Source organism: Salvelinus namaycush, chromosome 4 (assembly GCF_016432855.1).
Source record: "Salvelinus namaycush isolate Seneca chromosome 4, SaNama_1.0, whole genome shotgun sequence".
Taxonomy (NCBI): Eukaryota; Metazoa; Chordata; class Actinopteri; order Salmoniformes; family Salmonidae; genus Salvelinus; species Salvelinus namaycush.
Genome location: NC_052310.1, coordinates 38,654,823 through 38,799,001, shown reverse-complemented (window position 1 = coordinate 38,799,001; position 144,179 = coordinate 38,654,823). Strand labels below are relative to the sequence as shown.

The 144,179-nt window shown below is 43.1% G+C and overlaps 2 protein-coding genes across 2 annotated transcripts; one reads left to right on the top strand and one right to left on the bottom strand.

The window, feature by feature from the left end:
- The first annotated feature begins 34,057 nt into the window (after positions 1-34,057).
- On the top strand, positions 34,058-115,985 carry LOC120046504 (echinoderm microtubule-associated protein-like 4). The gene is made up of 23 exons (XM_038991790.1): positions 34,058-34,344; positions 75,447-75,629; positions 83,355-83,496; positions 87,039-87,179; positions 87,524-87,549; positions 87,962-87,997; positions 90,869-90,992; positions 91,221-91,370; positions 92,083-92,152; positions 93,105-93,215; positions 94,036-94,131; positions 94,243-94,377; positions 95,319-95,454; positions 96,936-97,087; positions 97,223-97,348; positions 97,994-98,125; positions 98,371-98,438; positions 98,578-98,666; positions 98,804-98,901; positions 103,174-103,261; positions 103,491-103,589; positions 112,343-112,473; positions 112,628-115,985. The coding sequence occupies exons 1-23, from the start codon at positions 34,320-34,322 to the stop codon at positions 113,165-113,167; spliced, it is 2,898 nt and encodes a 965-aa protein (XP_038847718.1). The 5' UTR covers positions 34,058-34,319; the 3' UTR covers positions 113,168-115,985.
- A 12,741-nt stretch (positions 115,986-128,726) lies between these two features.
- On the bottom strand, positions 128,727-131,070 carry LOC120045856 (zinc-binding protein A33-like). The gene is made up of 5 exons (XM_038990789.1): positions 130,639-131,070; positions 129,990-130,220; positions 129,833-129,855; positions 129,622-129,740; positions 128,727-129,292 (listed from the first exon to the last, which is right to left on the bottom strand). The coding sequence occupies exons 1-5, from the start codon at positions 131,068-131,070 to the stop codon at positions 128,727-128,729; spliced, it is 1,371 nt and encodes a 456-aa protein (XP_038846717.1).
- Positions 131,071-144,179: the final 13,109 nt, after the last annotated feature.

Genomic DNA, 144,179 nt, shown 5'->3' with positions numbered 1-144,179 from the left:
GCTCTGGATCTAAGTGTATGACAGCATGTTCCAGTTCCCGCCAATATCCAGCAACTTCGCACAGCCATTGAAGAGGAGTGGGACAGCATTCCAATGGCCACAATCAACAGCCTGATCAACTTTATGAGAAGGAGATGTGTTGTGCTGCATTAGGTTAATGGTTGTCACACCAGATACTGACTGGTTTACCTATCCACGCCCCTACCTTTTTTTAAGGTATCTGTGACCAGCAGATGCACATCTGTATTCACAGTCATGTGAAATCCATAGATTAGGCCCTAATTTATTTATTTAAACTGACTGATTTCCTTTCATGAACTATAACTCTTAGTAAAATCTTAGAAATTGTTGCATGTTGCGTTTATATTTTTGTTCAGTGTAGATCCTAAAAGGGTTCTTCGGCTGTCCCCATAGGGGAACCCTTTGAAGAACCGTTTTGGGTTCCATATATAAATCTTTCCACATGGAACCCAAAATATTTCTACCTGTAATCAATAAGGGTTTTACCTGAAACTAAAAAAGGTTATCCTATGGGGACAGCCGAAGAACCCTTTTGAAACCCTTTTTTCTAAGAGTGTACCCCGCTATTTGGTGATCACTTTTAAATTTGGTTTTAATATTTTATGATGCCTTCAATCTGTATATTTAGCTAAATCCATGTCAGTAAGGAGCATAGCACAGTTTGCAGTTCACTTTTATCTGATCAATTCAAGACTGAGAAAACTCACCACTCCTAACTCCTAACTATCAGAGTTGGCTGATCATATGTGCGAGAATGGCTGCCTGCTCGATAAGTTCCGTCTAGACGCAGACCGGCTCTTCTGTTAACAGCAACATTGAGGGACAGACATCCACAAACTAGATCTGGTCCAGCAAGAAACTTCCCTGGAGAATTCCACTGATAACGGTGACACCAGTTTGGCTAGTAACATCCGTCCTACAATATAGTGTTAAGACTCTCTGGAAGCGAACACAGAGAATGGAGTTCACAAACGAGATGAAGCCCTGAACAGCCGGAAAAGGTGATAAGCACACTAGGCTACATACAGTGATCCCCAAGACCAGCTTATTGTAAATTGTGACAATATTATTTCCCCCCCCACCAATACAATCCAGACTCTACTGTCCTCAAGTAACTGTTGAATTAGAATTAGCCAATGCCAATGAGATACATGGTCACTGAAAAGACACTATAAAGAGGAAAAATAGCATGTATGTCAATAATTGTTCAATGTGTGTGTGTGTGTGTGTGTGTGTGTGTGTGTGTGTGTGTGTGTGTGTGTGTGTGTGTGTGTGTGTGTGTGTGTGTGTGTGTGTGTGGGCGGGCGAGAGGGTGTGTGTGTGTGTGTGTGTGTGTGTGTGTGTGTGTGTGTGTGTGTGTGTGTGTGTGTGTGTGTGTGTGTGTGTGTGTGGGCGGGCGAGAGGGCGAGAGGGTGTGATTGGGTATACTGCATGTGTGTGTATGTGTCTGCATATGAACAGGAGAGTGAAGGAAGGTGAATATTAATATGTGTAGGAGGGTGGGAGAGAATGAGTGTGCGGAGGCTATATGTTGTGTGCGAATGAAAGAGAATGGATGAGTAAGTAGATGTATAGAGGGGATGTAAAAGTGTCTGAGATAAAGGGAGGGGGAAAATAAAGGGATGTTGGAAAAAACTTAGCCTGGGTGGGTAAGAGAGGCGAAGGTTGGGAGGTGGTGATAAGCTTGGCTTGGGTGGGCAAGGGTGGGTAAGGATAGGAGTGTGGGACAAGCTTGGCTTGGGTGGGGTAAAGGGGGGAGAACTGGGAGGGGTAGAGAGGGTTGGATTTGGTTTGGGAGAGAGAGAGAGAAGGATTTAATTATACTACATTGTAATTATTTAAAGAAAATTGCAACTTGCAAGCCCGCTGTAAAATTAATAAGAGTTCTAGACAGATTAGGAAAGGATGTCGAATCATTATTATCTTTGTTTGTCATTATAACTAACATTCAATGGTGGTAATTGGTGAGAATGAGAGGGGCTTTCTCCTGGGGATTGGGATGGGGTGACTTGGAGGTCATCAGTCACTTCTCAGACCCCTAATCTCCCAAGTAGATCCCCACCAGCCACTATAATTGTATTTTATTTATAAGGTAATACAAACTGACCACACTACTTAAATTGCAGTCTTTCTCCAATGTACAATATGTACAATTATATAATCCACAGTTTTTGGGCATATATTAGGAGAGGAGTTGAAGCCTCAACCACAAAGATGTACTTTGCTTTAGGGTCTTAAATTGTTTGTATTAAATGTCTGCTCAGCCCATATACCCACACGCTCTGTATACTGTATGTAATGTATACAATTACTATGTATTTATACTATGATCCTCCCATTGTATGGAATGCCCACCGCCCTCAAATGTCATGTCTGCTAAAATGTTTTATTTGGTTATTCAATCATAACAGATCGTGTTAAAACCAGTCGAGCTGATAGCAGTTTTGTACTGTTTCGCTATGACTTTAAGCAGGCAATGTGTTACATTTGGGAATGTCTAAACAACATTTGGGCCATTTAAACAGTCTTTCCTATAGACAAGGGGAGAAAGGCTATGTAAAGAGCTCGGTTTTGTTGTTCTGAGCACATGCAATGTGTCTGCCTCCGACATAAAACAAAAGTTTGACTTCCACACAAAATTACTTCTTTACTTATTTTAGGTTTAACCTCTACCTCTATTGTAGAGCTATGAAAGTTATGTATTTAGATACATCTGCTTGAGACAAATTCAGCGATTGCTTTGCCATGTCTATTACCGTGAAGCAGTCGAGCTAGATAAATCTGTGAAGTGATATAAGTTGATGTAATGATGCAGTCGACCACCAGAGGGAAGGAAAAACTAGTTTATTATACAGAGGACGGTTACATGGTCCTATGAAGGTCTGGAAGACTGTATTCTGACATTAAACGGTGCAAAATCAATAAAATAAGTAATGTAAACATATACATTTTTTAAAAAGTAATTCTAGTGCCTGATTTCGAGAACTGTCAGTTTAAGAAGTTTTACATTTGATTCTATACAAGCATAGACCAACATGTGTGTGTGTGTGTGAGCTCCATGATGGGAAAAAAAGCATATGGTTCTTTGAACACTCAAAAATATTGTCAGCAGATGTGGTTTTCTTGCAAGAGTTACATAAAAAAAGGAGAAATTGAATATTTAAAGAGGAGCTGGGTTGGAGAGGCCTATGCTGCCACCTACTGTAGTAACATCAGAAGTGTAGGCATCCTGATAAATAGGAATACACCATTTGCTGTTATAACCCAGCACATGGACCAAGAAGGTCGTTGGTGAAAAATATTGATTTAATTGTAAACCCACCTACATCATACATTCGAGAAGATTGACAGAAGTAGTAACAAAAAAGGCAACTTTAGAGAGGCTAAAAGATTTAATCTCAACAAATAATTTACAGAACACCTGGAGATTACTATTCCCTACTACAAAAGACTGTTCCTTTTTTTCTCAATATAAGAACATCTATTCAAGAATTGACTATATATTTATTTCCCAAAATGCACTCAACATTTTACTGGATAAAAAAATGTCACGATATAGTGATATTGGATCATTCTCCGGTATCATGCTTAATTACACCAATAGAAAATACACTTAGCACTAACACTAATACACTAACAGCTTTGGAGAATGAAAAGAGCGCATCTTCTGGACCCGAAATGTGTTAAATATGTAAACAAAAAACTAAAACCTTTACCATTACAAATGTAGTTATAGAAAACAGAGAAAAGCCAAGCCCCGATATAATTTGTTATGCCTTTAAGGCATACATTAGGGTAATGATAATGTCATACTGGGCAAAATAAATCACTATCTTAGAAAAAGTCCATCAAAAAAATCTTTACGACGTGAAGAAGAAAATAACATTTCTGAACAGGAATACAATATTTTACTTTTGAAGAGAGCCAACAACTACAGGTTAAACTCAAATATAGCATACTACTTAAAGCAAAGCTCTCACAAAACGAATACAAGCTAAAACAGTTGTCATTTTAAAAGATACAAATGCGGTAATTAGGAACAACAAAGCGATGAATTACAATTTTGAAAGCGTCTATGAAAATGTATGTAAATCAGAATTGAACAACAGTTGGACGGATCCTATAGCCTTCTTAGACTTAACAACCCTGAAGCAATTCTAATCAGACAAAAAATAATCACTAAAAACAGAGATCATCCAAAAATAAAGATTAGATACTGTTAGAACATTAGCATGGAGAAAAGCACCAGGAATGGATGACTTTCCCACAGAATTATATTCAACATTTTGGGACAACAAAATTTTTACACAAATGACAACACACACGTCACTCAATTTAGTACTTCCTAATTCCATGTATCAAACAGTTATTTTAGTTATATTAAAACCAGGAAAATCCGGAGAGTCCCCTGATGATTATAGACCCATAAGTTTAATAAATTGTGACAATAAAACAATTACAAAGCTTATAAGCAATAGAATGGTAAAACACTTACCAGACTTGATACATATCAATCAAACAGGGTTTATTAAAAATAGACACTTACAAACAAATTCAATAACATTTCAGTTTAATACAAAATGCAAAAAACAAGACAAAGATCTACCAATAATTCTCAATTGATGCCAAAAAAGCTTTCATCCGTCTGGAATAGCCTTTTCTATTCAAAACTTTGGAAGCGTTCAACTTTCCAGCTGAAATAATACATATTATACAAATATTACATAACTGACCTAAAGCAAAATTATACACAAATAATACATTATCTGATGAAATTGCTTTAGAAAGGGGCAAAAGACAGGGATGTCGCGTCTTCCCTCTCCTGTTTGCACTGGCAATTGAACCGCTTGCTGAAAGAATTAGATAGGACCCAAGTGTAACAAGCATCAGTATATGTGAACATGAATGTAAACTAAATCTTATTTGTAGACAATCTCCTTATATACATAATGGGACCCTTCTCATCCAAAAAGTTGACTCAAGTTTGCCAAAAAGTATCTGGAAGCACCTGGATGATTCACAAGACTCTTGGAAGAATGTTCTATGGACAGATGAGTCAAGAGTAAAACTTTTTGGATGAAATGGGTCCTATTTTGCCTGGCGAAAACCAAACACTGCATTCCACAATAAGAACCTCACGAACGGTGCATTCCACATTACGGACGGTCAAGCATGGTGGTGGTACTGCGATGGTTTTGGTGATCCTTTGCTGCCTCAGGACCTGGACAACTTTTTTATTATTTTGTATTATTTTAAGGTTGTTTATTAATTGCACTGTAATGAAAACATTTACATTACATTTCCATACAATTTTTTGGTCTTATTGTTCCAACATTTTACTTATCTCATTAAAAATTGATTAAATTGACATTTTATGTCACTGGCCAACACACAATACCCTATAATTTGGAATTATGTTTTTAGGTAAAAAATGTTTTAACGAAAATGAAAAGCTGAAATGTTAATAGTTTTCAATCCCTTTCTTATGGCCTACATAAGTTCAGGAGTAAGGATTTGCTTAACAAGTCACATGAGTTCCATAGATTCACTCTGTGTGAAATACTAGTGTTTTACATGATTTTTTAAATGTTTAAGTTATTATAATTTTTTATTATTAACCCATCTTCATTTTACAGCTTTTATGCTACATATACATACATTTTACAAATACATTTTACACACACATTTTACGTACATCTTACTTTTACATACAGCAATCACATAACAATAATACATGACTGAAAATAAGCTCTTTTATCCCACCCCTTCGCCACTCTCAGCCCATCCCACCGATCACCATAGACCACCTTCGTTTGGTTTCCATGTGCCATTTATTTTTCAATTGTACTGTGATGTTTTACATTTTTAACCTTTATAATCGCATAGTATCCACAAATTGTGAGCTAAAGATGAAAACCTTTCCTTTAAGTATTATTATATTATTGATTGACTGACAATGGCTTTCCAAATCACCCAACACAGCTATTTGTAAGGTTAATTTTAGGTGAATGTTGTGGACGACTTGCCTTAACAGAAGGAACCATGAATTCTGCTCTGTATCAGAGAGTTCTACAGGAGAATGTCAGGCCATCTGTCTGTGAGCTGAAGCTGAAGCGCAGCTGGGTCATGCAGCAAGACAATGATGCAAAACACACAATCAAGTCTACATGAAAATGGCAAAAAATAAACAACTTAGAAGTTGTGGAATGACCTAGTCAAAGTCCAGACCTAATCCCAATTGAGATGTTGTGGCAGGACTTGAAACGAGCAGTTCATGCTTGGAAACCCACAAATGTAGCTGAGTTAAAGCAGTTCTGCATGGAAGAATGGACCAAAATTCCTGCACAGTGATCTAAGAGACTGATCAACAACTACAGGAAGCGTTTGGTTGGAGTCATTGCAGCTAGTGCCACAACCAGTTATTGAGTGTGAGGAGGCAGTTACTCTTTCACACAGGGGCATTGGATGTTGCATAACTTTGTTTATGAAATAAATGAAATAAGTATAATTGTGTGAGTTATTTGTTCCCTCAGGTTCCCTGTATCTAATATGCGGTTTTGGTTGAAGATCTGATAACTATGCAAAAATATGCAAAAGTAGAGAGAACTAGAAAGGGGGCAAATGCTTTTTCACAGCACTGTATATTTGGAGTCTTTAGGACATCAGAGAAACCTTGAGGGAATCTGATTTAAGTCAGAAAATGATGTTCATATGAGAGGTAAAATGTAAAATATATAATACATTGCAGAGAGCATATCCAACTAACAATCTATTAGAAAAAAATGTAAGCTATTGGAACCAAGACTTAAAAAGAACTGATGTTGGCACAAGATGGAGGGAATGTTGGAACATAGCTAACGATATTGCAGTTAATGAACATGTACACTTAATCCAGTATAAACTAATGTGTAAAATGTATTATATTCTACAGCACAACGGCAGTCATGTCTTAAGTATAAAACTAACAATGACTCAATAATCCATGCTTTTTGGGAATGCTATGAAGTCCAAAAGTTATGGGTGGAGGTTGAAAGTTGGCTGTCAGAAGTACTACAATATAAACTTACTTATAATGAATCTGTCTGCATATTTCAAGACATGGCGTATGGGGTATAGTGAGATACCCAATCGGCTGGACGATTCTATTCTCTTCACTCATCTTGAAAAAGTTTACATTAAAAACGTGGAAATCAATCAATCCTCCATCATTAACAGAATGGAAAAATCTAATGATTTATTAGTGAAATATTGAAATAGCATAGGTGACCGAGAAAAACAAATTGGTACAATTTAAGGCCAGGTGGCAAACAATAAAGCAGTCACTAGGGATGAGGGTATGAGCATGCAGGTCTGTGCAGAGGAGATGTAGTCGTTGTACGTCTGTAAGTTGTTGTTCGTATGTGTATGTTTTGTATTTGGTGTGGGGGGAAAATCCTGAAATATATTAGCAAAAGAAGAAAAAGAAAAGAACTCCAACAGCCCACTGCCCAGATCAGAGGGGGAGAGCAGCTTCGTTTTCTGAGTGAGGGAGCTGCCTCAGATGGTCTCCATGGTCTGCCTTCGCCCCGCCTCTCATTCCAGCGCCCCCTCCCCGGTCCCAGCAGAAGGGGAAATGATTTGCTTATGGGCCATATGCTGTGTATATTTGTGGCAGGAGGCAGATAGTGCAGCAGAGTGGGCGGTTTGATCCTAATGCGCCCTATCTGTCATACAGACACTGCTGGAGTGCTCCTAATGTACCATAAAATAAGCCGTACTGCAGAGGCAAGGCTTGGTGTGTGTGTGTGTGTGTGTGTGTGTGTGTGTGTGTGTGTGTGTGTGTGTGTGTGTGTGTGTGTGTGTGTGTGTGTGTGTGTGTGTGTGTGTGTGTGTGTGTGTGTGTGTGTGTGCGTGTGTGCGTGTGTGTGTGTGTAAAAATTATGAGCATTTCTGTATGGCAACCCACCTCTTCCCTCTAAACGACCAATAAGGGGCCACCATTTTCGCAAAATGTCTCAAGCAGCACATTGTACATTGATCCCTCTGGAAGTGACATGAAAGTAACCAGAGGTATGTCTTTTCAATCCCTGTAATTCAAATCAAATCAAATGTATTTACATAGCCCTTCTTACATCAGCTGATATCTCAAAGTGCTGTACAGAAACCCAGCCTAAAACCCCAAACAGCAAGCAATACAGGTGTAGAAGCATTCTCAGTGTGAGAGATGGATGCCATCAAATGAACGATGGATGTGCAAGCCCACTGATTAATTAAGAGATCAAGTGAAAATGACAGATGGGGGATTTCGGTTCGACATAGAAAAGCATAACCAGACACTAAAGGTCCATATATGGGAGAGGTAGTCGCATACGAAATACAACTTGTGTGCTGATCTATGCTCCAAACATAACTCTATGCTAAACGCTAATACAAGAGGTGTGGGCAAGGCCATGCACAGACATTTTAGGGGGCAGGTGCTCAAATTTGGAAAAAGGTCATCCTCACGTCATTTTTTTTTGCTGTACTTTCATCATTCATATCTCGAAATTCATACACACCAAATGCCTCTCGAGCATAGTCCTATTCATTTTTGCAACAAAACACTCACTCTTTGTCACAAATTGTAAAGCTACAGTGCCTCCTATCGGGAAAAGAGGGTGGGCTATCAGCGGATCATTGATGTAGACGGTTGATGTAATTTGCTAGATAGCTAGCTCTATTTTTTTTTACTGATTGTGATTTCTATGTCTTTCTGTCTCTCTCTACTGTGCGCATCAGCCAACCAGAACGAATATTGAGGATGACGTAGGCTAAATCATGTGTTAGGCTAGCGAGTGTTAATCAAATGTTATGCTGCTGTGGCAGTACTGGTTCATCTTAAACTAGGTAGCTAGCTACACACACTTGACTGGTGACCGCATCTCTCAAGCCATGCATGTTTGGATATCGGGCGCTTGCAATCTCCATACAGAGCAGACTAGGAAAAAAGGTTCTGTACAGGGCAGATCAACAGGCGCAACCAACGGACCGGATAGGGGGTGGCGAACTTGAAGACGACTTGCAGGCAGTGGGTTCCCGAACAACAATGACAAAAAATGTATATTAAAAAAAACTTTGGTTATCCCACCACCCAAAAGGGCACTTTGGTGACTGGAAGGGCAAAGGGGCATGTGCTCTGCACAGGTAGAGCCCTATCTGTGCACGTGCCTGGGTGTATGAGAGTAAAATCATGGTGTTCCTCTGGCCTTTCATGCCTCACCTCCAGACAGTCGACCTATGACTTGTGACTGTCATATTGTCATGACGATGCCCTCTGTCCTCGGGGGTTTTCCACTCCAGTAGTTTCACTTTTTGGGCTGTTTTGATGTGGGCCAGGCTTCTGACAGATCAGCCAGCCCTAAGGCTCACCAGCCCAGCCTTGCCTGGTTCTGCTGTGACTGTGATGGATGGAGCCACTCCAGAGAAACACGTGTGCAGAGTAGAGCAGGATGTCACCCTCTGGAGTTCGGGAGCCAGGAACACAGACAGAGAGAGAGAACTGAACCTTGACCCAGATGGAGAGAGTGTGGGGCTTACTAGTCCACCATGGATCAATGCCACTTTCAGAAGAGTTACTACAGGTGAGAGGGCCTTGAATTGATATGTCCTGTTGATATTGTTAACAACAATCTACAGAATGTTGTCTAGCAGGGTTAGGTCTGCTATGGCCATTCCAAGAAGAATACGGGTTCATTTATGAGAGAAAAACACTATGAGAGAAACACACAATCTTTTGGATGCGATCGCGAAACAAACTCAGTTCACTCACCCCGCCGTAGTAGGATCCCAGCGCGATCCCATTGACTTCCATTTTACATTTTGTAAAGTTCTAGGTTCTTCTAAAATTCTTCTGCTGTGTGCTGGCTGTGCAGTGGTTACCGGTCTTCAAGGCCTCACCTCCCCACATGAAAGATGACAATTCCAGGAGTAGCTGTTCTTCGAGTCAGGCATGAAACCTTCTCCCTGGGAGAAGCCCGGGGAGCCTCCGCCGGAGGGGTGACATCACACCACAGTAAAACCACTCCTATACCCACTAATGACTGCCATGCTGTACGAACACATTGCCACACACACATGAAGCTGCACGCGTACTTGCACACACACACAGACATATAAACATACACAGTCACACACCCAGGCACACGCGTTCACACATGCACACATGCTTGCAAGCAGAAAGGCAGGCACACACAAAGCCTCAAACTCAAACACAACAACCAACACCAGTTGATTTTAGACCATGACATATATATCCAGTACATTGACATTTAGGGTAGAATAGAGCCATCCTTATTCCTCCCACTACTAAGAGATCATACTACATTTGTTATAATGAAGAGCTTGTAGTTGATGAGTTCTGAGACAGACAGGGATGGGAGGTTTGCTGTTTCGCTTGCTGCTAAGTCTTTCAGGCCTCCTGGCGAAGCTACAGAGAACACCCACATCATTGGCTCACAGTAGACGCAGCCGTTTTTCAAACCAACATGACATTGCCCCAGCCAAGCCTAATAGTTTAATCTTGCCACCGAAATATGTGTATAAATACTATTTGGGTTTGTTTCATCCTCTAAAAATACGTCTGTCATGTCTAGCTCCGCATGGAGGCTCAGGGAACATGGTGGCGATTTTACTACATTGAATTCAAACCTGAGGACAACGTTTAAGATATGAGAGAAAGTATGGAGCGGTTTAGGTAATGCTATTTTATTTGTCACATGCGCCGAATACATCAGTGAAATGCTTACTTACAAGCCCTGAACCAACAATGCAATTTTAAGAAAAAACGAAGTATTAAGAAGAAAGTATTCACTAAATAAACTGAAGTATACAATAATCAGGCCACTGTTGTGTCATCAGCAAACTTAATGATGGTGTTGGAGTCATGCTTGGTCATGCAGTCATGGGTGAACAGGGAGTACAGGAGGGGACTGAGCACGCACCCCTGAGAGGCCCCCGTGTTGAGGATCAGCATGGCAGATGTGTTGTTACCTATCCTTACCACCTGGGGGAGGCCGGTCAGGAAGTCCAGGATCAAGTTGCAGAGGGAGGTGTTTAGTCTCAAGATTCTTAGGTGTTTAGTCTCAAGGTCCTTTCCCATCTTTGTCCAGGTGGGAAAGGGCAGTGTGGAGTGCAATAGAGTTTGCGTCATCTGTGGATCTGTTGGGGCGGAATGCAAATTGAGTGGGTCTAGGGTTTCTGGGATAATGGTGTTGATGTGAGCCATGACCAGCATTTCAGAGCACTTCATGGCTACAGACGTGAGTACTACGGGTCAGTAGTCATTTAGGAAGGTTACCTTGGTGTGCTTGGGCACAGGGACTGTGGTGGTCTGCTTGAAACATGCTGATATTACAGACTCGGTCAGAGACAGGTTAAACATGTCAATGAAGACACTTGCCAGTTGGTCAGCGCATACTTAGAGTACACGTCCTGGTAATCCGTATGACCCTGCGGCCTTGTGAATGTTGACCTGTTTAAAGGTCTTACTCACATCGGCTACGGTAAGCGTGATCATACAGTCGTCCGGAACAGCTGGTGCTCTCATGTATGCTTCGGTGTTGCTTGCCTCGAAGCGTGCATAGAAGTAATTTAGCTCGTCTGGCAGGCTCATGTCACTGAGCAGCTCGCAGCTGTGCTTCCCTTTGTAGTCCGTACTATTTTGATAGCCCTGCCACATCCGACGAGCGTCGGAGCCGGTATAGTAGGATTCAATCTTAGTCCTGTATTGACACTTTGCCTTTTTGATGGTACGTCGGAGGGCATAGCGGGATTTCTTATAAGCTTCCGGGTTAGAGTCCTGCTCCTTGAAAGCAGCAGATCTACCCTTTAGCTCAGGGCAGATTTAGCCTGTAATCCATGGCTTCTGGCTGGGGTATGTACATGCGGTCACTGTCTAGACGACGTCATTGATGCACTTATTGATGAAGCTGGTGACGGATGTGGTGTACTCCTTAATGCCATCGGAAGAATCCCGGAATATATTCCAGTCTGTGGTAGCAAAACAGTCCAGTAGTTTAGCATCTGCATCATCTGACCACTTCCGTATTGAGCGAGTCACTGGTACTTCCTGCTTTAGTTTTTGCAAACTGTTTGCAGGACACTGAGATTATAGTGGAGTAAACTGCAGTGTACAAAGCAGCATCTTTTGTGAAAATGTTATGGCAAAGACAATATTTAATCATCCTCTCATATCATTTGTAGATGATCTTTCCTGTTTCCAAAAATGCAGTTTGACATCACAAAGCGCTACTGTGTGCATGGAAATGTATATCACTTGCATCAGAGGAAAAGACAAAGATAAGAAGACACGTTTAGCATCAGTTTGATGTGTACTTTGCGCCTCTCTCTAATAAATCCTGTCGTCTCCATTGTAACATTTTTAGAGTAGGTATTTAAAGTGTCAGCCGCTGACTGCCTTCTCTCTCTCCATATGTTAGAGTCCTTTACTGGTCCTCACACAACCAGAGGCCTGCCACTGGAAGTGCATTTCAATGTGAGATCCTCCCTTTACATGAAATTCAATCTAGCATTTGTGTGTTGTATCTTTTTAATGGCTTTGCTCTGGGCCCTGTCAGATAGGGCTTTACACCGCAGTAACAAACATGCCTCACATGAAGGAGATAGCAGATGTCTACAGTAGCCTAGTTAGGTGCTCCGATTAGTTCAGTTGAAAAGTGCAGATGGTTTGACTATGGTTCTAACAATAATGGAATCCTGACTCATGCACATACTGTACACCCATGCAGGCACGAGCATGCATACACACACGTAGACACACATGCATGCATGTGTCACGTGTGACTCATTTGCATGTTTAACCTAACAGCTGTTTTGTGTTTCTTTGTGGCTGCCCACAGGACGTGAGTACCGTCCGGAGGAATGGTGGATCCTTGGTTTTGTCAGAGCGCGTGATCACTTCTTATGGTAAAAGCACATGGATAATTGAGTTTGTTTGAGCTAAAGTAACATATTTAGGAAAATCTGCCTCATGGGCTGCATCGCTTCCTGTGTCCCTTTTTGTTTTGGTATATTTGTCTGTATTTTAACTAGCATGGTTTTAATAGTAAGAAATTATGTTTATGAATTGTTTGGAAACGAAGCAAATGACTGGAATGGAGCAACTGAAATGTGTTGAAGTGGAACAATGTGAAAACCATGCCTTAAAATAAATGTTAAACTGTCCTTTGTGTTCTGCTTACCAGACCTTGATACCAGACCTTGAACTTGTCACCTTTCCACCTCGTGACACATGCGCACATACACACATACACACACACACACACACACACACACACACACACACACACACACACACACACACACACACACACACACACACACACACACACACACACACACACACACACACACACACACACACACACACACACACACACACTATTATTCAAACCCCTTGACTCTTTCCACATTTTGTTACGTTCCAGCCTTATTCAAAAATTGATACCATTTTTTTAATGGTATCAAAGCCTTTTTAATGGTATTCCAGCCTTTTTGCAATTTATAAAATATCACATTTATATAAGTATTCAGACCCTTTACTCAGTACTTTGTTGAAGCACCTTTGGCAGCGATTACAGCCTCAAGTCATATTGGGTATGACGCTACAAGCTTGGCACACCTGTATTTGGGGAGTTTCTCCCACTCTGATGTTGCCACCACCATGCTTCACCTTAGGGATGGTGCTAGGGTTCCTAAAGACGTGATGCTTGGCATTCAGGCCAAAGAGTTCAATCTTGGTTTCATCAGACCAGAGAATCTTGTTTCTCATGATCTGAATCCTTTAGCTGCCTTTTGGCAAACTCCAAGTGGGCTGTCGTGCCTTTTACTGAGGAGTGGCTTCCGTCTGGCCACTCTACCATGAAGGCCTGATTGGTGGAGTGCTACAGAGATGTTTGTCCTTCTGGAAGGTTCTCCCATCTCCACAGAGGAACAATGGAGCTCGGTCAGAGTGACCATCGGGTTCTTGTTCACCTCCCTTACCAAGGCCCTTCTCCCCCGATTGCTCAGTTTGACCAGGCGTCCAGCTGTAGGAAGAGTCTTGGTGGTTCCAAACTTCTTCCATTTAAGAATGATGGAGGCAATTGTGTTCTTGGGGACCTTCAATGCTGCAGAAATGTTTTGATACCCTTCCCCAGATCTGTGCCTCGACACAATCCTTTCTTGGAGCACTACGGAAAAATTCCTTCGACCTTATGGCTTGGTTTTTGCTCTGACATGCACTGTCAACTGTGGGACCTTATATAGACAGGTGTGTTCCTTTCCAAATCATGTCCAATCAATTGAATTTACCACAGGTGGATTCCAGTCAAGTTGTAGAAACATCTCAAGGATGATCAATGGAAACGGGATGCACCTGAGCTCAGTTTCGAGTCTCATAGCGAAGGGTCTGAATACTCATGTAAATAAGGTTTTTCTGTATTTTTTCTCAAAACCTTCTCAAAAAGGTTTTATTTAATCAATTTTAGAATGAGGCTGTAACGTAACAAAATGTGGAAAAAGTCGAGGGGTCTGAATATTTTCCGAATGCTGTGTATATCCCTGGCGCCATATGGAGGAAATATTTGGTAAGCATATACACAGTCCCAGATATTTAATCATCTTGTGCTCTGTCTTTTCTCATAGACAGACAGCGTCATCCACCACAGTTGTGAGAGTGTTGGAATAATGTCTGGTTTCATTCCCCCCCCTTTTCCCCCCTCCAGGTTGGGGTGGTACAGTCTGTGGGCCATGCACAGTGTCTGGGGAGACAGAGTGGTCTGCTCCAGGACAAAGAGAGTGGAATCTGTGACTGCGGTGGAGTCAACCTAAGTTCAGAGTGCTGTACTGCAGCCAGAGGAGGTCTAGTGTTTCCAGTAGCAACTCCAGCAGTGGCTTTTATATCTTGTCTGTATTATGTTTCCCCTTTCCTCCATCTGTCTCTTCTTTTTCCTGTTTAAGTCCTTTATGTTCACTGGGTGGCCTTCTGTCTATCCTCTGTTCCTCTTGTTTGTAACTATTCATCTCGAACAAACACACTCCATCCTCCCCTCTCCGTGCAGTGCCTTATCAACCAGTCTCCACCCGTGTGTCAACTTCAATTTAAGGCCGCTTAATTGTATTTAAAGTCATATTTCTTTGACTTTCAGAGACCCACGGAACTCTCAACAGCCGAGCAACAAAGTACAAAATTCAAAACTACATGAGGCCAAAAGTGGTGCAACACAAGCTTTTATGACTGTTCGTAGCCTTTTGACTGTGTCAGTCAGGGTTCCACAACAGGTTCTGGCCTGAAGTCCAGTCCAGACTCCACACCTAAATACTGGGCTCAGGCTCACTTCCTGCTTGTGGAAGTGGTCCAATCCGGGAAACGTTTATTGTATTTTCACAAAGCCAAGTGCATTTGGTTTCAACACTGGGGTTTGTGTGTGTGTCTCACTTGCACCCACATGGGACAAGCTCCTTGAAACCACCACCTAAATGCTGTCACACTGGCTTTTGAGTTGTGGCTGTGTTTGCTTTCTCATGTGTATTTGCTGAATTAGCAGAGAGAATTTGATCAAATGCCCTGATACGATGCTGCACATTATCTCCACACACAATTGGGAAAGATTTAAGGCTGCCTGTTTACTGCAGAGAAGCCAAATCAGTTTGTACACGTGTGATAGAACAGCAGTGTATGTACTACAATTTTTTACCAACAAAACAATAACAAATGCGCCTGGGGCTGGCTTGTGGCTCTGTTTCGACTATGACGGAGTTCAACTTTAAAGGGGCATTCCGCTGTTTATACATCCATTGTTGGACTTATAAATGAATGATATGTACCCATTGATTCTTGAAGAATATAACTTATAAACGCCTCATGAGTTTATTTTAACTGTCGTACCCCATCACAGCCCAAAACATGCGCTTGTTTTGCTCCAATGTTTTGGAAACAAAGGAAATGTAAACAAATACCATATAGCCTTAAAACTATCATTTTGGATCATGTATGGTCAGTCCTTGAATCCATAGCACTTTCTATACATTTGAGTGGTTACATTTCTCCAGCCCCATCCCTCAGCTTTTTAATGAAACGGGCGGCAAATCACCTTGTTATTATTTCAACTGCTGATTACCCCTTTAAAGGGTACAGTAGAGTACAGAGTGGTTGAGATAAATGTCAGTGCTTTGCCCTTTACAACTAATAATCTCCTGTGAAAGTACAGTATCGTGAATAAAGTGCAAACGTTCATTAAATGATAATAATCACATCGCTGAAATTGCCCTCATTACATTAAACCAACGGCACAGAGGAAGTGACATGTGCACGACCTGTAAACACTTCTGAGTACAAGCTGTTGATTCTATTGGGCCTAATAGTAGTGTCCACTCCGCTGGCTGTTCGGGGGGAAATTATTCAATGTTTTCATGTACGCTGGCCATCCTGTTTACGTTGTGGGCACTTTGTCACGGCAGCCAGGGTTGAGCCGGGTCTTTGATCAGGGGGTCCAGAGAGGGGTGTGGGGTGGGGGTCCGGAGGGGTAGAGGGGGGGGGGGGGGGGGGGGGGGGGCGCTGCACCACACCACTCTGCAGAAGCAGCCTGCAGCACCTCCACACCCGGGTCATGTCTCCACACACATCGCGGCCCGCTCCTCATTTCCTGGTGCTTGATCCTACAGCGAGGGGTGACGGAGGTGGGGGGGAGAGGGGGTGTTGGGTCACAGGGAAGGTTAACGTGACGCCAAGGTCTCTTGATCACAAACGGTCAGGTAATGATGTGGTAAACGCACACATAGCATACGGATCAGAATTCTTGACAGTTACACGAGACAGACACGTTCAAACTCCTCCATGATCAATTGGCTGGGCACCTCTCCAACCCAAAGCTGCACCAGTAGAACAACCCACAGTACCACTACTGTAACTTAACACACCTCTAAAGGCATTCGTCAACCTTGATCAGACCTAAATAGCAGGATCACAAGAACCTCTAACAGCGGGGACTGCAGCATCCCATACCGGTCCACCAGGTTTTTCCAATCTGCTTTCCAGTGCAAAGCTAAATGAAATGGAATGGCCTCCCCTCCTTGCTGAAAGCACATAGCAGCGTCAAAGCTTTCTCGTCTAAGGAGAAAAAAACAGATGAAGTCCAATCAGACATGCTCCCATTGATTTTATTTTTAAATCTGAAAGGTCACATTGACTTTTTATATGCAACAGAATACACAGCAATACACACTCATGTGCAATTTCATTAGGTTCAAAAACTGGGCTCTGTACAATATTTTGATTTAACGACGTGTTTATTATTTGTTTTACAACTCAAATTCATCAGGTCCAACAGCAATATATGCAAAGAATTGTATGTGTAATGCACTGACCTCAGTTTTGAAACGTGTCTGCAAAGTATGTCCTGACTTTCTAAAAGTCTGATGTACAGTGCATTCGGAAAGTATTTAGACCCCTTCACTTTATCCACATTTTGTTACGTTACAAATTTATTCTAAAATGGATTAAAAAATAAATAAAAATCCTCATCAATTTACAAACAATATACCATAATGACAGAACAAAAACAGTTTTTTGGAATTTTTTGCAAATTTATACAAAATAAAATACAGAAAAACCTTATTTACATAAGTATTCAGACCCTTTGCTATGAGACTCGAAATTGAGCTCAGGTGCATCCTGTTTCCATTGATCATCCTTGAGATGTTTCTACAACTTGGTTGGAGGCCACCTGTGGTAAATTCAATTGATTGGACATGATTTGGAAAGGCACACACCTGTCTATATAAGGTCCCACAGTTGACAGTGCATGTCAGAGCAAAAACCAAGCCATGAGGTCAAAGGAATTGTCCGCAGAGCTCCGGGACAGGATTGTGTCGAGGCACAGATCTGGGAAGGGTATCAAAGCATTTCTGCAGCATTGAAGGTCCCCAAGAACACAGTGGCCTCCATCATTCTTAAATGTAAGAAGTTTGGAACCACCAAGACTTCCTAGGACAGGCCGAACTGAGCAATCCGGGGAGAAGGGAGTTGGTCAGTGAGGTGACGCTTGGCATTGGCCTGAATGCCAAGCGTCACGTCTGGAGGAAACCTGGCACCATCCCCACGGAGAAGCATGATGGTGGCAGCATCAGGTTGTGGGTATGTTTTTCAGCAGCAGGGACTGGGAGACTAGTCAGGATCAAGGGACGATGAACAGAGCAAAGTACATAGAGATCCTTGACTAAAAAAACTTGCTCCAGAGCGCTCAGGACCTCATACTGGGGAGAAGGTTCACCTTCCAACAGTACAATGACCTTAAGCACACAGTCAAGACAACACAGGAGTGGCTTTGGGACAAGTCTCTGAATGTCCTTGAGTTGCCCAGCCATAGCCTGGACTTGAACCCGATCAAACATCTCTGGAGATTTCTTTAAATAGCTGTGCAGCGACGCTCCCCATGCAACCTGACAGAGCTTGAGCTTTCAACAAAGTACTGAGAGGGTCTGAATGCTTATGTAAATGTAATATTTCCGTTTTATTTTCCGTAATATTTTCTGTTTTGATGCAAGTTTGCTGATTTTCAAACAAACTGTTTTTGCTTTGACATCATTGGTTATTTATAGTGTGTAGATTGATGAATGAAAAAAACAATTCTCTACATTTTAGAATAAGGCCGTAAGGTAAAGTGGAAAAAGTGAAGCGGTCTGAATACTTTACGAATGCACTTTATGTATGTTGTCCTTTTGCATATAACGTTTTCATGTTTATATGTTCACCTGCCGGGGGACTACAGACGTAAATGAACTGTTAGCTAAATCTGGTGCAACGCATCACTTCTCACTTTTGAGATTTATGTTTTCATTGTACACTCTCCCTGTCCAAATAAACTTCACATTTTACAATTTTTTTGTATATAAAGTTGCGGTTGAGTTCTGGCTGTATTCTGTTAGTAGGGTCACATCTTTAACTTATAAACAGGCCTGTTAATTCATTTTTCTCCATTCACTCAGTTGTCAACGCCGTGCTGCACCGGACTGCCTCCTCAACAAGACAGCTGGGATCAGTTAGACAACAATCAAAAATATAGACATGTTTGTGGTGGAAATGCACATTTTCCAGATTATCACAAAAACAAAAAGTTGGCATGGGCCGTTCGCACATTTTAGCATATCGTGTTTGACTGATGGTTAGGGGGCTGAAGGAGAGGAATGAGCAGGCGCAGGGTAGAGGAGGGCTGAGGGGGGATGACAACTGAAGTAGAGAAAACCCACATGAAAACATACTATAGTATAAATACTATAGTATTCACTGAAGTGTTTTTGCAGACTTTACTGCAGCTATCACTATAGTGTTTACTGTAGTATTGTAGAATACTGTAGTATTACAGTTAAGCATAGCATAAATACTTTAGTAAAATAAAACGATAGTATATACTACAGTAATTAATGTAGTGTTTTTGTGGATTGTAGTATGCTGTATTTTTACTGTAGTGTTTTTGCAGACTGTACTCTATTGTAGTATTTACCATATTTTGTTTGCGGACTATAGTGTTTACTGTAGTGTTTTTGCTGACATTACTGTCGTATTTACTGTAGTGTTTTTGTTTAATTATCTTTAAAATAGAAGGAGGCTTTCTCCTTCAGGAAACCTACTGGAGAAAAACTAAAACACCAAAATTATATAACCTGTAGGTAGGTAGGTAGGTCTGGGGCCTAAACAGATAGGTCAGAGCTTCTGCTCTTTTCTATAACCTATAAAGAACACAATATATGGTCTATACTTGGCATGTAGGTTTCTAATTTATGGGTGGCATAAATTACAAAATGGGGAGGGGAATGAGCAAATTAAATACTGTAATATTTACTATAGATAAAAAAAGTGTAGTGTTTTTGCAGACTGTCGTGTTTTTGCGGACATCACTGTAGTATTAACTACAGTGCTTTTTTTGTGTGGATAATACTGTAGTATTTACTGTAGTATTCTACATTATAAACTGGGTGGGTCAAGCCCTGAATGCTGATTGGCTGACAGCCGTGGTATATCAGACTGTATAACACAGGTATGACAAAACATACATTTTTTGTGCTCTAATTACATTGGTAACCAGTTTATAATAGCAATAAGGCACCTCAGGGGTTATGATATGTGGCCAATATACCACAGCTAAGGGCTGTGTCCAGGCACTTTGCATTGCGTCATGCTTAAAAAGAACAGCTTTTAGCAGTGGTATATTGGCCATATACTACACCTCCTCGGGCCTTATTGCTTAAGTGTACTACAACATTCTTTAGTAAGTACTACACACGATAGAGCCCCACAGTGGAGGTGTCATAATATTCATAAAACCTAGCGGTCAAACAGGGGAATGGTTCCAATCGTTTTTCCATCATTCATTTTTCCATAGGGGATTTAGGAAACACTTAAAATAAGGGCTGTGTAGGCTTACCCTGGCGTGATGTTTTGATAACCTTGTAAATATCTCTTGGACATCTCTTGGACAAGGTGACTTTCATCAATATATATATTTACTCTCAGATTCGAAAATGCTAATTAGCATCAAAGTACTACAAATCCCTGCAAGCTCCTGCACGTCATCTCTAGCTGATACCTTTGCGAACAGGTATTGTGTTAAATTGAAACTTGTGCAAGACAGTTCACATAATTGTCCATTGAAATAAATGTAAGCAATTTATGAATTACTACGTTTAGCTAACATTAGATAGTTAATATAGAGATTCTTACTTCTACCTCGATTCAGCAGTCTCGTACAGATCATCATTGCATTTATAATAGCCACATTAGCAGCTAATCAGCATTTCATTTTTGGGGTGTAAATACAGGCGAATATATTGATAAAAGCCACCTTGTCCTGGAGAGATTTACACAGTAATCAAAACATCATGCCAGGGTAAGCCTACATGAAACACAGCCCTTATTTTCAGTGTTTCTAAAATCCCCTATTGGAACCATTTCCCTGTTTGACCACTAGGTTTTATGGGTAGTATGAGTCACACTGTGGTACTCTATGGAGGGATACTACAGTGTGTAGTATAGTATTCTACGGTATACTACAGTTTACGATAGAATTCTATAGTAAGTAGTGCAGTATTCTACAGTAAACGGTAGTATTTGTCATGTGGGAATAGAGAGAAAGAGAAGAGAGAATGAGAATGTGTGTTTGAGAGAGGTTGACAGAGAGGGAGAGAGGGAGCTGGTATTGGATGGAGAGTGGGAGAGGGGGTGGTGGAGGTATGGTTGGCTAGTTGCTCTGTGCCAGAGGGTGTGATTAGAGGTCTGGGATGGTAGGGGTATGTCAGCACTAAGAGGAAATTAGGACTTAACAGAATACAGAGTAGCAGAACCCAAAACACAACATAGACAAAGAACTGAGCCTCTTGTACAGCCAACACACACGCACGCACACACACACACAACACACACACACACACACACCCTGCAATGGCTAACTATACAGCCCCCTCTCGCCACCTAGTGGAGACACTTTGTGCTACACCACTCCTGGGACTGGTTATTTTCACATCAAGTGGGAGAGGAGAAAAAAAAGGGTTCCTTTGGTATGTTCCATTACATGCGTTTAATAAATGTTTATGTGAATAATGTATATATAGGAGCAAGGAGCTGTGGATCGTGTTATACGCGTGTGTGTGCATAAACCTGTGTGTGTGCGGATTTGTCTTCTCCACTCTCCCACCCTGTGTGTTTGTTCAGATGGAGAGGGAAGCGGAGCACTTCCAGTTTACTGTGGTCTCTGCTGTAATCCAGAGGGTTGACAATGTCTCAAAGTCAGTCAGACAGACAGGCTGGCAGGAAGAGGGAGAGGGCCATGTGCGCACAAGGCAGGGTGTGCCGCAGAATAGTTGCATTGCTCGCCAATGCCTCTGTGATTCAGTTCATCCAAATTGCTGACTCGCTGTGGTCTTGATAACAGGAACATCTACACTGCCTGGCACAAAATTCCTTCAATCAATTACCTAAAATCCATGCCCGTTGATAGAGTAATCCACTGTGTGCTCCCTCACTGACCTCTTATCGTTTTATTCTCATAGGTGAACATGTGTATAATATACGGACAGTTGAAATCGGAAGTTTACATACACTTTAGCCAAATACATTTCAACTCAGTTTTTCACAATTCCTGACATTTAATCCTTGTAAAAAGTCCCTGTCTTAGGTCAGTTATTAAGAAGCTGAAATGTCAGAATAATAGTAGAGAGAAAGATTTATTTCAGCTTATATTTCTTTCATCACATTCCCAGTGGGTCAGAAGTTTACATACACTCAATTAGTATTTGGTAGCATTGCCTTTAAATTGCTTAACTTGGGGCAACTGTTTCAGGTAGCCTTCCACAAGCTTCCCACAATAAGTTGGGTGAATTTTGGCCCATTTCTCCTGACAGAGCTGGTGTAACTGAGTCAGGTTTGTAGACCTCCTTGCTCGCACACGCTTTTTCAGTTCTGCCCACAAATGTTCTATGGGATTGAGGTCAGGGCTTTGTGATGGCCAACTCCAATACCTTGACTTTGTTGTCCTTAAGCCATTTTGCCACAACTTTGGAAGTATGCTTGATGTCATTGTTCATTTGGAAGACACATTTGCGACCAAGCTTTAACTTCCTGACTGATCTCTTGAGATGTTGATTCAATATATCTACATAATTTTCCTGCCTCATGATGCCATCTATTTTGTGAAGTGCACCAGTCCCTCCTGCAGCAAAGCACCCCCACAACATGATGCTGCCACCCCCGTGCTTCACGGTTGGGATAGTGTTCTTCGGCTTGTAAGCCTCCCCCTTTTTCCTCCAAACATAACAATGGTCATTATGGCCAAACAGTTCTATTTTTGCTTCATCAGACCAGAGGACATTTCTCCAAAAAGTACAATCTTTGTCCCCATGTGCAGTTGCAAACTGTAGTCTGGCGTTTTTATGGCGGTTTTGGAGTAGTGGCTTCTTCCTTGCTGAGCGGCCTCTCAGGTTATGTCGATATAGGGCTTGTTTTACTGTGGATATAGATACTTTTGTACCTGTTTCCTCCATCATCTTCACAAGGTCCTTTGCTGTTGTTCTGGGATTGATTTGCACTTTTTCGCGCCAAAGTACGATCATCTCTAGGAGACAGAACGCGTCTCCTTCCTGAGCGGTATGAAGGCTACGTGGTCCCATGGTGTTTATACTTGCGTACTATTGTTTGTACAGATGAACGTGGTACCTTCAGGCATTTGGAAATTGCTCCCAAGGATGAACCAGACTTGTAGAGGTCTACAATTTTTTTCTGAGGTCTTGGCTGATTTCCTTTTCTTAGTGCAAAAGGGCATTGAGTTTGAAGGTAGGCCTTGAAATACATCCACAGGTACACCTCCAATTGACTCAAATGAGATCAATTAGCCTATCAGAAGCTTCTAAAGCCATGACATCATTTTCTGGAATTTTCCAAGCTGTTTAAAGGCACAGTCAAATTAGTGTATGTAAACTTCTGACCCACTGGAATTGTGATACAGTGAATTATAAGTGAAATCATCTGTCTGTAAACAATTGTTGGAAAAATGACTTGTGTCATGCACAAAGTAGATGTCCTAACCGACTTGCCAAAACTATAGTTTGTTAACAAGACATTTGTGGATTGGTTAAAAAACAAGTTTTAATGACTCCAACCTAAGTGTATGTAAACTTCTGTCTTCAACTGTATAGTGAGCGTGAGTGAACATACTCTCCTGTAGCCCCTCTAAAGGCCCGGAGGGCCTCAGTAAGTCTGCCATGTTCTGGGACTCGTGAGTGAAGAGCAGTAACTGATTTTTCAATGTTGCTGTTATTTATTGAAATTGAGAGCACAGGGCGCACAGAGACAGGCACTTCTTCGTTCATTTACATCATGGTCCCGCAGTGGTAAAAGCCTTGTGAAGTGTTTACATAAACAGAATTGGACTGAAGAATAAAAAGCTGTGAATGAGGCTCCTGGCTCTTTCCTCTCCTCCTCTCCTCCATTCTGCCGGCTTGCGTTTATCTACAGTCCATCTTTCGTCTCGCTAATGTAGCTCGCTTAACAATGTCTTCGAGCGAGGGAGGAGGGAGGAGAGGAGGAGGAGGAAGAGGGAAAGAGAGGGCTGTGGGGAAAGTGAAATAACAGAGACTTGGGAGAGTGGTTGCGCTTTGCTCTCTCTGTGGGACTTAACGCCGGCATTTCCCTTCGCTGCACTCTCTGACAGAGGGGAGAATAAAGATGGGGGTGTTGGTGGAGAGTGGGGGTCACTGGGGCTACTTTGGCACAGGGAGACCATGGGATGGGTGAATGAGGGGGGGGGGGGGGGGGGGGGGGGGGGGGGGTTAAAGGGACTATGGGGCTGTTTAGCCCTAATGAAAGTTGAGGAGGTGGAAAGTGGGAAAAAAGAGTGATGAAAGCAGAAAACCCGGCCAGTGGTCTCCCAGCTCTCCTAATAGGGGCCTGGGCTCTCTGTGTGAAGCTGAAGGGTACACCATGCTAGCCTCAAGTCTAACCCCAATAACTGAGCTCATACTGTAGTACCAACACTCAAACCTAAAAGAGCATTTACCTGTAAGTTACCATACAATAGACCCAGTAGTCAATAACCGAAGAAAGTCCACATAACAACAATCAGTGGCAACTGTCATCTACTTAAATCTACAAAACCAGCTCCAGCGAAAGTCAGTGCGGATTCAACACTAGATGTTTAGATAGTGTAAATATCCCAGACACCACATTCGGTTCCTTGAAAGTTGTGGGAACGTTGTTTTTAGTTTCCCTTTAGTTCTTGGAATGAAGCCATGTGTTTACTGGAGAAAAAATGTAATGCACTGAGAATGGAAGTGAAAATATAGCCTGTTCAGGGAACATACATTTTTAGGTTGCAGGGAGGTTCTGAGAACATTTTACTATGGTTCCCTGAAAGTTTTCCTGGGAGATTTTATTAACTTTCTGAGAACGGAAATTCTAGGTTATTTAATAACGTTCTGAGAATGTTTCAAGAAGACTTTTAATAACACTGACTTTTATGACACTAAATACCTGAGCTTTGTAAACGATGTTAAATGTAGAGTATAGCATACACGTGCTATGCATTTTAGCAAAATAGGACATTTGTTTGCTTAGGCATTAATCATGCAAACACATGTGTTTTTTTATTGTGGCACGGCATCATTGAGATTCAAACCGATGATCTTCTGTTCTCTATCAATGGGATTAGTCAACTGCACCACCAGGATGGCGCCAGCGTGTCATGTTTTAAAAAAAACTCATACAAAGCTGTTCATTTTAGTCTATTCAAACAGACCCTATTTGAAAGAAAACAAGCACTCATTAGGTGTGGCCAATTAGTGGGAGCGGTCAACACACCTGAACACACTTAACAAGAAAGAGGATAGAGAGAGTATTGTTGATGCTGAGAACGGAATGCAACTGCGTTTAAATAATATTCTTGGAACGTTCTCTGAATGTTACTCTAGTTTTCTTGTGCTTTTTATGGAACGTGACTTTAAAAAGAACCAGAGGAAACCTGTAGGACAAGTTATTGTGAAGTACGGAAATTCCCACAGACGAGAGTTGTTTCTTAACGTTCTCTGAACTATTTGAGAACATTTCCAATGTCAAACCAGTTGGAGAACGTTCCTAGAAATTTAAATCAAATGTAACCATGTTTAGACTTTTAGAAAAAGTTTTGTTCACGTAATGAAATATGGTTTTTTGTCAAGTTCCTTAAATGTGCTGAGAATGTTCCAAAGCCGAGCAACTATCCTGCACCAGTCCCAGAAAGTTGTGGGAAGGTTGTATGCAAAATAACCATAGGAAAACCACACTCTCACCAAGCTCTAAGAAACATATGGTTCTCAGAACGTTTTGTGCTAGCTGGGTGGAGCCTGAGCCAGAGAGAAAAAAAACATATTTGCAAGAGCTCTATCGGGATAGAAGGAAAGTCCCTTCACCGCCTTCCACCTCCTCCCGTCCCGTCCGATGCCTGCTGTGCTGTATGTACCTCCTCTACTGTACATTCCCACACACCATGGAGTTATGGCAGAATGGAAAATTATCACAATCTCTCAGCAACCCAACTCCAGGGCAAACAGCATAAGAAATATGGCGTTACAATAAGGCTATGAAAACATGGCTAATGAGGGGCCCACCGCATAAACAGGCCTTCAGCATATTGCAACAGCTGGCTGCCATGTCCACGGTAATCATCATTATCATCCTAATTGATGTTATTAATATGGTAAAGCATTAATCCGTATTCATTGACCTGGCCAAGGTTTTCGACTCTGTCAATCACCACATCCTCATCGGCAGACTCAATAGCCTTGGTTTCTCAAATGATTGCCTCGCCTGGTTCACCAACTACTTCTCTGATAGAGTTCAGTGTGTTAAATCGGAGGGCCTGTTTTCCGGGCCTCTGGCAGTCTCTATGGGGGTGCCACAGGGTTCATTCTTGGGCCGACTCTCTTCTCTGTATACATCAATGATGTCGCTCTTGCTGCTGGTGAGTCTCTGATCCACCTCTACGCAGACGACACCATTCTGTATACTTCTGGCCCTTCTTTGGACACTGTGTTAACAACCCTCCAGACGAGCTTCAATGCCATACAACTCTCCTTCCGTGGCCTCCAACTGCTCTTAAATACAAGTAAAACTAAATGCATGCTCTTCAACCGATCGCTGCCTGCACCTGCCCGCCCGTCCAGCATCACTACTCTGGACGGTTCTGACTTTGAATATGTGGACAACTACAAATACCTAGGTGTCTGGTTAGACTGTAAACTCTCCTTCCAGACTCACATCAAACATCTCCAATCCAAAGTTAAATCTAGAATTGGCTTCCTATTTCGCAACAAATCATCCTTCACTCATGCTGCCAAACATACCCTCGTAAAACTGACCATCCTACCGATCCTCGACTTTTGCGATGTCATTTACAAAATAGCCTCCAATACCCTACTCAATAAATTGTATGCAGTCTATCACAGTGCCATCCATTTTGTCACCAAAGCCCCATATACTACACACCACTGTGACCTGTACACTCTCGTTGGCTGTCCCTCGCTTCATACTCGTCGCCAAACCCACTGGCTCCAGGTCATCTACAAGACCCTGCTAGGTAAAGTCCCACCTTATCTCAGCTCGCTGGTCACACCTTATCTCAGCTCGCTGGTCACCATAGCAGCACCCACCTGTAGCACGCGCTCCAGCAGGTATATCTCTCTGGTCACCCCCAAAGCCAATTCCTCCTTTGGCCGCCTCTCCTTCCAGTTCTCTGCTGTCAATGACTGGAACGAACTACAAACATCTCTGAAACTGGAAACACTTATCTTCCTCACTAGCTTTAAGCACCAGCTGTGAAAACAGCTCACTGATTACTGCACCTGTACATAGTACATCTATAATTTAGCCCAAACAACTACCTCTTCCCCTACTGTATTTATTTATTTATTTATTTTGCTCCTTTGCACCCCATTATTTCTATTTCTACTTTGCACATTCTTCCACTGCAAATCTACCATTCCAGTGTTTTACTTGCTATATTGTATTTACTTCACCACCATGGCCTTTTTTTGCCTTTACCTCCCTTATCTCACCTCATTTGCTCACATTGTATATAGACTTATTTTTCTACTGTATTATTGACTGTATGTCTGTTTTACTCCATGTGTAACTCTGTGTTGTTGTATGTGTCGAACTGCTTTGCTTTATCTTGGCCAGGTCGCAATTGTAAATGAGAAGTTGTTCTCAAATTGCCTACCTGGTTAAATAAAGGTGAAGTAAAAAAAATAAAAAAATAAACTGTCCCGTGGTAACAGTACATTAACTGTAGCATGGTCATAGCATGGTATGAGATTGGTTTTCTCATAGAATGAAGTATTGTACTTATCCAGACTGGGTATGTAAGTATAGGGAGGTATGATATTGGAATGTTGCAGGAATGAGTTTCTTTTTGAGGGTTCACTAAATGAATTCCTACACTCCCTGAAGAAGACTCTTGTAGTCGAATAGTAGTCGGTAATGGGGACGGGGGCTTATGATATGAAATCATATACTTGGTTAAAGCTAAGTGTGAAAATCATATATAAAAGATAAATCTGAGATCATATGCAATGGACCTGCTGGATTAGAATGGCTGGTGTAAAAAAATCACACAGTAAGTAGTCTCGGTAATCCCAGGCATAGAGCAACAGCACTTGTTAATGTGGGAAACAACCCTTCTGCCTAAAGGAGACTGCGCAGTAAGCAAACAAATATTTGTGAGCGCTGGAAGTGCCTTAGGTGCAATGATCATGTACAACCACTAGAGTGCGCCACTATTCAAGTAAAAGTTGATCAGAACATCTCAACAGTACTAAATCAATTGCGTTGAAATCTTCTTGTCAGGCTTTAACCAATATACATTAAAAAAACTTTTTCATACACATAATACACAGATAGACAATATTCAACATCTATTACGAATAGACTTTAATTGTCTTACTTGCATTGACTTACTGACTCATTACCAAAAACAATAGCGTGTGGAGCAGAGTAGAGCCACCTACCGTGAATTGAAACCCAGCCCCCCCCCCCCCCCCCCCCCCTCTCTCTCTGTCTCTCTCTCGTTCTCGCTCTCACTCTCTCAGAAACATCTGTCTGAGCAGGAAACTGTGAGCACAGACAGGGTGAACCCCATCTGTCCGACAGCAAGAAGACACATTCAGAGATGTGCCATTCTGGCTCAAAACCTCCACTAGGGCTGTGTTTACACAGCAGGCAGCTTAATTATGATTTTTTTTTCAACTAATTGGTCTTTTGAACAAACAGAACAGATCTTTTGCCAATAATTGGGCTGCCTGTGTAAACGTAGCACGTCTACCAGTTGCAGCTACAGACTCAATCAAATGAAATGTTCAAATAATGTACTGTTCAGCCTACATTGGTGTAGTTTTTACTATGAATGTGCCTCTAAAACATACGAGACAGCAAAAATAACCGGGCTGAAAGTAGTACAATGCATTGAGTGACTCACGTCAACGTAAAAACAACAAACACAATCCCGGTCAGTTCCAAGCAAGCCAAAGTGAAGGAGCTGGTTGCGTAACCTGCCAGGTTCGCTCTGTGGTTACTCATCATCCGACTACCTCCGAAGCATCCTCAAAAATCATTTACCCTGCTGGATAAACCCACAGGCAGAGGCCCCAAGCCTCAATCCCCTCTGGACCGTGAAGGAGGATAAAAGATTGGCCCTGTCCTTTCTTCTCTCTCTCCCTCCATCCTTCATAAAACCAGAAGAAAGGGGGGGGGCTTTGTGGTAGGGGTGTTTGAGCAAGGCGGGTGGGGTGCGGTGGTGGGGGGTTTTACTGGTGTAGTGGGGTCACACACTGCCAGGAAACAGGCGATGAGGGGGTAGAGGGAGGGAGAGGAAGGGTGTTTGCTGAGGGTAATTTACTCCACTGCGATACAAGGTGACAACCGGATTCCTTACTGGCACACACACTACGTATGTTTAACTATCCTTGATGGGACCTACAATTTATTTCCATTCAAAATCCTATTTTCCATAACCCTTACACTAACCCTAAACTTAACCTTAACACCTAACCCTACCCTAACTAAGCCCCCCCCCCCCCCCAAAAAAAAAATTGTCCATGCAGGGACCTGAGGGAGAAATGTTCTTGTTTTACTATCCTTGTGGGGACTTTGGGAGATTTCCAGTACACACCAGGATAGCAATACAAGCCCCCCCCCCCCCCCCCCCCCCCCCCCCCCCACACACACAACCATACCCACACACAAACAACCACACACACACTTATCATGACCTCTATCTCGACCTCTAGAGCATGTGGAGAGAAGAAGGTTCTGTTCCTGGAAACAGTCTTCCCTCTGTCCTGCCAGAGTTAGCCCACTCAATTTCTCACAATGACACCTCTATCTCTCTCTCTCACACACACACACACACACTGCCTCCCATCCCTACAGTAGGGGGGACCAGCTATTAAGGACAGCTCACTGGTCTTGATACTCTGGCATTTGGTTGACTGGCTCTGTCAAAGGGTGAGGGGCTTACCTCCTGAGGTTTCCAGCTGGTCAGTGGGATGGAACGAGTGTCCTCTGGTAAGACGGGTCAGTGTCTGGCACAGACTGAGATGTGGTGATGTCATACCCGAGTTCTACTGGGAAAGGACAACCACCAATTAACCATAGATCTTGTATTCAAATGGTCAATTGTGAAAAGTCCAGTCAGTCCACACATGGATTCTTTTTTGTCAGACTGTCATGCATTGTGTCACGGCACCCTATAGACAGGGGCAGATTGGCAATTCTGGCAAATGCCAGATGGGCTGGACAATTGTTTTGTTAGGTGGGCTGGTCAAAATTGACACACACAAAAATATTTTTTCATATATAAAAATAAAACAATGAAAAAGGTGATATGGCCGGTGGCCCATGGGCCTGTTAAGATATTTACTTAAAATTTGTTGGAGCAATTTATTTTATACTAATCTTTAATGAGCCATTAGCTAATCATGTGGGCAACGCCGGCCCCCTAGCAAGATGGGCCGCCCGGTTTTCTGATAGGCTGAGCTGAAGTCCCACAAACTCACATTCAAAGGCAAAGTTGCACCAGCATAGAGACCTGGTCAGACTCTGTCATCATTTAGACACCCAAGATTATGGATAGTAAAAAATGGAAAGGGTGCCTATAAAACGCAGAAAGATCACAATCTACATTGTCACCAACATTGGTCCGGCTAAAACCATGATTTGGTCAAACAGTGAAGTGCATTATGCTCATGTCCAGCCCTTATCTGCCCCTATGATTTCGCTGGCGCCTAATGCTGTGATGAACAAAGCCACTCTCCTCTCCCACCATGCGCTCAAGAGAAAAATGCATTCTGATCTTCTAACATTTCCAAATGCAATTGTGGGAAAGACACAGCTTTGGAAGCTTCGTCCCCTTGTCCCTGTCAAAAGAGAGGAGGGTCTCAGCTTTTGGTAGGTATTGTTTGTTTTTCTCAACTCTAAATATTCAGTTCAATAGCAACTATTTTACAACCAATATATTTGATATGGCTTTGAGATACGGAGAGGCGCGCGGCGCAAATTGCGCACCAGCCATTTCGAGGGCAAAGGCCTAGGTCTCATGGGAAGTTGCCTACACATGGCTACTAACAGTGGGTATTGTATTTAGAGATAGCGATCTAGTTATTTGTGTTTTGAGTTTCCACTTACTTTCCCCCTAATGAATTAGCCTATGATATTAGTTAGTGCACATTAAAGATGTATGCAATTCATCTCTATTGAAAAAAATATAACAAGAATTCTGGAATCCTATTTTTGACTGTAAAATACCAACTATAGTCTAATTGTCAACCCAAAATTCATGACAATCACTGAATTAGGATGCCTATCAAAAATGTATTGAATCACGCATTCCTGCTTGGATGGTCGTGTTAGAGGAAACAACTTGTCTTGAATAATTCAGTAGTCTATTTGTTATACTTTTGATCCCTATCAGTCCCGAGAAAATCAGCAAAAACATCTACTTTTCTTTTATCTGACTTTCACTTATCTGCATGTCCAGCCCTTATATTTAGCCTCACAGTGAAGGGATTTAACATTTTATTTTCAGGAAAATCAGGGCTACACGTAAAACACAAAATCATTTGACATAAACAGTTGCGCTCGTGACATATGTCAATAAAAAAAAAGAACGTCAGCCAAAGCAAAAACCTGATAAAAATGAATTTGTATGAATGGTGTAAGTACAGAAATTGTTTGCTCAAGTGGGAAATAAATATCCAACGAGTCAGTGACAACTGTGTGGAGTTTGGAGTTTGTGACAGCAACTATGTGAGCTTATTACCGTATTATAGACACTGTCCTGGGATTTCCTATGATCTTCCATGGAGAAGAACCTCTTACCTTCTAACGACTTTTGTGTAGCTCAGCCCCCATTAATAACACAGACACAGACTGCAAATATTCCTCACTTGGAACTGGAACTCTTTTTGTCGGCTAAAATAAATGCTGTCTCCGTCAACACTTCCTCTAGAACAACTTGCGATATTCATGTGAACGAGAACATAATAAATATGCCAATGGGCACAATAAATGCACTGCCAATGGACATTTGCATTCATTTACCCTTCTTCGAAGCAGGTGGGTGTCCACACAGGTGGGGACTTACACCTTTATGTACCTATGTTTGTTTTTCCTTTCAGGAGATTTGGTTGATTTTGATAGATGATCACAACCTGGCTCTGAAGGCTAGATAGTCTACTAAGTCATCTTGATCATCTGGCAATAAGCAAAAAGCAACAAGTGCAGGACTGAGGGACTAGAACATAAGGACAATGAGAAGAAATAAGACAAATTGAGGATAAAAACAACAGAAAAGGAAATTCATTTGGAGGAATTATGGAGGATTTCTAAAGGAAAGACAATGCAAGGCATTGACAAAGGAAACAAACAAATCACATACAGGTGAGGTAGGATTGTCTAGACATTGTAATTGATGTGTACAGTGTTACACTAAATTACACATTTAATAGCTTTATATTCTCATTATAAAAAGTGCATTGTTTAAAAAGTTGCATGCATCAATACTCAAATTCAACAATGGCTACAGCAGCAGGATCTTGGCCCATACCATTGATCTACCAGCAGGAAAATAACTCTGAACGTTCGAAACAGCATCACAAACAAAGGCTGCTGAGGGAAAATCCAGAGACATTGTTGCTGATTATACCCTAATTGGAGACAGGAATACAACCGCTGACCTGCTCTTCTATACAGAGCAAACTGCTGCTTGGTATTCTGCAGCATGTAGGCACTTTAGCCATGTCACAAACAGAGGAATCACTAATGGTCGACAGATCTTGGTATTTGATGAACAGGAGCCTGAAAATCGACCCTTCGCCATTAACACCTACAACAATGGCACGGGAATGTTTAAACGCCTAGACGCTGCACTTTTCCTCTAGATACATGAGTTTACATCACTGAAAGAGCTAGCAGACACCTTGAAAGAGAATGGCACTCGAACTGCGGCACTTCAATCAGAAGACAGACCCTCATATCTAACCAAGCCACCCTAGCAGACATGGAGAGTGGCAACTTGTCCCAGGCCTTTGGAAGTATTTCCCTACTGGAGGTAGGGATGAATGAGCCATAGAGGACCTCTGGAGCTCTGTCAGAGTGACCATCGGGTTCTTGGTCACCTCCCTGACCAAGACCCTTCTCATGCCGCATGCCTTGGTTTTTGCTCTGACATGCACTGTCAACTGTGGGACCCTATATGGACAATCATGTCCAATCAATTGTATTTACTTCAGGTGGACTGCAATTTCAGTACACAGAGTTGTACGAGATCTTCAGTTTCTTGGCAGTTTCCAGTATGGAATAGCCTTCATTTCTCAGAACAAGAATAGACTGACGAGTTTCAGAAGAATGTCCTTTGTTTCTGGCCATTTTGAGCCCGTAATCGAAGCCACAAATTCTGATGCCCCGATGATGCCCCGTATACTCAACTAGTCTAAAGAAGGCCAGTTTTATTGCTTCTTTAATCAGAACAACAGTTTTCAGCTGTGCAAACATAATTGCAGAAGGGTTTTCTAATGATCAGTTAGCCTTTTAAAATGCTAAACTTGGATTAGCTAACACAATGGTGACATTGGAACACATGAGTGATGGTTGCTGATAATGGGCTTCTGTACGCTTATGTAGATATTCCATTAAAAAACACTTTCCAGCTACAATAGTCATTTACAACATAAACAATGTCTACACTGTATTTCTGAACAATTTGATGTTATTTTATTGACAACAAAATTGCTTTTCTTTAAAAAACAAAGGCATTTCTAAGTGACCCCAAACTGTTGAACGGTAGTGTATATATTGGCCAGCACATAGGGATCCTCAACTGTGTCAAATTGAGACGCGCTCAGACTAGCCACTCCAGGGAAGCAAGTCGTGCCAAAGCGGGCGGAGTCGGAAATGCGAAAGCCGAGCTCTGTCTGTCCTACCTCCCCCGGCGGAGGTGTACTATCGTGGAGTCAAGCAAGAGCGTGTGATCAACTGGCCCTGAGAACCACGGCGTTACTCCGGACTGAGAATCCACTGCGACTCGACAGATCCCCAGTTTACTACGATACGGTCGCGACCACTGCGAGAACAGTTGGCTTGAGAAATTTCCGCCTTGCCTGCCAGTCTGGATAGCCCGTATAGAGTCCGACATTCTCCCACTGTTCCCTGAATAGGACCCGTCATAACAGGAATATTTTTGGTGTCTGCTCGGCTATTTCTCCCAGAAATGGACGGTTTCGCCGGCAGTTTGGGTAAGTTACAGACGAATACTAGCCTATTAATGTGTCTGTCTAACTGGTGGACGTGGTCAATGCGAAAAGCATCGCAATTCATATAGCAGCCTGGAACGTATTGTGTCTTCATGTATAGGCCTACACGTGTCAGTGTTCTAGCTCATTTATTAAACCAATCGAGTCAACATTGAAACATATCACCTTGACACCAGGTTGGCTCCAATGTGTCAAAGTGCACCACATTTTATGAGCTCTGTTTTTCTGTGCTGGATATCACGAGTAGGCTTCACTTTACATACCACACTGCATGCAATGGGCTATTGTAACAATGCATCTGATCTTGTGCTATTCTCTCATACGCACTGGGTTGTGCGTTCCTGTTTGTTTTTTTCTACGTCCATTGCCTGTTATTGCTATGGCAGAGAGCCTTTTGAAAGACGTGTGGGTTGAAGAATAGATTCGGCAAGAAATTAGTTATTTATCCAGTCAGTCTGCCAATGCGGGTGCGCGTAGGGTCGTGTGCGAGAGCATTGCCAGCGCCGCGTATTTGACGCGCGCAGAGTGTGCGTGTGTGTGAAGAGGGGACGTGTCAGATAAGTGGCACTCCAAGAGAGGAGGGGGGGCTTCCAAAGATACTAATGTAACCGTTAAACAATACAATTTAACTGACCGACGTTCTAACAAAAGGAATTCAACTTCCTCATTAGATACCAGGTAGGTGGCGATCTCCAAGGACTGTAAATGATTAGAATACGCACAAATACTGTGTGTGCTCAACTTCCTTGTTATCACGTTTTTACGAATCTCAGACGCAGTACTGTATATGTAAACAATAATGCAATACCCTACAGAATACTGTAAATTCTGTAAATTGCACACCCCATAGGCAAGATAATCACAGATGATCCACAAAACACCTCCCAGAGTTTACTGCAGGTGACTTCTGACAGGGTTCATTTTTGATTACAGTGACGATGGAACATGCATGGCATCAATTGCTCTCAATATCAGTTAAATTCTTGCTGTTGATGGGCTACGCATGCATATTTTATTTTATTGAGTTGCTTGGCGATGCCACAGGCAATTATTGCAGTGTGTGTGTGTGTGTGTGTGTGTGTGTGTGTGTGTGTGTGTGTGCAGTAAAGTATAGATCGAGTGGTGGTAGTGTCATTCTGTCTTTGTCCTTCCCATTTGAATGCGGTGTGTGTGTGTGTGTGGTGTGAGCGGAATCCATTCTCTCCCTCCTTATTATCCGTCATGTTTGAATGCACTCAATGCAGTCCAGTGAAGTTAGAGGACGTTAGCCTAGAGCACGACAGAGGAGGTGGTGGAGGCTATGTGAGAGAGTGCCCGAACAGCGTATGAGGCTTCTGGTGCATAGCACGCTGAGGCATACATGCCCAGTCATAACTGCTCTGCAGTGCCCGCATGCTGTGCCAGCCTGTCCTCAACACTTACTGTGCTGATTTTCTCTCTCTCACACACACACAATGCTGCCAGTTTTATGTGTCCACTGCCCACCAGGGTCTTGGGCAGAGCAGGACCTAGTACAGAAGGCAAAACGAGTGCTGTTGTCTCTTTCTCCTTATCTCACTCTGAGTAAGGCCACATTGCTTTACATATACACATTATGCAATCGCTTATCATACATTCATAGTAGAAAAACATTCTTAATATTTTCCGAAACACACTGCCCTCTGGGCATAAGCAACAGAACACCATATGCCATATACAGCCACGGTGTAAAGGAACTTGTATCTGCTTTACCCTTTCAAACATTCTATGCAATGCTACTTTATGGGATTTTATTTTTTTTGCCTGCCTAGGAAGGGTCTTTATTACACAAATGTACAGTGACATTTTTAAAGTGACAAGAGCATCAGGTTTGGTATTTACTGAACTTTAGGGCTGGGGCTTTGCAGTGATAGATATTGGCGCAGCTGTATCGTTGCTAGGGCTGTGACGATACCAGAATTTAGCAAAAATGAAACTGCGAAGCAGAACAAAGTCTTTGGTACTTTAAAAACCTGCTGTACAGTGCATTTGGAAAATATTCAGACCCCTTGACTTTTTCCACATTTTGTTACATTACAGCTTTATTCTAAAATCGATTAAATTGTTATTTTCCCTCATCAAACTACTCACAATACCCATAATGACAAAGCAAAAAGCTGGTTTTATAGAATTTTTTTGCAAATTTCTAAAACTAAAAAAATATACATTTGCGTAAGTATTCAGACTCTTTACTCAGTACTTTTTTGAAGTAGCGATTACAGCCTTGAGTCTTCTTGGGTATGACGCAACAAGCTTGGCACATTTATTTGGGGAGTTTCTCCCATTCTTCTCTGCAGATCCTCTCAAGCTCTGTCAGGTTGGATGGGGAGCGTCACTGCACATCTATTTTCAGGTCTTTCCAGAGATGTTCCATCGGGTTCAAGTCCGGGCTCTGGCTGGGCCACTCAAGGACATTCAGATCCTTGTCCCGAAGCCACTCCTGCTTTGTCCTGGCTGTGTGCTTAGGGTCGTTATCCTGTTGGAAAGTGAACCTTCGCCCCTGTCTGAGGTCCATTGCACTCTGGAGCTGGTTTTCATTAGAGGATCTCTCTGTACTTTCCTCCGTCATCTTTTCCTCGATCCTGACTAGTCTCCCAGTCCCTGCCGCTGAAAAACATCCCCACAGCAACATCCCCACCACCTTGCTTCATCTTAGGAATGGTGCCAGGTTTCGTCCAGACGTGACACTTGGCATTCAGGCAAAAGAGTTCAATCTTGGTTTGATCAGACCAGAGGATCTTGTTTCTCATGGTCTGAGAGTCTTTAGGTGCCTTTTGTCAAACTCCAAGCAGGCTGTCATGTGCCTTTTACTGAGGAGTGGCTTCTGTCTGGCCACTACCATACAGGCCTGATTGGTGGAGTGCTGCTGAGATGGTTGTCCTACTGGAAGGTTCTCCCATCTCCACAGAGGAACTCTGGAGCTCTTTCAGAGTGACCATCTCCCACGATTGCTCAGTTTGGCCCGGGCGGCCAGCTCTAGGAAGAGTCTTGGTGGTTCCAAACTTCTTCCATTTAAGAATGATAGACACTGTTCCTGGGGACCTTCAATGCTGCAGAAGTGTTTTGGTACCCTTCACCAGATCTGTGCCTCGACACAATCCTGTCTCGGAGCTCTACGGACAATTTCTTTGACCTCATGTTCTGGTTTTTGCTCTGACATGCACTGTCAACTGTGGAACCTTATATAGACAGGTGTGCGCCTTTCCAATTCATGTCCAATCAATTGAATTTATCACAGGTGGACTCCAATCAAGTTGTTGAAACATCTCAAGGTTGATCGACGGAAACAGGATGCACCTGAGCTCAATTTCGAGTTACATAGTAAAGGGTCTGAACACTTATGTAAATATGTATTTGTTTTTTAATAAATTTACAAACATTTCTAACCCTGTTTTCGCTTTGTCATTGTGGGGTATTGTGTGTAGATTGAGGATTTTTATTTAATTTTAGATTAAGGCTGTAACCTAACAATGTAGAAAAAGTCAAGGGTTCGGAGTACTGTCTGGGCAGTGTATGTACAATATAGTGTCCTATAGCTTTGAAAATAAATAAATGTGACTCAACATAATGATGTTTGTTTCCAACATTAGGGCTGTTTCCCTAAAGAAGTTTAAATCAGCTTCATGTCCTGTTTACTTGCCACGATACTACAGAGTATCGCGATACCGGTATCGTCTCGTTGCCCTGGGTATTGATAGCGTGCCATATTGTTGTTCAAATAAATGAGAGATTCACACCTCTGCAAAATAGGATCAAACTTTAGTTGATAACCTTTGCTGTACACTCATACAGTCAGAGGACTTAGTCATTGATATATGTGACCAGCATCATAAATGTACTTCGGTAGTGAACATCAGTCAGTAGATGTGTTAGTTGGTTGATTCATGTGTATGTGCAGGGTGTGAGTGGATGGCAGTTCCACTGGGCCAGGCCAGGGCCAGGGCAGTTAACGGGGCACCTGTAGGCATGGCTGTGAAAGGCCACTGGGATGGCTTCAGAGTGCCCCTGCCGCCCCTCTGATCCCCTTCTGCATCCAATCAGCACTTTAACTGTCAAATGAGATTTAAATATAGAACTCACAGGAGCCAGCTGCTAGTGTTCACCGCCCTTGCCCCCCTGTCCCATTCACGTGTTAACTAGTGTGTTGTGTTTGGGGTAATGCTATTAAATGAATGTTGAGACCATAGCTTGGGACAAAATCAGGGCAGCTTGTGTGTTTTTGACTTTGCTTAACTTGTGGGATATGTGTTGAAGCTTGTCTGTGTGGTGTTTTGAACGTATAGTTTCCCCGTGTGATGTTGATATTTTCCCTCTGAGTGAGTGTGGGTCAGGGCTCACTGAATCCGTGTGTGTGCCACCGGGCCCTGTGAGGCTGGTCAGTGCACTAAAGACAACTAGAGGATCAGGTTACAGGATTCCTTCCTGGTGAAAACGGAGAGGGAGTGCAGAGATCTGGAGAGCCACGCACGTGCTCCAGAGCGGTTCCAGATGCGGAATGTCACGTCCCACTTCTTTTCTTTTTTTTCACCTCTCCATAACAATGTATTACATTACCGCCGGAATGAAAATAAATAGGACTGTCCTATTCTGAGCATGGAGTGGTTATATGAGACCGAGAGTAGTGTGGACAGACAGATGGACAGAGAGAGAGAGAGAGCGAGACAGTCAGTCAGCCAGTTGCCCCAGACCCATTGACAATACTGCACTACAAAAAGACAGAGCTTCTACCACATCATGGTTTAGGGGGATGTTTTTGTGGGATTTTCTAACTTGATTGTGTGCGTATTTTATTTGTTTATGCATCTGCAGGGCATATTTTGAAGATCCTGTCTGTGAGAGCGGTTGTGTGTTTGTGCGTGCGTGCGTCATGGTCATGTGCTGGGTGTTTGTAAACAGATGAATGGGAGGCCTGCACAGCCTATGATTCTGCCTGTCTTTCAGCATGTCTCCACTCTTACTATGAACAGACGATGGAGGCATGACGTGGGGTGGGGTGGGGGGAGGCTTGGAGCTCTTCCCAGAGCCCGACTGCAGGCTGTTTCTTCTTTCTACTAAAGGGTGTATGTGTGCGATTTCTCATTAGTGGTACTGCATATCCTCCAGTGATCGCTATGTAGAACCAGGAAGTATAGCAATTTTAATAAAAAAAATATATAAAAAAATCCCACTAGTGTCTGGTGGTGATTTTCTGCCCACAGTTCAGGGGTGCGCGCATGCACACACACACATGCTACACTATTCATCCCAATTATCATAGTCCCACTATGTGTCTGGCTATGGGATCCCTGCTTGTACCTGCCATGGCTATCCCAATAGGTAGAAGACTAAGGCCCCTACCTGGTAGAACTGTCTGAGGTGACAGCTGGCTCTATAAGAGCCCCCATATTTCCTCCCCAGTCCTAGCAGTTGCTGAGGCAGTTAGAAAAAGCCTTAAGATTAAATGAATGGTAGGATATGCCTCTCCCCAGTCCCCCTTTTTTTTTTTTTTTTTTTTTTAATGCAGCCTTGATGTTTCGATCCCCTCAGTTACTGGCAAGGCCAACTGGAAGGTGGGGGAGTTGACGGGAAAGAGGATGGAAGGGATGGTGGCAGGGTGGAGAGGTGCAGGCAGGTTGCGTGTTTGCGGGGTGCATAGTGGCTCTGCGGGGTGTCTCTAATCAGGATTAGGCAGGGATGTGATGCTGATGACGGGGGGGGGGAGTGTGTCTGTGTAGATCACAGAGTGCTAGGATTAGAGAAGGGTTATTCAACCGTGGGTCGTGAAAATATATATGGGAAAAATAATGTTTACATCAATACCGCAAGCAACAACCATAATAATACATGTTGAATTACTGACCACACACTACAAGAGTATCTTATTTGAAATGATATCAACATTCTCAACTCTTAACATTGGCACCGGTGCGTGTAATTTGCTCAATTACACTCACTGGAATGAGCAGCCGCGAATACATTTGTTTTCAAATCTATTCATTTTAAAATGCTGATTTCTTCTTCTTGCCATTTATCATTTCACCTGATAAGACAAGAAGTGATTTTTTTTCTTTTTTTGGGCTGACATATGATGGAATGTGCGAACTGTTCAAACGGATGCACAACGAAGGTGGATCCTTTTAAATACACATTTTGTTACGTTTACAGCCTTATTTTAAATTGATTAAATAAAATACAAATCTCATCAATCTACACACAATACCCCATGATGACAAAGGGAAAACAAGTTTTTATAAATGTTTGCACATTTATAAAAAATACAATTATTTATTTATTTTACGTAACTATTCAGACCCTTTGCTATGAGACTCAATTGAGCTCAGGTGCATCCTGTTTCCATTGATCATCCTTGAGATGTTTCTACAAGTTGATTGGAGTCCACCTGTGGTAAATTCTATTGATTGGACATGATTTGGAAAGGCACACACCTGTCTATATAAGGTCCCATAGTTGACAGTGCATGTCTGAGCAAAAATCAGGCCATGAGGTCGAAGGAATTGTCTGTAGAGCTCCGAGAAAGGATTGTGTCAAGGCACAGATTTGGGGAAGGATACCAACAAATATCTGCAGCATTGAAGGTCCCAAGAACACAGTGGCCTCCATCATTCTTAAATGGTTTGGAACCATCAAGACTCTTCCTAGAGCTGGCCAAACTGAGCAATTGGAGGAGAAGGGCCTTGGTCAGGGAGGTGACCAAGAACCCGATGGTCACTCTGACAGAGCTCTAGAGTTCCTCTGTGGAGATGGGCGAACCTTCCAGAAGGACTACCATCTCTGCAGCACTCCACCAATCAGGCCTTTATGGTGGAGTGGCCAGACGGAATCCACTCCTCAGTAAAAGGCACATGACAGCCCACTTGGAGTTTGCCAAAAGGCACGTAAATACTCTCAGACCATGAGAAACCACGATTTAACTCTTTGGCCTGAAGGGCTCCCGAGTGGCGCAGTGGTCTAAGGCACTGCTTCTCAGTGCTAGAGGAGTCACTACAGACCCTGGTTCGATCCCGGGCTGTATCGCAACCGGCCGTGATCGGGAGTCCCATAGGGGGGCGCACAATTGGCCCAGCGTCGTCCGGGTTAAGGGAGGGCCGTAATTGTAAAATAAGAATTTGTTCTTAACTGACTTGCCTAGTTAAATAAAATAAAGAATGCCAAGCGTCACTTCTGGAGGAAACCTGGAACCATCCCTACGGTGAAGCGTGGTGGCGTCATCATGCTGTGGGGATGTTTTTCAGCGTCAGGGACTGGGATACTAGTCAGGATTGAGGAAAAGATGACGGAGGAAAGTACAGAGATCCTTGATTAAAACTTTCTCCAGAGCACTCAGGACCTCAGACAGGGCCGAAGGTTCACCTTCCAACAGGGCAACGACCCCAAGCACACAGCCAAGACAACGCAATAGTGGCTTTGGGACAATTCTCTGAATGTTCTTGAGTGGCCCAGCCAGAGCCCGGACTTGAACCCGATGGAACATCTCTGGAGAGACCTGAAAATAGATGTGAAGCGACGCTCCCCATCCAACCTGACAGCGCTTGAGAGGATCTGCAGAGAAGAATGAAAGAACCTCCCCAAATACAGGTGTGCCAAGCTTGTAGCGTCATACCCAAGAAGACTCAAGGCTGTAATCGCTGCCAAAGGTGCTTCAAGAGTAAAGGGTCTGAATACTTACACTACTGGTCAAAAGTTTTAACACCTACTCATTCAAGGGTTTTTCCTTATTTTTACTATTTTCTACTTTGCCTTGATGACAGCTTTGCACACTCTTGGTATTCGCTCAACCAGCTTCACCTGCAATGCTTTTCCAACAGTCTTGAAGGAGTTCCCACATTTGCTGAGAACTTGTTGGCTGCTTTTTCTTCACTATTTGGTCAGACTCAACCCAAACCATCTCAATTGGGTTGGGTGATTGTGGAGGCCAAGTCATCTGATACAGTACTCATTACTCTCCTTCTTGGTCAAATAGCTGTTACACAGCCTGGAAATGTGTTGGGTCATTGTCCTGTTGAAAAACAAATGATAGTCACACTTAGTGCAAACCAGATGGGATGGTGTCTCACTGCAGAATGCTGTGGCAGCCATGCTGGTTAAGTGTGCCTTGAATTCTACATAAATCATTGACCGTGTCACCAGCAAAGCACCATCACACCACCACCTCCATGCTTCAAGGTGGGAACCACACATGAGGAGATCATCCGTTCACCTACTCTGTGTCTCACAAAGACACGGCGGTTGGAACCCAACATCTCAAATTTGGACTCATCAGACCAAAAGACAGATTTCCACCGGCCTAATGTCCATTGCTCGTATTGGTGTCCTTTAGTAGTCGTTTCTTTGCAACAATTCGACCATGAAGGCTTGATTCACACAGTCTCCTCTGAATGGTTGATGTTGAGATATGTCTGTTACTTGTACACTGAAGCATTTATTTGGGCTGCAATTTCTGAGGCCGGTAAATCTAATGATCTTCTCCTCTGCAGCAGAGGTAACTCTGGATCTTCCATTCCTGTGGCGGTCCTCATGAGAGCCAGTTTCATCATAGCACTTGATGGTTTTGGCGACTGCACTTGAAGAAACTTTCACAGTTCTTGAAATGTTCCGTACTGACTGACCTTCATGTCATAAAGTAATTATGAACTGGCGTTTCTCTTTGTTTATTTGAGCTGTTCTTGCCATAATATGGACTTGGTCTTTTACCAAATAGGTCTATCTTTTGTATACCCCCTACATTGTCACAACACAACTGATTGGCTCAAACACATTAAGAACGAAAGAAACTCCACAAATTAACCTTTTACAAGGCACAGCTGTTAATTGAAATGCATTCCAGGTGACTACCTCATGAAGCTGGTGAGAGAATGCCAAGAGTGTGAAAAGCTGTCAAGGCAAAGGGTGGCTACTTTTTGAAGAATCTCAAATATAAAATATATTTTGATTTGTTTAACACTGTTTTGGTTACTACATGATTCCATGTGTTATTTCATAGTTTTGATGTGTTCACTATTATTCTACAGTGTAGAAAATAGTAAAAATATAGAAAAATCCTGGAATGATTAGGTGTGTCTGAACTTTTGACTGGTACATGCTTAATTAAATTGAATAATATGATGGTGTTTCTATTCCATGAAAAATGAAACCCTCAGGGTTTCCGTTATGATGGAATGGAAAATATGGCGCTGTACAACGTGACGGTTGGGAGTAGGCTACAGGCTTGGAGGATTCTGAATTGTTTGCCTTCTGTAAATCAGTGGTATTTATTCCCATAGTAATTCATTATGTATCCATAACTAAATCTATATCTGCATTTTGAAAGTGTTTTTTTAATCATTATTTTATTAATGAAATGTGTTTATTAGGCTGCTGTGCAGTCTACAATACATTCTGTAGTAAACACGGGAAAGTGCCTAATTCCTTTCAAAAGCGAGAGGCCATGTCTGTACTACAGAATGCGGGGGAAGGGAGACCAGGGTTCAAATCCCTGTTGGGGAGGAAGGAGTAGGTTGTCCTTGTAAATAGGAATTTGTTCTTAACATGGAAAATGGAATGGAATGGAAAATGTCGGTCCGCAGTACAGTACTGGGCTATTTACGAGGAAGGAGTAGGCTCTCCTTGTAAATAAGAATTTGTTCTTTAACCTGTTTGGGCTGCAAGGGGCAGTATTGAGTAGCCAGATAAAATGTGCCCATTTTCAAACGGCCTCGTACTCAATTCTTGCTCGTACAATATGCATATTATTATTACTATTGGATAGAAAACACTCTCTAGTTTCTAAAACCGTTTGAATTATTTCTCTGAGTGAAACAGAAGTCATTCTGCAGCACACTTCCTGACCAGGAAGTGGAATGTCTGAAACCGAGGCTCTCTTCTACTCCCTGCCTATACATGGGCATGATACGTAAGAGTCTACGTGCACTTCATACACCTTCCCCTGGGTGTCAAGAGGCGGTGAGAGAAGAAATTTCGTGTTTATCTTGGTCTGAGGTGGAATAATAGCTCTTTGTATGACGTGACCGTCCATTTTCTGTTTTCTGGAGCGCGCGAAAGGGACATGGATTTGCCTTCTGTTTAGCTGTCGTTATGGACGACTAATATCTCCGGCTATGATTTTATTTGATACATGTGACCATATCATCGTAAAGTATGTTTTTTCAATATAGTTTCATCAGATTATTGAAAATTTTTCAGGAGTTTTGCCGTGTTCCGTTCTCTGACTTTGTTGACGATGGAGCGATTCGTGCCACCCGGCTAGCGCGCGTGCTAAATGAAGAGGGAAAATGAACGTTCTAATTCCAAACAACGACTGTTCTGGACAAAGGACACCTTGTCCAACATTCTGATGAAAGATCAGCAAAAGTAAGAAACATTTTATGATGCTATTTCATATATCTGTCGTGCATGTGAACTAGTCGTGGGCGCCCAACGTTTGGGTACTCTAGCTATACCGAAGCTGCATATCATAATGAAGTTATTTTTTAGAATTCTAACACTGCGATTTCATTAAGAACTAATGGATCTATCATTTCCTATACAACATGTATTTTTTTGTTATGTTTATGAATAGCTATTTGGTCAGAATATGTGTGTCAGAAAAAGTGTCAGGAAAAATCCGGACGTAGTGGGGAAAAGTAGCTAAGTTAGCACACGGTGTAACCATTGATTTCAGCTCTAAATATGCACATTTTCGAACAAAACATAAGTGTATGTATAACCTGATGTTATAGGACTGTCATCTGAGGAAGAAAATCAAGGTTAGTCAAAAATTATATATATTTTGCTTGTTTGTTACGATCGCTTACTTTTGCTACTGGGAAATGGCTTGTCTTTCTGGCTATTGTGCTAAGCTAATATAACGCTATATTGTGTTTTCGCTGTAAAACACTTGATAAATCGGAAATATTGTCTGGAAACACAAGATGCCTGTCTTTCAATTGCTGTACACTATGTATTTTTCAGAAATGTTTTATGATGAGTAATTAGGTATTTGACGTTGGTGTCTAATTATTCTGTCTGCTTTCGGTGCAACTTCTGATTGTAGCTGCAATGTAAACTATGATTTATACCTGAAATATGCACATTTTTCGAACAAAACATAGATTTATTGAATAACATGTTATAAGACTGTCATCTGATGAAGTTGTTTCTTGGTTAGTTTGGTTGGTTCTTGGTTAGTTAGATTGGCTTTGTGCATGCTACCTGTGCTGTGAAAAATGTCTGTCCTCTTTTGTATTTGGTGGTGAGCTAACATAAATATACGTGGTGTTTTCGCTGTAAAACATTTAAAAAATCGGACATGTTGGCTGGATTCACAAGATGTGTACCTTTCATATGCTGTATTGGACTTGTTAATGTGTGAAAGTTAAATATTTTAAAAAATATATATTTTGAATTTTGCGCCCTCCACTTGAGCTGGCTGTTGTCATAAGTGTACTGACGTCGGGCTGCAGCCATAAGAAGTTATCCTGCAACAGAGTGATCAAATTAAGATCCTACATCTGTAGTACAAGCTTCAGCTGCTGGATAATGCCTCATATCCTCTTTGGACAGACCCTTTGGCACCCTCTCTCCTTCCCCCTTTGATTCTCTCTCTTCCTCTCCTTTCTCTCTCACACATCCCTTCTGTGGGGTGGTCAGTCTTGGCCCTCTGTTTCCTGGATTATGTGTATCATAGGAAGTCATGGACAGGCCTCCTCTCACTGTCAATCATAAATCACAGAGAGTACAAACTGGTTCAGTAATCACACTGTATTACGATTACACTGCTGCCCTGTTCGGTGCTGGTGCTAAATCTTGGGGTCATGAACTGAAGACTTGGTCTGTGAGAATTTGATGTTCAAAAGAAACACCAAACGTAGCTTCTAGCACAATTGTTGGTCATTCTTTATTAAATAATTTGCATAGGAGCAAGAGACTATTGCTAGATTGTTCCTCTATGGTATAAATGTACACAAACATGAAATTGACTAAGAAACCAGCCAGTTAACCCAGAGCCCATTTACTCCGAGGTGAGCTGTTTTCTGCTGTCATGTGATCAAAGGCCTCCAGCAACTCACAAACACTCACAAAGAACTTCATTCACTATTGATTATCGCTGGCAGTGTTTTCACTGTTTAAAACCTCTTGAGCCTATGGGGGGTGCTATTTCGATCTTGGAAAAATGAGTTCCCAAATTAAACTGCCTCGTACTCAATTCTTGCTCGTACAATATGCATATTATTATTACTATTGGATAGAAAACACTCTCTAGTTTCTAAAACCGTTTGAATTATTTCTCTGAGTGAAACAGAACTCATTCTGCAGCACTTTTCCTCTCAGGGAGTGAGATTTCAGAAATCGTGGTCCCTGTTCTAGGGTCAGTTTATAAGTCCCCATGCAAGCTATGGGGCTACATGCACTGCATACGCCTTCCTCTAGATGTCAGTAAGCGGTGAGAATTTGAATGGAGTCGATTGCGCAATCTGGGACCTTATATAGGACCGTGGAACGGAAGGACCGTCCTTTTCAACAGTGCGCTTGACGCATGAAGACATCACAATGGCGTCCTGCAAACGCTTTCGTTTTAGTAGTTCTATATCTCCGGTCATGTTTTTATTCGTTATAGGTGTTAAAGACATCATAAGGTAGTTAACCTCTTATGGCTGCAAGCCCGAGGTCGGTACACCTATGACAACATCCCCCACCCCCCCCACACTGATTAGCATCGCTAGCATAGCGTCACAATTAAATAGTAGCATCTAAATATCATTAAATCACAAGTCCAAGACACCAAATGAAAGATACAGATCTTGTGAATAAAGCCACCATTTCAGATTTTTAAAATGTTTTACAGGGAAGACAAAATATGTAAATCTATTAGCTAACCATGTTAGCAAAAGACACCATTTTTCTTTGTCCACCATTTTTTGTCAACACCAGTAGCTATCACCAATTCGGCTAAACTAAGATATTGATAGCCACTAACCAAGAAAAAACCTCATCAGATGACAGTCTGATAACATATTTATTGTATAGGATAGGTTTTGTTAGAAAAATGTGCATATTTCAGGTATAAATCATAGTTTACAATTGCACCCACCATCACAAATCGACTAGAATAAATACACAGAGCAACGTGTATTACCAATTTACTCATCATAAAACATTTCTTAAAAATACACAGCACATAGCAATGGAAAGACACAGATCTTGTGAATTCAGACAATATTTCAGATGTTCTAAGTGTTTTACAGCGAAAACACAATAAATCGTTATATTAGCATACCACATATGCAAACGTTACCAGAGCATTGATTCAAGCCAAAGAGAGCGATAACGTAATCATCGCCAAAATATATTAATTTTTTCACTAACCTTCTCAGAATTCTTCCGATGACACTCCTGTAACATCATATTACAACATACATATAGAGTTTGTTCGAAAATGTGCATATTTAGCCACCAAAATCATGGTTAGACAATGACAAAAGTAGCCCAGCTGGTCAGAAAATGTCGTGCGCCATATTAGACAGTGATCTAGTCTTATACATAAATACTCATAAACGTGACTAAAAAAATATAGGGTGGACAGCGATTGATAGACAATTTAATTCTTAATACAATCGCTGAATTACATTTTTTAAATTATCCTTACTTTTCAATACAGGTTGCGCCAAGCGAAGCTACATCTAACAAAATGGCGGCATAAGCGATTAACATTTTTCGACAGAAACACGATTTATCATAATAAATTGTTCTTACTTTGAGCTGTTCTTCCATCAGAATCTTGGGCAAAGAATCCTTTCTTGGGTCTAATCGTCTTTTGGTCGAAAGCTGTCCTCTTGCCATGTGGAAATGCCCACTGCGTTCGGCATGAACTGGAAACGTGCCCAGAGGTTCAAAGTGTCTCAGAAAGCAATGCCTCAAAATCGCACTAAACGGATATAAATTGCTATAAAACGGTTTAAATTAACTACCTTATGATGTTTTTAACACCTATAACGAGCAAAAACATGACCGGAGAAATATTACTGGCTAAACTAAAGCTTGGAAAAAGAGCAGGTCCGTGTCCACCTTGCATCAGGCGCAGCTGGAAAAGGGACACTACCTACACGTTGTTCTGTTTTATACAGGCCATGATTGCGCAATCGACTCCATTCAAAGCGTCACCACGTAATGACATCCAGGGGAAGACGTAAGCAGTGTTTGTATCCTCATAGCATTCACAGGGACCTTTAAACTGACTCCAGATCAGGGGCCAAGATGTCTGAAATCTGACTCCATGTCAGGGAAAGTGCTGTAGAATGAGTTCTGTTCCACTCAGAGACAAAATTTCAACGGCTATAGAAACTAGAGAGTGTTTTCTATCCAATAATAACAATAATATTCATATTGTACGAGCAAGAATTGAGTACGAGGCCGTTTGAAATGGGCACCTATTATCTGGCTACTCAATACTGCCCCTGCAGCCATAAAAAGTTAATTTAAACCGAGTTATAGCAGTTTATTGCGATTTTCTGGGATTTCTTTGCCATGCGCTTTCACGAGTTGGACACCACTCCAGTTGGCGGCTAACATTAGCGGCTATTTCGACCGGACAAGAGGACATCTTTCAACCCAAATACGATTGTTCTGGAGAAAGGACACCTTGCCCAAGATTCTGATGGAAGCTCAGCTAATAGTAAGCAGTCTTTATGCTGTTAATTCGTACTTATGTTGACAAATGTCAGATAATAATTCCGCCATGAATTATGGTGCGGTCTCGCTTTAGCGCACGCTGTATGCTTGAAGTAACGTTAATTTTAAAAATGTAATTCAGCGATTGCATTAAGAACTAATTTGTCTTTCAATTGCTGTCCAACCTGTATTTTTTTGTCAAGTTTTGGAATACTTACTGATTAGATTAGGTGCCTCTTCAAAGATTTCTCCTGCCATTTTCTGGGCAGCTTTGCTACTTTTCTCATTGTATAACCACGATTTGTGCCGCTAAATATGCACATTTTCGAACAAACTCTATATGCATTGTGTAATATGATGTTATAGGACTGTCATCTGAAGAATTCTGAGAAGGTTAGTGAAAAAATTAATATCCTTTGGTGGTTTATACGTTATCGCTCTTTTTGCCTTGAATCAATGCTGGGGTGATGTTTGCACATGTGCTAAGCTAATATAACGCTATATTGTGTTTTCGCTGTAAAACACTTAGAAAATCTGAAATATTGTCTGGATTCACAAGATCTGTGTCTTTCAATTGCTGTACGCTGTGTATTTTTAAGAAATGTTTTATGATGAGTAATTAGGTAATACACGTTGCTCTCTGTAGTTATTCTAGTCGAGTTGTGATGGTGGCTCCAATGGTAAACTATGATTTATACCTGAAATATGCACATTTTTCGAACAAAACATATGCTATACAATAAATATGTTATCAGACTGTCATCTGATGAAGTTGTTTCTTGGTTAGTGGCTATTTATATCTTTATTTGGTCGAATTTGTGATAGCTACTGATGGAGTAAAAAACTGATGGAGTAAAAAAAGTGGTGTCTTTTGCTAACGTGGTTAGCTAATAGATTTACATATTGTGTCTTCCCTGTAAAACATTTTAAAAATCGGACATTGTCAAGAACAGTCGTTGTTTGGATTTAAAACGTTCATTTTCCCTCTCGATTTAGCACGCGCACTTGCCAAGTGGCACAAAGCTCTCCAAGTCAACAAACGGAAGAGAACGGAACACGGCAAAACTCCCGAAAAATTTTCAATAATCTGATTAAACTATATTGAAAAAACATACTTTACGATGATATGGTCACATGTATCAAATAAAATCATAGCCGGAGATATTAGTCGTCCATAACGACAGCTAAACAGAAGGCAAATCCATGTCCCCTTTTGCGCGCTCCAGAAAACAGAAAATGGACGGTCACGTCAAACAAAGAGCTTTTATTCCACCTCAGACCAAGATAAACACGAAATTTCTTCTCTCACCGCCTCTTGACATCCAGGGGAAGGTGTATGAAGTGCACGTAGACTCTTACGTATCATGCCCATGTATAGGCAGGGAGTAGAACAGAGCATCGATTTCAGATTTTCCACTTCCTGGTCAGGAAGTTTGTGCCAAATGAGTTCTGTTTGACTCACAGATATAATTCAAACGGTTTTAGAAACTAGAGAGTGTTTTCTATCCCATAGTAATAATAATATGCATATTGTACGAGCAAGAATTGAGTACGAGGCCGTTTGAAATGGGCACCTTTTATCTGGCTACTCAATACTCCCCCTGCAGCCCAAACAGGTTAAACACGTCTGTAAAACCACAATGAGGACATCGACCTACCAAGCAAGTTTTCATAAATCATTGGGTACAGGGTAAGAAAAACGTCAAGAGTAATCTGAAATAGGAGCATAATTCATGTTCATATTTACAACATAACATACATAGGCATTTCATCATTAAGACATTTAGGGAATAATGTCTGGAGGGTGAAAATCCCAAAACATTCTCTTTTACTCAGAGTATTATTTATATCACCTCCCCTGTCTGATATCTTAACTTTCTCTATGCCACAAAATCTAACGGTAGAAATGTCATGTTTTAGGTAATTAAAAGGTACTGTGACTGGATAATTATCCCTGTCGTTTCTGTTTTATGTTCACTGATTCTCTGTTTTAGAGAACGAGAGGTTTTACCTACATAGCACAGCCCACATGGACATTTAATAATGTAGATGACATGGGCGGTGGAGCACGTAATAATGTCATTTATTTGGAACCGTTTTCCTGTATGTGGGTGGCAGAAATATTCACACTTCATCATATTGTTGCACTGTGTGCAACCTCTGCATTTATAGCTACCATTTGGAAGAGGGCGTAAAAGAGCCTGGCTGGTTTTCTTTTGTGGCTGGCAGCTGGCATTGACCAATTTATTGTGTAAATTGCGACCTCTCCTATATACAATAAGTGGTGGATTCTTAAATTCAGCAGGCAAGCTGGGTCCGATGATAAAAACATGCCATTGTTTCTTGACCGCAGCTCCCACTTTTCGAGTTCAAAGTATGTGGTTATGAACATTACAGAGTGTTATTTAGGTTTAGCGGGTCTTTTTTGTAGCAGTTCATCTCGTGTTTTCCCCGCTGCCAAATTTAAGAGCTTCATCCACACATTGTGGAGAATAGCCTCTTCTTAGAAAGCTATTGTGCATCTCTGCTGCTTTTTCGAGATAGTCCTGAAAATGATTTGTTGGGGGAGGTTCACACCTAGCTCGACTATTAGACAATTCTTTAGTAAAGGTTGAATAGTCTATTGTTAAGCTAAAATCCCATCCTGCAATGCTTGTGAGAAACTAATAATAATACTTTTCCCCCTTTCCACATGTTAAAGATTCCAATTGATAAAGTGTTTTTAGCCACAATCGGCCCCAACCATAATTAATACATTTGGGCACAGTCGATAGCGTGCTGGACTTCTGGCTAGAATGTAATTTTAAAACTGATCTACCCCCCCAGAACTTTAATACATTTTTTAAAATTGCCGTTTTTAATCATCTGTGTTAACTATCCCTTTAATATTGAGTGGGAGGGATTCTTGAAAAACAAATAACCTACTAGTAGGAACAGCACCATCTAGTGTTAAGATCCTGGTAATAGCAGGATGTAGAATTGGACATAAACCCAACAACTTTAATGGCTCATTTCTCTTTACTGGATAAAAGACAACACCAAATTCACTGAGAATACATCACAGCTCCATACTACTTGTCAGACATAGAGAACTGATACTGTATACTGGTTGTTGGGGTGGGTTTGGTCAGGGGTCCATGTGTGGCTTTTAACCATTTCTTTGGATTCCTCATGTGTTACTCATTGTTACAAAAAAGTTGGGTCCAAATTGGATGTTGGGTACTATTTTTATTGGATAGTATTTTGCTTAAATTCTCATGATGATGTTCTCATAATGTTGCAAGAATGTTAATCTTATCTGTTTCTAACTACATCAATGATTTCAGAACAATCTGAGGTGATGGGTTTCATGGCTTGCTGAAATGACATGGAACCACCCATCAGTAATACTGTGTAACCAAACAAAGCAGGGCACTCCTAAATGCCGTTTGTCCAGGATTTGACAACACTTTATGGACCAGAGAGCATTCTGGCACCACGCGGTGGCCTGGGTGCGTGACTGACGGTTAGAGCATGATTAACAGTGTGTGGTGTAAGGTATACTACATGGCCAAAAGTATGGAGACACCCCTTCAAATTAGTGGATTCGGCTATTTCAGCCACATCCGTCGCCGACAGGTGTAAAATCGAGCGCACAGCCATGCAATCTCCAGTAGAATGGCCCGTACTGAAGAGCTCAGTGACTTTTAACGTGGCACCATCATAGGTTGCCACCTTTCCAACAGGTCAGTTCGCCAAATTTCTGCCCTGCTAGAGCTGTTATTGTGAAGTGGAACCGTCGAGGAACAACAGCGGCTCAACCGCGACGTGGTAGGCCATACAAGCTCACAGAACGTGACTGCTGAGTGCTGAAGCGTGTTAAAATCGTCTCTCAGTTGCAATACTCACTAACCAGTTCCAAACTGCCTCTGGAAGCAACGTCAGCACAAGAACTGTCAGTTGGGAGCTTCATGAAATGGGTTTCCGTGGCCTGAGCAGCTGCACACAAGCCTAAGATCACCATGCGCAATGCCAATTGTCGGCTGGAGTGGTGTAAAGTCCGCCGCCATTGGATTCTGAACCAGTGGAAATGCGTTCTCTGGAGTGACGAATCACGCTTCACCTTCTGGCAGTCCGACGGACGAATCTGGGTTTGGCGGATGCCAGGAGAACGCTACCTGCCCCAATCCATAGTGCCAACTGTAAAGTTTGGTGGAGGGTGAATAATGGTCCGGGGGTGTTTTTTCATGGTTCGGGCTTGGCCCCTTACTTCCCGTGAAGGGAAATCTTAACGCTACAGCACACATTGACTTTCTAGAGGATTCTGTGCTTCCAACTTTGTGGCAACAGTTTTTGGGGAAGGTATTTGTGTGCATAAACACCAACTGTGTGTGTGAGGGGGGGGTGTAGATGTGTTTGTTCATTACCATGAAACATATATATACTGCATTAATTCATGTTTGTTAGTAGGGCTATAATGCATGAATTGGTACGAGTGTGTAAATATTCCTCCATGTGTATATTCATTAGATATGTTTGATTTTCAGTATGTAGGTCTGTGTTGCAATGTGCCCCAGTATAATGTTGCCTGTTCTGTCTCTGTGACTGCTCTGTGCTGCAGACACTTATATTTAGCTGTTTGTCACCTACAAATCATGAATGTGCTGCGTAGTGCATTTCCCTCTACTGCCTAGCCCCCACTCTGCTCCTGACCAGCTAACCTTTACTGTTGCTGCCTCCTGCCTACTCACCACCACACCTCCCCCTCACAGCTCTGCAAACACTGTAACTTCCTAGCTGACCACCCTTGTTGCGTACAGCCTATGTCCAAAAGACACTGAGTTTCCATCATTTTAGGGGATACCTCAACGATGTCTGTGACTATAACACTAACGGACTATAAGTGGATACACAGTCGTCTCAGTCTACTAGATACAGGGCCACAGTACACCACTGGTACAACTGATTTTGCTGTGTTAGAACCCCATGTGGCGGTGCCCTGCGGTCGAGTGGTGCAGGGTGATGACCTCATTCTGTCCCACGGTGATGACCCGGTTCTGTCTTCCTGCTCAGTGCAGCGATGCTGAATCAGAATGGGGAATATTTCAGAGACGGGGAGAGGAGGGGGAGTCCTGTGCTGCAGTCAGTCCAACTTTCCTCTTGTACTTTTCCATGGCAACTGGAAGGCGGACGAGAGGTATTTACATTATGACCAGGTGACCAGTGTGGAGGAAGGGGGAGGTGTGTCCTTGTCACCCATCCAACCACAGTGGAGTTTTTTTTGGCCTAGCCCTGCAGAGTGCAGATGGTGGAGTGTCCTTGGTTGGCAGATAGGGGGGTGCTGTCTGACTGACAGCTTGTCTCAACATATTGTGTAGAGGTTGAGATACAAGGTGCTAACGTTAATGATAGAGAGCTGATTTTGAGGGCTCCAGTCTACCTCATTCTTAGCATTCTGATCTCTTTGTCCCATGAAGTGGGCCAATAAACTTTGATTTAGATTTGAAGTGACCTTGAACTGATATAACCCATGCTATGAATTTTAAAGTGAATAAATAGATTTTAGAGTACAGTCTGGTATTATATCAAATCCTTGCAGTGGTGAGTATGCTTTAACATTTCATAAACATACTACAGCTTGGATCTTGAAAAAATACAATGCCTGTGCCCTGGTCTCTGTTCAACCAAAATATAGTGACACAGCGGTGTTGTGGCCATAGGCAAGGTGAAATAGCTTTTTTACATTACGTTTAAATTTTATGTTTTGAAGCTTTTTGCAGATATTCTTAAAAAAAAAAAACTCTTTTGGCTAGGGGGGAGAGAGCTCTTTCTCTCTGACGGAGCCCTGGTCGTCGGCAGTTTTTTCTGATGTACGGTCGTCCGTGCAACCTCGACCACCCCTCTCCCTCCTTCCTTCCCTCCCTCCCCCAGTTCCCAAGGTCCATGCTGCTTTTCCTGGAATTGGAGGCAAGCAGGAACACACAGCTTCCAGATTCCTGTTTCTCTCTTCCGTTCTCTGCCCAGGTTTTGAGGGTAATTGTTATTTTTCTCCTTTGTTTTTATTTTTTTATGACTTGGGTTGGAAAGGCACAAAGGACCAAGATGCCGGCGGTTAAACTAGGTGAAAAAGCTGGTGTCTGTGTGCTGCAGTCAGTCAGACTGACAAGTGTCGGCTTGTACCACAGCCCTTCAGTTGTACCACAGCCCTGGATCCAGGCTCCTGCTGCTTTTAGAAGGCTGTAATACAGGGCCCTCCAGAAACACACACAAACAAACCCCTGCAAGCACATACACGCAACAATTTGTACACACACAATGTCTTACTTCCTCACACACACCTGCTCATGTACGTATGTGCATATATTAATGCATACTGACGTGTGTATGTGTGTGTGTGTGTGTGTGTGTGTGTGTGTGTGTGTGTGTGTGTGTGTGTGTGTCAGCAAATTGCAGGGTGGTCTAAAACTATACTGTGACTGAAATAAGGCCCACCCTTGTGTACTAAGCCAGTAATACCGTATATCCCGGTATGAGAGAAGGATGGTATATCGATATGAAAATCTGGATACTGCCCAACCCTATTGTGTAGTGAAACTGCCCTATCTCAGTGCTGCGGCATTTTGTGCTGTGTTGTATAGCACTTCGACTGTGTGTGTAATTTACAATGCTATGCTTGCTTTACTTGTCTGTCATTGTGAGGCGCTCTGGGAGACAGACAGACACGTGTAGCGGGCCTCCTAAGAACATGTCCCAGTCTGTCCAACACATCCCCCTATGGTTGCCGACACACATTACTCCCCTCCCCCTCTCTTCCCACTCCTCCATTCCCTTCAACCTTCCTTCCAGATCCTCATGCAGGCATTCCCCAATCGAAGGGTGCGACCTCTAACCTCTGACACGTTACTTTCCCTAGGGAACCTGTCATGTATCCGCCCCCGACTCCCCCGGTCTGTCTCTTTGTCTGTGTCTCATAAGCTCTTCATATCATTCGCTCCTTTTTCTTCCCTCTCACACGGTCTAATTTGTGATGTCCACTTCATTTCAGTGCTGTACAGTTACTGTCTCTGAAACAAGCACATGTGTATGCAAATGGGCTGCTGACAAATACAAACAAGAAACGGGTTCACTCTCACACACACAGATGGTAGTATACAGGTCCATATCCATGGGGTAGTGGAAAGACGTTAGTGTCATGACTCCATGCCAGGGCCTTCCTCCTCTGGGCTTGAGTGTTTTACTGGAAAGGGCACCATGACACTTCATTGAACCAAGGCCCTGTGCTCTGGCCTCGTAGCTTATAATGCAGCGTGGGTGAGATGGTGAAACTGGCACCACTAGGACTGCCCTAGTGGCGGTCACGAAATTCCGTCAGCTGGTTATTGTCAAGCAAATAACTGTCGGTCTCACGGTATTTGAAGGTAATTAACGTAAACACATTTAGCGTTTCCTGGCTTCCACACAAAAAGTAAGAAATCCATGTAATTTAGCCAACACCTTCACAATAAATCCATTATTTATTTTAGACGGGTGTTAAGAAGCATAATATGAAGAAAATGTAGTCTGTCAGAAGAACAGAATAGCATACTGAGTTCTCCTGTGGGTTACACTAGTTCCTTTAGCAGACAAGATTTGCTTATAATTCCGTGGCATTATTTTATAGTATGAAGAATACAATTGAACAAAGCTGAATAAACTGTAAATATTTTCTCCAAACGATTTGAGGGAGTGCGCACATGCTGCTATTCAGTGTCGAGCGGTTAACAAAGAAATTGGTACTCCAAATTGCTTAATTTAGTTATTAATGTAACTTGAGTCGTTCTACAAACGTTGGGCTATATGTTTTGATTTTTAATGTCTAGGACTTTGAAAGTTTCTTCAAGTGCAGTTGCAAAAACCATCAAGCGCTATGATGAAACTGTCTCTTATGAGGACCGCCACAGGAAAGGAAGACCCAGAGTTACCTCTGCTGCAGAGGTTGAATTCATTAGAGTTAACTGCACCTCAGATTGCAGCCCAAATAAATGCTTCACAGAGTTCAAGTAACAGACACATCTCAACATCAACCGTTCAGAGGAGACTGCGTGAATCAGTCCTTCATGGTCGAATTGCTGCAAAGAAACCACTACTAAAGGACATCAATAATAAGAAGACACTTACTAAACCCAAGAAACACGAGCAATTGACATTAGACCGGTGGAAATCTGTCCTTTGGTCTGATGAGTGCAAATTTGAGACTTTTGGTTCCAACCGTGTCTTTGTGAGACGCAACGAAGGTGAATGGATGATCTCCGTATGTGTGGTTCCCAATGTGAAGCATGGAAGAGGAGGTGTGGGGGTGCTTTGCTGTTGACACTGTCAGTGACTCATTTAGAATTCAAAGAACTCTTAACCAGCATGGAAACCACAGCATTCTGCAGCGATACACCATCCCATCTGGTTTGCGCTTAGTCCCACTATCATTTGTTTTTCAACAGGACAATGACCCAACACACCTCCAGGCTCTGTAAGGGCTATTTGACCTCAAAGGAGAGTGATGGAGTGCTGCATCAGATGACCTGGCCTCCACAATCACCCGACCTTAACCCAATTGAGATGGTTTAGGATGAGTTGACCACAGAGTGAAGGAAAAGCAGCCAAGAAGTGCTTAGCAAATGTGGGAACTCCTTCAAGACTGTTGGAAAAGCATTGCATGTGAAGCTGGTTGAGAGAATGCCAGGAGTGTGCAAAGTTGTCATCAAGGCAAATGGTGGCTACTTTGAAGAATCTAAAATATATTGAGTTGTTAAGACTTTTTTTGGTTACTACCTGATTCCATATGTGTTATTTCATAATTTTGATGTCTTCACTATTATTCTACAATGTAGAACATAGTCAAATTTAAAGAACCCCTTGAATGAGTAGGTGTGTCCAAACTTTTAGCTGGTACTGTAGGTGTGACATGTTTGTGTGACATGTTTTGATTTAGAATGGACCATTTATCATGCACCTGTATCGAAACAAAAGTGTGGGCACACCTACTCATTCTAGGGTATTTCTTTATTTTTACTATTTTCTACATTGTAGAATAATAGTGAAGACATCAACACTATGAAATAACAAATATGGAATCATGTAGTAACCAAAAAAGTGTTAAACAAATCAAAATATATTTGAGATTCTTCAAAGTAGCCACCGTTTGCCTTGATGACAGATTTGCACACTCTTGGCATTCTCTTAACCAGCTTCGTGAGTTAGTCACCTGGAATGTGTTATATATAACCCTTGAATGAGTAGGTGTGTCCTAACTTTTCACGGGTACAGTATATATGCCCCTGTGGCTATGGGACCTTTTCCCCTGTAACCTCATTCATACAGTCCCATTTGTACCACATTCTTGCCAGGATAAGCCTTTTTTACCTCTCGTGCACAGGCCAATACGTTTAAGAGTGGGTATAGTCATGGGCCGATGACAGACTATTATAATAAATCCATTGAATATACACCATCACAAAGAAATCCATTATTCATTTGTTTAGGCATGTCCTAAGAAGCGTTATAAGACTAATACAGTGTATTTTCAAAAGATTAGAATAGCATATTTTAAGTTTATTTATACTACTGGTCTGTGCAGGCTGTAAGCCTACATGGCTTTGCCATGCAAATGAAATCAATAGTTTATTTAGTCAACACACATATATATTTTATATAAAAAATGGGGTTACGTTTATAAAACCTGTACCCGTAGGCTGCCAATCAAAATAAGAAAAAAAACTGCAAGAAGTACATAGTTTAATATTACATAATACATTCAGTCAATCTGTCTCCATGCAACCCCCCCCCCCCCCCCCCCACATATTTTGAAACAGCACAAGCCCATGTTTTTTTTTAAATCCACATTTCATCTCTTTCCTTCCCTCACTCCGCTTTGTTAGGGAGCAGGCATAGGGTCTTACATTGAGAGTATCTACATTATGATACCGATGGAAAATAATAGTAATCTAAACGTCCTCACTGTCAACTGCGTTTATTTTCAGCAAACATTTGTATTTACATGATTCAACAACTGAGACATAAACTGAATAGGTTCCACAGACATGTGACTAACATAAATGGAATAATGTGTCCTTGAACAAAGGGGGGGGGTTCAAAATCAAAAGGAACAGTCAGTATCTGTTGTGGCCACCAGCTGCATTTAAGTACTGCAGTGCATCTCCTCATGGACTGCACCAGATTTGCCAGTTCTTGCTGTGAGATGTTATCCCACTCTTTCACCAAGGCACCTGCAAGTTTCCGGACATTTCTGCGGGGAATGGCCCTAGCCCTCACCCTCCGATCCAACAGGTCCCAGACGTGCTCAATGGGATTCAGATCCGGGCTCTTTGCTGGCCATGGCAGAACACTGACATTCCTGTCTTGCAGGAAATCATGCACTGGTCCAGAGATGGTGGGTTTGTGACCATAGGCGACATTGTTGCCGGTGATGTCTGGTGAGGACCTGCCTTACAAGCCCTCAGTCTGTCTGCAATAGGCTGAGAGAGGCTAGTCTGAGCACTGATGGAGGAATTGTGCGTTCCTGGTTCCTCGGGCAGTTGTTGTTTCCATCCTGTACCTGTCCCGTAGGTGTGATGTTCGGATGTAGCGATCCTGTGCAGGTGTTGTTACATGTGGTCTGCCACTGCGAGGGCGATCAGCTGTCCGTACTGTCTCCCTGTAGCGCTGTCTTAGGCGTCTCACAGTACGGACATTGCAATTTATTGCCCTGGATGAGGACATCTGCAGTCCTCATGCTTCCTTGCAGCATGCCTAAGGCACGTTCACGCAGATGAGCAAGGGACCCTGGGCATCTTTCTTTTGGTGTTTTTCAGAGTCTGTAGAAAGGCCTCTTTAGTGGCCTAAGTTTTTATAACTGTAACCTTAATTGCTTACCGTCTGTTCCACAGGTGCATGTTCATTAATTGTTTATGGTTCATCGAACAAGCATGGGAAACAGTGTTTAAACCCTTTACAATGAAGATCTGTGAAGTTATTTGGATTTTTACGAACTATTTTTGAAAGACAGGGACCTGAAAAGGGCCGTTTCTTTTTTTTTTGCCTCCCCTTATGTTCCCAGCAAGAGACCAATTAACCAAATATACGGAGATTCAGTGGAACAAAATCACATTGGTTGATCAGACAAGTCGCAGGCTTTTGATCAAGAGGAGGCCTATGCGACTGAGTAATGAGCAAAATAATCCAATCCCTTACACTCATGGGAATTGGCCTATGGAAGGGACTAAATTGAAAAGTTGCGCACGGAAGAAATATGGAATGTATAACCATGGTAGCAGTTAAGTTTGGAGATTATGGGAAAATGATTAGACCAATAGTGAGGACACAACAGTTCTCGAGTGTGAATCCAAACATTGCACTGTTGATTTTATGTGCATTTGACATTTACTGTACTTATCGCCCACATTTGTTGATAACGAAATCTGAAAATACTCTGGATACGTTCAGTAATATGATAAGAATATTTTTGAGCTCTCCTAGCTGTGCTGTTGAGAAACTAGCGCAAGTACACTTGTAGTTGTTTGATTCGGAACACAGCCCTGCATCTCCTCCTTTACACAATTACTGTTTTTGTTTCCGCAATTCAAAAACGGTCCATTATATGAATCACAATGTGTGTCAGGTGGGCATAATTTGAAAGCTTGTTCTTTTGCCAACACGACTAGCTAAATTATAAAATGGTAATGTGAAGTGCACATTTGGGTGTTTGGCTTGCTTGTATGACGTCAAAGAGGTATTTATTATAATCTTCAATGTCTCATCTTTCAAAATACATGCATGGAGTCCTCATTTACAGCATTTCCCTCATTTAGACGATTTTTGGGGTGCAAAAGTTGACCAATTAGCAGGAGGGACGGGGGCAACTTCTTGTCGCATGTGGTACTCAAGTTCGGAACGGCTGTCAGTCAACCCATACAGAGCTGTGAAGCGGAGACCCTGAGCTCTGACGTCATTGTATAGAATCTTGCTGTAAAGACACTGCGTTCCAATTTAGGTACTTGTCAATGTCCAAATCTGCCATTTTCAACCCATATACGGGTACGAGTGGAAAGGGCTACGCTACATAACACGCTGTCAAAATGTTCAGATCAGTACTAATAAATGAGCCAACTTGTCACGATCGTCTTCTTGAGAGAGAGTGGACCAAGGCGCAGCGTGTGAAAAATACATCTTCTCTTTATTTAGAAGAAGAACAAACAAAACAACAAAATGACGAACGTGAAGCTATAAATGACTAAGTGCAAACATGCAACATAGACTAGACATAGACAATTACCCACAAACAGCTAAACAGCTCCCAATCAGAGACAACAATAACCAGCTGTCTCTGATTGAGAACCAATTCAGGCAACCATAGACTTTCCTAGACACCTACACTGAACACTAACCCATCTACTCTACTTAACCCCCTAAACCACAGGTGTCAAACTCATTCCACGGAGGGCCGAGTGTCTGCGGGTTTTCGCTCCTCCCTTGTACTTGATTGATGAATTAACATCACTAATTAGTTAGGAACTCCCCACACCTGGTTGTCTAGGGCTTTATTGAAAGGAAAAACCAAAAACCTGCAGACACTCGGCCCTCCGTGGAATGAGTTTGACACCCCTGCCCTAAACCATACAACACCCTAGACCAGGGGTGTCAAACTCATTCCACGGAGGGCCGAGTGTCTGCAGGTTTTTGGTTTTTCCTTTCAATAAAGCCCTAGACAACCAGGTGTGGGGAGTTCCTAACTAATTAGTGATGTTAATTCATCAATCAAGTACAAGGGAGGAGCGAAAACCCGCAGACACTCGGCCCTCCGTGGAATGAGTTTGACACCTGTGCCCTAGACAATACAAAAACACACAAAGACAACCCACCTCAACTCACGCCCTGACCAACTAAATAAATAAAAGAAAAAGGAACAATAGGTCAGGAACGTGACACAACTAGACAAGATGATCATGAGCAGCACTCACCTCAACTAAGCTAACCTTGCCCCCAGCCTACTTGTAGCCTATATCCAATTGAAGATTCAGTTAAAAAATAAAATCTGACATCGATTGCTTTATCAAGACTGAAAGCAGTGTGATGGCACTGTCCCGAATCAAAACGGTGCTGAAATGATCGTCTAGATCAGGGGTTCCCGAACTTTTTCACTCAGGCCCCCTTTCCAGCATTGTGAACACACCCTTCTTGTTGGTGGAAAGAAATTTGTGCAAGTTTAAAGCTTATTTCCTGCAATTCTACCCAATTTTTCATGGGTTTCAGAGATAATTTAGCATTTTTTTTTAAAGATAATAGCAGTTATTGAGTATGCGCTTGTTTTGGATGATTTCATGGGGATTTTAGTTGCCCTTCCATTTATTTTGGAAATCATTTTATTGTACTGATCAACATTTGCATAGAAGAAGCAATCTCTTCTTTTATACAAGTGTGTGCTGTCTCTTTAAGACCCAGGATGTCATTCACACACAGTCAGTTCCAGTCTCATGCAAAGATGGTCTTGACTGGGAGAGATGTGAGGCGGGGGAGACTAAGTGAAAAGTTTTTGGTGACAATCCGCTTTGAAATCAGCAAATTTTGTGTTATGGTTTGCATATCGTCACAAACAAGGTACTAGGGTAGTGAATTTATGTTCACTTCAGCTGTAAGCTAGCGAGGAAATTTAGCCTATAAAGCTGGAAGTTACTGGTAACTTCTTGCGTTGTAAAGTGTTCTAACCTGTAATGGATATTGTTTTGTGAACAGTACATTTTCAACATTTCTACAGGCCGTGTAGCATTATTCAAGTGTGTTAACTTACGTGACGCATAACACAGAACCCAAACCATCGTGCGTACATTTATTTTGTCCCCCTACACCAAACGCGATCACGACATGCAGGTTAAAATATCAAATCAAACTCTGAACCAATTACATGAATTTGGGGACAGGTCGAAAAACATTAAACATTTATGGCAATTTAGCTAGTTAGCTTGCACTTGCTAGCTAATTTGTCCTATTTAGCTAGCTTGCTGTTGCTAGCTAATTTGTCCTGGGATCTAAACATTGAGTTGTTATTTTACCTGAAATGCACAAGGACCTCTACTCCGACAATTAATCCACACACAAAACGGTCAACCGAATCGTTTCTAGTCATCTCTCCTCCTTCCAGGCGTTTTCATCTTTGAACTTATATGGTGTTTGGCATCTACACTTTCATAGTATTACCACGACGACCGGCAACACAGTTCGTCTTTGAATCACCCACGTGGGTATAACCAATGAGGAAATGGCACATAGGTACCTGCTTCTATAAACCAATGAGGAGATGGGAGAGGCAGGCCTTGCAGCGTGATCTGCCACAGAAATAGAAAGGACTTCTATTTTAGCCCTTGGCAACGCAGACGCTCGCGAGGAGTGTGGGTGCAATAATTGAATAACAGATTTCTAACTTTATTTTGCAACGCTCGCACACGCGAGCAGTGTAGTCAGGGTATTAGTGGTGATGCAGCCCAGACTCCCAGTGAATGCAGTGGTTGGTTCCACAGTTCAGGCTAGAGCTAGCAATGAGTAAGTGGAGCAGGCAAGGTGCTCTCGCGTTAGCGCAGCCGATGTCCCCTTATAACAGACAGACTTGATGATGCGAGACACATTTGACAGAAATACCGAAAGTAACAACAAATTCTAGTACCGAACAGTTTTACTATGGAAAAGTACCCGAAGTTTTGGTATATTGTGCAACACTAGGTTTGAAAGGTGTACAAGTGTTCTGATTACAGTTTTATCGGTTTGAAGTGTGTGTGTTCCTGTCATGTGTATACAAGGCCCTGCTCTGCTATCCTGCCACCTTTACTCTTTCCTGTCAGCTCTATTTTGGTGACTGTACTGCAGTTCCGCTCCACATTTAGGTTTGATCTTCCTTCAGATGGCAGTAAAAGCTTGAGCTAACGCCAGACGTTTTAAGTAGAGGGTAGAGAGCATTGATATACAGCACATTTTCAGCAAATAGTTTTGGAAAAGTATTTTGGGAATGATTGCAAACATGGTCACAACTCCTCGCCTAGCTACCAAAGCATGCTGGGAGTTGTTGTGTCACATGTCTGAGGGGCCATGGGGGCTGACCTGACTTGACTGTGCTTAGGTATGAGATAAACCGTCCCTTCCCGAGAACTCTGTGTGCTGGCTTTTGACCTCACAACAGTTCACCTGTCTGTCACTTAGGCTTGGGTGGTATACCGTGTATACTGGGGTATTTGGAAATAGCCACGGGATGGTTTTTCAATAGCATCAATACTGTTCAAACTACTTCTTTTGAAGTTTTCCAAATACATTTTTAATATTTGTTGCTATTTTTTAATAATCTTATCCCGTTCTTATTTCAACTGTCACATTATTTTACATTATAAACCTTACTTCCCCAGCACAGTTGAGCCAGTCCCGTTTCTAAATAGCACAACAAGAGAAAGCGTGAGCAGGTGAGCGTAGCTGTGTATTGACAGGGGGTGCATTTTATATCGAAAGTCAATATATATTTTTTTCTTTCAATAGAGTGATCAGGGATGTGCAACTATAGATTTCCATCACAGAAAATAGATTAGTACAACACATTTGGCAGGAAATGGCTTAATTTTCAGCAGATGACAAAGAAGTGCAGCACTATTTGGCTAGTAAATGAGTTTACAATGAAAAAGCGGTATTTTTTGCAAAAATGACACACGGTCATCATTTCGAATGTTTAGGCCTATCATAGAAAGAATGTAGCCAGCTACATTTCCTAATGTCTTGCTTAAAGTTGGTCTTGCATTTTATTGGAGAAAAATGGCTACACCGAAAAAAGTACCAGAGAAAAGAACCTAAAAATCAGTTGCAACACTGTCTGCTGATAGAATGCCCAATCCTGAATTCTCATCTGAGTTTAGAAGTACAACTGAAGCACAAAATTAGTCTGACGCTGAGCAGAAATTACAATAAGAAGCATTTTAAATCTGTTTTTACGAGACGCAGCAAGATATTTATTGTTTTTATATTTTCTTCCTGTCTGAAAATTATGCGTTAACACGACTCCTAGTTTAACTTTCTATCTAAGTTGCTGAATTAATAAGGTGATGGGGCATCATATTGTTACATTTCTTCTGCGTTTGAGTAGGCAAAGCTCTTTGGATGAGTTATTTGCACAGCTGCCAGTGCTATCTTGATTTCCTTGCGTTTTTTCTCCACTCTATTCTCTGCTCCTCCCTCCTTAGAGCAGGCAGGCTCGTTGCCCTAGCAACTCCAGACTCCACACAGATACAGTGTGTAGACAGGTACTGGAGAGCCAGTACTGCATGCGTCAAAACATTGTTCATTTGCTAAGTGTCTTTTGTTTGCGTTCACTTGTAAATGTACAAACTCACCAAAAATGACATTCAGTAGCGCCTACCTATATGACTTTATGAGCTGGATTGCCCGTCTTTGCAATTTTTTTATTTTCATTTGCGCTCGTTAGCGTATTTAGCCTTCAGCCTCCATGCACATTTGCTATTACTTGTGCTAATTTTGTTAGCATTCTGGTAATAGATGCCCAATGGGTTTAAAAAAATATTTTTGTTGCGCCCATTTGTGTACTAAACCGGCAATACCGTAAATTCAGGGGTGAGAGAAGGAGGTTATGATGGATATGAAAATCTGGATACTGCCTAACCCTACTGTCAAGTGTTAAAAGCTCATTACTTCTCTGGAGGACAACTGCAGTGTCAGTTGGCTACCTCACCTTTCACACCGCTGATACTGGCCCCTCCTCCTTTCACCTGTTCTCACATCCATCTTGTGAGAGAACCTCATCCCTGTCCATACCATGAGTCATTGCAGAGCCCATTATATAAATATATTGTGGGAATGGCTTCCCTTTTCTGTTTCTCCTTATCCTCCAGGCTAGTCACCAGTCCCTTTTCTGTTTTTTTCCCTCCTTCCAACTTGTCAGAGTGCTGTCTCTCTCTTTCTCTCTCACTCCCTTTTCCTCTCTTTATCTCCCTCTTTCTGTTCTCTCTGTCCTCACTTTGTCCCTTTCTGGCTGTGCCCTGCGACAGTGCCCCAGTCACAGACAGTGGAGAGTTAAATGGTTCACTCTGGTTTGAAACCCGCCATCGGCTGGGATCCGCTCTCCCTCCGAGCCTCAAATTCACAAAACCCTGCCTGTGTTGTTTTTGAATGCTGGCCCACTAAGGCACAGGGCTGAGGTTCGGTTTCAACTGTGTTCTACGTAGCTAGCAGGAGTTAGGCTACAAAGACCCGCATACACGTGAACATGGTAATGAAGGTTCTTCAGAATACCTATATATACACACACGATGCACTCTGTTCCACCCAAACTTTGATACATTCTTAGTGAAAAATAGACAGGAACACACTGAATGGGTTTCTATCATAGTGCTCGCTGCTTCCCACTCAGACCCCGTAGTTTGGCTTTGCTCCTATCTCAAGGAACATTCACATCATATCATTGTAATTCTAGAGTGATGTTATAACCTTGACGCAAATAAGATCTAGGAATTGATTTATTGAATTGCTAAGTTCTATAGGTGGCATAGTGATTATGGTGGTACGGTTCTTGTCAGACGTAAGGTAGGTTAAGTGGGTATGATGACGGTATAAGACTGTCGGTCCTGTAAGGTGACTGCTGTGATAGTGAGAGGTGTGTGAAAGTAGTCTGTGAGACGATAGGTAAGCAGGGAGAGGAAGAGGGAGAATGAGAGGGGGAAGGGAGTAGGGTATAGGGACCCCTGCAAGGCTCCTGGGGGAGGGGGAATTTGACACCACTACATGGTCTACCCTCCTCCCTGTATTTCTCCCTCGATCTCTCTCGATTTTTCAGGAGCTGTTTTGCTGTCAGCACTCCAGAGGTTAAAAATCTGTGCGCCAACAGCAGCAGCTCGGCTTTAGCCACTCCCTGAGCCAGCCAAGATTTTCTTTTTAAAATCTTTATCTCCTCCTCCTGCCTCACTCTCTTGCTCATTCACTCTGGGCTTTGTGTGAGCGCGCAGCATCGGTGGCACTGTGTGTTAGCGCATGTCGGAGAGAGCAGACCCAGACGAGAGAATAAGGGGGAGACCAAAAGCATTCTCTCTGCTGTCGAGGAAGACTAGTACCGGATAGAAAAAAAAGTAACAAAGGAAATAGACTCAAAGAGAGAGCGAGGAAAAACTGGACTGCCTAAGACGAGAGGAATATTCTATCACTCACTCACACGTGTGTGTGTGTGTATATATATACAGTCACACACACAGCAGACTTGTATCGGTGAAGCCAGCATACTCACTCACACTCTCAGACAGTAAAAAAGGGAGGAAGCTGCCTGGATCTTGCCAAAGAGGTGTGTGTGTGTGCAGCGAGAGGAGAATGGAGGGCTCGGTGTCTGTGGCCCCAGCATGCAACTCCACAACCACCAACGCGTTGCTAAACAACCACTGCGCCGGTAATCTACTGTTCTGTAACCGTACTACAATAGCCTTCATCACCCTGCTTTGCTGTAGTATTGCTTTTGTTACTGTTCCCAGACAGAGTAAAGGAATCAACGTTTGGAGGTTAGTGGAGAGCTAGCTCCATGTGGAGGTTCGTTGACGCGTGTGTGTGCTCTATGGGGTTTCCCCCAGCTACGCACTTGAGGTGGCATTAGCTCCAGAATCTGTCTTCTGCAATACAATAGTGTCTGGTGTGGTTTACCAGAAATGGTAGGCATGTGGTTCTAACGTAGAATACATTTAATGACTTTCTAAGCGTGCGTTGGTCATATACTGTGGTGGGTCTGTAGTCAGAACTATAGAAGTAGTGAAAATGTGTGTCTTGTGTAATGTGTGTGGCTGCTCATTTACTTGTTTAACCCATAGACTCTGGCCCACACAATTACCTCTGCACTCTTTTTATTGTCTGTGTGTGAATCGTTATGACCTTTTTTTCTCCAAGCCCTTCACTGTTCATTCAGAGAGCTCCACCCCAGTGAGACTGCTGCTGATTGGTCTGAGGAGAGGACTGGGACAGTAAAGCTGTCTAGATGTCCGTCTTTATAGCAGGGAGGATGTGTATCAGTGAGAGAGGTGGATGGATTGAGTGTATTTGTATTTATTAAGGATCCCCGTTAGCTGCTACCAAGGCAGCAGCTACTCTTCCTGGGGTCCAAACACATTAAGGCACTTATATCACACACAAAACAAAAGATAAACAGTACATCATATAACATTATTACACCACTACATATCTACAATACAAAATGTAATACAACGATATTACAATGTGCGTGTGTCTGTACCTCTGTCTCTCTTCACAGTCCCGCTGTTCCATAAGGTGTATTTTTATCTGTTTAAAACAAAATCTGATTCTACTGCTTGCATCAATTACCTGATGTGGAATAGAGTTCCATGTAGTCATGGCTCTTTGTAGTACTGTGCACCTCCCATAGTCTGTACTAGACTTGGGGATTGTGAAAAGACCTGGTGACATGTCTTGTGGGTGTCTTGCGGGTGTCCGTGCTGTGTGCTAGTAGTTTAAACAGACCGTTCGGTAGGGCTGGTCGATAAATCAATATCAATAATTGAGGTAAACTTCCCTCAATAACGATATCAAAACGTTTAGATTCATTTTTGATAATGTCGATATAGAATAATTAGGTACAGCAGTCCATTTCACCTCTGTGACGCAGCAGGAACGTGTGGAGAAGTGACAATATGCACGTGGAGAGGTATACGCTCACTAAAAACCACGTAGCACCTCGATTGATGGAGTAGCCACTATTAACCACGAAAAATGAGTGATGTAGGAGAAAACAGTGGCAGTGATAGCCATGGAGAAGGAGCAGCTTCCAACAAATAAATTATTGCTAAAAAGGGTTAAACTGTTTCAGTAATTTGGAAGTGGTTTGGCTTTTTGAAGTCCGACAAAGAGCAGAGCAATGTTCGGTGCAAATTGTGCCGTAGACAGGTGGCTACGAAGTCTGGTAACGACCTGGGGAATGAAAGAGTCAATTGTAAACTGGGGATTATTAGTTGACCGTGATGGGAGGAGGTCAGAGTCCTGTCCTGGCAGTGTGGTGCCAGGACAACCGTCTCCCTCAATGTGAGCAAGACAAAGGAGCTGATCATGGACTACAGGAAAAGGCGGGCCGAACAGGCCCCCATTTAACATCGACGGGGCTGTAGTGGAGCGGGTCGAGAGTTTCAAGTTCCTTGGTGTCCACATCACCAACTAACTATTATGGTCCAAACACACCAAGACAGTCGTGAAGAGGGCACGACAAAACCTTTTCCTCCTCAGGAGACTGAAAAGATTTGGCATGGACCTGCAGATCCTCAAAAGGTTCTACAGCTGCACCATCGAGAGCATCCTGACCGGTTGCATCCCCACCTGGTATGGCAACTGCTTGGCATCTGACCGTAAGGCGCTACAGAGGGTTGTGAGAATGGCCCTGTTCATCACTGGGGCCAAGCCTCCTGCCATCCATGACCTATATAATAGGCGGTGTCAGAGGAAAGCCCATAAAATTGTCAGAGACTCCAGTCACTCTAGTTATAGACTGTTTTCTCTGCTACCGCACAGCAAGCGGTACCGGAGCGCTTGCACTTCCATTCAAGCCGCTTCTTGTTTTTAGCTGTGTGGTCATCTGCTGCAATAGCCCATCCGTGACAAGGACCACGTGACTCACTGTCTGTAGGAGCGAACCATTTTCATGAACCGGGTGGTGTACCTAATAAACTGGCCACGTAGTGTATGTCAATGGATTCCCTCCGAGCAGCAGAAGTATGAGAGAGCATGTGGCAAGGTTTAAAGAAGGAAAGAAGGACAGATTCCAATAAAGAGAGGGATGCAGAGTGATGGTGCGAGAGAGTAAGATGAGGAGAGTGATGATTGACCTTGTCAATGCATGGCTGTGCTCCCACATGTCATTATGAAAGCTAAAGACTCAGACTGAAGTGTCTGTGTGTGTGTGCGCCGTGGTAGCTTGTCTGTGTTTGTGCATATGTCTTGCTTTTTTTTTTAGCTTACTGTAATACTATCTATTGCCTGAGGCTGGGATCATGAATCAGCACACAGGTGCACACTGCTTTCCCACATTCTCCTACTGCCCCTCCTTAATCTCCTTAATCTCTCCCTCTGTGTGTGTGTGTGTGTGTTTGTTTGTGTGAGAAAGAGAGCGCGTGTGTGTATTTTAACACGTTGAGCAGTGTGGTTTCTCTAACCCTGTCCCAATGCAGACTCCGTCCCAGCGTGTTCAATGAGATGACCTGAAGGCATGGTTAAAACAGATACTGAGTCCCGGGTGATCTCTGTTCCCTGTCCATGTGTGTGTGTTGTGTGCCACCAGCTCAGTGCTGTAATACATGCTATTGTTTCACATCAAAGTCAGTATCAAAGGAAGGCTAGAGAATGGAGTCTTCAGTGAGTTTACACTGTAGCCTACACTCCCACTGAATTTCACACCCTCTGGCTGCTTGATTCAGCCCCGTATCACATCTAAGCAGGGATTCAGTTACTCTGGATAGACGAATTATGTCCAATAATGAGGTCAAAGCCTTTCACCCTGCAAGGAGAGGGGGCACATGTTTTAACAGTACAGGACAATATAGACTGACGGAGAGAGCAAGGAAGAAAAAGATGGAGAAAGACTGCTCCTCCGTGCCCAGGATTCACCCACTGAGCTCTTATCACAGCTGTGTGCGTGAGCGGGAGTCTGTGGGCGCCGTGCGTGTCTGTGGTCTCCCTATCAGACAAGATGTGCAGTCTCAGCAACTTAGCTCTCTCAGCCCCTCTCAGCTCTCCTCTCACTGAGTACGCGTTTTTACTGTTAGTCTACACCTGTTGTTTTATGACGCATGTGACTACTAACGATTTGATTTGATTGGTCTCTGTTTCGGATTGAGTGCCTCGGCTCCCTGCTGGTCTCCGTGTCTCTGTGAGAGTGGTCTGGTTGATAGCTTTGTACTGAGGCTAAAGCTATTTTCCCTGGCTTTGTCTTAGTCTGTTTGATGGCTATGTGTTTGATTTACATTCCATGTAAGAGTAGATTGGTGTATGGCTGTGTATTCTCTTGAGAGCCAGGTCTGCCTAAGGCGGCCTTTCTGAATAGCAAGGCTATGCTCACGGAGTCTGTACGTAGTCAAGGCTTTCCTTAAGTTTGGGTCAGTCAGTGGTCAGGTATTCTGCCACTGTGTACTCTCTGTTTAGGGCCAAGTAGAATTCTAGTTTTGTTAATTACTTGACACATTGGAAATAATTATCTATTATATATTTTTTCATGATTTGGTTGGATTTAAGGACCAGCTTGTTTAGGGGACTCTTCTCCAGGTTAATCTCTCTGTAGGTGATGGTTTTGTTATGGAAGGTTTGGGAATCGCTTCCTTTTAGGTGGTTGTATAATTGAACTGCTCTTTTCTGGATTTTGATCATTAGCGGGTATCGACCTAATTCTGCTCTGCATGCATTATTTGGTCTTTTACGTTGTACACAAAGGATATTTTAGCGGAATTCTGCATGCAGAGTCTCAATTTGGTGTTTGTCCCATTTTGTGAATTCTTGGTTCGTGAGCGGACCCCAGACCTCACAACCATAAAGGGCAATGGGTTCTATAACTCACTATCTCTTTTTTTCAGAATCATGTTTATTCGCCAAGTACATTGACACAGTTTTACATACATTAAATACAATATAGAAAATAGCTAAATGAGCAAATGTACAGTATAAATACACTCTTACTCACTCTATCACTCTCTTTCTCTCGCTCTCTCTCTCTGCCACTGTGGTCTACTGCTGCCCAGCCATCTAGGGCACGGTAACTGCCCACTACCTCTGCTCACTCGGTCTGCGCGCATTCGTGTGTACGTACGTGCGTGCGTGTGCAGGCGTGTATGTATGTGTGCCATATTACTAGCATTCTGTGCACATTCTTAAACCTTTTTTTTTTTTATTGGCCAGAAACTGCTCTTTGAGCTTATAGTAAAGGTTAGCTTGAACTGTTAGCATCACCAACATTGTAAAAATGGTTTGGCCTTTGGATGAGCTTTTATTGTTTACCATCGTTGAATCCACTTTTTGAGTTCGGGGTTAAGTGTTCTCATTGTTTAACTTGTTAATACTTTGCTCTAGACTTGTATGACTGTAGATGTTTTCTTTTTAGCACTTTTAAATTGTGACTGTGTCTATACATTTTTTGTTTTGTGTGTCGGGGAGGGAGTTTAAATTCCTTCTGAGTAGAGAGGAGGGCTCATCAGCACCCCTTTAACAGGCACGCCTTAGCGATGTGGCCCTCTCACTGTCTTCACTGCAAATTACCCCAATTCCGTCCAGCAATCAGGACCTAAACCACAGCTAGGCTTGGCAGCAGCCCTGAGCCTGAAACCCACTTCTCACAAATACTGCGCAGTTGAATTTTCCCTGTATTTATATTGTAGAGGCATGGAATACTTTCATGCCATCCTGGGATATACGGTATTACCAGCAGTGCACACAAGGTATACTTTTTGTTGTTGTTGTTCAAACGTAAAACGTCAGAATGCGTCAAATGCTACGAAGACAGAAAACCCAGCTCATACAGTAATGCAAGTATCTCAAAACACAGTTTGCAATATGCACGAAACAAATAGTAGACCGCAGGGATCTTAATTCAGGAAGGGATTGTCTCTACTGCTGTTACCAAGCTTGATCTAGCACTTAAGCTAATATTAGCTCTCTGATTACAATGAAGAGCAAGACGTGCTGGTCTGTTCTGGGCCAGCTGCAGCTTAACTAGGTCTTTCTTTGCAGCACTTGACCACATGACTGGACAATAATCAAGATAAGATCAAACTAGAGCCTGCAGGAATAGTTTTTTTTAAGATTGTGGTGTCAAAAAAGTAGAGCATCTCTTTACTACAGAAAGACTTCTCCCCATCTTTACAACCATTGGCTCTTTGTTTTGACCATGACAGTTTACAATCTAAAGTTACACCAAGTAATTTAGTCTCCTAAAATTGCTCAACAGCCACACCATTCATTACCTGATTCAGCTAAGGTCTAGAACTTAGGGAATGATTTGTACCAAAATCAATGCTCTTAGTTTTAGAGATATTCAGGACCAGTTTACTACATTCCAAAACTGACTGCAACTCTTAAGGGTTTCAGTGACTTCATTAGCTGTGGTTGCTGACGCGTAAATGGTTGAATCATCAGCATACATGCCCTTGGCAGGTCCTTGGTAAAAATAGAAAAGCGAAGCGGGCCTAGAGGGCTGCCCTGCGGTACACCACACTTTACATGTTTGACATTAGAGAAGCTTCCATTAAAGAAAACCCTCTGAGTTATTTTAGAGAGGGCTCTGATTCCATGAAATGGCAGTGGTTGAAAAGCCATAAAACATAATTTTTCTCAACAACGGCTTATGGTCAATAATATCAAAGGCTGCACTGAAATCTAACAGTACTGCTCCCACAATCATCGTATTAACAATGTCTTAGTCGTTTGTGTCAGTACAGTACATGTTGAGTGCCCTTCTCTATAAGCATGCCGGAAGTCTGTTGTTAATTTGTTTACAAAGAAATAGGATTGTATTTAGTCAAACACAATTTTTTTACAACTGTTTGCTAAGAGCTGGCAGCAAGCTGATGCGGCTGCTGTTAGAACCAGTAAAGGCCACTTTACCACTCTTTGGTAGCGGAATGACTGGCTTCCCTGCACAAACACTTTTCTTTATGCTCAGATTAAAGATATGATGGATAGGAGTGGCTATAGAGTCAGTTATAATCCATAGTAGCTTTCAAGCCCTCATGCCTGTGTTTTCCACTCTTTTTCACTTCCCATATTTTTTTCACAGTGTGGCCTTAGGGAAGTCACCAGATGCGACAAGTACGCCTTTACAGACAAGCAGAAATCCAACTCTGGAACTATGATATGCCCGTAGAGTATATTATGTTCAATAATATATTGAACAATTTTGCAAATCAAATGTTTTTTTATATTTTCAATATTCATAAACTACTCCTTACAGAGCAAGCGTTAACTTCATATGACACAATTGTTTGCATTGTAGCACCTACAGATGAAACATGGTTGATAAAAAAACATATAATAATTATGCACTCACGGTTTCAAAATGTGATTGTTATGCAGCAGGACAGTTAACCCACGCTGCCCTCAAACCAGGCCACGCTGCCTGCTAATTATCTATAGACTGTTTCAGCTTGTCAATTTCAAATATTTTTTTTACACGTTTTATTTTCTAACAGTTTGAATTGAGGTGTGTTCCGCTTCCTCATTAATTCACATAGAAGTAGCCCATTTCACAGTTGCGGACAATACATGAGGCTTTACTGAGAAGGACAAACTTCTCTTTTCAACTAGAGCCTAAGCACTTCCCCAGTGTTCAAAGTTATTATTACTATCAAAGTAAGTGCCTTATTACGTTATTTTTATATTATGGAGCATAAGTATTTACTGTTTTATTCTCATGTTTTCAAGTACTGGTAACAAATAATGCATTCTGATTCTTGCATATATTGTAATGGACACGTATGATGTGTGTAAAATACTTTTTGGATGGTTGTACTGATTATGATGAGCTAATGCTAAGTTAAATGCCAGATATGTGTGACGCCATGTTTGTTGACATCATACAATGCATTCTGGTTGTAACGTAAACGTCTGTCAGACCAAAGATGTTATAACAAAACGAGGTGAAGGGATGGTTCACTCGACTGACTTAGATTGAAACTATCGTTACTCAGGGTTGCCAGCTCAGACCCCCTTTCCAGGGGTTTTGTTTTTATTTAGCTTATAAACTTATCCTGTGTTTGCCCCCCATGTATTGATAAATCCCCCATCATAGTAATATTTACTGTATCATATACCCCAATGATACCTTCCCCCTTTTCTACCCCCCATAGACTTGAAATCCCCCACAAATGAAATTAACCCCTCCCACAACCCCCCCCCCTAAAATGGGGTCACCCGAATCTGGCAACCCTGTTTAGCTTTTATGGCTAGACTAGGCAGTAGGCTTGTATTTGGGGTGATGATCTGTGAGGTGAACAAAAACTGTAAATGACTTGTCAAGCCATGTGCTCCTGTTCTTGTATACACTGTCACACGTACATTGAAGATGTACAAACTAAGTTCATATTTTTCGGGCAATGGGCGCAGCCATCTTTGACTTTGACTGTTTGACTGTTTTTCTTTTGTTTTATAGGGAATGAAATTCTGGGATGAGGGAGTTTTTGCATCAGTACAAAACATTGTTTAGATGCGTTTGTTGCATCACACGTTCTGTTGCTACCGTTCCAATCACATATTTGCGATGGTACGCTGCAGGGGCCATTCAACAATGATCACAAATACGTGATTGTACACGTTAAAGGAGGCCTGGGTAAGGCCAAAATGTTTGTGTGGGTCTCTTTGGTGGGTGGATGTCTAAATGTGTGTTGTCTACCGTATCTAACCCCGTCTCCTCTCTGTAGATGACAGTATCTCGGCGGCGAGTGCGTCTGACGTGCAGGATCGTCTGTCGTCTTTGGAGCTGCGTGTCCAGCAGCAAGAGGATGAGATCACCGTGATGAAGGCGGCGCTGGCCGACGTGCTGCGACGCCTGGCGCTCTCCGAGGACACGGCCACCACCGCCAAGAAACAGACTAGCACCAAAGGTAGTCAGTCACCCCTGAACCCTGACCCCTGAACTGTCACTGTCACCATCTGAGCTACTCTCATGACTATACCTGCAATCTGCAGGTTTTTGTAAACCCTCAGAAATCTCCATGGGTAGAATCTCAAAACCTGCAAAGGACAGTTTTACAAGCACCTTCTCCCCACCATAAGCTGATCATGCACCGTCAAATCCATCTGCACTAGCTTCTGTACCATTTACCATAACTTCCTTCCAGCAATGGAAATTCCATTCATCTCCACTTTCCCAATGGCTCGTTCAACCCCTCTCCTCTCCCTTGCATTTCTTCACCAGGTCGTAGTTGTGGAAGAGAGTGTTATCCTGTATTCCTCCACTTGTTTACGTTCAGGATGGAGCCATAACCTGGATCTGTTAACAGTTCCACTCCGACCTTGACCCCTGGCTTTTATTACCCTCTCACACCTACACACAGCAACACATGATTACACATCCCATATAATCACAATCTAACACTTTATTCTCAATGACAAATGTACTCTGCTCCATTTTCTCTCACACGATAACCCAACCTCTGGTTGACACATGAACACTGTGCCATAGCCATTCCTCTCTCTGAGCTCAGTGATAAAGTGGAGGCTGAATTACCCAGCCAGCAGTACGACAGAGAGGAGGGGAAGGGAATTTCATTCCCAGCTCTCAAAGAGGGAAAGAAAGCGAGAAAGAAGGTGATTGAGCTCTGTTTTAGAGAGACAGAAAGGGAGAGAAGGATATTGCATTGCGAGAGAGAGAGAGAGGCTGAGACACAGAGAGAGACACAGAGAGAGACACAGAGAGAGACACAGAGAGAGACACAGAGAGAGACACAGAGAGAGACACAGAGAGAGACACAGAGAGAGAGAGGCTGAGACGCAGAGAGAGAGAGAGAGAGAGGCAGAGACGCAGAGAGAGAGACGCAGAGAGAGAGACGCAGAGAGAGAGACGCAGAGAGAGAGACGCAGAGAGAGAGACGCAGAGAGAGAGACGCAGAGAGAGAGACACGCAGAGAGAGAGACACGCAGAGAGACACGCAGAGAGAGAGACACGCAGAGAGAGAGACACGCAGAGAGAGAGACACGCAGAGAGAGACGCAGAGAGAGACGCAGAGAGAGACGCAGAGAGAGACGCAGAGAGAGACGCAGAGAGAGACGCAGAGAGAGAGAGGCTGAGACGCAGAGAGAGAGAGGCTGAGACACAGAGAGAGAGAGGCTGAGACACAGAGAGAGACACAGAGAGAGAGAGGCTGAGACACAGAGAGAGAGAGGCTGAGACACAGAGAGAGACACAGAGAGAGCGACACAGACAGAGAATGTGTGTCGTGCCCATGGTCATTGGGGAGCATCTGGGTTCTGTAATCGGGCTTCAGTAATAACCACCACTCACTCACCTATAGCCTGGCTAACTAACTTCAGTCCTGTCTATCTGCACACAATAAGACCCTCTGTCTCGTGCGTGTGTGTGTGTGTCAGCAGGGGGGCCTAATTGTGGATAGTGGAACAATATCTGTGTGTATGGCGACTCTGCAGCCTTGTCCTGATATTTTACTTTCTCTAATGGAGCCAATTACTGTATATGATCATGTGGAAGTGTCTCTCTGGGTAGTGTCTTGGCTGGGAAACCACGCATGGGTCCTAGATAAAGAGAGATCCTGGCCCCGTTACGGTACTTAAAAAAAAAAAGCATCCTTCCTTCCTTTTCCTGAGGTAACCACTGATCCAACTGTATAGAGCAAGGTTTCCATTTCAATGCTGTCACTTATCCAGTCATATCAGATTAGAATTCCTCCCAAGGAAATAAGGCTGCACTTGAAAGGTATTGGAACAGGACCCTTACTGCATATGAACGGCAGGATAGGAGTTACTGTATTGTGTGACAGCCCTCGCCCGGTGTCACCCTTGCGTAGCTCTTTCGTGCCACGTCCCTCTACACCCCTATCCCTCCGTCCGTCATCTCTCACTCCTCCCTCCAGCACCCCTTTGATCCCTCGTTCCGATCAGCTCTCCATTCCGCTGGTCACCTTTTTTTTTTTATCTCATTATGACGTCACTCTCCTACTTAATATCGTCCATCGCCATACCAACGACCCCTGGCAACCCCTTGCTGCGTGTGCTTGTCCGTACTACTCTAGAGAGTTAGTCAGCATTCCTGGCACGTTGACATTGACTGGTGTTATTTAGGGGTTATTGAGTTGATGTGTTACGGCATTGACAGTTTGGCACATACAGTGGAAGAGCTTTCTGTACTTTAACTCTGTTGTGCTGCTCTCTCGGTGCGTGGGCAGTAATCTGGGACTGAAGCAGACAGGAAGCAAAGGAAATCACATGGTTCAGTTTAGTTTCTCTGCAGACACCCATGCTTTGACTTCAAAGCCAACTCTTCAGAGTATGCAAACCAACACTGCCCCACATACACACACACACAGAGCACGACGGCACACACATGGCCCCTTCCTGCTCTTGTTAACTTATTCAAGACCCAGAAATATCTTCCTCTCTCGTTCAGTCTTTCTTTCCCCTCTATCACTTGCATTATTGGCCAGCACTGTATCCCTTTCTCTCATTCTCATTTTTGCAAACTTCTCTTTTTCCAGCCCCCTATCTTTATTTCCAGCCCTCGTTCTTTATCTTTCCAGCCCTCAGTCTTTCCACCCTTTCCCCAAAATCTTTCTCTTTTCCAAATAATGTATTATCATGAACGAGGAAGCCAAGGCATACGAAGGTTTTCTTAGTGTGACACTATGAACACTGCAGACACACACACACACACACACACCTGTCAATCACATGGCTTCGATGGGAGAGAGAAACAGGTTTATGAGATCAGGAAGCCAGGTTGATGGATGAAGACCCTCCCTCTTGCAAGGCATCAGTCATTATTGATATGCAGTGCCTTCAGAATGTATTCACACTAGAGGTCGACCGATTCATCGGAATGGCCGATTTAATTAGGGCCGATTTCAAGTTTTCATAACAATCGGTAATCTGCATTTTTGGACACCGATTGTGGACGTTTTTTTTTAACCTTTATTTAACTAGGCAAGTCAGTTAAGAATAAATTCTTATTTTCAATGATGGCCGAGGAACAGTGGGTTAACTGCCTTGTTCAGGGGCAGAACAACAGATTTATACCTTGTCAGCTCAGGAATTCGAACTTGCAACCTTCCGGTTACTAGTCCAACACTCTAACCACCTGCCTTTACATTGCACTCCACGAGGAGCCTGCGTGCGTGTGCACTGCGTGTTACGCGAGTGCAGCAAGAAGCCAAGGTAAGTTGCTAGCTAGCATTAAACTTATCTTATATAAAACTATCAACCTTAACATAATCACTAGTTAACTACACATGGTTGATGATATTACTAGTTTATCTAGCGTGTCCTGCGTTGCATATAATCAATGCGGTGTCTGTTCATTTCTCATCAAATCAGAGCCTACTTCTCCAAACGGGTGATGATTTAACAAGCGCATTTGCGAAAAAAGCCCTGTCGTTGCACCAATGTGTACCTAACCATAAACATCAATGCCTTTCTTTAAAATCAATACACAAGTATATATTTTTAAACCTGTATATTTAGTTAATATTGCCTGCTAACATGACTTTCTTTTAACTAGGGAAAGTGTGTCACTTCTCTTGCGTTCCGTGCAAGCAGTCAGGGTATATGCAGCAGTTCGGGCCACCTGGCTCGTTGCGAACTGTGTGAAGACAATTTATTCCTAACAAAGACCGTAATTAATTTTCCAGAATTGTACATAATTATGATATAACATTGAAGGTTGTACAATGTAACAGCAATATTTAGACTTAGGGATGCCACCCGTTAGATAAAATAGGGAACGGTTCCGTATTTCACTGAAAGAATAAACGTTTTGTTTTCTAAATGATAGTTTCCGGATTTGACCATATTAATGACCTAAGGCTCGTATTTCTGTGTGTTATTATGTTATAATTAAGTCTATGATTTGATATTTGATAGAGCAGTCTGACTGAGCGGTGGTAGGCAGCAGCAGGCTCGTAAGCATTCATTCAAACAGCACTTTCATGCGTTTGCCAGCAGCTCTTTGTTGTGCTTCAAGCATTGAGCTGTTTATGACTTCAAGCCTGTCAACTCCCGAGATTAGGCTGGTGTAACCGATGTGAAATGCGGGGTGCGCGCGGATAGCGTTTCAATCGGTGATGGCATTCGCTCTGAGACCTTGAAGTAGTTGTTCCCCTTACTCTGCAAGGGCCGCGGCTTTTGTGGAGCAATGGATAACGATGCCTTCGAGGGTGGCTGTTTTCAATGTGTTCCTGGTTCGAGCCCAGGTAGGGGCGAGGAGAGGGACGGAAGCTATACTGTTAGACTGGCAATACTAAAGTGCCTATAAGAACATCCAATAGTCGAAGGTATATTAAATACAAATGTTATAGAAAGAAATAGTCCTATAATTCCTATAATAACTACAACCTAAAACTTCTTACCTGGGAATATTGAAGACTCATGTTAAAAGGAACCACCAGTTTTCATATGTTCTCATGTTCTGATCAAGGAACTTAAACGTTAGCTTTTTTACATGGCACATATTGCACTTTTACTTTCTTCTCCAACACTTTGTTTTTGCATTATTTAAACCAAATTGAACATGTTTCGTTATTTATTTGAGGCTAAATTGATTTTATTGATGTATTATATTAAGTTAAAGAAAAAGTGTTCATTCAGTATTGTTGTAATTGTCATTATTACAAATAAATAAATAAATAAAAATCGGCCGATTTAATCGGTATCGGTGTTGAAAAATCATAATCGGTCGACCTGTAATTCACACCCCTTTGACTTATTCCACGTTTTTGTTGTGTTACAGCCTGAATTAAAAATGGATTAAATAGATGATTTGTCACACAATATCCCATAATAACAAAGTGAAAACATGGTTTTAGAAAGGAGCTTGAATACTTTCTGAAGTCTCTAGAATGGGATTGATTTTGGTTGACCACTCATTAGACTCTCCCTCTGGCCTTGTGTACCAGCATTTCCAGTCTTTCCCCCAAACACACTCAGGCTGTCTTTTGTCTTGATGCTGAGGGGGAGGAGACTGGTGAGATGAGGAGGGAGGTGGTGGGGGCTGGTGGATGGGGTAGGGAGGCCGCCTCCTCCACCATGCTGTGTGTGTGTGTGTGCGCGCGCTTGGGGGTTAATGGGCCGTGAAACTGGGCCTTGTGTCACTGACACGGAATCAGGCTTCAACTGGGACTTCACGTGCCCCCAAACATAACCCTGCCCCCCACACATCGTAGAGAGGAAACACTTCTCACCGAGTGACGGTCAGCTGTTTGTCTGCCGTTTCTTCGGTGCGGTGTGTTTTGGGGACCACACGTCGGCGGGCGTCTGACTGCTGACATTTTTGGTAGTTTCTACATGTAGAATTGGCTTGCAAATTACGTCCGCCACTCTGTTCAGAGGTGCTAAGTGTTCTCGGCTGGCAAACGCTACCGTTGTGTCTGTGGCTTTACAGAAGTGTCATAGAAGCTTCATTGGGAGGAAGGATGTTATGCTTTTTACATCTGCCTTCCCTAATCCTTCCTTTGTTCTCCCACGGATTAGGCTCATAAACCATGTCTGTTGAGCAGTCATAATCTCATACTCCGTTGTTCAACCACTCCCCCTCCCTTTAATCCCTATATACTGCTGTAGAGAGTTTCTCTCCTGAAGTTTCCGGTAATAGGTTACACGAGGAGTCGGCAACCTTTCTCGTGCGGAATGCCGATTTATCTTACAATTTCGACCAATCTGCGTGCCTGTTATGGTTTTCATATGAACATTTTCGTCTTGTCTACGTAGCTCAAAATCATTGTCAGGTGGGTAATCAAAATTCTAGCTAAATGAAAATGAGGCAAACCTAAAGAAGTAACTTCTATTGCCAACTATGTAAGAATAGCCTACAACAAATAAAAACATTGCAGTCTGCAGGTAGAAAATATCCTATTAATCGCATTGGCTACGCATGGCCTGTCTGCAACGAACTTGAAACATTGTATCAACTATCAACTTTGGTCCAGAGAAGTTCACACTAGCAAACTTGCAACGTTGTATAAAATATAGCGCAAGGGATAAGAGCTCATCAGGTAGACTCATTTTATGACGTTTCCACTGGATCAGAGCATGACATTTTTCCCTTTCACGCTGAGTGGTTATTGAAAAGGGAGAGGGCTAGAAATATTTTCCAAATACAATTGAGGAACTATTGTCATTCTCAACGGCTGTAAAAACAGACTTTGTTTGCTTACTGTTTGAGGTGAAGAAAACATTACTTTGAGAAGCTCCACAGCTCATTAGTGGTGGTACGTTAAGCCAATTGGAAATACTATCAGATCCCCAAATGTGCACGTTTAGGCTATAATATGCCTACATTTGTGCGCAGGCCAGGTAGCCTATAGGCCGATTTCTATGCGTAATCAGGTGCATGTCCTTCATCAACATTGACAGTAGTGCTCCAAACAGAAGACTGACTAAATTGACAACTCGTAAATGGAACAAAAATAAATCTAAACTTAGCGTAGGTTGTGCACTCTGCAAACAACGATGTCCACTCTGCCAATGAGAACGGTAAAAAGACTGAAATAATAATATAGTGAATGGATGAACAGAAGTGACCATAACCAAACAAACATTGTAGATTAGAAATTATAAGAATGAACGGTAAATGTAGGCTACTACAGGTGATGTATGTAATGGGGACTTGATATACACTAACAATCAAGGCAAACAATTCACACAATGAAGTTATGAAACAATGAATGTGCACAAATTGGCGGGGGAGAGAGAACGTTCTGGAGAGAGACGTGCATTGTGCATTTTAGCCACACTCCCCTTCTTCTTGGACTGTGCCATCCACGCGGCTCCGCAATGGATTAGTCTCAGCCTCTGCAATGGATTAGTTCACTGACATGGGTGTGAATCAGACAGGCGCCTCGTGTGCCATTAAAAATATATATATATATATTTGCTACTGCTCGACTAAAATAGATCTTGTTCGACCAACAGCCTATCGACCAGTTGACTAATTGGGGTCAGCCCTAGTAGACAGTGTCTCCTCCTCTCTCACAGCTCTCACAGCTCTTTCGCTCTCTCACAGCTCTCTCACACAGCTCTCTCACACTCACATACATAAACGTTCCTCCCATTGTATCCTGATGTACAGGTAACAGCCAAAATAAAGGAAACACCAACATAGTGTCTTAATAGGACGTTGGGCCAACGCACTTTGGCATAGATTCTACAAGTGTCTGGAACTCTATGGGAGGGATGTGACACCATTCTTCCACAAGAAATTCCATGATTTGGTGTTTTGTTGATGGTGGTGGAAAACACTGTCTCGGGCGCCTATCCAGTATCTCCCGTAAGTCTTCAATTGGGTTGAGATCTGGTGAAGGAGGGAGAGACACACACACACACACACACACACCATTTAAACCCCCTATGCTCCTTTGAGACCCCTCTTTCAAGGTCACAGCTCTTCTAGCCTCGGTAGCCAAAACATTCGGCAACTGGGCATTTTTATACATGACCCTAAGCATGATGCAAGGTTAATTATCTCAGGAACCACACCTGTGTGGAAGCACCTGCTTTCAATATACTTTGTATCCCTCATTTGCTCAAGTGTTTTGGCAGTTACTTGTATATACTGCGTGGGTTTTACTGTCGCCTCTTACTGTGCTCTCTCCTGCCCATTGTAGGCCAGACTCCCCTGCGCGAGGCCTACTCTATGTCCTGCATCGCCAACGGCAGCTCCAGCAGCCGCAAGCCCAGCCACAGAGACCGAGACAGCTCCACAGTTTCCGTCACCAGGAAGGATACCTTCTCCTCAGCTGCCAAGAGGTACTCTACTACACACACACACAAACACATAAAGTTACATACGCTACACACACACACACACACATACAAAGTTACACACGCTACACACACACACACACACACACACACACACACACATACAAAGTTACATACGCTACACACACACACACACACACACCATTCAAAAACAGTCACTGCACAACTCTAGACCTGCATGTATCAGATGGGCAGCCATTGATGCAGAGTCTGTATTGATATTCTTTTGCCTTGAAACGCCACATTAATTCCTCCCAGAAAATAAACTGTTGAATGTTGATCACGGGTTTAACTTTCTCCCTTGCAGCTTGCAGTGATTCAGCAGAATAAAGCCTATACACTTCCCTGGTTCTTTCAGGACAATGACGTAGTGACGGAGTACCTGTCACAGCATGTAGCTAAGCCTATGGCTAAGCATTGCTGAGCATGTCCTCGATGACTAACTAGATATGAATCAAATATACTGACCTCAGCTATTCACTGCCTTTGCAGGAAGTTGAGGCTTTGCAGGTCTCTCAGTAGTGAAGGCTGAGGGTAGAAGTTGCCCAGATCTAGGATCATTTTACCATCAACGGTGTCCTGGTATACCCCTGTGTTTCGTTATTTGTCACTTTTTTGTCGTCGTCATATATGTTCCATCTGTTTGTGTCCCCTTGTACCCATGTCTCCACTGGTTGTGTCCCCTTGTACCCATGTCGCCACTGGTTGTGTCCCCTTGTACCCATGTCGCCACTGGTTGTGTCCCCTTGTACCCATGTCGCCACTGGTGGTGTTCCGCTGTTTGGTTATCCTCTGGTTGACCCCCTGGTTGTCTCCACAGCGGTCAGACAGCGGAGAGGAAAAAGGACAAGCCTCAGATGGAGGGCATCAAGGAGAAGGAGGAGGGGCCCTCCCAGCCCAACCAGGCTAACGATAAACCCTCCCCTGCCAGCCCCGTACAGCCCTCTCCGTCCCCCTCCGTCTCCAGCCACCCCTCCTCACCCCACCCCCCTCAGTCCCAAAGGCAGGCCCCGGAGAGCAAGGGCACCTCCCCAGCCAAAAGGTTCCTAAGATGCCCACTTTGATTGTCGATTGCCCCCCCCCCCCCCCACCTTACCAACGCAATGCCCTCCGACACTCTGAATGCTCATGACTTTAGCTCTTACCTTTGACTGGTTGGCATGCTTCTTTAGATCGCTTTCATTTTTGAACCCATTTTGGTTATTAACCTGTTCTCTCCCTTCTCTGTCTCTCACCTGTACTTTCAGCTATCGTTCCCTGTAGAGACTCAGCCACTGCAGACCTTAGCTTCTCAAACTGCATCACTTATCTTTTAGACTAGTTGTAGCCCCGTTTGTAGCAAAGCCCTTTCATTCAGAGATGAGGAAAATAGAGTAGAGGAATGGTTTGCATATGACCCTTCTGCACTCATCTGTAACAGTTTGAGCCCTCTCTCCATTAGGAATAGGAGAGGCCCTATCTGTCATGCACTAGCTGTGCTTCGTACCATTCAGGATACACACTCGGATGCATACACACACCAGCCCTAGACTCCCACACACACGCCAACACACACGCGCTCCAGCCCCAGACCGACTGCTCTCACTAATCAAAGCACTGCCTTCGCACTCATTACCCATAACACAGATCAATATAAATTATTCTCAGGAACATTGAGAACCAATTAAGTTTCACAAAGAGCACCCGTGAACCCATCCCTGCCTATTAGACTGGGCAAGTGACAGGTTATTAGTCAGCGCCGCTGCCGTGCCAAGAACGTTAGCCCGGAAAACTCATCCGCTGGCAATTGTGTGTGTGTGTCCACCCAATCTGAAATGGGCCAGGCTTCTAAGCAGCGTAGTGCACAGTCGGGGCCCTTTCTGGGGATGAGTATTATAGGGTGACTTTTACCTCTTAAATGGCCCTTTTCCATGCTATTCAATCCTCTGGTTGGATTGGAAGTATCAAGTGGGCTTCTGTTGCTATTTTTGAAGATGTGAGTGTACCATTCAGGGCTTTTAACCAACAGACACAGAATGTGCAAAACATTAAGAACACCTTCCTAATATTGAGTTGCACCCCCTCTTGATACACGCGGGAAACGGTTGAGTGTGGAAAAACCCAGCAGCATTGCAGATCTTCACACACTCAAATTGGTGTGCCTGGCTCCTAGTACCATACCCCGTTTGTGGGTAAGACATACGAACGTACACAACCCATGTCTCAATTGTCTTAAGGCTTAAATATCTTTCTTGAACCTGTCCCCTGCCCTTCATCTACACTGATCTGAAGTGGATTTAACAAGTGACATCAATAAGAGATCATAGCTTTCACCTGGTCAGTCTATGTCATGGAAAGAGTTCCTAATGTTTTGTACACTCAGTGTACGTTACATATCTGCTGTAGAGCAATGATACTGTACCAGTACTGCGTGTGTGCGTGTAGTAGGGTTATGGAGAAATTCTTTTTGGGCTAGGTTGTTGTTTTCCCGCCAAATTCCAGGCAGTTAGAATAAGCAGAGGACGTCTGGATGTCTTTCCCTTCCTGTCCCTGTCTCTCCCTCATCGTACAGTAGATAAGGAGAGAGTACAGACTCTGTAAATGTAGCAGTGTAACGTCGTTGAACCACCACCGCTCCCCCAACATTCAGCCCCAGTCCTATCTGCCCCCTCAGTGTCACTATGGCCCCCTGGAGGTAGAACAAAACACCATGCAGAAGTGACCCCCCCCCCCCCCCCCCCCCCCCCCCCAAAAAAAACAAAAAACATTACGTCTCGCAGTTTAAACCCCCTTCCTTCTCGCAGCTTCGCATGAGGAGTGGAGTTCTTCACGCTCGTGCTCTTTCTCTCACAATCCCCTCTCTCTCTCTCTCGCGCTGTTCTCTCTCTGCTCTAGCCATTCTCCAAACTTTCCATTCTTCACTTTACTAGCAGTGTGATTCTTACAGCCAAACTCACTGTCCTCCTCTGTCTGCTGAAGCCTGGGGGGGGGGGGGGTTGACTTGTTCAGCCAGCCCGTGTGTACTAACCTGTGACTGGGGTGGGCTTTCCCCTGTGTGCCCGGCTACAGCAGCGGGTATCGATTCTACCCCTGAGGGTTGCCTGCTACTCACCTGGGTACCTCTGAGGCACTGTATCTCTGCATTTGTGCGCGTCTGTTTCAGGTCCAGATTAACCCTAAAAAGAGGCTTACCATGAGTGAAATAATTCAATTTGAATTAAGTGCATTAAAGGTACAAAGTTTTTTTTTTCCCTTGTCAGGTCACTTGGTGGCCTGGTCAGGTTCAAGCTCTGGGCTGTACTTTTAATGTATATGGCATAAAACTGCAAAAAAATAATGTAGTTCACAGTTGCACACACTAATGCACTTTTTACAGTTCAACTAATTGAACAAATTCAAACAAATCCTCATTATCACCATGGCACTCATCCATACTCCAGCTTTCTTTCTGTCTAGCCAACTGTCCTTCTCTCTACCCGTCTGTGGTATAAAACAATCTGTTTATTTTTTTGTGTGCACCCTGTACGTCCCTCTGTGTGTGTGTGTAGGGGTCACAGTGCGAAGCGGGGCACGGGAATGGAGCGTTCACAGAGTAGTACCTGGGAGAGTGGCGAGGAGAGCAGGAACAAGCTGGTGAAGGCTGCTTCCACCTCCAAACTGCTGGCCAAGGTGGCGAAGAACGCAGACAAGTGAGTGGCTGATGGGACACGCTTCACAAATCTGATGTAAACATGTGTGGAAGTGTAATGCAAATACGGTGATGCACAATAATTGAATTCCGGTCTATGTTGTGTACTAAGAGGTGAGACTGGCCTGCTTTCGTTTATGGGGTATTCATTAGCTTGAGAGTACCTTTTTCAGATCTTACACTATCATCCAAGAATCGCCCCTTAATTCCCTATATTGTGTTCATCCAAAGTCCCTCCCTAATAGAGAACGCTGTTAAATTGGCCCAGCTGTCAGATAACCTTTACTTGTTTTGTAGTCTCAAGTCACAGTCTGACCTTATTGTTATTTCTCCATTCTCTTCCAGGCATAAAGACCCAGTGATCAGCCAAGGTGAATATACTCTCTCTTCTAAGTTAGTCATCCACCACCGCGTAATGGAACCGCTAGAGCTATGTACTGCGGTATACCGACACAATTGGCACATCTGTTTACAACCAGATCGTTTATTAATGAAGCTGTACAATAGGATGCAATGTAACCTAAAGTGTGCTCTCGTTGGGCTTATGAAAACGCTGTGCTGTGCTGTGTAGGTTTGAGAGTACCTTTTTAGGTAAGAGAAGAGCTGTGTTTCAAAGCCTAGTGTCTTGTTGTTCCTTCCAAACATGTCTCCTTTCCTTCAACATAGTCCTTCATCCTATTGTGTAGTCCCAACAAGTCATCGTTGCTGTCTTCAGGTCATTCTAGCTCTTCTCCCCTGTGTACTATCATTGTGTGAGTGACATTGTTTCTGTCTCATGACCAGCCAAAATGTCAACCCGCGAGAAAAACAGCCAAGCAGGTAAGTTTTTAGATAGCGAGGAGAGCTGCCAGCCTTGGGACGAGCGCTTGCCCCACCCTCTCTGCTTTTTTGGCTTGTCTATCTATCTCTGACATTCCCTTTATCATGTCAAACACAGACAGAATCTCTTGTTTCCCTCTGCGCTCTTTCTCGCTCTCACTCTCTCACTCCCTCCCTCTACTTTCTCACCCTCCTCCATTTATTGTCATCAGGCGATGCCCGACCTAAATAAAGGGCATAGATGTGCCAGTATGCCCTGGCCACTTAGCGGAGTGTCGTCTGGTTAAAAGCGTCCCACTCTTGGCTCAGGCAGGTTGCCTCTGGTCATGTGAGGAAGGTGGTTGGTCCTGAGTCTGCTGGCTGGGGTGCTCATTTACCTCCACAGACACACTTTGGACTGGAATTCAGCTCATTCAACGAATTCAGCCTTTTCCCGGCATTATTGGCCACAGATACAGTACATTCGGAGAGCATTCAGACCCCTTTTATTCCCCCATTATGTAACGTTACAGCCTTATTCTGAAATTGATTAAATAAACATTTTCCTCATCATTCTACACACAATACCCCAAAATGACAAAGCTGAAAACAGTTTTTACATTTTTTCTTATCTTATTTTCACAAGTATTCAGACCCTTTGCTATGAGACTTGAAATGGAGCTCAGGTGCATCCTGTTTCCATTCATCATCCTTGATGTTTCTGCAACTTGATTGTATTCCACCTGTGGTAAATTCAGTTCATTGGACATGATTTGGAAAGGCACACACCTGTCTATATAAGGGTCCACAGTTGACAGTGCATGTCAGATCAAAAACCAAGACACGAGGTCGAATGAATTGGCTCTAGAGCTCCCAGACAGGACTGTGTCGGGGCACAGATCTGGGGAAGGGTACCAAAATATTTCTGCAGTATTGAAGGTCCCCAAGAACACAGTGGCCATCATTCTTAAATGGAAGAGGTTTAAAAACCCCAAGACTCTTCCTAGAGCTAGCAGCCCGGCCAAACTGAGCAATCGGGAGAGAAAGGCCTTGGTCAGAGCTCCTATGTGGGGATGGGAGAACCTTCCAGAAGGACAACCATCTTTGCAGCACTCCACAAATCAGGCCTTTATGGTAGAGTGGCCAGACGGAAGCCACTCTTCAGTAAAAAGCACATGACAGTCTGCTTGCAGTTTGCCAAAAGGCACCTAAAGACTCTCAGACCATGAGAAACAAGATTCTCTGATCTGATGAAACCAAGATTGAACTCTTTGGCCTGAATGCAAAGCGTCACGTCTGGAGGAAACCTGGCACCATCCCTATGGTGAAGCATGGTGGTGGCAGCATCATTCTGTGGGGATGTTTTTCAGTGGCAAAGATGAACGGAGCAAAGTACAGAGAGATCATTGATGAAAACCTGCTCAGGACCTCAGACTGGAGCGACGGTAGTGGCAACGCAGGTGTGGCTTCGGGACAAGTCTCAATGTCCTTGAGTGGCCCAGCCAGAGCCCGGACTTGAAACCGATCGAACATCTCTGGAGACACATGAAAATACCTGATCAGTGACGCTCCCCATCCAACCTGACAGAGCTTGAGAGGATTTGCAGCGAAGAATGGGAGAAACTCCCCAAATACAGGTGTGCCAAGCTGGTAGCGTCATACCCAAGTAGACTCGAGGCTGTAATCGCTGCCAAAGGTGCTTTGTCATTATGGGGTATTGAGTGTAGATTGAGGGGGGGGGGGGAAACAATTTAATCAATTTTAGAGTAAGGCTGTAACGTAACGTGGAAAAAATGAAGGGGTCTGATTACTTTCCGAATGCACTGTGCAGTGGGGGAAAGGATTAGTTAGGAAGAATACTGCAGACAATGGTTAAAAGTATTACAGTGTCCAAGGCAGTGTGTTGGCCTTTAGTGGTACCAGTACATTCTAACTAGTAATAACTAGGTAGGTCCTGGGATGAATTCTGGCCCTTTAGTTTGAGTCTACTGTATGCTCCTCCTCAATCTGGGAAAGCTAGAAGAAAGCCCTCGCTCATGAGCAATGGTGAAGTTTGGCCTCCGTCCAACCCATCTCCCTTTCGTCCTCTCTCACTAGGAGAGTAGAAACACACACATTCCACTGATCCCCGTCTACCACAAATCTACCCCCCCCCCCCTCTTTTTGCTCTCTTTTCCCCATCTTTTCTTTTTTCTATCCCCCCATCACGTTTTCTTATTTCAGCTGAGTTTGGGGTTGCTGACTCACTGCTTTGCGCCACTGCACGGCACCCGACGCTTCTCTCTGTCTGACTGGCCGTCTATCTGTATATCTATCTCGGTCTATGCAGTATCTCATCCCTGGATGAGTGGAAAGCACGTGCAGCACACTAACTGAACTCATTAGGGTTTTCAAGGCTTTTGTAGGTTTTTATGTGTAAAAAAAAAAAAAATGTTGTCACACTAAGTGGTTGTGTGTGACGGTGCGGAGAGTGTTGAGCAGTCACGCTGCAGATATCTTTGGGTTCGTGGACTAAAGTCACGTCATGCACTCTCACTTACGCTCTCTGACTCATGACTCTATATTAACCTTTATTAAACGAGGTATTTGTCTGACCCACAGTCATTTTTAATGCTTTACCGTAACAGGGTTTTCTGTTAATGTAAAACATGAACCGCCACTACTCAGGCCTGCTTCTTTGAGTGTTTGCTCTAGTCTGCCTGAATACTTTCAAATAGTATTTGAAAGTGCTTATACCTGCTTATACTTATACCTGTGCTAATACTGTATGTTGAATGTGTTTGCAAAAGCATGGGTTTAGTGTTACCAGAATTCCTCTCTGTGTAGCAAGTCAAAATGGCGATCGTGATTTAGCTAGCTAAAAAAAATATACTTTGTCCGTCTCCTTCGCAGAGGGAGACTACATCAAGATGTTCATGCGAGGTCGCCCCATCACCATGTTCATCCCGGCGGACGTGGAGAACTATGAGGACGTGCGCACAGAGCTGCCTCCGTGGAAACTCAAACTTGAGTGGGTGTATCCTTTCTTCTTAGCGGTGCCTGGTCCCAAACACTCTGTTACTCCGTGTGTCCCTGACCTCGGTCTCGCCCACTCGTCTGTCTGTGGGTCTCTGGGCTCAGACAGATGTCAAAGCAAAAAGGTGGAGGCCTTTATAGGTCTTCACTTTCACCTGTCCAGTTGTTTTCACGTTGCAGATGATGGAAAGGGGAATAGTGTTGTGGTTCCTTGAGTCCTTTATGTCAGGTATGGCTACAGGGGGAGAGACTGCAGAGCCAACGTGTACCTGCTCCCTACAGGGGAGAGTGTATACTTCATAGCCTCCGTGGTCGTGCTCTTCAACTACGATGAGAGAACACAGCGCCACTACCTTGGCCACACTGACTGTGTCAAATGGTGAGCTGGTATCCTGTTCTCCGATTTTATGTTTTTTTTTGTCAGCCTGGGAGTATTGGTCAGCCTTGGTTGTGTAGTATCAGGTAATGAATTCCTGCAATAGCTTACACACCATCATGGGCTGTGTATTCTGCATACAGTAGATACACTAGATTCAGATGATACAACAATGTGTCCCTCAGGGTCTGAATAATGTACAAACACTTCATTACGAAACCTTTTAATGTGGATTAAGCAAATAGTTGTCACAGACGCAATGGTTCAGCTTAACTGTCTCCAGGTTCCATCCTCTCAGAGGCCTCTTAAGATAAAGACTAAGCAAATGAGATATAAATGTCTTCTGCCCGGGTGGTAGAGAAGTGGAAGAGACAATTAGTCCTTGTGATGGCAGAAGCCTGACTCAAAACTGTCTTTGTTTGAAATGAAAAGCCTCACTTCCTCCCATCAGGCTGTAGGCCAGACAGGCAAACGGGTCAGCTCAGTCTAGCAGCTCCCTCTCAACTTAATTTTAGACCTGACATACTCCTCTCATTACGACGGATTGTTTCTGACTAATGGTTTTCAACAGGGAGGTAGTTTCCGACATTTAAAAAAAAAAAAAAAAAAGTTATTGGTTTGACAATCTATTCATGTTTTGTCTCTCATTCTATCTGTCTATGATTTTCTCTTGCTCTCTCACGCTCTCTGTCTCGCTCTCTGCTTAACTCACTAGCCTTGCCGTTCACCCCGATAAGATCCGCATTGCCACGGGACAGATTGCGGGAGTGGACAAGGACGGCCGGGTGAGTCACACTCCCACCACCTCACCCATTACTAACCCCCTGCCTTCCTGCTCGCTAAATCCTTTAATGATATGTTCGTATGTGTGATATTTCTTTGTTCATGTACATTTCATGTTTGTTCATCCGGATTTAGGAGCACAGATGCTGTTTTCTTGCCTATCATTCACACACACACACACACACACACACACACACACACACACACACACACACACACACACACACACACACACACACACAATGGGCAAGTCACAGGGCTCAAATGTCACCTATGTAACGCCATGGGTTTTTTCAAGTGAGTTTAGTAGTCTTATTTCAGCCCGCTGAATACGGAGAGACACCTGTGGTTATGTTTAACAGCATAATCCTTGTTTGCACTAGGTCTCTTCTTGTGTACGGTGATAGTATTTCTGCTCGCGTTGCACAATCAGGCTCACTCACGTCCCTGACAGGCAGACTCAGACACAGGTGCTCCATATTTACTCAACCACACCAACAATCAGTGCGCTCATGCAACTAATTATATTTAAGCTCTCTGGGTCTAAACATGCCAAACTGGCTCAAACCTTCCTGGAACGACTCTTTAGAAGTGTATTCTTACCTGTCAGCCCGCCTGATCCTGCACCACTCACTCACTGACTACTTGTTAAAGGCTATCTCAAGTCTTTAAAATGGCTTCCTTTCCTCACCTCCTTCCCCCATTCCTTCATGACCACTGATCTTAGAGGATATGATAGATGAAAAGCAATTGGGTGGAAATCTGTCCAATCCTTTTATCTACAAAAATTATGTTTGTGTTCTCATCTCCTCCTCATCTACCAGTGATTGTGAAGGGAAGGAAACAAGGAAAGGATGCTGTGAAAAAGTATACTGCAAATGCAGCCGTAGTGTCTGAGTTTGGCTACAGTGATGGCTTGTTAAATCATGTGTATCTCCTCTTCTCCCTCTTTAGCCGCTGCAGCCCCACGTGAGGGTGTGGGACTCTGTGAGCCTGTCCACCCTGCAGGTCATCGGCCTGGGCACCTTTGAGAGAGGGGTGGGCTCCCTGGCCTTCTCTAAGGCGGTGGGTACCCGTAGCACCTCTAATGGTATAATCCAGGAAGTGTTAGTCATTATGAGAATTGTGGGAACTGGTGTAGTACATTAAATGAAACCCCATTCTGGCTGGGAAGGGTCCATATCACACGTATCTGATAGATCACACTCACATCACAGCCAGTGGATCTAGATTAGAGGTTCTACTCAGTTCTGGGGTTCTAGGTGCTGTGTGTTTCTGGACTGAGCCCTTTGCTAGTGGGTCAGACTGGTGTTATTGCGGTCTTGAATACATCATAGGTCCTCTAATCAGTAGTAGTTTAAGGTTCCTATTCTCTCTCTGTCCTCAGTTAGCACATTCCGGAACACAGCTTTTAATGTCTGGCTCCCTTCAGACGCAAACCGACAAAAACACACCGTGACCCATTTTCCATACGAACAAACACAATTCCGCTCCCCACACAAGCACGCATTCTAAGTGATTCATTATCCCCTTATGTGATCAAAGGTCTAACTAAGCAGTGGATTTTCCCTATCAAATAATGGTAAAGCTTGAAAGAAGGTTATCTTATGCTGTTGTTGATATCATTATGCCAAATCTACTCAATGGCTAACCACTTAGAAGAGTATTGTTTAGTCCTGCCTGCTTTATGGCCATTTTGCAACATGTGGATTCCTCTTTAGATTTCCGTGCCCTCTGACCTACATACAGTATGTATCTGTGAATATGTAGGCCTAACCTGGAATGATGTTATTATGTTATGCCATGTTAACTGAATTGCAGACAATAGGATCTGTGTTTCATCACAAGCTTTGCTGACATGACATGCCCTGTCTTTCTCCTACAGGACTCCGGTACACACCTGGCGGTGATTGACGATTGTAACGACCACATGTTGACTGTCTGGGACTGGCAGAAGAAATCCAAAATAGCTGAAATCAAGGTCAGGGAAACCTGGGGTGTTTTTATGCTGTGCAATTCTGCCTAAAATACGTATAGCATTTGATTTGGTTCTGAATATTTATAATTTTTTGACTGTTTTCACCTCCTCCAGTCTACAAATGAGGTGGTGCTTGCGGTGGAGTTCCACCCTACTGATGCCAACACCATAGTAACCTGCGGCAAGTCACACATCTTCTTTTGGACCTGGGCTGGCACCTCGCTGGCACGCAAGCAGGGCATCTTCGGGGTGAGGACATTTTTCACTTGTTCAGTTCGTAAAAACGACTTCAATGACTTAAAAAAGATCCGCTTGAGCCAAGCTAATCTGTCGCTCTGTAAAAATGCCTGGGCGAGAATAAAAATAATAGCAAGCAAACATATGTGCTTAGCTCACAACATAACGACAAAGACGACGCCAGCAATGGAATATTGACGGACAGACAAAGGAGGCTACTACAACGCCACATAGACAGGCAAAATCAACGATATGTCCTCAGCAACGTCGACAGAAAATATAACTAACTAGATTGATAGGTAGAACAACAATGACTAGCTAATTACGGATTCTGATTCACACAATATGTTTGTAGAGAGAAGGGGAGTTGGGCCATGAGACGAGAGAAAACGGAGGCGGGTGGGTGGGACGGGGAGCCGGGCTTGTTATAATCCAATCCTGGCAGCAGGTTCAACCTACATGTTTCTTTACAGACAGCCGAACTGGCCAATCTAGTTATTTAGAGCGCACAGCCCTTCACACTGTGACAGAGAGATGCGTGCTGGGAGATAAGGGTGGAACGGCAGCCCACAATTCAGGGCCCGAATGAGCACACGCAGAACCGCCCCGAATTGCGGCCTGCAGTTGTACACAATTGTGCTGGGAGCTGACCATGAATTTTTTTCAGAACACGGATAGTTACAACAACAAAAAAATCGTATCATAATCGTATTCGGGAAAATTCCCCATTCGCTATGATACTTGTTTTGTCCGAGTACTCGCCACACCCCTACGTGTCACCAAAAGTGAAAAACTTAAATAACAATGTGATGCTAGAATGTAATGTATCCCTTTCATAGTATACCTTTACCCATACATGAATACAGTCTCTTTCTCTAGTCTGCCCTAAACACACAGACAGCAATTATTACACAGACATTTCATTCTCCCGTCTCTCCCTTTCCCGTTTTCAGAAATACGAGAAGCCCAAGTTTGTTCAGTGTCTGGCCTTCCTCAACAACGGGGACATCCTGACTGGAGACTCTGGAGGCGTCATGTTGATTTGGAGCCGGAGCACAGTGGAGCCGGCCCCAGGGAAAGGCCCCAAAGGTACACTATCACATAATACCTCATATACCTTACACTGTACTTTAAACCTCGCAGGCAGCCGTATAGTGCTACAGTACTGATGGCATGGTTGGTTGGAGCATGGTGCTTTGCAACACCAGCATTGCGGGTTTGATTCCCTCGCAAGCCATGTAAAGCCTACTGAATATTTGTTTTAAACTTTAGTCACTTTGGTAAAACTGTCTGACCATTTATCACACATGCCCACATGAGTATCACAAGTAGTTAACCTTCCGAGTGAGTCTCAGCCACAGAGGAGAGCAACTGAAAGAGGTGGTTTGAGACTGACGAAAAGAAAACAGCCTTTTGAAGGAGAGACATGGAAGGGAAAAGAGAAGGGGGGGTGAGTGTTGGCAGGCCAGAGTGCCCGGGTGACGGAGGGTGTTGGGGGTTTGAGCAGTAATAGTTTTGGTTGTGGTGTACAGAGGAACTGGATGAGCAGGGCTAGGGCCAGGCGCCGTGGATTAAAAACTGTTCATCTCTTTTTGTTTACCCAGTGGTTAGACGGTGGGAATGCATGTGTCTCACAGGAACTTGGTGTCACCTTAATTGGGGAGGACGGCTCATAATAATGTCTGGAATGGAGTAAATGGAATGGTATCAAACACATGGAAACCACAGGAGGTTGGTGGCACCTTAATTGGGGAGGACGGGCTCGTGGTAACGGCTGGAGCGGAATCAGTGGAACGGTATCAAATAGATAAAAACGCATACTTTCCAGGTGTTTGATCCCTTTCCATTTGCTCTGTTCCGGCCATTATTATGAGCCGTTCTCCCCTCATCAGCCTCCTGTGATGCGTGTACAGTATGTGTGTGTGCGCACATGCTTGAGGTTGCGTTTGGGAACGCTTGACTGCGCGTGTGGGTCCACATCTGTCTGAGCGCTGCAGGGATGAAGGTCATGCCAATGAGGGGGAGCAGAAGCGATACAGAAACCGACAGAAACACTATCTGATGCACATTAATTCTTCACACACCCTCCCTCTGCCACTCAATGTTACCCCCATTGAGAATTCCCCTGCCTCAGGTTCAGTGTAACTAGCCTTGAGGAATGGGCCTGCCTCGCTGTGTATCTGTCTGTGTTATCAGCAGAGAATGTATTGTAACAGGAGGAGTGATCATCAGAATGTGGCGAATGCAGACACATCAAACCTAGACCGTGCGCGCGCACAGACGTGCATGCTCGCACTCATTCGAACTTGCCTTCCACAGCTATCTTCTGCGCACACCCTCTCATTCACTTCCCCCCTCAAATGGTCCCCTGAGAAAACAACAAGAGCTGGCCTGCAGCGTGGTGTATAAACCACATTAACGAATGTCAAGTATTTGTGGTATCCTATTCCCAGAAATCTCTGTTGCTAGCTGTTTTACAAGCCTCTCTCATTCCTCTCCCTCCTCTTTCCTTCTGGGCAATTTTACTTCTCCCTCTCTGTCCGTCCGCCCCCCCCCCCCCCCCCACGTAGGTGCGTACCAGATCAGTCGTCAGATCAAGGCCCATGATGGCAGTGTTTTCACTCTGTGTCAGATGAGGAATGGGACCCTGCTGACCGGAGGGGGCAAGGACCACAAGATCATCCTGTGGGACCACGGCCTCAACCCAGAGAGGGACATAGAGGTGCCGTCTCAGCCATACCGAATACAACCCAGACACATTCCACACCAATGCGCCGTGGTTTATGCGCAAACATATGTCACATGTTCAATATGATGAATATGAACGTACATCTCAGTGTATCTGTTTCCGCTGCAGGTCCCGGATCAATATGGAACCATTCGTGCTGTGGCTGAGGGCAAGGGCGAGCAGCTTTTGGTGGGCACTTCGCGTAACTTCGTCCTGAGGGGGACGTTTAATGACGGCTTCCAGGTGGAAGTCCAGGTGAGAGAAGTTTCTATTTCTCTCTTTCTATTTCTCTCTCTCTCTCTCACTGCTGACTAGCTGACTGCCAGCACTACATATTCCAGGTGTGTAAAACGTCCAGGGTGTGAGAACTAAAGCCAATAGAGGACTGCAGGGCCCTGCTACGGCAGCTCTGTTGTAGGGATGCCAGTGTCGGCCACCTCACTAGCTGCTTTCCCAATCGTTTCTTCTCTGTGAGGAAGAGCAGAGCGATGGAGACGCTGCTATTTTCCAGAGAGCTGCGTGGTAAAACTCGGCATACATTTTCCAGTGATTTGAACTCTGTATAAACAGGCTGGCAGAGATATTTATCCCCTCTTTTGAGGGCACCCAACTGAGCCCACCCCCTTCTCCCCTCGTCTGCCACCTCTTTGAGGCACGCTACTCCCGTGTGAAGGAGGTCATTAGAGTGTTAGTGGTGGTGTGTTTCCATTGGCTTAGTTGGTTGGAACATGATACTGTGGATTTTGATTCTCACATTCAGTAACATGGGCGACATACAGAATAGACAGAGTATGTGTCAACTACTCTGCAAGTCGTGTTAACTGCTCAAGTGTGGAGCCACGTTGGACAAAGTGCCTACACATCCTCATTATTTTCCAACCTCTGACCTATCGCCCCTAGGGTCACACAGACGAGCTGTGGGGGCTGGCCTCTCACCCCTTCAAGGACCTGTTCCTCACCTGTGCCCAGGACAGGCAAGTGTGCCTGTGGAACTCTGTGGACCATTGCTTGGAATGGACCAGGCTGCTGGATGTAAGAACTAATACCTCCCTTTCAGAACTATTCTATACTGCAGATTAAGAATACACGCTCATTCACTGCCCTTTTTTTTAATTCTTTTTTATTCACAGACGTAATTGAAATGTTGCTGCAAGTTTTCTTTATTGAGATCAAGGCATGCAAACACATCCCAAGTTAGGATTCAGGCCTTACACAAAATGACTTATGTATGTTTGAATTGCATCTCTCCCTTCCCTCTTGCTGTTTCTTTCTCTCAGGAGCATGGCCACTGTGCAGACTTCCACCCTAGTGGTGCTGTTGTGGCCATCGGTACTCACTCAGGAAAGTAAGTTCAGCTTAACTCGAACTCTGAAGCCCATCAGTGGCTATTAATCCCATCTCTTATCGCTTACGCCTGCATGGGAATAGTCCATTCTTCTAAATTCTCGATGATGTTCTCTCCCCCCCCCCCTCCCGTGTCCCAGGTGGTACGCTCTGGATGCGGAGACCAGAGACCTGGTGGCCATTCATACAGACGGCAATGAGCAGCTGTCAGTCATACGCTTCTCCGTAGGTGGGTGGAGCTGGTCTTACACCCTATCCTAACCGTAGACTTGGATTTTGATGGGAGAATTGTTAAACCAATAAACGGTTAGGGAGGAGAATGAAACATGGTGGATAATTGACCCACAATCCTGTTCCATCCTTCAGATGGCACCCTGCTGGCAGTGGGATCACATGACAACTTCATTTACCTCTACACCGTGTCGGACAAAGGGCGCAAGTACACCAGATACGGGAAGTGCATTGTGAGTACATGACCATTAGTTTGTGTGTTTGAAGTGATTAGTGTGTGTGTGTGTGTGTGTGTGTGTGTGTGTGTGTGTGTGTGTGTGTGTGTGTGTGTGTGTGTGTGTGTGTGTGTGTGTGGGGCCCTAGGGAGTGACGTCTCCCTGCAGCTGGAGAGATGGAAAGGATCAGTGCTTTCACTGTATGGTAATCACAGAAGAAGTAACAGGAGACCGAGCGTGAGAGAGAGAGAGAAAATCAGTTCAGATGGGGACTGTTGGGTAACTGCCAAAATAATGGAAACACTTGAGTAAATGAGGGATACAAAGTATATTGAACGCAGGTGCTTCCACACAAGTGTGGTTCCTGAGTTAATTAAGCAATTAACATCCCATCATGCTTAGAGTCATATATAACAATGCTGGGCATGCCATTATTTTAGCTACCATGGCAATGCCCCCATAGGTCGACAATCCCTACCCCCCATCCACATCCAGAGTGTTCACTGAGTATGGTATGATGAGCATGACAATGATGTAAACCATATGCCATGGCCGTCTCAGTCACCAGATCTCAACCCATTTAAACACTTATGGGAGATTCTGTAGTGGCGCCTGAGACAGTGTTTTCCACCACCATCAACAAAACCCACAATTATAGAATTTCTCATGGAGAATGGTGTCTCATCCCTCCAATAGAGTTCCAGACACTTGTAGAATCTATGCCAAGGTACATTGAAGCTGTTCTGGCTCGTATTGGCCCAACATCCTACTAAGACTCTTTATGTTGGTGTTTCCTTTATTTTGGCAGTTACCTGTATATACAGTATAGTGATGGGTTTAAATCCAGCAGGGTAGAGGTGAAGGTATACAGATCATGACCAGCAGGTGTCAGGGAAAATGTATGGAGTAAAAAGTACAGTATTGTCTTTAGGAATGTGGTGAAGTAAAAGTTGTCAACAAAAAAAAATAGCAAAGTACTGATACCCAAAAAAATGACTTAAGTAGTACGTGAAAGTATTTTTACTTAAGTACTTTACACCACTGCTCAATTGTGATAATTTCCACACTGCCACGTAGGGCTGCACGATATGGGCAAATAATCTCGGACTTATTTTTAACCAAATGTTGCAATTGCGATTTGACTTGCGAATTAGAGCAAAACTGTTGGAATCATGGAAATATAATGACTCTTCTAATTCTATAGTTAGAATATAATAGTGGGAACTTTGAATACGGTGTTTGAGATGACAACGAATTAAAATGCCAGGGAGGAGTTATTGTGACAGGGTAGGAACCAAAGTGGTGATAAGTGTTTCCTAGGGGACCCTATAAGCTTTGACTACATTGTGTTTTTTCTCTAGCTACTTCATGTAGCTAACATATTCTTGCTTTGCAACATTTATTACTCAGTAAATGTATTTGCTAGCTAGATTTAGCATTAGTGGCTAACAATTAGTGTTAGAAGATTTAGGGCAACTTTCTAAGAAAAGACAAACTAGCTGTTTGCAGATGTAGGAAACACAAACTAATATAGAACGCTAGTGGATTTATATTAAGAAGCAACATGCAACACTGTTACATGTGCTGCATTGACCATGCAGACTGAACGCAAGTGTCTCATGGTTGTGACAGGGGGCGTGCTAGGTCTGTGTGGAAGGTGGCACAGAGAGAAAGAGCGGAGAGAGATGACTCAAGTAGCGAAGTAAACGATTATAAAAAAAAATTGACATTACACATGGCGTATCACATTTAACAAACCAAACATTCAAATACCGGTATAGAAGGTAAAGTAAAAACCCAAACCGATCCCTGCATCAATACCGGTATATCATAAAATACTGTATATACTGCCCAGCCCTAGTCTACGCTACAGTGGTCAGAACCGCACAGGGCCAGTGTGAATCACTCCACTGTTGTTTTAAACCTTCTCTGGCCTCCGCTTGGCTGCTGCTCAGTCTGCTGTCTCTATTTCTCTTTTATATCCCGTGTTCTCTCTCCTCTCACTCTCTCTCACTCTCTCTCACTCCGTATGTACGTCGCTCTGTCTCGCACACATTGGTCCTCCCTTTTTCTTTCTCCCTTGTTTTTCCCTCTTCTCCCTCTCTTTCGTGTCCCTCTCATTCATGTCGTCTCTTTTCACACACCGCACCCGCTTTCTCTCGCTCTTCCCTCCATCCCTGTGGGCTACTGGTCGTCTGATGGATGCCAATGGTCAGGACCATGCGGCTCGGGTTGTGGTCACGGTCATTGCTTCTGCTGCTTGACCACTATGGTCTTGGTCCAAGGTTAAGCCCCCAGGCAACCTACCGTACATAGCCTTGCAGCCACAGCAGTGCGTGTGGTATAGTGCTTTGTGTGGGGTTTTTTCAATACCAGATCACAGACTAAGTGCATAGCTGTCACGTTTTAGATTGCTGAAAAATAAGCTTGGGATTGCATGAGAGAGGATTAAAGCAAGGTTCTCATTTGACGTGTTGGTAATGTAAAAAGACCCCTTGGCTCCAGAGGGAAGAAAGACATTGTGGGAAGGTTGGTTTGAGGTTTTATAGGCGTTGGCAGATGACTGGGCCCCTGTCTGTGAGCACAGCTCCACTGTAAAGCAGTGAGACACACTGATATAAACTGAGTGTGCAAAACATTAAGACCACCTTCCTAATGTTTTTGCCTTCAGAACAGCCTCAGTTAGTCGGGTCATGGACTCTACAAGGTGTCAAAAGCGTTCCACAGGGATGCTGGCCCATGTTGACTCCAATGCTTCTCACAGTTATGTCAAGTTGGCTGGATGTCCTTTGGGTGGTAGACCATTCTGATACACACGGGAAACTGTTTAGTGTGGGAAAACCCAGCAGCGTTGCAGTTCTTGACACAAAACGGTGCACCTGGCACCTACTACCATACCCCGTTCAAAGGCACTTAAATCTTTTGTCTTGCCCATTCACCCTCTGAATGGCAGACATACACAATCCATGTCTCAATTGTCTGATGGCTTAAAAATCTTCCTTTAACCTGTCTCCTCCCCTTCATCTACACTGATTTGAAGTGGATTTAACAAGTGACATCAATAAGGGATCATAGCTTTCACCTCGATTCACCTGGTCCTAATGTTTTGTATTTTCTGTGTATAACTGTTTATGGGGATTTTTAGTGACACATAAATATGTATGTCCTGTTCTTCAAATAAATAACTACAGGATTCTGCGTATAAATAGGGAAATGCATAAACCGAGAAATACATCAACTTTGTGTGTGTGCCGTTCAGTATGGAATTCAGATGTGTATATGTTTGTGTGAGAAAGTGAGGTCAGCAGCTGTGGAGTGTCTAGCTTGGCAGGATGTCAGTGACATTCCTGTGTGTAAAAGTGTGCACGTTTGCATGCATGTGTATGATTGCATGTGTGTATGGGTCTTTGTGTTGGAGGGAAGCCTGCAGACTTGAAGGAAATCAAACCAAGTGCCAAGATAGGCTAACAGAGATTCCCTCCCTGACCCTGAGTGAGGGGGAGGACAGACAGACATGTACACACACACACACACACACACACACACACACACACACACACACACACACACACACACACACACACACACACACACACACACAAAGTGTCTCCTCCTATGGGCTGAGGTGGAAGACTGGAGTTCGCTCCCTAGATAGTGAACTTTTATAAAGGCCAAAATCTCACATGAAATGATGTGCAAAACTAAGTTAGCTGTACTATACATGCTGTATATGTCCCTAGCTCCATTAAAATACCATTAACTAGGGCCTCCCGAGTGGCGCAGCGGTCTAAGGCACTACATTGCTGTGCTTGAGGCGTCACTACAGACCTGGGTTCGATCCCAGGCTGTGTCACAACTGGCCGTGACAGGGTCGGCGCATAATTGGCCCAGCTTCGTCCAGGTTAGGGGAGGGTTTGGCCGGGGGGGCTTTACTTGACTCATTGTGCTCTAGTGACTCCTTGTGGCGGGTCGGGCGCCTGCAGGCTGACTGGTCGTCAGTTGAACAGTGTTTCCTCCGACACATTGGTGCGGCTGGCTTCCGGGTTAAGCGGGCAGGTGTTAAGGAGCGCGGTTAGGCGGGTCATGTTTTGGAGGACGCGTGACTCGACCTTCGCCTCTCGCACCTGTTGGGGAGTTGCAGTGATGAGACAAGTTTGAAATTGGGTCGCAATTGGATATCACGAAATTGGGGCGATAAAGGGGGTAAAATACAACAACCAGCAAATAGACCATTTAACTGTTTCAGCTCTCTAAATCATTTATCAAACTTTCTCACTCTGTGGTTAACAGGGACATTCCAGCTACATCACACATCTTGACTGGTCCCCCGACAACAAGTTCATCATGTCCAACTCAGGAGACTATGAGATCCTCTACTGTGAGTAGACACACCTTCGAATGATTTGTCATGCTTAAGTGAGACTACAGCTTCGTTGATGGAACCTCATGCTATGTTACTGGTCCATGAAGGAATTTTTATCCCCAAAAAATAATCGGGCTTAACCAACGTACAGTATAGCTCATGAAAGTCATACCTTTTGCATTACACTTTTGTTGTGTAGTATCCCCTTCAACTATGCCCTGACTTGGTTCTATCCTCTTTGCAGGGGACATTCCAAATGGCTGCAAGTATATCCGTAACCGCTCTGAGTGTAAGGACATTGACTGGGCCACCTACACCTGTGTGCTGGGCTACCATGTCTTCGGTCAGTACCTGGGTTATATGGATATGGTGGGATTGGTTCTTCTTTTCGGCGTGATTCATCCTCAAACACGTTGTCACTGTTCTTGGCTGTGCCATGCTAGATTTCTGTGTCTGTGTTTGTGTTTTTTATTTTCACTGATGTGGGTTTATAAGCTTCTGTGGTTTTGTGTGGCTGCAATTTGTGTTTCTATGAGTCCTACTACTGAACAGAGTGTGGGTTTGGGAGTTTACACATCAGCAACTTGTCGCACGCACTCTTAGACGTTCTGCCTATTGCCCCCGTTTTATTTTCTCTTCCTTCATTCATCCTCTCTTTCTCTATTCTTTCTTATTCCATTTTGTTTTAGATGTCCTACCCAAGTTTGTAGCAGTGAAAGGAAATCGAGAGCTCTAGTTTGAATAACAGGAATTTTATGTCCTTCCAATCCAACTATGGTTCTGCTACCAGACTTGTCCCTGAGGTGCTTTCACTACTGGTTTTGTTCCACTGCAGCATGGTGTGTAATGTGGTATCTCTCTCGATCTCTCGTTCTTTATTTCTCTCCCTCTTTTTTTTGTCTCCTCTGTCCATCACTTTTTCACTGTCTCTCGTTCTCTCTCTCTCTCTCTCTCCCTCACTCACTGACTCACTCACTCACTCACTCACTAACCCCCCCCCCCCCCCCCCCCCGTTTTTTCTTTCTCTCTATCTGAGGGACTCAGGCCCAGAATAATAGCCCCACATTAGCCCCCCACTCCACATATTTAAGTTCTTTGTGAGGCTAGAAATATAGTTAACTCTTGACTTTCAGATTTCACAGTTCTCAGCCAGTAGATTGTCTGAGGCTGCAACCAGAGGTGTAATGATTAGGCCCCAAAATTAAAGTAGGCAACATGCCTTGTTGTAATCTGATAGCCAGGGGTTAATTGAATTGGGAGGTGGGAGGTGGGGAGCCCTCCTTTTTGCTGACCATTCGAAACCAAAAGCTGTTTTATTACTATTGAAATATAGGTTGGGAATGTCTAATTGTTATTTTCATTAATTCGCCCAGTAGGCTAGTGCAATTTTGGTTTCATGTAGGCTTATTGGTATAAAAATAAACACAACTGAACAACTTGCTCTTTACATGTCCTGTTTTTGGCTTCAAAGCCAATAACAATTGTAGGCTATAGCAAATGTGCATTTTAATGTTTAAAAAAAAATAATTAACAGGCACCCAAATGGTGCAACTGCTGCGTAGTCAACACAATAATCAGACAGAGACAAGCTGGCTACTATGTTGCAATATCAATCGTCTCCGAGCCGCCTCGTTCGTTAATGCAATGTTTCAATATTCTCAGAGCCACCTTGTTGATACAATGCTTCAATATTCACCGAATTTTTCCCTTCCCTGGCGAATAATGCAGAAAGGCAAATGCGAAAATGAGCTGGGCACACACATTATGAGGAACATCTCTGAATGCATCGCAACGAGACAAGGGTGATGGGAAGGGCACGAGACGATGACACTGTCATAATACACTGTATGCGCCATTCAACAAAGGTGGCTTTAAATAGCCTATAGCAGGGGGTCGGCAACCTTTTTCATGCGGAGTGCCAATTTACAATTGATCCAGTGGAGGCCCCTCAAAGGAAGGGGAGGACCATTCTCCTCAATGAATTTCATAAAAATAGTAAAATATTATAGTTATCCTTTTTAGATCAAACTATACTCGATATATTCACATCACCAAATAACTGATTAAAACACACTGTTTTGTAATGAAGGTCTTCAGTAGCCTTGGCAGTACCATGCTGTAGCCGGAGGACAGCTAGTTTCCGTCCTCGTCTGGGTACATTGACTTCAATACAAAATCTAGGAGGCTTATGTTTCTCACCCCCTTTCGTAGACTAACACAGGAATTATGACAACTTCCGGAGGACATCCTCCAACCTATCAGAGCTCTTGCAGCATTAACTGACATCTTGTCCACCCAATCAAAGGATCAGACAATGAATCTAGTACTGAAAACATAAGCTACAGCTAGCTAGCACTGCAGTGCATAAAATCTGGTGATTAGTTAACTCAGAGAGAAAGACAATAGTTGAACAGTTTTGAGCAAATTAATTTCTTAAATGAAGGAGAAGCAAGAGAGGGAGTGAGAGCTAGCTATATTTCATTTAATTTTTTAAGAACTTTCACTTAGATGCACTATGTAGAAATCACTCTGCCATTTCCTTCTTGCTAAAATTCTAATAGTTCGCTTAATTTCAGTTTGTGACAAAACAAGCCAGTATAGTGTAGTCATTGTACCATCTAAACCGCTGTGAAATATATTTTCCATAATCAAAAATATTTCATTTTCAGCTGTTTGAAGACGGTGTACAAAACTGAAAGTAATAGACGCAAAAAATGAAACATAAGAACGGGAAGCATAGAAATAGCGCAGATAGAACAGATCTACCTCAATTTAGACTTGCACACACAACATATATTTATATGTGAATTTGGTTATATCACATAAAAAGTTACATATTGCAGCTAGCTAGCGAATGCAGCCTACTCAAACACCTGGCTCAAACAAAGAGGGATGCTATGTTAGCTAGCTGGCTATGGCTATCCAACACTGGAACACTTCCAAGTCAAGGTAAGCTTTCGGTTTTATTAATTTGTTGTCACCGGGGCCCGTCGGTGTAAATGCTAAACTGCTTGCTGTACACTACTGCATGATTGTAGTGGGTTTACTAACGCGTTAGTTCTGGTAGCCATGTTGACTATGATGTTAGCTAATATGGTGACAACTATGTAGGCTGTATGTAGCAGTTATGATATGAAGGTTTGGCTTGGAAAGTTTTTTTTTTACCTGGTCACAGAATAGAGCATAGATGTGAGAAGGAATTTAACAATGAGCAAAGTGATCATGCTGTTTGTATGTGGTTGCTGTGTAAGTTAACGGTGTTTGGGGGTGATCAAGGGTGTATTTATTCAGCTGATTCTGTTAAAACGTTTCTTAAATGGATGCTAACAAAACTAAACGGGGACAAACATATCTGAATTTGTCCAATAGAAACTCTTGTTTGCAACTGTTTGGACTAATGATTCCACCCTAGATCAGGTAAATGCAGGCAAGAGTTTGCAAGGTGGTATTGAATCTGTCAATGTCTGTCACCTTGATTACGAAATGTTTTATTTCGATCTGTGCACCTACGTTGTAAACTTTCATTCATAGGCTATTCATCATGATGGCTATAAGGACAATTTGAATGTCATGTAGTAGCCTAAACCTGTCAATATATTGAATGGGGCTATTGAATGCGTCACTGTTTGTCAGCTTGATTACAAAAATGTTCTCTCAACCTGTGCAGCACCTACGTTGTAAACTTTCATTTGTAGGCTAGGTTGTAGCAACCTCATGATGGGTATAGGGGAAAAGTCGAGTATCATGTAATAGCTTAAACCTATCGATGTAACATTTGAGCTGGGTGAAAGGAATATGAATGACAGTCATACAATATTCTGTAAAGAAATAAGGCCATGTTCATGAAAAAAAATGTGTTCTCCCTAATCTTAAATTGCACAGAATTGATCCTTCCATTTCTAAAGATCTGAGTGCCAGTTATGAGCTTCATATAAGCATTGTAGGCTTCCTAACTGTGCCCAAAAAATATCTAACTGCCCACAAACGGAATAATTTTAGCTGGCTACTAGACAGAGGCGCTATCCATTCAGCACCATGCCACGGTGCTCCACTATGCCTACGTGTTGTATCGAGGCGCTGTCCATTCAGCACCATGCCACGGTGCTCCGCTATGCCTACGTGTTGTACCGAGGCGCTGTCCATTCTTTGGTCAATTTTTTTTTGTCTTCATGCGTCCTTGTCGAGTGTAATCCTAAGTAAGTCCTTTGATGTATGCCTTTTTATTTCAATGCATATGTAGGATTTATCTGGCAAAGTTTGCATTCGTGGTCAGCTGTTTTATGCTCCGGTTACTTTTACATTGATGTCGGCTTTGTTGTGACCTGATGGCGTGTATTATGCATATGTTTTCATGTTGCACTGTATGGGATGTTCCACAAGTAAATTACTACATTTACGAGGTTGAGTTGTGGTTGACATTGTACATGCCGTCCCACAGACATTATAACCAAATATTGCTGTGATAATTAATGGCTGGGGTAATTTTTGTTCTCCAAATAGCATTTTAGAGTTTTTAGTTATTAGCTTAATTTACTAAAATGACGGGGGTTGGTGGTGGGAGTATTCCTACAGAACCCACTTTGCTTTAAAAAATATATATTATAATCTTTATTGAATTTTTTTCCCATTTTATAAATAATTTACATGAATACAAATCAACTTGCACATCAATACATTTGAGTTCATAATTACATAACCAATATTTACAGATTTAATAGTGTCCTCTGGAGAAAAAAATTGTTGGAACATTGTTGCGGAGACTTTCTTCCATTCAGTCAAAAAGCGTTAGTGAGGTCGGGCACTGATGTTGGGCAATTAGGCCTGGCTCGCGTTCCAATTCATCCCATAGGTTTTTGATGGGGTTCTACACCGATCTCGACAAACCATTTCTGTATGGACCTCGCTCTGTGCATAGGGGCATTGTTATGCTGAAACAGGAAAGGGTCTTCCCCAAACTGTTGCCACAAAGTTGGAAGCACAGAATTGTCTAGGATGTAATTGTATGCTGTAGCGTAAAGATTTCCCTTCACTGGAACTAAGGTGCCTAGCCCGAACCATGAAAAACAGCCCCAGAACATTATTCCTCATCCACCAAACTTTACAGTTGGCACTATGCATTGGGGCAGGTAGCGTTCTCCTGGCATTGGCCAAACCCAGATTCTTCCGTTGGACTGTCAAATGGTGAAGCGTGATTCCTCACTCCAGAGAACGCGTTTCCACTGCCCCAGAGTCCAGTGATGGCAAGCTTTACACCACTCCAACTAACGCTTGACATTGCTCATGGTGATCTTAGGCTTGTGTGTGGCTGCTCAGCCATGGAAACCCATTTCATGACGCTCCAGACAGACAGTTCTTGTGCTGACGTTTCGTCAAGAGGCAGTTTGGAACACGGTAGTGAGTGTTGCAACCGAGGACAGACAATTTTTATGTGCTATGCGCTTCATCACTCGGCGGTCCCGTTCTGTGAGCTTGTGTGGCCTACCACTTCACGGCTGAGCCGTTGTTGCTCCTAGACGTTTCCACTTCACAATAACAGCACTTAGTTGCCCGGAGCAGCTCTAGCAGGGCAGAAATGTGATGAACGGAGTTGTTGGAAAGGTGGCATCCTAAATGGTGCCACGTTGAAAGTTACTGAGCTCTTCAGTAAGACCATTCTACCGCCATTGTTTGTCTTTGGAAATTGCATGGCTGTGTGCTCAATTTTATACACCTGTCAGCAACATGTGGCGGAAATAGCCTGTCAGTAACATATGGCTGGCTGACACACTAATTTGAAGGAGTGTTCACATACACGTGTATATATAGTGTACAATTATCTGTAAGGTCCTTCAGTTGAGCAGTGAATTTGAAACACAGATTCAACCGCAAAGACCAGGGAGGTTTTCCAATGCCCCGCAAAGAAGGGCACCTATTGGTAGATGGGTAAAAAATAAAGCAGACATTGAATATCCCTTTTGAGCATTGTGAATTTATTAATTACACTTTGGATAGTGTATCAATACACCCAGTCACTGAAAGGATACAGGCTTCCTTCCTAACTCAGTTGCCGGAAAGGAAGGAAACTGCTCAGGAATTTCACCATGGGGTTAATGGTGACTTCAAAACAGTTTGATGGCTGTGATAGAAGATATACAACAACATTGCATTTACTCCACAATACTAACCTAATTGACAGAGTGGAAAAGAAAGAAGCCTGTACATAATAAAAAATAATATTCCAAAACATGCATCCTGTTTACAGTTAGGCACTAAAATACAACTGCAAAGAATGTGGCAAATATATAACCTTTATGTCCTGAATACAAAGTGTTACATTTGTGGCAAATCCAGCACATCAGTGAGTATCACTCTTCATATTTTCAATCATGGTGGTGGCTGCATCATGTTATGGGTATGCTTTCATCTGCAAGACATAGGGAGTTTTTTTAGGACAAAAAAACTAGCAAAATAGAGCTAAGCACAGGTAAAATCCTAGAGGAAAACCTAGTTCAGTCTGCATTCCAATAGACACTGGGAGACAAATTCACCTTTCAGCAGGACAATAGCCTAAAACACAAGGCCAAATTTACACTGGAGTTGCTTACCAAAACGACATTGAATGTTCCTGAGTGGCCCACTTACAGATTTGACTTAAATTGGCTTAAATCTATGGCAAAACTTGGAAATTGATATTTAGCAATGCTCAACAACCAGCTTGACAGCGCTTGATGAGTTTAAAAAATAATAATGTGCCAATATTTTTTTATCCAGGTGTGCAAAGCTCATAGACTTACCCAGAAAGACTCACAGCTGTAATTGCTGCCAAAGGCCATTATAACATGTATTGACTCAGGGGGTTGAATACTTATCTAATCAAGATATTTTAGTGTTTTATTTATATACTTACTTACTTTTACAAATGTTCAATTTTTTCTTCCAATTTGGCATTACAAAGTATTTTGTGTAGATCGTTGACAAAAAAAATGTTTCATCCCACTTTAACACAAGTGGAAAAAGTAAAGGGGTGTGAATACTTTCTGAAGACAGGACATCAAACCCGATATTTCTTTAGTTCTGTACTATTTCACTGAAAGGGGTTCTAAACTCTCTTCATGACAATTAGGCATAGGACACATTTTACTTTTGACAAAAAAAATCCACTTTACTACAGTACGCACTCTTTCTGACAGTTGTGCACAGAGTAGATTTTTTTTAATAAGGTGTTTCATTTCTGCACGGGTCAGGTTCACCACCGTATAATTAATCAGATATCACTTCATAAAAAGTTTTGTTCAAGAGACTGTTCCAGTTAATATTTAAATTGTCTGATACTCGATCATTAGGTTCCGTCACCGTATTAAAATCCCCACATACACTACCGGTCAAAAGTTTTAGAACACCTACTCATTCAAGAGTTTTTCTTATGACTATTTTCTACATTGTAGAAATTAAATAACAGATATGGAATCATGTAGTAACCAAAAAAAGTGTTAAAGAAATCCAAATATATTTAATATTTGAGATTCTTCAAATAGCCTCCCTTTGCCTTGATGACAGCTTTGCACACTCTTGGCATTCTCTCAACCAGCTTCATGAGGTAGTCACCTGGAATGCATTTCAGTTAACAAGTGTGCCTTGTTAAAAGTTAATTTGTGGAATTTCTTTCCTTAATGCATTTGAGCCAATCAGTTGTGTTGTGACAAGGTAGCGATGGTATACAGAAGATAGCCCTATTTGGTAAAAAAAAACAAGTCCATATTATGGCAAGAACAGCTCAAATAAGCAAAGAGAAAAGACAGTGACATGAAGGTCAGTCAATGCGGTCTGGGTGAACGGATGATCTCTGCATGTGTATTTCCCACTGTAAAGCATGGAGGAGATGTTGTGGTGTGGGGGTGCTTTGCTGATGACACTGTCTGTGATTTATTTAGAAATCAAGGCACACTTAACCAGCATGGCTACCGAAGCATTCTGCAGCGATACACCATCCCATCTGGTTTGAGCTTAGTGGGACTATCATTTGTTTTTCAACTGGACAATGACCCAACACACCTCCAGGCTGTGTAATGGCTATTTTACCAAGAATTAGAGTGATGGAGTGCTGCATCAGATGACCTAGCCTCCACAATCACCCAACCTCAACCAAATTGAGATGTTTTGGGATGAGTCGGACCACAGAGTGAAGGAAAATCAGACAACAAGTGCTCAGCATATGTGGGAACTCCTTCAACACTGTTAGAAAACATTGCAGATGAGGCTGGTTGAGAGAATGCCAAGAGTGTGAAAAGCTGTCATTATGGCAAAGAGTGGCTATTTGAAGAATCTCAAATATAAAATATATTTTGATTTGATTAACACTTTTGGTTACTGGATGATTCCATATGTCTTCACTATTATTCTACAATTTTTTTTTCAAATGTAAAAATAAAGAAAAACCCTTGAAGGAGTAGGTGTTCCAAAACTTTTGACCGGTAGTGTATAATTACTGAATATCTCACACATACATATCCCGTTAGTTTAATAAATTATAGCTTTTTCTTACTTGCAACACATTTTGAGTATACTGTACATTTATCACTTATTTTTGTCCAATAATAATGAATTGATGTCTGCAAAGTCATTATTGTCTGCAAAGTTATTGTAAGCAATTTTTTTCTACCTTCATCTTTCTTTTTATCTTGGTTTTGGATTGGGAAGTGTGAACAGCGTTTCTCTCCACCTGCTTTGGGGGGTGGGGTATTTCCACACACCCCACTTTGCCATACCCTAGGTTTAGCTGAACTGACACCACTGGCTGTAACTGATAGGACCCCTGAGAATAGAGATTGCATATGTGTGTGAAGTGATCCCTATTTCTGTATGTGCATGCATATGTTTTTGTACAGACCCGTGAGAGAGGGAAAGTAGGATAGGGAGTGTATTGAGCATGTTAGTGTGCATGGAGAGGTGTATGAAGTCTCTCTTATAGTGTTGGTTTGCCCCCTGGTGGTATGCTTTTGACATGACTTCATGTACGCGCACATATGGAAAGCACACACAGGTTCACTGCTCAGTCTCCATATTTAATTTGTGATAGTGGGGCAAAACCACCAATATGTGTGTATTTGTGTCTTCCAGGAGTGTGGCCTGAGGGTTCCGATGGCACAGACATCAACGCCCTGATCAGATCCCACAACAGGAAGGTGATCGCTCTGGCTGATGACTTCTGCAAAGTGCACCTCTTCCAGTACCCCTGCGCCAGACCCAAGGTAAGCCAGCCCTGCCCCTGAGCACCAGCCCCTTACTGAACACTGCTCAGTGCTACCATCCCTGTACTAAGCGTAGACTGTATATAGTATAACATACTGTAATATTAGCTTCAAATCATAATATTATGTGCTGACATGTCTCCTTCCTCCGCAGGCACCGAGCCACAAATATAGCGCCCACAGCAGTCACGTGACTAATGTGACCTTCATGCACAACGACAGTCACTTGGTGTCCACGGGCGGGAAGGATACCAGTGTCATGCAGTGGCGTCTGGTGGAGAAGACCCCCTCATTGGTCCCCAGCGACTCTTCCCTCTCTCTGGGGGAGGGGCTCCTGCATAACTCCAACCCCCGCGCCACCATCCCAGCGGTGCCCCTGACGCCCACCCCCACCGAGCCAGCCGTGACGCCAATCGCAACCCCAACTCCGCCCTCCGTCCTCGACCTGACCTCTGACCCCCCAGCGGTGCCCTGCGGTGGTACGGCCATCGTCACACCGCCCACCGAGCCCACGACCAATGGACGGCAGGAGAGCTCCCCTGAAACACCTCCCCCCCCCGGGCTGACCCCACCCCGCTCAGATTCTACCCCACCCCCCTCCCACAGCACGCTGAGCCCCAAGGACAGCCTGGACCCCAGCGATGACACGGCCACTCCTAGCGACGAGGGCCGCCCTTTCACCCCACCCTCGTAAAGAGCGTCACTTGTGATGCAGCCTAGTGCGCTCTCCTGCTCAGCACTCCCCCCTGGAGGCACCTCGATGTCACTGCGTCTCTCAGGAGAAGCGCAGCAGGGTTCAATATTTGCTGTTCAGGTTTCCTTTGTTTTTCTTTTTAGTTTATTTTCATGCTCCTCTTTTTGTTTTGTTTTGAAGTCTGTGTTAATTGGATAAGAATGGATGGTGTAAGTGAGACAAGCAGTGATATTAGTGGCTGATGTTTTTTTCTTTACGCTGTCGCTCCGCCTTGTGTGAGGAGAGAATGTCGTGGCTGTTCTGGGTCATACGGTTAAGTCAAGTCTGCAGATGAAAGCTCTGTGAGAGAGTGACACACAAGCACACAGACGTGCAAACACTAGCACCAATACACAAAGACACACAAAATCACACTCCAACATCACTCCTTGATCAGACAAACAGATGCAGGATCATTTACACAGTTCAAATATCACGGTAATGTTGCTATCATAGATACTCGTATAGTACTTGATACCATGTATTACTTATGTCTTTATACACAAGTATATTATGCTACAAGAGCCTAGTGCCTCTTCCCTGAGCCTAGCTAATGTCAGGCAGGTACCCCTGGCTAATGCTCACTCCCCAGTCCAGCCCTTTGTCAATACTCATCATATAGTCTCTAGGCTATGTTACCATAGAAACTTAAACCTAATCCTAGCTCAATAATGCAACAACACACCATAGCGTACTGTGTGACCACACACAACCAGTTTTACACATGCAGCTAAAGGCACACACACTCCATCACTCTGGACTTTCAATCAGGTGTGTGTGTGTGTGTGCGCACGCCTGCAGACTGCTTCAGGGCAATAAGCTGTTCTCTCTGGTAGAGTCCCTGCAGGAAGCTCATACATCCAGCCTCCCTGTAAAGGCAAAAAAGGACTCTGATGAATAATGGTCCATAGGATATCCTGTGGCCATGGACATTACGACCACACTGAACCACCAGCGACACACGTACCCAGGTGACTCTCTCGCCTGCTCGCCCTACCTTAACGTGCTACCATTTTTTTTTAGCGTTTCTTTTCATTTTCATTTAGGATTTAGACCTTTTTAAAAACTCATTCTGGGGAGTGTTCCTTCTCTGCTCTATGGACTGAGATGTTTTTAAGAAAAAAGAAATTAGATTTTTTTTTTTTAAAGTCTTAAGTGTGTGCGAGCCGCCGTTTACACGTTGTGTCATTCCGGAGGAGGGTGTGCCCAGCTCCCCCCCCCCCCCCCCCCCCATTCTGCAGCAACTCAGGACGGGATCACGCTCACAGGAATACACAGCCAGCAGAGAGAGAAAGAGAGAGCGAGAGAGACTCTTCTCTTCTACACAGTCTTATCTTTATCCCCTCAGTGGGAATGCGCTGGTACATTTCCACAGAGGTGGCATAGGGGAGAGAGAGGGAAAGAAAGGCTCTTCTGTTTTTCAGCTGGGAATAGAGGAGAGAGAATGTTTTTTTTTTTTAAATGCCTGTCTATGACTAGGGAGAGAGAGTCCAAGGGTTTTCTATGACAAGGACGACTGAAGAAAGGTGGAAGGGATATGTACTAACGTACTAAGGCATACTGTATGTGTTGCAATGCACAGGTAAAAGTTTAGCTAGTTATACAGGATTGAATGATGGAAGTATTTTTCCAGGTTTGTTATTATCAGAAAGAAGAGCGAGGACTGTGTAAACGGCACGTGGTGTAGATTCCTATTTTTGTTTTATATCCTCTCTGTCAGAGAGAGAGATTAGCGAGGGACTGTAAGTAAAGTGCATGTCAGTGGCGGTGTGGTAAGGTTGGTAGGTGGCATTGACGGGATTGTAAGGAAGAGGTAAAGACATTGGTAATCCTAGTGAAAGACTGCATGAGGGCATGGTTGTATCAATGTTATACGAATGTTTTCTAACGTTGTCCTCAAAGATGTAGACTTCCACTTGGTCCACAAAGAACCTCTTTTTATAATATAATTTTCAGATTTTTTGTTGTTGTGTTTTTCGCAAATCAACAGCTTGTGCAACTGGGAATGCTTTAATGTAGGTCGATTTAATGTAGGTAGATTTTGTCCGTAGTTTGTCCTGACGTTTTTTCTCCTGTGGTTCTGTAGTTGTAGTGAACATGGGATTGCCTTCCCGGAATGCTCTGCTTCTTGAGTGCATAGAACGTGAACACACTTGGTTAACCCCGTACAATATCTCATGACCTCAGAATACGTCTCCTACAATGACAGGTGTCAATGTATAACTCATACCCTAGGACAGGGGTGTATAACTCATTCCATGGAGGGCCTAGTGTCTGCTGGTTTCTGTTTTTTCCTTTCAATTATGACCTAGGAAACCAGGTAATCTGACCTTAATTCACCAATCAAGTAAAAGGGCGGAGCTAAAACCCACACACTCGCCTCTCAGTGGAAGGAGTTTGACACGTGCCCAAGGATATCTGGAGTCTCTCCAGAACGCTAACACACCTGTTTTCAGGGCGCCATGTGGTCTTGCTAGATCTTCCCACCCAATACTCATCCATTTTGTACATGCAGGTGTGGCTACTTTATCTATATAATGGTATGCCTGTGTGTATGTGTCTGGTTCATTCATCTTGAGATATACAGGTAACTGCCAAAATAAAGGAAACGCCAGCATAAAGTGTCTTATTAGGGTTTTGGGTCACCACGAGCCAGAACCGCTTCTATGCACATCCATTCTACAAGTGTCTGGAACTCTACTGGAGGGATGCGACACCCTTCTTCCACGAGAATTGCCATCATTTGGTGTTTTGTTGATGGTGGAAACAGCTGTCTCAGGCGCCGCTCCAGAATCTCCCATCAGTGTTCAATTGGGTTGAGATCTGGTGACTGAGACAGCCATGGTATATGGTTTACATCATTTTCATGCTCATCAAACCATTCAGTGACCACTCGTGCCCTGTGGATGGGGGCATTGTCATCCTATGGTGGCATAGCCATGGTAGCCAAAATAATGGCCTGACCATCATTTTTATACGTTACCCTAAGTATATGTTAATTGCTTAATTAACTCAGTAAACACACCTGTGTGGAAGTACCTGCTTTCAATATACTTTATCCCTCATTTACTCAAGTGTTTCCATTATTTTGGCAGTTACCTGCAGATCCACTGAACCATTACTCAGTGCTTTCTTTCACCACTAGGAGGCACTGCAGCTCACCCACAGGCCAAGCATATACATACATGCAGTACGGTGTGGAATAATGGCTCTTTGAGTCCTCATAAACCATGGTCCCAAATGTGCTCTTCTTCCCATGGCAGGTGTTAATGGTGGGACAGTGAACTGGCTTTGAGAGTGCCTCCGCCCGCAGTCTATCTGGGGATGTCGCTCCTCTTGTTATTCCAGGATATTCATGGCCAACTCAGCTCACCCCATTTAGGCTCGGTAGCGGTCTGCCAATCAGAGTCCTACATCAGATATGTCCTTTGAATGTTGCTCTGACGAATTGCCTTGCCATAATGAGGGGGGTGGGGGTGAGGTGGGTTTTGCCTATGTTGGTTAAGGGGAGGGAAATATTTTCTTTTAAGGTAGGGAGGGTTAGTAAGGTGTGGGAGATATGGACACCAGGGCATCCTATGTACTGGGCCCTGACAAGGATCTGATATTTTTGAGAGACAGAGCGGTCCATTTATGTCTATTCAACCATCCATCTTTTGAGGGGAATTTTTCTGAAGGGCTTGTACAGAATCATGTTTTCAAGTTAGATGGGCTAGTATCCAAAACACACAAAGGGAAGCAGAGAAGTGAGTTTAAACACAAGACTCCTTGACTGGTCTGAAGCCTCATCCCTGTGAATGTATGTCTAAGTGTCCTGGAAAACGGCTGGCACACCCATGCCAACAATCCAAGGGAGCATTGAGTGGGCATATATGTGTGCCCACTCTGTGATTATCAAGTCTTTGGGTTGGAGGAGGGCAAAGAGGTGCAACTTTTTGTGATATTCAGAATAAACGGTCATCACCATCCATGAAGATGGTGATACTGATGATGACAATGTTGAAATGATATGTTGGTAAGATATGACTGACAAAAATGTTTCACATGACAATGTTTGAGCCAATCTGTCTCTCATGCATTCCTGTCAATAGACAGAAAAATACTGAAGATAAAAAAAAAAAAATGAAAATAAACATTTAAAGAAAAGCTTTTATCTTTTATGTTTGAGTATTTTCTCCACTCAAATTACACTGATTTCTATGTTGATCTTGGTCTGAATGTTTTGTGTTATAAAAGGGGTAACTAACAGTAAATTATTCCAGTTTACTCGTTTAATTTAGTCACTTTCATCTGAGTTTGACAAAGTTCAAGTTGAATCCTTCCTCAAACATCTCTCCGTCCCTGAGCTTGTCTGGTGTTCTGTATCAATCTGAACCCTATGATACCTATCCTGGTGTGTGTGTGTGTGTGTGTGTGTGTGTGTGTGTGTGTGCGCGTGTGCACATGCATGCGTATCCGTGTGTTTATGTCTATATAGTGAAGAGGTTATTCATCTCACTGTCTTCCCTAGTCGATTCTGGATGTGTCTGTCTATAGTTTGGTCCGTACAGTGAACAGAGGTCTCTGGCCATGGGATTAGACTGGGGGTAAACAGTGGACAGAGCAGAGGTCTCTGGCCGTGGTATTCGACTGTGTGGGTAAACCGAGGACTAGAGCCATGCTGATTTAACATGTCAGGAGGTTCTTGATGACTGACACACAGATAAACAGACCCACAGACTGCCAGGCAGCCCACACAGAGAAGCAAAGACTGCGTGTCTACCGCAGTGGAGGGAAGGATGTCCCATTTTTAGCATCTTGATTCAGAACAACACATTTGCAAGAATGGCTTAGCGTGACACCTCATGAATAAAGTGACTGTGCGTGCCTACATAATATAACACTGATAAAATGACTCCTTTCATAACCGCATTTGAGACCCAAGATTAATGGATAAAAACTGTCCTATGACTTTATTTCATGTGACTTTACATCATCGAAGTTGTGTATATTGCACTTTACGAACACAATGAATCACCAAATGCTAAACAGCAGATCGGACCACAAGCCCTCAAGTTACTGTTGGCTGATTTCACAGATACTTTCTCCATCTGTCTTGCTCTCCTTCCTCTGCCTGCCGTGGAGTTATTGGCCCCTGGAGTCAGTTCTAGGCATTGCAGCGGTCCTGATAGCAACACGTCCAGCCCAGTCGAGAGCAGAACTCAAGCCTAGCACAGCCCTTCTCCCCAGAACCTGTAGAGGAGACACAGTAAATGAAAAGATGCAGTAGGATCAAGGATTTTATCAGAATATGCAGCAGGATCATGGCCTTAAAGGCCCAGTGCAGTCAAAAATGTGATTTTCCTCCTGTGCTTTATATACTGCATATTTCCACACTGAGGTTGGAATAATACTGTGATAATGCCCTTTTAGTGTAAGAGCTGTTTGAAAAGACCGGCAGAAATGTCAGCCTGTTTTGGTTGGATGGCGTTTTGGCTTGCCTGGTGTCATCATCAGGCAGTAAATTAGTTAATAGACCAAACCCTCCCTGCCATTAAAAGCTAGTTTTCGGCCTCCCGGGTGGCGCAGTGGTCTAGGGCACTGCATCGCAGTGCTAACTGCGCCACCAGAGTCTCTGGGTTCGCGCCCAGGCTCTGTCGCAGCCGGCCGCGACCGGGAGGTCCGTGGGGCGACGCACAATTGGGCTAGCGTCGTCCGGGTTAGGGTGGGTTTGGCCGGTAGGGATATCCTTGTCTCATCGCGCTCCAGCGACTCCTGTGGCGGGCCGGGCGCAGTGCGCGCTAACCAAGGGGGCCAGGTGCACGGTGTTTCCTCCGACACATTGGTGCGGCTGGCTTCCGGGTTGGAGGCGCGCTGTGTTAAAGAAGCAGTGCGGCTTGGTTGGGTTGTGCTTCGGAGGACGCATGGCTTTCGACCTTCGTCTCTCCCGAGCCCGTACGGGAGTTGTAGCGATGAGACAAGATAGTAATTACTAGCGATTGGATACCACGAAAATTGGGGAGAAAAGGGGATAAAATAAAAAAAATAAAAAAAAGCTAGTTTTCAGTTTCTCCCTCTCCACCCAGACCACTCCCAGACAGTACTTGCAAAATTCTTGCTTGAGAAATTGCTCTTTGGTAAGAAGCTATTTTTGTTTATTTTTGACCATTTTAATTTAAATCAATCAGTTAATTGTTACCCAGAACTAATTTGACATTGAGATAAAAACGGCTGCATTTGTCACGACTTCTCCCGAAGTCGAAGCCTCTCCTTGTTCGGGCGGTGCTCGGCGGTCGACGTCACCGGTCTTCTAGTAATCATTGATCCATTTTTCATTTTCCATTGGTTTTGTCTTGTCTTCCTACACACCTGGTTTCAATCCAATTTCATTACCTGTTGTGTATTTAACCCTCTGTTTCCACTCATGTCTTTGTCAGAGATTGTTTTATGTTCAGTATATGTGTTTTTGTATTTGGTGCGCGACGGGTCCTCGTACACATTTTGTTTCATATTATTACATGGTTTTTGGAGTTATGTGTTTTAAGTTATTAAACTACTCCATTTCCCCAAGTTTTGATTTTCCTGTGCCTGACTTCCCTGCCACCTATACACACGACTGTGACAGAATTGGACCTTTTAATCAGAATATGTAGTAGGATCAAGGACTTTATTATCACAAAGACAGTTTGATTCAATAAGACTTAATGCTAGGTTAAAGGTGCACTATGCAGAAATCGCTCCCCCATTTCCTGGTTGCTAAAAATTCTAATAGTTCAACCTAATTTTAGTTTGTGACAAAACAAGCAAGTATAGTGTAGATAATCATTGTACCATTCAAACTGCTGTGAAATATATTTTCCATAATAAAAAAAAAAGTATTTTCTTTCAGCTGTTTGAAGCTAGTGGACAAAACCGAAAGTAAGTAAAAGACGCAAAAACAAAACTTAAGAACGGGAAGCATAGAAATAGCTCACAAAGAACATTTCTATGTGATTTTGGTCAGGTGGAGGTCAAAATGTTGTATTTACTCTGTATTATGCAGGCCAATGGCATGATGGGCATATCTTAGTTATTGTCATCAATTGATCAAAAGAGCCAGCCTTGCATCTAACAAGTAATATTGCTCAATCCTGGGCTGTTTCTGAAACGTCACTAGCTGTCAAATCCTTGCTTCCCCTGTCCTTGTTTCCTCAATTCCTTGCCTCCCTCTCAAAAACTCCAATGAGCTTATGGGAGAGACAGATGAGGAATTGAGCAAACAAAGATGAAGGTTTGACAGCTAGTAACATTTTCAGACACGGCCCTGGTATTGCGGGGCCAAACGAAGGACTACGGTGGTGATACTCACTCCTGGTGTAGCAGGCCTGCTGTGTTTTGCTTGAGCACTGTAGGAGCTGGTTCCTCAGCATCAGGAAGTCCTCGCCGTAACACTCAATGTTGTAGTCGGCTATGGGAAGGGAGAGAGGTTCAGAGTTCTTTCTCATTAGCGAATACAGTATGTTTAGGCGGGTTCAAAGATCACAAGAGACATGGTTACCTCACAACCTACATAAGGACTCGAATTTGATCTGAGAAATGACTACAATCTCCTGCCAGCATTGTTATGAATGATGCAGAGCAGGAATTCAGTCATGTGAGTGTACGTGCGCATGTCTGTACTTACATTTGTGTGTGCGAGCTGCTGTGTGTACGTGAGTTTTTGGGTCATGTGTTTGACCTCAAAATACCCAAGAAAGGAGATCTAAGGGTGTGTAAAATCTACCTCAGGATGTTGGTCAACACCAGGGAAAGTGTTCAATCACATCCTCCTATATAAGTTCAGGAGTAAGACATGTCTTTAACGAGTCACATAATACAATTGTATGGACTCACTCTGTGTGCAATAATAGAGTTTAACATGATTTTTGAAAGACTACCTTCTCTCTGTACCCCACATATACAATTGTCTGTAAGATCCCTCAGTCGAGCAGTGAATTTGAAACACAGATTCAACCACAATGGTCAGGGAGGTTTTCCAATGCCTAGCAAAGAAGGGCACCTAAAATAAAGTAGACATCGAATATCTCTTTGAGCATTGTGTTAAATAAAAATTGTGAAGTTATTAATTACACTCAGTCACAACAAAGATACAGGAGTCCTTCCTAACTCAGTTGCCGGAGAGGAAGGGAACCGCTCAGGGATTTCACCATGAGACCAAAGGTTTCTGAGTGACGTAGTTACAGTTTTGACTTAAATCGTCTTGAAAATCTATGGCAAGACTTGAAAATGGTCTAGCAATGATCAACAGCCAACTTGACCAGAGTTTGAAGAATTTTTAAATGAATAATGCAAATAATGTACAATCCAGATCTCACAGCTGTAATCGCTGACAAAGGTATTTTAACATGTATTGACTCAGGGGTGTCAAAATGTATGTAAATGAGACATTTCTGTATTTCATTTTCAGTAAATATGCCCCCAAATTATTTTTGAGTACTTTGTCATTATGGGGTATTGTGTAGATGTGTGAAAAATATATATAATCCATTTTGAATTCAGGCTGTAACACAACAAAACGGGAAATAATTCAAAAGGTACGAATACTTTCTGAAGGAACTGTAGGTCCGACAGGCATGCTTACCGGATCATTCAAGAAACAAACCCAAAATACAACAGGCACACAGTGAACCGGAAGATCTGGACTTTGCGGATGACCTTGCTCCACTGTCTCACAAACACACAAAAAATGCAGGACAAGTCCCGCCTCTTGCAAGCAACATCAGCTTCGATCGGACTTCAAATCAACATCAACCGATGAAGAATGTGAAAGCAGGAATCGGTAAAGCCAGAACGGCATAAAACCTAAACCAAAGACTGAGATTTCTAACCAATGTGAGGCCCATCTTCCTTAACGGGTCTAAGTCATGGTGAGCCACCAGCAGCTCTGTTAAAAAGTACAAACACTCAACAACCGATGTCTCAGACGCTTACTTGGAATTCATTGGACATATACCATCAGAAACATCTGACTGTGGGAGATCCCAAAACAAGTACCTATTGAAGCACAAATTAAGAGGAGGATGTGGTGCTGGTTAGGCCACACTGGTTAGGCCACACTAAGAAGAAACGTGCATCACGTGCATCACCAAACTAGACTCTTACCTTTAGCCCACAAGTTAAACGCAAGAAAGAAAGGCCCATGACCACTTTCATCTACACCTCCACCTGCATCTTCACAGAGCAAGAAATGAAGGACTGAGCGAATGATATGGCAACAATAACAACTGGCACAGGACAGAAGGAAGCAGTTCGGCAATGACCTATGTTCAGCAAGGAACTTAAAAGCGTGAAGTAAGTGTGACTTACCTGTGCACAGAGGGAGCAGCAGAAGCAGGACCAGGTAGGCTCTCATTGTTGCTCTCAGCAGAGGAGTTTTCTTAGCAATGGAGAAGTCTGAGGTTGAAAGTCTACAACAGGTTGAGAGCACCTCTGCTTTTATACTGTGTCGTGTGCTCAGACAGGAACACATGCACCCACGCGGTCACATGCACTCAAACAGATGCGGCGTACACACATTGTATGTCAAGGGTTGGATAAGGCGGGTGGATTGCAGGATTAAAGAATGGAGTCTAAAATGTGTTCCATGTAAGGACACGGTATCTTATTTCATCACATGACTGTTGCATTATCCGTTGGAGGCTCTTGGAGCACTATAATAAGACTTCACGCTGTTGGTTGGCCTAGCTCATTGTTGACAAGCAACACTTTATTAATAACTTTAATGAACTAACATTAACTACGTATAGATCATGAATATAACTATTTATACATGTTGATAATACATTGTAGTACATACTGTATGGATATTAGTAATACATTAGCAAATATGTTTCAATAGAAAATGCATCACCCACAGCATTGACTAAGGGTAGGCAGGTAGCCTAGCGGGTTAAGAGTGTTGGGCCAGTAACCGAAAGGTCGTTGGTTCGAATCCCAGAGCCAGCAAGGTGAAAAAATCTGCCCGTTCTGCCCTTGAGCAAGGCAGTTAACCCCCAACAACACCTGCTCCCAGGGCACCTCTCTGATTCAGAGGGGTTGGATTAAATGCGGAAGACACATTTCAGTTGAATCCATTCAGATGTGCAACTGACTTGGTTTTCCCTTCCACTGACCCTTTGGTGGGGCATATCTTCAGCAGCTCAGTATTGTGACCACTCACTCACACAGGGATAGAAATAGGGCAACAATGGCTCTTTAAATATGTCACTGAATGTATAGATTTTATGGGGTCGTAGAAGGTCACCTCTCCCACGTCATAGTCCAGACACACGCTCCCCCTCCTGAGTGTCCTCTTCAGAGTGAGGCGGGTCCAGGGCATGGTACAGGCGCTGTACTGGCCCCCATCCCTCAGGGCCATGGAGCCAGAACCCATTTGAGAAAGAGAGCCATGGGAACGCAGTGTTGAGGTTCAGAGTCACTGGGGCTGGATGGAAACACAAACAGGTATGCTATACAATTGACATTTTAATGTGTGGTACTCGAAAACGTCTACTGATCTGTTAACGATAAATTTGCTCTGGTCTAGTACTCACTGTATTTCAGCTTCTCTCATATCTTGAACCTCAGGTTTCCCAGGTGTTGGGCCACGTCTAGGAGTGCCCCTAATACAGGCTTTGGATCCTGTACAATTGGCCCTTGAGCAATTATAACGTGGACATAAATAACCTTTCCTATAGCCGATACTGCGCCACCTTTTTTATACGTGAGGTGAGGTCCTCGGGACTAATCTAAAACCCACACAGGTTCTTTAAAAGTGGGGCATGGGAACAAACAGGCCAGGTATAACACAAACATATAATTTATTCACAAGGACTAGTAGAAAGCTTCGATGCATATTTACCCCCTTTTTTTTGTTGGCACAAAACTACCTACATACTTCCATTCATTTGTATGGGTTACCTTCAGACGAGTCCCGTGACACTTGTGTGGAGAACACCATCGTGTTCGTGAGAGTCTCATATTTCCATAGAGCGGTCATATTAGTTTCTAGGTCACACCGTTCGGACGCTACAGAGGTTTTCGGGATGTCTCATGGTCTGACAAACACCGCTATAGCTCGGCCACCTTCCGCCACAGATGCGGAAGACATAGAACAAAATAGCATATCTATCTTAAACGTTCTTCTTTTGCTCTATAAAGGCCAATGCAGAATTCAACGGTCTCGTCTCCGCTGACCTCCTGAAATCCTTTCTTGCTGGACCATCTCTCGCTCTCTCTCATCGTTGCAGACCTCCAAGCAGAATAGAAGAGCTGCTGTTTTGCTCGGCCTTTCACACTTCCCGAGGGAGGATCATCCAACTTCATCAAGATCTGTCAGGTGTGTGTGTAACTACTGTAAGTTATGAGTTTTCTGTTTAGGCACACACAGCCCTGATTTTTCCCTCTCATAAGTGAATAAGCTTTATATCAACATTGGTAAATAATTTAGCTTATTCTAACAATACCATATGTATTGGAACTAATCCACTCAGGGCTATGTGTACATTAGTAATTGGTTATTTTTTGTGTTGCGCTGTAGCCCACTGATCCAGGAGAGCAGAACACAAAAGGGGGTTTAACATCGCTGTACTAATCAGGACTGAAGATGGTGGAGGAGATGCGCTTTTGATCAGAACGTAAGTGCTTCTCTCACTCTTTCCCTCTCTCCTCAAACACACACACTCTCTCACACAGTCACTCTCTCGCACTAATACACACTATCTCTCTCTCTCTCTCTCTCTGTCTTTCTCACTTCTAACCAGAATAGAAGAGCTGCTGTTTCACTCGGCCGTCCACACTTCCTGGCGCAGGATCCATCCAATTTATTCATGACCTGTCAAGTGTGTAATCTGTATCTGTTTCTCTCACTCCCTATCACTCTCCCAGTCTCTCTCTAACCCTAACCCTCTCTCTTCCATTCCATTTCTGTGTCTTTCTGTTATAATGTGATTACATTAATTAATTATATTTTGAAGTCAATCATGATGCTTCGAGTCAAACATCCGATTGATGGCATCAGGAGAGTTACCATTGAAAGTCTGCCAGAGACTGTGGAAGAACTGCAGTCAATACTGAAGAGCAAGCTCGATTTGGAAGGTGACGTCGTACTTGAATTCAAAGATCCATTATTTGAAAATGAGCAACCCTGAAGGTAATGCTTAAGACGCCACCTGACTCTGAGCGTTCAGACAGCGGCACTTTGGACACTGGCAGTATTTAGTTGATATCAGACTCTCTCTCACCTTCCTCCCGTGCACAGCAGTGGCCTGAGCCATGTATCTTCCCCACCTTTAACTATGACGTTGAATTGAAGCTCAGACATGGAAATTAGGATTATGGAATGGACCCCTTTTGCCAGTCTCCAAGAATATGAAGACAGAAATTCTTGACAAAGTAGCGGGTGTTATGTTTGACGTCAACCCATACCCATCACAAAAACAAGTCGAAGGTGTTGCCAAAGCTCTGGTGGAGAAACACCCATGCCTGAAAAAGCCAGGACCGTCATGCGGATGGTCTGCCTGGAAATTCAGCCTGAACTTTCAATATGGGAACTATCGTCAGAAGTTGCACATAACAGGATGCCCTGAGCTTATGGTAAATTGTAACAAGAGGTCAAGGGTTGATGGCAAAGACAAAAGAAAGTTGTTTTTTTAAATAAACAAGCGATCAGAGGTGAATTTCTTGCCAGATACTCCTCAAGCAAAAACAACAAACAAAGAGGAGAGAAACAGTTTGCTAGAGGAGAAAAATAAAAAGCGGATGAACTGCTGATGGGAAACACGTTTGCCCTACTGAGAAAGGACATCATTCAGGATGAGCCACTTGTGTCTGATGTGAAAACCAGATGGCCAGCTTTGTTTACAGAGAGAAAGGTAGGCTAGTGTCCCCCTTTTCAAACTGGCTGTGGCGTTACAATCCCTTCCCAACAATTTCTACAGTTTGTTGCATATATAGTATGATAACCATTTCATCATATTTTGCTCTGTAAATGTCAATGCAGAATTCAACCACCTTGTCTCCGCTGACCTCAATAAATCCTTCCTCGCTGGACAAGCCCAGATTTCCTGGTTGTGCAGAGCATGGGCTTCAACAATGGCCGAACATCATAGTCTTATACGTTCTCTTGATCATAACGTAAGTGTCTCTCTACCCCCAACCCCTCTCTCTCTCTCGCTCTCGCACACTCTATCTCTCTCGCTAATACACACACACTTTCTCTCTCTCTCATGCTGTCTCTCCCACTAACACCCTCTCTCACTAACACCCACTCTCTCACCAACACCCTCTCTCTCATTATTGCGGAACTCCAACCAGAATAGAAGAGCTGCTGTTTTACTTGGCCTCCCACACTTCCTGAGGGAGGAACTTCTATAAGTCCTTGGTTTTCTCTTTGGGCACCCACAGCCCTGATTTTGCAATCTCATACTCCTTGCTAGCTGTCCAATGCGTAAGGTAATTCATAAGTGAATAAGCTTCCTCCACATTGGTAAGTCATTTAGCGTATTCTAACAACACGATAAGTGTTGTGACTAATCTACTCAGGGCTATGTGTACATTAGTAATTGGTTGTTTTGTGTTGTCCTGTAGCCCACTGATCCAGAAGAGCAGACCACAAAGGGGGTGAACATCAGAATACTAATCGTGACTGAAAATGGTGGAGAAGATGCGTTCTTCAAGGAAATCATCTACGTTGTAGTGATCTTAGAAGAGCACATTGTCCTCCATGAGCTGCGGGACGTCCCCAACGCCTTTGCCGTTATGATGGGTCTTCTCTATGCCCTATACCATAAAGTATATCTTCAGATGCCATCATGAGCCTCGGTATAGACAGCTGCTCTGCAAGGCGGTTTCATGGCCTGTGGAACAAGTTGTGCCAGTGTACTGTTTAAGGACTCCTGAATGAACAGAAAGACTGTATAGTTACACACACCTGACAGATAGTGATGTAGTTGGATGGATCCTAAAAACAGACTAATCGTTTTTTGACCATCCACAGCATTATGGACAGCTGCTGTTGCTATAGAGAACTTCACTGCACGTTTAAACTGAGCGCGTTCTTGTTCATACTCCTTATTTTGAAAATGGTTAGAGTTCCAAAAGTACAACCGCTATCAACAATCTTTTTACAAGCTAAGTTGAGTCAGTTTGTGTGTCAACATTGGTTTGGTGTTTGTAGCTGTAACGGTCCAAGAGCATTGGCATATCCAAATATCTCCCATTTGAAATTGAACTTTTGTGGAAATGTATTTATAGTTTTCTATTTTTTGCTTTTATGCCAACTTAAAAACGGTTTCAGTTCAAAAACTATACATACAATATAGATACAAAAGTATGTGGACACCCCTTCAACTTAGTGAATTTGTCTATTTCAGCCACACCCGTTACTGACAGCTGTATAAAATCGAGCATGCAATCTCCATAGACAAACATTGGCAGTAGAATGGCCTTACTGAAGATCTCAGTGACTTTCAATGTGGCACCGTCATAGGATGCCACCTTTCCAACAACTCAGTTTGTCAAATCTCTGCCCTGCTAGCAATTAAGAACACAGCCATGAAAAAAGAATGGTACCAACATATCCTCCGAGAGCAACTTCTCCCAACCATCCAGGAACAGTTTGGTGATGAACAATGCCTTTTCCAGGATGATGGAGCACCTTGCCATAAGGCAAAAGTGATAACTAAGTGGCTCGGGGAACAAAACATCGATATTTTGGGTCCATGGCCAGGAAACTCCCCAGACCTTAATCCCATTGAGAACTTGTGGTCAATCCTCAAGAGGCGGGTGGACAAACAAAAACCCACAAATTCTGACAAACTCCAAGCATTGATTATGCAAGAATGTGCTGCCATCAGTCAGGATGTGGCCCAGAAGTTAATTGACAGCATGCCAGGGCGGATTGCAGAGGTCTTGAAAAAGAAGGGTCAACACTGCAAATATTGACTCTTTGCATCAACTTTATGTTTGACACTTATGAAATGCTTGTAATTATACTTCAGTATTCCATAGTAACATCTGACAAAAATATCTAAAGACACTGAAGCAGCAAACTTTGTGGAAATGTATATTTGTGTCATTCTCAAAACTTTTGGCCACGACTGTACATTCTTCGAAAAAAGGTGTTATCTAGAACCAAAAAGGGTTCTTCAGCTGTCCCCATAGGAAAACCCTTTGAATAACCTCTTTTGGTTCCAGGTACAACCCTTTTAGATTTAATCTAGAACCCTTTCCACAGAAGGTTCTACATGAAACCCGAAATAGTTCTACCTGGAACCAAAAAGGTAACCCTTTTGGAACTCTTTTTTTCTAAGTGTAATTTTATTGAACAAAACACTAAAAAAAGTAGAGAATTCATGACACTTTCTCTCAATAAATTAATTAACAGGAAAGTGCCCCAGACAAAGTTTCGGAATACACATTTGTGTCACAGACATTACTGTCACCACTAGAGTCACTGTGACAGACTTTACCAAGACAGACACTTCGGTGAGTGATCGTAAAGTAGTCTCACCAGATAATATCCTTAGTAAGCAGGTGTCACAGTCACAAACACCTTCTCAGGGCAGATACTCAGGACTCCAGGGTTAGTGCCATCGGAGTTAAGACAGGGAGAGAAGTAGGGGAACAGTCTCTCTGTGAACCTCTGTTCGAACATATAGATGAGTGACATGTCACTGGAGTCATAGAAGGACAGCTCTCCTTTCTCATAGTCCAACTTGACCCTGACGTTCTGGGGTTTCCTACTCAGGACCAAAGGGGTACCCAGGGGGGCGGTTCCAGCGCTATACTCCTCCCCATTCCACAGCCCCATCGCCCAGATCCCACCCTCTGGGCTGACCATCACATTTCCCTTCCTGGCCACACCCTCTTTGGCCACTCCCAGGGTCCAGGCCTTCTTAGGCCCCACCTCCACCTCCCAGCTGTGAATGCCTGAGTAGAAGCCTTCAGAGCCCAGCACGCTCACTGAGCTGTCGAATCGCTCCGCGTTATCAGGCACAGGCTGGGACGATCGTCTGTCACTCACCTCCAGGAGGACCCTAGAGATCAGTAGATCAGGGTGGGCTGAATTCACATCCAGGGTCACAGGGGCTGGGACAGAGGGAGTGGACAGGTTAGTTGGACACCAGGTCAGATACATGGATGTTAGTTTACTGTATTTCTGGCTGTATGAACAGAACATGAGTCAGCAGTTTGTCATTCAGGAATCAGATCATTCATCAGTTTTATTGTCAGTTATCAGACTAGCTCAGAAAGGGGACATTTTATTGTTACTTCAGTCGTGATTCATAGCTTGAATGACTGACACTTGTCCTGGATATTGTACTATAATGTTTAGTAACTGATCATTTTACTGCGTCATTGAAGCAAGTCAATGACCTCAAATACGTGGGTTGTTGCTTATAAAACTTTGTTCTCACTGTATTGCACCATCTCTTGCATCTTCTTCCAGACATTAAACCTCAGGTTTCCCAAGTGTTGGGCCACGTCTATCAGTGCCCCCGATACAGGCTCTGGATCCTGCAATGTATACTTGGCCCTGAAATGACAGACAGTACAGACATTTTATGATACTAGTGTTGGTGACTGATCAGATACTTGACTATTGATGATCATTGTAATGTTGCGTACCTGTCTTTCAAGTCCTTGTACATCTGAAACAAGAACACGTGTGGACCTCAGTACAGAATAGTACATTTGTTTGAGAACGCCTCAGTGCAGAATAATATCTTTGATTGAGAAAGCCTCAGTACATTGAACAGTTGTGACATGCAAAATAAAGTGTGACCTGTAGAAACGAGATGTCATCTGTCTTCATCTTGGTCTGTATGTTTGAGATCCTCCCGGAGAGTGAGGCCATGTTGCTGGCAAGACGGGTGATCCTCTCGGTCAGTAACCCTGTCTTCATCCCTTCCTCCTGTTTCAAAGCTGCCAGTCTGGCCTCCTCCTCAACTCTCAGGAACTGGTGGAGGTTCGCAAACTCACTCTTGATCTGTCCTGCTGTGGTTTGGGCCTGAGTCTGGAAGATGGAACAGTACAGTAAGACAGATATTACATAGGTACATGTCTATGTAATATCTTTGTAGTAGGCCTGTCTTTGTAATATTGTGTAATTTAGCTAGCAACATACCTTGATGTATTGTGCTGCACGCTTTCTTGAGGCTCTCGCTTGCTTTATGTCCAGTTCCAGTTTCTCAGGAAGATTGTAGAGCAATGAAGTGATTTCCCTCTGGGTAGATCATGGAAAAGAGTGGGGATAGTGGTGGAGAAGTAGGGAGGGGTAACAGTAGAGAAAGGATGGATCGAAGTAAAAATACTTTAGATCTGGTGGTTTCTCAGCTATTCTGTACTGCTACTTTTATCTAATACCAAATGCAACTTGGTTAGCAAGAGGAAAAGACTGCAAGTAGATCTGTCTTCCAGCTATAGCACAGTACCTTACGCCATTGCGCTTCCTCCTTCACTGGCTGGTGTTTATGCTTGGCATGCCGCTCGGTCTCCACACACACAGCACAAACAAGTTCCTCACATTCCTCACAGAAAAACCTGAGCTTCTTATTATGTCTGGCGCACACCACAAGACCCACTTCTCTCCCCCCACTCCCCTTCTTCTCTTCTCTCTGCAGGTAGGCCTCCACTATGTTCCTCAGTTTCATATTAGACATTGCGGGCTGGATATTGTCTATGGAATTCCTTCCCCTGCAGACTGGGCACTCGCGCTCCTTTTGTTGAATCCATGCTGGTGTTTCCAGGCAGCTGCGGCAGAAGCTGTGTTGACATTTCAGACTCACTGGGTCCTGGAAGAACTCAAAGCAGATGGGACAGCTGAGGTTACCCTCCATAGCTGCTGTAGGTCCCTGCTGGGTCATCCTCTTCCTCAGATGAAGTTAGGTAAAGGCCATTCTCTTCAGAATACAGTATGAAATAGCGACTGTACATGTGTACATGTGTCATTACAACCGTGTCCTTTATCCCTTTCTATTCCTTTTCACCAACCCACTACAGGGAAGTTAGGTTTATAATGCTATCAAATACCATTAAGGCCCTACCTGTGATCAAAGTTTATCCAGCTTATCCGGTTCATTCCAGGACAGAGCAATTAAGTAATTCCTTTGGCACATGTTGTTGTATCAGTCTTTCAACAACAAAAACCCAACAGAAACAGCCAAGCTGTCATATATAAAAGATACAAAGTACACTGCGGTTTTAGATGCAGTCTTGTAGGAACGTTTGATGAAAATAAGGTTTTAGGACTTACGTTATGAGACGTGTCAAAATAATAACTGATTGGCACTGATTTGAAATGTTTGTGCTAACAGCCTCAGCCATAATTGCCAGTCTGACACATTGTCAAATCAACTTCAAAAAGCTCATACTCTAAGAGGTGATTCTGGTCTGTTGTGATTGGTTATAAATTACATGAATTTTGAGAGTAAGAACCAGTTAAAGAATTTCGTCAACCCAGCTCCAACTGAACTGCAAACCGACATTACATAGCACCTGACGGTGCGTCAGGCTCAAAGTAGCTTCACATGTTAGCAGACCCTCAGCTGGTGACTATTACATATACTGCATATACTGAGCAAAAATATAAACATGATATGCAACAATTTCAAAATGTTTACGGAGTTACAGTTCATATAAGGAAATCAGTCAATTGAAATAAATTCATTAGGCCCTAATCTATGGATTTCACATGACTGGACAGGGGTGCAGCCATGGGTGGGCCTAGGATGGCAGCTTATCGTAGAGAAATGGATGTTCAATTCTCCGGCAACAGCTCGGGTGGACATTCCTGCAGTCAGCATGCCAATTGCACGCTCCCTCAAAACTTGACACATCTGTGACATTGTGTTGTGTGACAAAACTGCACATTTTAATGTGGCCTTTTATTGTCCCCAACACAAGGTGCACCTGTGTAATGATCATACTGTTTAATTAGCTTCTTGATATGCCACACCTGTCAGGTGGATGGATTATCTTGTCAAAGAAGAAATGCTCACTTACAGGGATGTAAACACATTTCTGCACAACATTTGAGTGAAATATGCCTTTTGTGCGTTTGGAACATTTCTGGGATCTTTTATTTCAGCTCATGAAACATGGGACCAACACTTTACATGCTGCGTTTATAATTTTCTTCCACTGTAATACATTGTATGCCATTTAGCAGACGCTTTTATCCAAAGCGACTTTAGTCATGCTTGCATACTCTTTACATACGGGTTGGCTCACAGAGATACCAACTGACACTGACATTGTCCATAGTGTACCAGCAATACCAAGGTGCCATAACATTACTTCAAAAAGTATAAATAGATCTAAATAGATATAACTTGGTGTAGCTGACATTCAGTTGTGAAAGCTATCAAACGGGGGTGGTAAAGGACTGCTATATGGCTGCTGTATTGTAGTCAATCACAAGGGATGATGACTGGGGCTCATACAGGTAACTGCCAAAATAAAGGAAACACCAATAGAAAGTGTCTTAATAGGGCATTGGGCCACCACGAGCCAGAACAGCTTCAACGCACCTTGGCATTGATTCTACAAGTTTCTGGAACTCTATTGGAGGGATGCGACACCATTCTTCCATGAGAAATTCAATCATTTGGTGTTTTGTTGACGGTGGTGAAAAACGCTGTCTCAGGCACCGCTCTAGACTCTCCCATAAGTGTTCAATTGGGTGACTGTGACGTCCATTGCATATGTTTTGCATCGTTTTCATGCTCATCAAACTACTCAGTGACCACTCGTGCCTTGTGGATGGGGGCATTGTCATCCTATGGGGGGCATAGTCATGGTAGCCAAAATAATGGCCTGCTCAACATTTTTATACATTACCCTAAGCATGATGGGATGTTAATTGCTCAATTAACTCAGGGACCACACTTGTGTGGAAGCACCTGCTTTCAATATTCTTTGTATCCCTCATTTAAGTTTCCATTATTTTGGCAGTTACCTGTATTTAAGAGGCTATTAAGTTAATATTGATTATTTGGCAGATGAAATCCCATGCTACTTTTTAGGGCACAGCTCTAGGCAGACAAGAGAGCATCTAATCATATAAACTTTTTTACAAAATACTGTGTCTAGTCACATATTTATTTTAAATAGGATACCTAAACGTTTCTGATGCAATCTATCATAGGCTCTTTCTTCCTCTGTCCGTCTTCCAACTACTCATTTTCTTTATCTCTCACCCAAAATTCTCTGCCACTGATCCCTAATTGTACCCAAATGTTCCATCCCACCCCTGAGTAATTTCTCTTTCCCCAACTGCTCCAGAAACGAAGGCTTTCGTCGAACTTCGTGTCTGTTGATTCCACTACCACTGGAATGGTAATTTAAGTTCCTCTTTGGTAATATTAGGGATCTATTAGGGTGAGGTTCATCACTTCTCTTCAGATCATTTGGCATAAATAGTTCCAACTGAGATACTTATAGAATCCTGTTTTGGGACACAGGAGAATGGAGTAGGCATTAAACTGACAATATCTTGATACAGTGGACGATCAGACCGACACATTGATGAGTCTAGGCCTGAGAGGACTCCTATTGGAGACCACAGAGTATGTTCTGGCCTCGTTTAAAGTCAAAAAAATATCACGCAACTCTCTCAACTAAGTGTGAATTCTGCAATGTGACACAGCTCAAGGCCTCATTATTCCCCCCTACCCGCCCGCTCTCGTCTACTCTCCCTCTCTTTCCTTTGTTCTCTTCTCTTTCTCTTTCCCTGCGTTCCCCATCACAGGAGTCCTATTCCCTAATAACAGCCCTCAGTAGTGAACAAGACTGTACTTCTGTAAGGGGCATGAAATAGTGAAGCCTGTGGTTCATCATAATTGATGGAGGTGGCTGCAATAGGACTGAGGTCTTATATAAATCCCACATCCCGTTGAGTGAGAGACTGAGCGAGGACTTGTGAAACACGAAATGACTGACTAGGTGTTGGGATTTGAGATAAAAATGTTCATATGAGGTGACAGTATAAAACTTTTATTTTAGGGTAGTTTCATACGTATATGATTTACCGTTTAGAAATTAACGCTTTATATATCTAGCCCCCCCCCCCCCACCCCCCCACCCCCACCCCATTTGTAGATGTCATAGGTTTTTGGACACATTTCACTTATAGTGTATTAAAGTAGTCAAAAGTCCCATATTCCTTGCACACAATGACTACATCAATCGTGTGACTCTACAAACGTGTTGGATGCATTTACAGCTTGATTTGGTTGTGTTTCAGATTATGTTTTGTCCAATAATAAGTGAATGGTGAATAATGTATTGTGTTGTTTTTGGAGTCACTTTTATTGTAAGAATAGAAGATGTTTGTGAACACCTTTATATGAATGTGGATGTTACCATGATAATCATGAATGAATCATGAATTGATGACGAGTGAGAAAGTTACAGACGGACAAAGATCTTTCCCCCACCCCCCGCCCCACCCCCCTAATCTCCCCCATTATTGGTCGTGGTGAGAGGTTAGCAGGCCTTTTTGTAGCCTCTGTAACATTCTCACTCATCCTTATTCATGAATCATCTGCGATTTGTCTTAACCATTGCATTATCTGGATGTATTTAGAAATGTTCAGAAGCATCTTATCTACTCACGTAGAAAGACCATTACTCCAGTCATCACTCACCGTTCAGTTCCTATTGGAACCCAACACACAACCAAAACAAATTGCAAATGCATTCAGCGAGTTTGTAGAGTCACACGCTTGTCATTGCAGGAATATGGGACCAAATACTACTTTGACTACTTTATTCATACACTATAAGTGACATTTGTCCAACTACTTATGACATCTTCAAATGGGGGGACTAGATCTATAAAGTGCTTTCATTTCTAAATGGTAAATCAAATATGTACCGTATGAAAATACCCTCAAATAAAGTGACATTCTGTACAGTCAACTCACACGTACATACTGTTGGATTCTAGCTTGAAATATACTTATTCATGTTGCCATACTAGAACTTATTGGTTACTTTACATGTATAATGAATGTATATGTTGGGGTCAATGGAGGGTGGATAATAACTATGTGTATGGAAAGTAATTGAGTGAGACAATGGGGGGAGGCAGGGAGTATTTGTTACTGTTAAATCTCATGGATCCTATGGAGGGAGGCAAAGGGCAACAGTCTGGTTTCAGTCACTGATAAAGTAGGACAGCCGTGGATTAGGGAGGAGCGAGGAATTCAGCCCGAGGTCAGGTCAGATGAAGTGAGAAGGAACAGTCCTATCCCACACACATTTCCACACCCACGAAGGTTCTAGCCTGTGGCAGGGCCATGACTACACCAGTAAGAGGAAACCAATTAAGTTCCTGACTTAGCAACAGAGACATATTGGCTGTCTAGATGGGCAAGGAGTTGACTCCGCCCAGTAGGAGGGTATAAATATATGTGCTTGTGTAAACATGTCTTTGTCTTTGCACCTGTTTGACCCAGTGGGTGAATAAACATACTTTTTCCTAGTCATCCATTTTAGTTTTTACTCTGTTTGTTTAGAACCTAACAATCCGTAGGGGAGTGTACCTCTCTCGCTCGCTCTCTCTGATATCGTGATGTCAGCACTACTGACTGAGGAGTGATGTAAAACCCAACCTGATACAGCCTAATACTTGTTGTGTACTGTGTGATGGCCTCCACTGCAGTAGTCCCAGCACCTGATATCGTCACACCATATGCTCCAGCTCATTAATCAACACCTGTCAACGTAGAAACAATCAATCTGAAATACACTGTTAGCAGCACTGCTATAAAGTTAAGCTACAACCAGCAAACGCTGTGTGTGTGTGTTTGTGTGTTTGTGTGTGTGTGTGTGTGTGTGTGTGTGTGTGTGTGTGTGTGTGTGTGTGTGTGTGTACATGCAGTTGTGAAAGTGTGTGCCTCTGTGTTTTAGCTGACGTGTGGGTCTGGGGGAAAATGATGAAAAATGGAGTGGAGAATGATGGAGTGGAGAATGATGGAGTGGAGCTTTCTTCCATACGGTAGGCAGGAGACAGAAACATTGCTCATGTGGGAGAGATGGGGAACAGTGAATAGATCTCCTGGCCACACTGGGCAGTCTCAGTACTAAACCCCCAAGAGGGAGGACTAGTGGAGAGTTTAAGGGGGAGAACTGCTACTGTATGTGGTCTTTCAAATGTTTGCTCTGTTTCTCCTCTGAATCATTGACGCATGTCTGCCCTTGACAAGCTAACACATGCCGTTTGGGGGTATCTACTGAGCTGCTCATGTCATGTCCCCCACTCACGTTTGAAACCATAACTGCTTAGTTGAGTTCATTTGCAGTTATGTATTGGCACAACCAGCTGTCTTCAAAGCAATGCATTTCAATTACATGTATTACGTTTGTGTTGATGCTTTGAATCCCCTCGGTTTCAGAGTTTAATGTTATTGTTCATAAGTTTTCACTGCTGGAGCAATAATGAGAATCTAAGTCCGATATGTTCTTCTGGAATGCTTTGTACTTTATGTTAGGTGATGGGAGAGGCTACATGAATGACTGGATGAATACATTGTAAATACATTGTAAAGCTGGTGCTTTATGTTCTCATTGGATGCAGGCTACATTACTGTAAAAGATTCCACTGAGACACTGGGTTTGGGGTGTCACGGCACAATTAGACTGCTACCGATCTCAGTTCCTGACCCTGTTCTTTGAAGGACTGCAGCCAACCAACCATTAGAACCCACTTATCTCCGAGGGCCAACTGATACACAACCCCTCTGTCAGATATCCCCACTAGCGATTCATCACTAAGCAAACCCACCAACCAAATGCTGTGTACACTGTGCTTTTCCCATCATACTGAACCATTCCAACACACACACACAAGAAAAAACCCACATTTACAAAGCAATAAAGAATAGTATGATAATAATAATACATCTGAATCCAATTGGATCCAGACCCAGATCCCTGGCACTTTGCCACTGTGCTGTGGACATGCACAGCCAGCATTTCAATAGAATATTAGCCCAATATATAATATTTAATACTCTCAGCAGCCCAGTAATAGAACTGGCATTAAGTGAAAGGCTTGTTTTCTTTCTCAGCCTGTGAATCTAGCTGGAAGTTTATTAACATGTTGAAATGAATTGTGGCCATGGGTGAGAGGCTGGGCAGGACACTCACTAATAGATGGACCTTTCCAACGTCTGGGGGAAAGGAGAGAAAAACAATGGAGAGAATTTCAATAGCAGCTCACGCCCGAACCGCAAACCCCCGGATCTTATGAACAGCGTCCATGAATAATTCACAGTGAAATATGAGGTCATATTTTATTGAAAAGCTTTAAGATTAGCCAAGACTGGGCTATGTATCATCCACAGTTGCCAGGGTTGAGAGCCATGAAGTGGAGCAGAACTGGCCACTGGAAACGAAGTGTAATAATGCTTTGATGCATGGCTGTTGCTCTACCAGTTGTTGGTTTTGATACAGTACATACAGTAGAGTTCATAGAAGGATCAGTTCCCACGTTACACAGTTAGAAAGCTTCAGATAAATAATGTGTGTCTGTAGTAGTAAGAAACAGGTGTTTGTCACGATAAGAAGTACGTCTCCGTGGCCTGGGGTGGTCTAGGGGTTCAGTTGCGTTCAGTTGTCAAACGTCGCCGATAGAAACGCCATGAATAGAGCCGCCATGATTCCTTGTTCCGCATGTCGGAGAGGCAGGTTTGTTCTACTATCTGAACGTTCCAAAATGTTGTGTCCTGCTGGATGCGCTCCTGGCGTTAGTGTAAAGAGGCAGGCTTTCTATTGGCGCTTTAGCACACATTTTTAAAAACCACGTGAATGATTGAGATTGCTGCCGAAATAGACATAACCAAAATGTTGTTATTTTTCATGAAATGGCCATAAACATACTGCGGGAAAATTCTCGAAAGGTCTGGAACTCACCTTTCTGGTAAAAAATAGTTATAAATTGCTGGGGTGTACTCACTTTTGAGGACACAAGCTCAGGTACATATGTACAAATATTATGACAATTTCAAAAAGTGGGCAATAGAGCTTGAAATTACAAATGATTTCTAAATATAGTACAAATCGAATTATAACTATGAGATTTCACCTTTCTCATGGCTGTATAGTACATATGATTATACTTAGCGACAGTACAATATTGGCACCATTTCATATAACTTGCGACAGATACTTTTCTCCTAAACATCCACTGAGCGGCGCAAAGACACCATTCAAATGTCTGCGGACTCGTTACAACTTCAGCTTTAAGCACACGGGGATTTCATCCATCTGTGACCAAGAGAACAATGGTCTTGTTTCAATTCTATGAAATCATTTTGTATTTTTTCATGTTGAGATCTCGAAATCCGGCTGAGAATATCACAGCGAGCTGAAACCACAACTGATGGATTCGCTAGACTGTCGCCTTTCATATGCCGTTTCCTTAGGCTGAGCTCCTGCTTGATGCCAGCCAAAAATGACGGTGATAAGTGTAGCCTGGCAAAAGTAAACCCAGCACAGGACACAGAAATATCTTTGGAGTTGTTTATTCTGAAAACTGTCCCTGGTAATGGAAACGGAATCCATTGGAAAGTTATTTGAATCAGTTTTAAACAGACTACAATAATAAGGAATGACTTCAACGTCTCATCTAACCTGCTTACTGAATACGCTTGAATTATCAGAAACGAAAGTGCAATGAGTCAAATAAACTCTGGACCTTCTTCTTTATCCGTGAATCCAATCACTAAACAAAGTGTATCTAGCCAAAGTGCATAAAAAATGGTAGAGGCCTATTTCTGTAAAACAAGAAAACAAAACAAACCACAAACTAAGTTAGCCTTGTTAGTAGTTCACAATAACCTTGTCAAAGTTACATTCTTGCATGAAGTGAAAGAATACATCTCGTCTTTAAACAAGTTAACGATTACAACACTGTCCATGTGCTCCTACAGATGCACACGTTGGACAGGTCAACATCACGTTCTCCCCTCTAACATAAGGAAAACAATATACACCATGAATGTCATTATCACAGCAATGATAATAGTTTCCCTCAAAACTGAAGATCACTATGAATAAACATTCAATTTGAAATGTAATTCTCACTTTAGATATCTTGTTCAACTCCACAACGTGGTCCGACAGTAACTGGACGTAACAAGCAGTAGTTAGCCACCAACACCCAATTACAAATCTGCAAACATCAACAGTAAACGAATACAGCTAGGTGCTTTTACCACCAGACTACATAAAACTAGAAACACACAGAGAGAGAGAGAATAAATATCCCACATGAAAAAATACTATAGTTACTATAGAATACTATAGCAATGATTATAGAATGCTGTGGTAAACTGTAGTATACTATAGAATATTAAACTACACACTGTGGTATCTCTCGATCACGTGTGGACTCCCGAGTGGCGCAGCGGTCTAACACACTGCATCTCAGTGCAAGAGGCGTCACTACAGTCCCTGGTTTATTCCAGGCTGTATCACATCCGGCCTTGATTGGGAGTCCCATAGGGCTGCGCACAATTGGCCCAGCGTCGTCCGGGTTTGGCTGGGGTAGGCTGTCATTGTAAATAAGAATTTGTTCCTTACTGACTTGCTTAGTTAAGTAAAGTTTAAATAAAAAATAAAATAGTACCTACTATAGAATGCTGTAGAATACTATAATAAATACTTAATGATTATCTGCAAAAAAACACTATAGTAAATACTACACTATTTAATTTGCATATATCCTGCCCATTCCCCTCCCCCATATCCCAATTTGTGCCACCCATAAGTTAGAAACCTACATGCCAAGTATATACCATATTATCTTCCATTCGTGTTATAGAAAAGAGCTGAGTGCTGAACTACAGTATCTGTTCAGACTCCAGTCCTACATAGGTACCTACATGTAATGGGAAATTTGTTCTTTTAGTATTTCTCTAATAGGTTTACTCAAGGAGAAACCCTAAAGATAAACCACTATTATATTACAGTCTGCAAAAACACTGCTTCAGGACTTCTGTGGGAGTATAACCTAGGTTAAAGTAATTAAATTCATGGATAAGAAACTTGAGTTCTGTTATTTTTTATATTGATTGATTTTGGCCTTGAAGTGTTTCAGAATGGTTGACACTGGTACTTATTGAACCTCTGTATTGAACTGGCGGTAAACAGCTGCTGTCTAACAGCAGGAATACTGTAGTTGTCCATTTGGAAGATGAGTGTCACGCCCTGACCTTAGAGATCCTTTTTATGTCTCTATTTGGTTTGGTCAGGGTGTGATTTGGGGTGGGTATTCTATGTTCTATTATTTGTATTTCTATGTTTTGGCCGGGTAGGGTTCTCAATCAGGGACAGCTGTCTACCGTTGTCTCTGATTGAGAACCATACTTAGGTATCCCTTTTTCCCACCTGTCTTTGTGGGAAGTTGACTTTGTTTATGGCACATAGCCTTTAGCTTCACGGTTTGTTTTGTAGTGTTTATTGTTTTGTCGGCGTATTCACTTAAATAAAATAAGCTGCACCTTGGTCTACCTCATGCAACAGCCGTGACAATGAGGTAGAAAAAGTAGAAAAAGTTCAGGGGATTTACACTTACTCTGGACTGCATGAGTTGATATGCATAGTACAGAATCCCATTCTCTCCCACATGAAACATACTGTAGTATACTATGGTATGAAAGCTACAGTATTAATTTTAGTGTTTTGCAGACAATATTGTAGTATTTACTGTAGTATACTGTATTATTTACAGTTAACTATTGCTGTAGTAAAATAAAACTGTAGCATATACAATATTAATTAATGTAGTGTATTTGTTTATTGTAATATACTGTAGTATTTACTGTAGTGGTTTTGCAGAGATTACCGTAGTATTTACTTTACTACAGTGTTTTTGTTTATATTATCTTTGACATAGAAGTGGAGACTTTCTCCTTGAGGAATCCTACTGGAGAAATACACAAAGAGCAACTTTTTCATAACCTGTAGGTATGTAGGACTGTGGTCTGCCTTGGGCTTCCGTACACTCCTTTTCTAGCAACATGTGTCATGGGATCTTTAGCACATGCATTAATGAATGTGTCTGCCTGAAAACATGAGACTATGCCATCCATTTATCAATTGGACACTTGTACAAGGGACCTTCAGAATCTGTCAGGAGAAAAGCAAGATGGAGAAAGAGTGAGGAAGAGGAGGAGAGCGTGGATGTAAGAGAGATAAATAGAGACAGAAAAAGAGAGAGGGAGCGGGAGGGAATAAGTGAAGAGAGATGTTATAAATCTTATTCAGTCTAGGGTCTATTTCTCTCCATTTCCGCCTGACTGACATGGCCAAAGTAAACTGCCTGTTGCTCAGGCCCTGAAGCCAGGATATGCATATAATTGGTACATTTGGAAAGAAAACACTTGGAAAGAAATGTTAAAATAATGTAGGAGACTATAACACAATAGATATGGTAGGAGAAAATCCAATGAAAAACCAACGGATTCTTTTTTTTTTGAGAGCCCATGCTCGTCCATTAGAACGTATAGGGAAAAAATTTATCCAGCTCCCAGTATGCAATTCCTATGGCTTCCACTGGATGTCAGTAGTCTTTGTTCAAGGTTTCAGGCTTGTTTCTTCCCAAACGAGGAAGAATTATGAACGAGTGGATTACTCAAATCGATGGCGCCAACTAAATGGACTTTTGCGATTAAAAAGAAGGAATTTATCTAACAAAACGACACTACATGTTGTAGCTGGGACCCTTTGGATGACAAATCAGAGGAAGATTTTCAAAAAGTAAGTGAATATTTAATCGCTATTTGTGAATTTATGAAACCTGTGCTGGTGGAAAAATATTTTGATGTGGGGCGCCGTCCTCAAACAATGGCATGTCATGCTTTCGCTGTAAAGCCTATTGTAAATCGGACAGTGCAGTTAGATTAACAGGAATTTAAGATTTTAACTGATTTAAGGGTGTCAATAATTTCGGACCCCACTGTACACCGTGTTCGTGGTGACGCCTTCCTCGACAAGGACAAACATAACACGCAGCACCCCTTCTACAGGCATGTTGGGGGAAGGTTCTTGAAATGTAACATCCAATCAAAATGTAGATTCTGGGTTCGAGTCCAGGCTCTGTTGCAGCCGGCCACGACCGGGAGACACATGGGGCAGCGCACATTTGGCCCAGCATCCTCCGGGTTAGGGGAACTGTAACTGTGCTATTTCACAAAGGCTCCGCACCTATACACATTTCACAGATCCCGTATGCCCTACATTGTTTATCTTGTTATTAGTCCCACCCTTCAGCTCCACTCAACCCTTCCCATCTATCTTCCAACATCATCCATTTCGGATTTTTATTTGCCATATATTTTTCAACTGTGCTGTGATGCTTCACAAAAGATTTGAATCTTCCTATTCTCATAGCTTCCACGGATTGTAAATTAAAAATAAACATTTTTGCTAAAATAATTATTATATTATTGATTGATTGACTATGGCTTTTCAAATCCCCCAGTATTGCTATCTGTAGCGTTAGTTCTACGCAAATGTTGCAATTCTTCAACCATTCCTGGACCTGTGACCAAAAACGAGCTACATACGGACAATACCAAAATAAATGATCTAATGACTCTGCCTCCTCACAGCAGAATCTGCAGAGCTGGGAAGATTGTATCCCCCATATATATAACATTCTATTAGTTGCAAGAATTTTGTACAATAATTTAAATTGAAAAATTCGAAGTTTTGAATCCGGCGTTGTTTTGCGTATCAATTCATAAACCATGTGCCATGGAATGGGTACATCGAAAATCTCTTCCCAACTATTTTGCAATTTATATGGCACAGCTGTCAGTTTTTTGGTCCTTAAATTAAATTGGTATATGTTTTTATTTATCACACTTTTCTTTAACCATTTATGTTCTTTAATATATGGCCGACATACAAGTTCCTTACTTTTTTCCCCTTCTACTTGCCTCTTCCATTTTTGTGGTAATGCTGCAATTAATTGGTTGTAATTTTGGGTAGAGCAGACATTTCCATATGTCTGTGTTAGCTGCATGTGTGACATTACTCCACCAGTCCTATTTATGATATCATTCACAAAAATTATACTTTTTTAAACATTTCTTCGATAAATACAGTTTTTTTGGGGGAGAGATTTTAACTGATTTAAGGGTGTCAATAATTTCGGACCCCACTGTACACCGTGTTCGTGGTGACGCCTTCCTCGACAAGGACAAACATAACACGCAGCACCCCTTCTACAGGCATGTTGGGGGAAGGTTCTTGAAATGTAACATCCAATCAAAATGTAGATTCTGGGTTCGAGTCCAGGCTCTGTTGCAGCCGGCCACGACCGGGAGACACATGGGGCAGCGCACATTTGGCCCAGCATCCTCCGGGTTAGGGGAGGGTTTGGCCGGCAGGGATGTCCTTGCCATCACGCACTAGCGACTACTGTGGTGGGCGCAGCGCACGGTGTTTCCTCCGACACATTGGTGCGGCTGGCTTCCGGGTTAAGTGGGCATTGTGTCAAGAAGCAGTGCGGCTTGGTTGTGTTGTGTTTCAGAGGACGCACGGCTCTCGACCTTCGCCTCTCCCGAGTCCGTAAGGGAGTTGCAGCGATGAGACAAGACTGCAACTACCAATTGGGGAGAGAAAGTGGTAAAAGTAACAAAAAAATGAAAAATGAAATAAAACTTCTGGAGGACAATGATACAACTTCCCAAGAACATTAAGGGGACCATGACACAACATCCCAAGAAAGTCCTAAAAACATCCCTGGGACAAACCAGGAACTAGACAAAACCTCCAGGGGACAATGACACAACATCCCAAGAACATCCTGGGGATGTCTCCAGATGTCTTGAGATGTTGCTTCAATATATCCAGATAATTTTCCTCCCTCATGATGCCATCTATTTTGTGAAGTGCACCAGTCCCTCCTGCAGCAAAGCACCCCACAACATGATGCTGCTACTCCTGTGCTTCACGG

Excerpts from the sequence above, each read along its gene's own strand:
- LOC120046504 (XM_038991790.1), top strand. The coding sequence starts at position 34,320 with ATGGACGGTTTCGCCGGCAGTTTGG. Across the intron at positions 75,630-83,354 it reads GAAACAGACTAGCACCAAAG|GCCAGACTCCCCTGCGCGAG; the intron begins GTAGTCAGTCAC and ends TGCCCATTGTAG. Across the intron at positions 91,371-92,082 it reads CACACTGACTGTGTCAAATG|CCTTGCCGTTCACCCCGATA; the intron begins GTGAGCTGGTAT and ends TTAACTCACTAG.
- LOC120045856 (XM_038990789.1), bottom strand. The coding sequence starts at position 131,070 with ATGACCCAGCAGGGACCTACAGCAGCTATGGAGGGTAACCTCAGCTGT. Across the intron at positions 129,741-129,832 it reads TACAAGGACTTGAAAGACAG|GGCCAAGTATACATTGCAGG; the intron begins GTACGCAACATT and ends CTGTCATTTCAG. Across the intron at positions 129,293-129,621 it reads GCAAGAGATGGTGCAATACA|CCCCTGTGACCCTGGATGTG; the intron begins GTGAGAACAAAG and ends CCTCTGTCCCAG.